This window comes from Lepus europaeus, chromosome 22 (genome assembly GCF_033115175.1).
Source record: "Lepus europaeus isolate LE1 chromosome 22, mLepTim1.pri, whole genome shotgun sequence".
Lineage (NCBI taxonomy): Eukaryota > Metazoa > Chordata > Mammalia > Lagomorpha > Leporidae > Lepus > Lepus europaeus.
The window spans coordinates 30,504,747-30,646,692 of NC_084848.1; the positions used below are offsets into that span (position 1 = coordinate 30,504,747).

The 141,946-nt window shown below is 50.2% G+C and overlaps 1 protein-coding gene across 2 annotated transcripts; it reads left to right on the top strand.

The window, feature by feature from the left end:
* Positions 1 to 4,151: 4,151 nt before the first annotated feature.
* MAP3K9 (mitogen-activated protein kinase kinase kinase 9) lies at positions 4,152 to 90,709 on the top strand. 2 transcript variants are annotated; one of them, XM_062181038.1, is made up of 11 exons: positions 4,152 to 4,539; positions 12,381 to 12,794; positions 60,388 to 60,568; positions 68,414 to 68,562; positions 70,084 to 70,259; positions 71,818 to 72,058; positions 73,350 to 73,472; positions 74,926 to 75,079; positions 78,998 to 79,110; positions 80,462 to 81,265; positions 86,480 to 90,709. In XM_062181038.1, exons 1-11 carry the CDS (start codon positions 4,152 to 4,154, stop codon positions 86,683 to 86,685), a joined length of 2,949 nt encoding a protein of 982 aa, XP_062037022.1. In that variant the 3' UTR covers positions 86,686 to 90,709. The 2 variants fall into 2 exon arrangements, with proteins under 2 accessions (XP_062037022.1, XP_062037021.1); XM_062181037.1 differs by having other exon boundaries at positions 82,466 to 86,572.
* Positions 90,710 to 141,946: the final 51,237 nt, after the last annotated feature.

The window sequence follows — 141,946 nt, forward strand, 5'->3', positions numbered from 1 at the left end:
GTTACACAGAGAGAGGAGAGGAGAGGGAGGGAGGGAGGGAGAGAGAGAGAGAGAGAGAGAGAGAGAGAGAGAGAAATCTTCCATTAGCTGGTTCAGTCCCCAGATAGCTGCAATGGTTGGAACTGCGCCAATCTGAAGCCAGGAGCCAGGAGCTTCTTCCGGGTCTCCCACGTGGGTGCAGGGGCCCAAGCACTTGGGCCATCCTCTACTACTTTCCCAGACCACAGCAGAGAGCTGGATCAGAAGTGGAGCAGCTGGGTCTTGAACCAGTGCCCATATGGGATGCCGGTGCTTCAGGCCAGGGCGTTAACCCACTGTGCCACAGCGCTAGCCTCCTCCCTACCTTTCAAATAAATCTTTTTTAAGAAAATAAAATAAAAATGAGGAAACTGAGGTTCAAACAGGCACCTGGTCCAAAGTCGCATGGGTTTTACAGGACAGAGCCGGGACACTGTTTTCTTCTGACTTAAGTCGAGAGCTAAGTTGATCACTGCCCTGCCTTACGCTGCATTTCTCAGTGCGGTGGAGAGAATACGTCTTTCGCAGCTGAGACTTAGCAAACCCCTGCTCGAGAACATAATAGTCATAACATTTTAGTAATCAGACCCGGCTTTCAAAGTCTTTAACGATCTTGTCTGTTTTCTTTCCTATCACTCCCTTTTGCATCCTGGAAACTCCTCTATTGCTACCCATATATTATGTTCCATTCCCACACCTGCTCTACATCTTTCCATGCCTGTCTTAAGTATCTCTCCTCATTCATCTGTTCTATTCTCCAGCAAAGGTGCTACTCGGTCCCTCACATCCCTGCTCAAAATCTTTTCATGGTGCTCCTTTATCTGCTAAACAAAACCCAGGCTTCTCAGCCTGGCACCCAAGGCAATCACGCAGTTGCAAATACGCATGGAGAGTCCATTGCATACTAGGTACGCTCAAAGTGCTGGGAGAACTGTGGAGAACCAGACCGACCAGTCCCTGCCCTTCTGGTGAACACACACAGCATTAAATAAATATAAATAATCAATTAAATAATTGTCAATGTGAATCAAGTAATTAGAAGGCCCTTCACAATTACAGTCTGATCTCCACCCACCTTTTCAGAGTTCTTGCTCACCCTTCTGTTCAAATGGACCCACCTGTCTGGCTTGGCTGTGCCCACTCCCTCCTTCCTCTCCTGAACACAGGTTCTTCTCTGCTCCACCCCAGGCCGCTGCAGACCCAGTTCTGGTTCTGCCTCCTCCTTGAGGCCCTGCCAGAAGACTTGAATCTGAGGGGCCTTCCCTCATTTGCATTCCTAGCACTTATCCATTCAACAAATATTTACTGAGTGACTTGTTGAAATGTTTCATGACTGACGCTCCATGAAATCCTAAACACATATTATAGTATTAAAGATTTAAATTGTACAGGGAATTAAGAGTTTTCCTGTTGCGAGGGGACAAGGTTTTTTTTTTTTCCCCTCCTCCACTCTTCCAGGGAGTATGTGTGTAATCCTGAAAACTATATTGTAGAACATTCAAAATTACAGGTAAATATGACAATAAAAATATTCATAATCCTACTACTTAGAGAGCTACCCTCACTGCCATTTTTCTCTCCAGTCTTTTTTTTTTTAAATTTATTTTATTTATTTGAAAGTCAAAGTTACACACAGGCAGAGAGAGACAGAGAAGTCTTCCATCAGCTGGTTCACTCCATAGATGGTCACAACGGCTGGAGCTGGGCTGATCTGATCAGAAGCCAGGAGCCAGGAGCTTCTTCTGGGTCTCTCATGTGGGTGCAGGGGCCCAAGGACTTGGGCCATCTTCTACTGCTTTCTCATGTCATAGCAGAGAGCTGGATCAGAAGTGGACCAGCTAGGACTCAAACCAGTGCCTATATGGGATGCTGGTACTGCAGGCACAGGCTTTCCCCACTCTGCCACAGCATTAGCCCCTAGTCTCTTTTGAGAGGCAGCAGGATGGGGGGACAGTGAGTGTGAAACAAAGAGGGGGAGAAGTACTCCAAACTGCTCTCCAAATGCCTGCCATGGCCTGGGCTGGGAGGGGGCTGCAGCCAGGTCTCCCCGTGGGTGGCAGGGACCCAATCACTTGAGCTGGTCACTGCTGCCTCCCAGGGTCTGCATTGGCAGGAAACTGGGGTAGGACCAGAGCCTGGAGTTGAACCCAGCTGTTCTGATGTGGGCATTTTCACCTCTGGGACACAGGCCCCTGAATGCTCTTGGGAATGACACCGACTTCTCTTCTTCAAGCTCTTGAGTGTGTGGGATGCTTGGGTGGGCGGCGCAGCCATGTTGGGGAGCGAGCCTTGGAATGTGTGGCCTGCAGGAACATGGGGACGGTTCAGTGTACTCCCTCCCCTCAGTGAGGCACACTTCAGCCTGTGCAGAGCCCGCAAAGCTGACACCATCTGGGTGGATCAGGCCAGATCCTTCAAGGGTTTGATGTGAAATTTCAGAGCATCTCTACCTGGCTACTGTGGGACGTGAAAGCACAGGAGAGGGGCAGCGTTTGGGCCTAGTGCAGGCTGGAATCCCGTGTGGGCGCCCCTTCCAGACCTGGCTGCTCCACTTCCTATCTGGCTCCCTGCAAACGGCCTGGGAGAGCAGCAGCACATGGCCCAACTTCTTGGGCCCCTGACACCCACATGGGAGGCTTGGAAGGCACTCCTGGCTGTGGCCTGGCCCAGTCTTGGCCATTGCGGCCATTTGGGGGAGTGAATCAGCAGATGGAAGGTCTCTCTGTCTCTCCTTCTCTCTGTACAACTCCGCCTTTTAAATCAATCAATCAATCAATCAATCTTTACAAGCAAGCACAGGAGTAACATCACGCCGACAGCTCGTTCTTTCCTAACGAATGGCGGGGGCACCACAAAGGGATGCAGCAAGGCACCCGTCCGTGCTCACGCACGCGCATTCTGCTTTGGTTCTTTCCAGTCTGATCCCTGTAGACGCCCACCAGGTGCAATTCCATCAGGCGACGCCCGCCGAGTTTATCCTCTTGCAGGCCTTCCCAGCCCCACTTGGAAGCCCCAGGAAGGTGGCCTCTCGCCTTCCCGCATTAAAAAAAAAAAAAAAAAAAAAAAAAAAAAAAAATCAAAACCCAAAACACCGACGGGCTTGAACTCTCTTCTTGCAGGGACCCACGAAGGGCGGGCTGTGCGCAGTCTCCACGGAGGTGAAGCGTTCTTCGGTTCCTCAGCCTCAGGGCTGGACGGGGGAGCGGCCGCTGATCCGTCCCGTTGGACCAGGGTTGAGGCAGGGCCGACAGGGGAGACTCCCCAGGTAGGGTTCTCTCGGGGCTGCGGCCCCCGGCACTTCTCCCCCGCTGGCTTCCACCGGTGCTGCCCCTTACCCATCCACGGAAACAAAGGGAGCGGCCGCCCCTCCCGTCCTTCTCCGAAGGAAGGCTCGGCCTCACCTTTGGGGACCCACCCTGGCCCTCTCACGCACCCAATGGGGCGGGAGCCGCCTCCGGCCCGGGGGTGCCGGGCTCGCCCAGTGCGTAAACGGGCAGGTGCCGGGGACCAATGGGCTGCAGCCGCGGCCGGCCAATAGGAGCGCGCAGGGGGTCGACCTGGGCTGCGAGAACGCGAGCGCCCGCAACAGGGGCGTGGCCGCGAAGGCGCAGGGCCCTGCAGGGCGTCCAGCGCGGCCGCCCCAACCGCGGCGAGGGCAACCTGCGCACGGGTCGGCGGCCGCCAATGGGAAGGCGGCTGGCGCTGCGGGGGGCGTGGCTGGCGCCTGGAGGCCACGCCCCTCCCCGATCCGCAGGGCTGGGGCGGAGCCAGGCCCGCGTCAGGTGGTCCCGGGCGGCGGGCGGCGCGGCGCGCTGAGGGGAGCGGCGGGCGGCGGCGGCACTGGCAGGTACCCGCGGCAGAGGTGGCGACGCCGCCCCCGGGGGGCGAGCGGGCAGGCGGGGACGCGGGCCCGCCGCACCCCTAGGCGGCGGCGAGCGCTCGCGCCCGGCGCCCTCACCCTCCCGCCGCGCCAGCCCCGGAGCGCCGGCTCTGCCCTCCCCGCCAGCCCGGGCCCTACCTGCGGCCGCCGTCGGGGGAGGGGTCCCCCCCAGCTCTGCGGAGCCGCATGAACAATAGGCGGCGGCGGCTCCTGCGGGCGGCGGCGGCCCCGCACCCTATGGATCGGCCGCTCCATGGAGCCCTCCAGAGCGCTTCTCGGCTGCCTGGCGAGCGCCGCCGCTGCCACCCCGCCGGGAGCGGACGGCGCGGGGGCCGAGGAGGAGGAGGAGGAGGAGGAGGCGGCGGCCCCCGGGGAGCTGGGCTCGGACGCGCCGCTGCCCTACTGGACGGCGGTGTTCGAGTACGAGGCGGCGGGCGAGGACGAGCTGACCCTGCGGCTGGGCGACGTGGTGGAGGTGCTGTCCAAGGACTCGCAGGTGTCCGGCGACGAGGGCTGGTGGACTGGGCAGCTGAACCAGCGGGTGGGCATCTTCCCCAGCAACTACGTGACCCCGCGCAGCGCCTTCTCCAGCCGCTGCCAGCCCGGCGGCGAGGACCCCGGTTGCTATCCGCCCATTCAGTGTAAGGCGGGGCCGGGGGCCGGGGGCCGGGGGCCGGGGGCCGGGGCCGGGGTGGCGGCCGCGCTGGGCAGCGCCTGCCCGGGTGTGGGCGGGCGGGCGGGAGGGCGCGCGCTCGGGCTGCCGCGGCCGAGGCGAGCCGGACGCGCCGGAGGCCCTGCCTGGACCCTGGGCTCTGAGCCGCCCATTTCCCAGTCCTCGGGGCCGGCTGGTGGGCGCCGACCTGACCCCGGCCCCCAGCCCCGCGGAGCTGTCCTGCCGCCCGTCCCCGCCCCTCACAGCCATTTGCCGGGGCGTGGGGGGTGCCGCCCGCAGAGCTGGGCGGGCTCCCGAGTCCCGGAAGCGAGTGTGGACGCCGGGCTGGAGTGCCTTTGACTTGCCCTGCTGCCTGCGCTGGGTGTCCCGAGTTGTGTCTTCAGGAGTCTCACCGAGGAGGACTGAGGAGGGGGCAGTGGGCGAGCCGGGAGTTCAGGGACCGAGACGATTTCTCCGGTCTCACCCTAGATCCTCGCCTATATTTGGCGCCGGCCAGGTCCCAGGGAGCCCGTGCCCAGGGGTCCCTCGCAGGGCCCTTCACCCAGAGGCCTGGTTTGCCACCCCGGTAATGAAATTTCCTGTGTTTATTTCAAAGGAGTTACCCAGTCGTGGGAACCCGGTAGTCGGGGACACCAGGTCGTTTTAGCGGCCAGGTGGAAGCTGCCAGTGCCGTTTGCACGGTGTGCATTTGCGAGTGTCTGATTTCTGCCCTATTAGAAGTGTTTCTGTGATTGTGCACTTATTAGTGTTATTCCGTATTTTCTGTACTTTACATCTTAGTTGACTTTGAAAAAAAAAATCATCACCAAGGGCCAACTTTAAACATTTAGTTTGCACACTTCACTTGTAACTGTTCTTTCTGGTCCTGTGACCTGTTTTCACCTGAGCTCTTGTGTTTCTTTGCCCTAAGATGTTTTTCAATAGTAGCATTTAACACCAAAATCGTAACACCTTTCCTTGTGTTCTGCTCTTTTTCTATCAAGCTGGTGTTCAAACCTGTACTTCCCTTTGTTATTCTCTACCTTTCATTCGATTTAAAGCTTCATATTTCTACATTTTGGTCTTTATAATACCTGGAAGAGGCGAAAGACTTTAAATTGTTGCCGGGTACAGTGTCTTTTTGGTGTGAGGATTGGTGAGATGAAGGCTCAGGGTCCTGGCATAGCTTTGAAGTAGTGATGAACATGAACTTGGTCATATGTTGGAAGAAATATAAATAGCCTTGCACATTAGAAAAACACAATACAGTTTTTAAAAATTATTTATTTATGTGAAAGGCAGAGTTACAGAGAGAAAGAGAAGGAGATCCACAGAGATCTTCCATCCACTAGTTTACTCCCCAAGTGGCCGCAATGGCCGGGGCTGGGCTAGGCCGAATCCAGGAGCTTCTTCCAGGTTTCCCATGGGGTGCAGGGACCCAAGCACAATGACCAGAGCCCATCTTCCGCTGCTTTCCTAGGTGCATTAGTAAGGAGCTGGATTGGAAGTGGAGCACCCAGGCCTTGAACTTGCACCCCTGAGGGATGCCAGCACTGCAGGCGGCAGCTTAACCTACCACAGTGCTAGGTCCACCATGGAGTTTTAAATACAAGTCAGAATTCTGGATTCTATATGGGTGAAGTTTTGTAGTTTTTTTTTTAATTTTATTTATTTGAAAGGCAGATTGACAGGGAGAAATGAGCAAGAGAGCAGAATGAGCCAGAGAACGAGAGGTCTTCCATCCACTGGTTCTCTCCCCAAATGCCTGCAACAGCCAGGGCTGGGCTAGGCTGAAGCCAGAAGCCTGCAGCTCCATCCAGGTCTCCCATGTGGGTGGCAGGGACCCAAGTACTTGAGTCATCATTTGCTACCTCTCTGGGTGTGTGTTAGCAGGAAGCTGGATAGGAAGTAGAGCTGGGATTCAGACTCAGGCAACTTAATATGGGATGCAGGCATCTCAAGAGATGGTTTAAACACCGTGCCACGTGTCCACTCATAATTTTTCAAATATTTATTTATTTGATAGGTAGAATTACAGACTGTGAGGGGAGGAGACAGAGAGAAAGGTCTTCCTTCCACTGGTTCACTCCCCCAAATGGTCGCAGCGACCGGAGCTGTGCCAATCCGAATCAGGAGCCAGGAACTTCTTCTGGGTCTCCCACAAAGCATGAGGGGGCCCAAGCACTTGGGCCATCTTCTGTTGCTTTTCCAGGCCATAGCAGCGAGCTGGATTGGAAGAGGAGCAGCTGGGACTAGAACTGGTGCCGCAGGTGGAGGATTACTCTACTGCGCCGCAGTGCTGGCCCCATAATTTTATTTTTAAGGACAGCTAATGTCAGGAGAGTTATGTGAGGTTCATGAGCACGATCTCCGTAGTACCCTGAGCCCCGGCTGTCAGAGCAGTCAGGAGTGAATGCTGGGTGACCTAGGCGAGAGCAGTCTGTCCACAGAGAGCAAGACAGGTCAGACTGTGCTACCCTAGAAGGTCCTTCTCTGTTGGGAGGCTGTGATTTATCTTTATTGTAACAGAAGTTGCCATGGATGAAATGCATTCCAGATGATGAAGAAACAGTACCTTGTGCTTATTTGGAGAATTGACTTGAGGAACATGACATTTGAAACTCCTGGTTGGGTTTTTTACTTGACCCTACCAGGAGTTCTGATCTTGATTAGAATTCTTCTTCTTCTTTTTTTTTTTTTGTAAATGTTTTATTTATTTATTTTGAGAGGTAGAGTTACAGACAGAGAGAGGGAGAGGCAGAGAGGTCTTCCATCTGCTGGTTCACTCCTCAAATGGCCATAGTGGTCATAGCTGGGCTGATCTGAAGCCAGCAGCCTGGAGCTTCTTCTGGGCTTCTCATGTGGGTGCAGGGACCCAAGCACTCAGGCCATCTTCTACTGCTTTCCCAGGCCATAGCTGAGAGCTGGATCAGAAGTGGAGCATCCATATGGGATGCTTGTGCCACAGGCAGAAGCTTTACCCACTGTGCCACAGAGCTAGCCCTTAGAATTATTCTTGATAATTCAGAAAATTTCATTCCAGTCAAAAACTTAATTATTGAGTAGTGAATGTTAGAGACTATATTAAGTACCAGGGGAGAAAGAAGTGATCAGGAGGTGCTTATAAGTCACATGAGGGGGATTGCGTTGTTGTAGTGATTTTTTAAAGATTTCTTTCTTTATTTGAAAGTCAGAGTTACACAGAGAGAGGAGAAGCAGAGAGAGAGAGAGAGAGAGAGAGAGAGAGAGAGAGGTCTTCCATCCGCTGATTCACTCTCCAATTGGCTGCAATGACCAGAGCTGTGCTGATCCAAAGCCAGGAGCCTGGAGCTTCTTCCAGGTCTCCCACGTGGATGCAGGGGCCCAAGCACTTGAGCCATCCACTACTGCTTTCCCAGGCTATAGCAGAGAGCTGGATTGGAAGTGGAGCAGCCGGGTCTTGAACCGGCATCCATATGGGATGCCGGCTCTTCAGGCCAGGGCGTTAACCTGCTGCGCTTTTTGTAGTGATTTGATAAAGATGTACCTGGGTAGCTGCTGACAGGTGCATTTCTGATTTCTGCTCTATGTCCACCAGATCAGTTCAGTTAGTGTCAGCCAGAGAATAAAGGTGATTGACACACTTGTCTCCAGAGACTCAGAACAGAATGGAGCCTCTGACACTTCTTCCCCAGGCTTTCCTTTAACTTCCCCTCTGGGGCATACACTGTAACATTACATTCTGAACTGCAAGTAGAAGGTACCGAGTCCGGCAGCAACGTTCAGTGTCGATTTTAGATGATTGCTTTTTCAGGTGACAATGTTATTTCAAACTTTAACTAAAAGAGACGGGAAGTTACTAAATCTTGGGACAGAGAATTTACCGTGATACTGTAAACCATCGTAGATTTAGATAGTGCTTTTCTCCCTCCTACATAGGTCATTGGAGTTAGGCTCTTCATAAGTGACAACTAGAGGTAACCAGGAGCTCACTCATCTTCTTTGTTTTAGCAAAAGCTGAAAAATGTACAGATGCAAATGTGTCATCTTGGAAGACATCATTCTAGGTCTCACAAGAAGTTTCTCTTATGAGACAGTTGTTTCTGCTTCCAAACGAGGCATCCGTTAGGGTTATTAATTTATGTTTCTTTTTTCTACACCCACTAGCAATGTAAGGATGTATTTCCAGATGTATTTAAGACTTTTACATGAGTGAGGTGTGTGCCATTCACTTCCCCAGAACCTGTCAGAATGTGTCTGTAGGTTGTTTTCAAGCGAGAAGGAGTTACCTCTTGACTCCAAAAACGAAACAAAGAAGGTTTTGTTCCTGATATTCCTGGAAATATCCTTCTGCAGAAACTGAAAAATGCGCTGAATGCAACTTGACCTGATTCTTACTTAAAACCAGGTCTTGACTAGAGCAGGGATTGGAAGGAGAGGCCCGTATGCCCTCTGCTGCAGCTGGAGGTCTTGTCCAAATGATTGCCTGGCCGGGAACAGGAGAAGGGGCCCCTCTTCCCCAGCCCCTGGGGTCTGTCTGGTTTCTGTTTGGAAACTGTATTCTGTGTAGCACTTGAAGGCTGGTCTTAATACTTCCTGAACTAAATAGCAGGGTCCAGATGCGATGTTCTTCCAAAGAGAGCTTACTGCTTTCCAGAGATTTTCGGTCCTCTCTGAAGTGCAGTCCGAGGAGCTGTCCTTTCAGCACTGTGGTTCTGGATCTTATCTTTTTTAAGCTCCATGTATTTCAGTACTTCACTCCTTCTGTATGTCTACAACTGTGTTTCAGGCCAGAGGAAAAAGGGAGCATACAAGAGAAAGCACAACAGATAGTTCCGTTAAGGAGAATTCATATTCTTTGCCGAGGACATAACAAATACAGATTTGTTAAATAGACACATGTGTTGTCATCAGTGTAAAAGCTGGTAGAAAAAAAAAATGCTCCTTCCCTTCAAAGAGAGTCTTAATTTTTTTTCCTGTGGTTTTTTTTTTTGAAAGGCAGAGAGAGAGATCTATTTACTCTTCATCAAGTGCCCATAATAGTTAGACTGGGCTAGGTCAAAGCCAGAAGCTGGGAGTTCAGTCCATCTCTCCCCTCTGGGTAGTGGTAGTGGGAGCCACAGACTTGAGCCTTCAGCTGCTGCTTCTCTGGGTGTGCACTAGCAGGAAGCTGGAAGGGAGAACAGAGCCGTGACTGGAAGCCAAGCGTGGGTGTCCCAAGTGGCATCTTAACCACTGTGCAAAATGACTTTTAACAATATATATTTCTCCAAAATGGTTTCTGATCTCCGTAACATAGACAGTTTTTTTCCATTCATGTGGATGACATCACGCAAAAATCAGTGATCAGTCAGGATTCATTTTAGGACTGAGGAACACTTAGCTATTTTAAGCAGGAAAGGGACTGAGCTTGGGAAATTGGTGCTTCTGGAGTCGCTGGAAGGTCTGGGAGAGGAGACTGTCTGTTGGCCCCATGGGCACGACTCCTGGGACGTGGCAGTCCTGGCCCACCCGGCGAGCTGGCACCTGTCTCATCTGGGAGGTGTGGAATCAGGAGCTGCTGTGGAAGCTGTTGTCTTCTAGAAGGACTTGTTGCAGCTGCAGTTCAGAGACTGGCCGTGAAGCATCCTCAGGGCTGGTGATTAGATGCTCACTTGCTGTTGCAGGAAAACCCACCTGCGGCCAGGCTTGCCAAGAGAGGCAGCAGGGTCTCTCTTCTGCCTTACAGATCTTGTGTCTCTGTTTGCAGAACTAAATTTGCATCCAGCACTCCAGCTATAAGGGAGTTCGGGGAGTGCAGTGTTTGGCTTCCTGCCCTCTGTCATGCTGAAAGACTTGCTAGAAGGTTTTGGAATGGATCTGATGACTGGCCTGCAGTGTCTGTCACACCATCTACTCTTTTTTATTTTATTTTATATTTTATTTTTGACAGGCAGAGTGGATAGTGAGAGAGAGAGACAGAGAGAAAGGTCTTCCTTTTTTGCCGTTGGTTCACCCTCCAATGGCCGCTGCGGCCGGCGCATCTCGCTGATCCGAAGCCAGGAGCCAGGTGCTTCTCCTGGTCTCCCATGCGGGTGCAGGGCCCAAGCACTTGGGCCATCCTCCACTGCACTCCCGGGCCATAGCAGAGAGCTGGCCTGGAAGAGGGGCAACCGGGACAGAATCCGGCGCCCCGACCGGGACTAGAACCCGGTGTGCCAGCGCTGCAAGGCGGAGGATTAGCCTGTTAAGCCACGGCGCCGGCCTACACCATCTACTCTTCAGGAGGACTCCCTGTGACCTCCAATTGGAACTTTTGGGGGCCCAGATGGGCTCTTTTTTGTGTACCTAAAGACAGTCCACCAACTTTTCCTGGGAGTTGCTCTGTGCAGACTGCTAGTTGCATTCCAAAATACAAATGAAAGAATCAAAGTACTATAATTAAGCAAGAACAGATTTTTTAACACTACCAGCATCTGAGTGGAGACTGCGGGCGTCACAGGGTTGGCTAAGAAAGGAAGGGAACAGCCAGCAGTGGGCAGCTCCTCTTTTGGTCTTGCCAAAAGTTCAGAAATATATTTTTGTTTTCTTAGTTTTTTATTAAAGTGTGATTATGCTCTGCATTTGTTTCAGAAAGTCCAATTCGTATGTCTCTGTCTTTGGAGATCTGGATGTGATTTATTTCTTACTGAGGTAGATTTTTTTTAAATGAAGATTTATTTATATTTATTATAAAGATAGAGTTACAGAGAGAGGGAGAGACAGAAAAAGAGGAGGTGGGGAGAGAACTCTTCCATGCACTGGTTCACTCACTCCCCAAATGGCTGCAACAGCCTGGGCTGGGCCAGGTTGAAGCCAGGAGCCTGCAACTCCATCAGGGTCTCCCATGTGCATGGCAGGGGTCCAAGTGAGTACTTGGTTGGGCCCTCTTCTGCTGCTTCCTCAGGTACGTAAGCAGGAAGGTGGATTGGAAGAAGAGCAGCCAGGACTCGAACTGGTGATCATGGGAGATGCTTCCATTGCAAGCAGCAGCTTAATCCTCTGTACCACAATGCTGGCCCTGGAGATACACTTTTTTTTTTTTTTAACTTCAGAATAAAAAGGTTATTTTGATGCAAACATTTTTTAAATTCTTGCATATTTTTTGCATAATATTAATCTTTCATGAACTTAAAAAATTATTTGGGAGGCAGAGACACACAGAGACAGCTCTCATCTACTGCCCCTGAGTCCATACATTGACCCTGCCTAGGCTATACTGTAGTCAGGAGCCAGGAACTAAATCCAGGTCTGCCACCTTGGTGTCAGGGACTCAATCACTTGAACCATCAGTGCTGCACCCAGGGTGTGCATTAGCAGGAAACGAGTCAGGAGCCAGCACTGGGAATCAACCCCAGGTACTTGGATATGGGACATGGACATCAAGTTCTCTATAAACGCCCAGCCTTATGAACTTTTTGAAGACCCTTGTATGCATGATTTTTTTTTTTTTAAGGGGAAGAGTTTATTGGGGGAACCCGACAGACTTGAGGGAAGAGGCAAAGACTGAGCCAGGCTGAGCCAGGAGCTTCTGCCACGTGGATGGCAGAGGCCTAAGCACTTGGGCCGTCTTCTGCTGCTTTCCCAAGCACGTTGGCAGGGAGCTGGATTGGAAGTGGAGCAGCTGGGACATGAACTGGTGCTCATTATTAAGTACTCACTATGTGCTAGTCAACTAGGCATAATGTGAAAGAAAGCAAATTAGTTGTGGTTCCTGCCCTGATGGAGCTGGTCTTCCAGTGAGGGGAGACAGAAAAGTCCAGTGGACAGATGGATGCTTGACTGGCATTTCCAGGGTGTCTCTGACCTGCGCCTTTTGTCTTCTCTCCCCAGTGTTAGAGATTGATTTTGCGGAGCTAACCCTGGAAGAGATCATTGGCATCGGGGGTTTCGGGAAGGTCTACCGTGCCTTCTGGATAGGGGATGAGGTTGCCGTGAAAGCGGCCCGTCACGACCCCGATGAGGACATCAGCCAGACCATAGAGAATGTTCGCCAGGAGGCCAAGCTCTTCGCCATGCTGAAGCACCCCAACATCATTGCCCTCAGGGGGGTGTGCCTGAAGGAACCCAACCTCTGCTTGGTGATGGAGTTTGCCCGGGGAGGGCCTTTGAATAGAGTGTTATCTGGGAAAAGGATTCCCCCGGACATCCTGGTGAATTGGGCCGTGCAGATTGCCAGAGGCATGAACTACTTACACGATGAGGCGATTGTCCCCATCATCCACCGAGACCTTAAGTCCAGCAACAGTGAGTATGAGGAGGTGGGGCTGGGAGGGTAAGGGCACCTGCAGACTCGGCCCATGGCTTTAGTAGGGGTGGATTCCTGGTGGAGCCTTGGGTGCAGGGGACTCCTTGCCCAGTAGTCCATCCCAGGTAGGCATTTGGCCCAGTGGTTAAGTTACCAAATAAGACCCTTGCCACCCACATCCGTGTGCCTGGGTTTGATACCCATCTCCTTTGCCTGCCTCCAGCATCCTAATGCAGACCCTAGAAGCAGCAGTGATGACTCAAGTGTTTGGGTTCCTGCCGCCCACGTGGGAGACCTCGATTGAGTCTCAGCTCAGTCCAGCTGTAGCTGTAATGGGCATTTGAGGAATGAACAACAGATAGGGGCGTTCTCTCTCTTAATTTGTCTCACTGTGTCTCTCAATTCTCTATTTAGCTGTCTTTTCTCTCTCTGCCTTTAAAATAAATGAAAAGTAAAACAAAGCAAAACAAAACAAAATAAAGCATTCCATCCTTGAGATGTAGGAGAGATAAGAGTCAAGAAAAATAGGTTTAAGAGGAGAAGGATGGGGCACCGGGGGTTTGGGATAATTCTAAGCTCGTGATAGCGAGCAAAGTTGGTAATGTGTGGTTCTGATGTGCTGTGCAAAAATATATAGATTTATGTTTCCATGTGAGAGCAGTGTGCATGCAATCACAAAAGGCGTTTTCCTCTTTGTGGAACAAATAGGCAGAGCAGACCTAGGCCACTGTGTTGGAGTTTCTGCCTTAGCACCTCAATTTGAGGTGTCCACTGGAGACAGGACTGTAGGAAGGGAGGCATGTTGCATAAACCATGAGTCCGTTCAGGTGGCACTGGCAGCTTGGAGAGTGTGGCCTGGCTGGTGGTGTCACAGACCTCATAGCCCAGGGCTGGTCTTCATTGCCGTAAGGGAGCTGAGGAGTAACTGTTTATTAAACATGCAGAATCCATAAACTGGACTGTGAAGCGGGGGTTAGAAATAATTAGGTGGTGAGCTGCTGGAAACTTCAGCCTCCTCCTTGGCTGAATCTGCAAGAGCCAGGCCTGAGCTGCCTTGGCATGGAAGATCGTGCTTGCGCTCTCTGCAGCCTTGCGGGAGAGAGGATGCAGCTGCCTGAAACCACCTGGTGTCTGGCCCCGGGGGGAGGGCACTGAGCTGAAGGACTCTGGGGGCTGCACGCGCCCCAGGATTTTGCCTTCCCTGTATATTTCATCTGAGCCCAGAAATCCCTCATACTTTGTTTTATTCTGAACTGTTCCATGTGTGGCTTCTTTTTCTGTTGGTACTATGGTGGATCTGCTTACTTTTTTTTTTTTTTTTTTTTTTTAAGATTGATTTATTTATTTGAAAGGCACAGTTACAGAGAGAGGTAGAGCCAGAAAGAGAGAAAGAGAGAGGTCTTCCATTGCTGGTTCACTCCCCAAATGACTACAATGGCTAGAGCTGAGCTGATCTGAAGCCGGTAGCAAGGAGCTTCTTCTGGGTCTCCCACATGGGTGCAGGGGCCCAAGGACTTGGGCCTCTTCTACTTCTTTCCCAGGCCATAGCAGAGAGCTGGATCAGAAGTGGAGCAGCCCAGTACTCAAACCAGCACCCATATGGGATGCCAGCACTCTAGGCCAGGGCTTTAACCTGCCGCACCACAGCGCCAGCCCCAGTCTGCTTATTTTTAAAAATACACTTTAAAATTATGTAAATGGTAAGTGCTTTTGAAAAAATTAGAAAATGCAAATAAAAAGACAAGAAAGTTAACCCATGATTTTTGCTTTAGAGAGAACAACTGTTATATTTAGCATATCTTCCTAGACATTTATAAATTTATTTATTTAATTTCGTTTGAAAGGCAGAGAGACAGAGAAAGACTGGTGGACTGAACTGTCCACTGGTTCACTCCCTAAATGTCTGCAACAGCCAGGTCTGGGCTAGGCCAGATCCCGGAGCCTGGAACTCAGTCCAGGTCTCCCATGTGGGTGACAGAGACTCAAGTATCTGAGCCATCACTGCTGCTTCCCAGGATTCACATTAAATGTAGGAAGCCAGGTTGGAAGCAGAGCTGGGACTTGAACCCAGGCGTTCCGATATGGGATGCAGTCATCTTAGCCGCTGCATCAAAAGACTGCTCCCTTTCCAGACATTTTTAAAGCATGGTTCTACTTTCCAATTGACTTTAAAATAGCCTTTGTTACCTGTATCTCTTCTACCTATGTATTCCTCCCTCTTAGTAATGGAATAGATACTCTGCAAGAATATGGACTATCAGAGATCAGTTGAAGATGTGTGCCTGTGAAGGATTAAATTACACGAATAAAATGCTTTCTGGTTTCCCTTTGCCATGATCCTGTCTCCGTTCACATGGTTATGCTCATCCTGCCTCTGAAATTCAGTTCTTTGAATAATTTAGAGCTGTTGGTGATCACTTTTCCAAGTAATTTATACCTCCAAATTGCTTTGGATGACGCAGTAAGAAGCAGCAAATGTGTTGGTAGCAAATGTGATGTAGGAGCTGAATTTTCTTTATTTTCTCCCTTACATCCTTAGCATGCTGAGAGAACAAGCCACAGTGCTCTAATGTTAAGTAACGAAGCCCTGGCTTAAGATAATAGAACCATGACAGTTTCTATTTCCTTGATGAAGTTTTAAAAGTTAGTATAATTTCGGCCGGCGCCGCGGCTCACTTGGCTAATCCTCTGCCTTGCGGTGCTGGCACCCCGGGTTCTAGTCCCGGTCGGGGCGCTGGATTCTGTCCTGGTTGCCCCTCTTCCAGGCCAGCTCTCTGCTGTGGCCCGGGAGGGCAGTGGAGGATGGCCCAAGTCTTTGGGCCCTGTACCCCATGGGAGACCAGGATAAGCACCTGGCTCCTGGCTTCGGATCAGCGTGGTGCGCCGGCCGCAGCACGTCAGCCGCGGCGGCCAATGGAGGGTGAACCAACGGCAAAGGAAGACCTTTCTCTCTGTCTCTCTCTCTCTCTCACTGTGCACTCTGCCTGTCAAAAAAAAAAAAAAAAAGTTAGTATAATTTCAAGCTATGCATTCAAGTTTTTACCTTTTAGGGGATTTGTGTCAGGGACTCTAGGCTCTTGTGAAGGAAAAGCTTCCTTGTCACAGTCCTGCTGTTTACAGGAGAGGGCGGGAGACTTTAATCCCAGGAGACAAAGCTCTAGTCTTTTGTTTGTCTTTAAGTGGGATTGGTGGTTGTTGTTGTTGTTATTTTTTAAAGATTTATTTATTTGTTTGGAAGGCAGAGTTACAGAGGGGCAGGGGCAGAGGCAGAGGCAAAGAAAGAAATCTTCTATCTGCTGGTTCACTCCCCAAATGTTCGCAATGCCCAGAGCTCAGCCGATCTGAACTTAGGAGCCAGGAGGTTCCTCTGGGTCTCCCACGAAGGTGCAGAGTCCCAAGGACTTCGGCCATCTTCCACTGCTTTCCTAGGCCATAGCAGAAAGCTGGATCAGAAGTGGAGCAGCCAGGTCTTGAACCGGTGCCCATATAGGATATCAGCAATGCAGGCGGTGGCTTTACCCATTAAGCTACAGTGCTGGCCCCATTATTATTATTATTAAGTAGAGAGAGCACCTGAGCATGTGAGAGGGCCTCCATCTTTTGGTTTACTCCTCAAATGCCTGCAGTGGCCCAGGATGGGCCAGGGTCCAAGCTAGGAAACAGGAACTGAACCCAGGACTCCCATGGGGATGGTAGGAAGCCAATTACTTGAGACAGTCAATGGGAAGCTAAAGTCAGGAGCCAGAGCTGGGACTCACACCTAGGTCCTCTGGTGTGGAATGTGGGCATTTTGACTGCTAGGCTGAATGCTCGCCCACTTCACTGGCTGTTGGAAGCTGAGGCAGAGCCTCGGGTGCTGTGTGTTGCAGCAGGGATTGGACTCCCACACTGGGCAGTACTTTAAGGACCTTGTCAAGACAGTCGATGCCCAGAGGTGTGCAGGGTCATTGGCTTGCAGGGTTGGTGCTGATGCTGAGGCCGGTTGTACATCTCATGAGTGAGTTGGAGGAGCTCCTTGACATTTGTCTCTGAGTGGATGTTGGCCTGGGGTTGTGTACATCTAGTGTAAGCCTTAATGGCTCCATGGTTGTTATCCCAATGCAGATCATTTTAGAATTGTTACGTCTGTCCTTTTCTACTGCCTCTAGTTTGGGAGTCATAACTTCTTTGTGTTTTATAGACATGAGGATCCTGGCCTGTTGGCATTGGGTTTTTGATTTTTATTTATGTAAAAGGCAGAAAGAGACAGAGATCTCTCATCTTCTCATTCACTCTCCAGATGCTCACGGCAGCTGGGGCTGGGCAGTGCTGAAGCCAGGAGCCTGAAACTCCATCCCGGTCTCCTACATGGGTGGCAGGGACTCGGCTTCATGAGCCATTACCTGCTGCCTCCCAGTTTGGAATTGGGACTCAAACCCAGGTACTCCAATCTGGGGTGAGGTGTCTCAAATGCACCCTTCCCTTGGTTTTTATTACTGATTGCAGAGAGTTGAATTTTTTTTTATTGTCCTGTGAGGGCAGAATACTAGGAATTATATGTGTTAGTTGACATTAAATCAGTAGAGAAAGAGTGTATGTATTTGGGGGCTGTCTGTGGGAAAGAGAAGGTAGTTGGTGATAAACTTGCAGCTGTTACAAAGGTTTTGTAGGGTGACGCTGTGGCTCACTAGGCTAATCCTCTGTCTGTGGCACTGGCATCTGGGTTCTAGTCCTGGTTGGGGTGCCAGATTCTGTCCTGGTTGCTCCTTTTCCAGTCCAGCTCTCTGCTGTGGCCTGGGAGTGCAGTGGAGGATGGCCCAGGTCCCTGGGCCCTGCACCCACATGGGAGACCAGGAAGAAGCACCTGGCTCCTGGCTTCAGTTTGGCGCAGCGCGCCAGCCATAGCGGCCATTTGGGGGGTGAACCAATGGAAGGAAGACCTTTCTCTGTCTAACTCTGCCTGTCAAACAACAACAACAACAACAACAAAGGTTCAGTAAATAGTGGATTTATTAAAGAGCCTTATGCCGGTCACCTTCTTGAAAAAGTCATTTAGTGTTTACTGACAGTGAAATGTGTTTAGCATATGGTATCCTGTGTCCATAAATAATGTGCATTGGGTTTAGGTTTGACTGCATGTAATCTAAATGAAAAACAGAATAGCTGGATAACACAAAGGACACCTTTGTCCTTGAAAAGCCTGGAGAGCCTAGCAGGTAAGATACTGGTTAAGACTTCTGCATCCCGGCCGGCGCCGTGGCTTAACAGGCTAATCCTCCGCCTTGCGGTGCCGGCACACCAGGTTCTAGTCCTTGTTGGGGTGCCGGATTCTATCCCGGTTGCCCCTCTTCCAGGCCAACTCTCTGCTATGGCCTGGGAAGGCAGTGGAGGATGGCCCAAGTCCTTGGGCACTGCACCCGCATGGGAGACCAGGAGAAGCACCTGGCTCCTGGCTTCGGATCAGCGAGATGCGCCCGCCACAGCGGCCATTGGAGGGTGAACCAACGGCAAAAAGGAAGACCTTTCTCTCTGTCTCTCTCTCTCTCTCTCACTATCCACTCTGCCTTTAAAAAAAAAAAAAAAAAAGCCTGGAGAACTTAGGGCAGGCCCACAGCACCCAGGTTCTGTTTTACTCCAGCATCCCATCGGCAGCCTCCTCACGGTCACCTTGCGGTCCAAGGTGGCTGCTGGAGGACCAGTTATTTCATTCAGATCCCTTGACTGCAGGAGGAAGAAAAGCAGAGGCACAGAAAAGGTGCCCTTTGTGGATGAGTGAGCATCCATTGACTGCTCAGCGGCTGCGCACATCCTCCCGCCTTCACTGGCCAGAATGTAGCCGCAGAGCCAGGGCTGGCTGCAGAGGAGGCTGGCGGGCAGCGAGCCCAGCTCTGAACAGGGGTCCATTAGTGAACACAGCTGCTGGGGGCAGTTGCTCCCAGTCACACATAGCTTTTTTTTTTTTTTTTTTTAAAGAGGCAGAGAGAGAATGAGAATGAATGAGAGTGCTCCCATCTACTGGTTCACTCCCTCTGTGCCACCTGTAACAGCCAGGGCTAAGCTATGAGCTGAGAGTGCAGTCCATTTGCCCTAAGTGGGTCGTGGGGACTCAGCCACTGAGCCATTACTGCTGGCTCTCAGCGTCCACATCAGCAGGAAGCAGAGCTGGGACTCAAACCCAGGCGCTCTGATATGGGATGCAGTCATCTCACCTGCTCCACTGAGCGCCTGCCCTGTGCCTTGGCGTTTTAATGCAGGGCGTGTGTTGGGAAGAGCTCCCTCCAGCCAGACAGGTTCAGTCAGGCCCTGGGATACGTGGTTCAGACCCCTGATGTAACTAATGGTTTGTATTGCTTTACCACATCGCATCATTAACCTAAACCTCGCATCTGAAAACTATTTGTGGAAAAGCTCTCTATAAAAGGGGTTTATGTGTCACTCCATCAGGTCAAGGAGGTTCAGTTAACTTGCTGGTTAGCAAAGACGGTGAAGGATGGGCTTCCAGTGTGAAGACGGGTTCTGTGGGCAGGTCAGGGTTGTTTGGGTAGGAGGTGGTGTGACGTGAAGGCGTCTGACAGAGTTAAGAGTGCCCATCAAAGCTAAGTTAGCACAACTGAGGTACAGGTTTAGTGCCTCTCGTCTGAAACCTGAAGTTTTTTCAGCCTGACGTGACCTCAGAAGTTTTCGGGTTTTGGAGCATTTCAGATTTTGGGATTAGTGATGCTCAACCAGGAGAGCCTATGTAGCTATTCTGAAACTGCAAACACTCTGAAGCCTGAAAAACTGCCAGCCCCAAGATTTTTTTTTTTTGACAGGCAGAGTGGACAGTGAGAGAGAGACAGAGAGAAAGGTCTTCCTTTTCCGTTTGTTTACCCCCCAATAGCTGCTGCGGCCGGCGTGCTGTGGCTGACGTGCTACTGCGGCCGGCCGGCGCACCGCGCTGATCCGAAGCCAGGAGCCAGGTGCTTCTCTTGGTCTCCCATGGGGTGCAGGGCCCAAGGACTTGAGCCATCCTCCACTGCACTCCCAGGCCACAGCAGAGAGCTGGACTAGAAGAGGAGTAACCGGGACAGAATCCGGCACCCCGACCGGGACTTGAACCTGGTGTGCCGGCGCCGCAGGCGGAGGATTAGCCTATTGAGCCACAGCGCCGGCCCCCAAGAATTTTGGATAAGAGATATTCAACCCGTAATATGTGAAAGTCATGGAGAATGTAGACTTAGCTGAAGTGAAGGCAGTGTTATTATTTGTATTTTATTTATTTGTTTTTAAAGATTTCTTTATTTTGAAAGTCAAAGTTATGGAGAGAGAGGGAAAGAGAGGGATCTTCTCTCTGCTGGTTCACTCCCCAGATGGTCATAGTGGCCAGGCCCAGGCCAGCCTGCAACAAGAGCCAGGAACTTCTTTAGGTAGGATCTCCCCTGTGGGTGCAGAGGCCCAAGAACTCGGGTCCTCTGCTGTATTTCCAAGCCATTAGCAGGGAGCTAGATTGGAAGTGGAGCACAAACTGGCATCCATATTGGATGCCGGTGTTGAAAATAGCAGCTTTACCTACTGTGTCACAGCGCCAGCCACATTATTTTTAATGACTTTTTTTTTTTTTTTTTTAAGATTTATTTGTTTACTTGAGAGGCAGAGTTACAGACAGAGAGAGGAGAGACAGAGAGGGAGGTCTTCAATCCACTGGTTTATTCCCCAAATGGCCATACTTCTTCCGGGTCTTCCACTTGGGTGCAGGGGCCCAAGCACTTGGGCCATCTTCCACTGCTTTCCCAGGCCATCAGCAGGGAGCTGGATTAGAAGTGGAGCAGCCAGCACATGAACCAGCACCTATATGGTTTGCTGATGCTGCAGGCAGAGGCTTAGCCCACTATGCCACAGCGTTGGCCCCAAAACTTCTTTTCATAGAAGACACAGAAAAGCATAGAGGTGAAGACAGTGTTTTCCAGTTTCCCTGTGTGTGTATGTATTTGTTTGTACCCCTAAATAGTATCCTAATACACACATTGCTTGTCGCATGCTTCTCCACCCACTTGTCAGTGTATTGTCAGCTTGTGTTCCTTGTTGCTACACTATTGCCTGCACACTTGGCATGGACAGCTGTGTGTTTCACTGTGTCACTTTGTGTCATCACAATGATGCTGTAGTTTTATGTGACTAGGAAAAATGTCATTCTGCTCACAGAGCTGTAGCATCCATATTTTGTTAATGTCTGATTTGTTTCCTGCTATATCTTCCTTAGGGTTCAAGCAGCTCATTCTTACTTATTAATTTTTAAAGATTTATTTGTTTTTTTGAAAGGCAAGGAGAGAGAGAGATTGTTGTTCTTAATTGTATAGCTGAAAAACCAGAGATGAGGGGTGGACTGTTAGCGTGTTAGATTAAGGGCTAGCCACAGCTGCCTTCCTTTTTTCAGGTACAGTTGAAAGTTCTTAGGAGGTTTTTGCTGCCTTATGTCCCTGTTTCTCTGGGGACCCTTAAACCACATCTCCCCCTCCCTCTGGAACAGACCCTGTACTTCCAGGCCACTAGGCTCACTTCACACTCACCCTTTCTTGGGATAACTGGCTTGTGGGAGCGCCTCGTTTCCCTGCCTGTTCAAATCCGACCCCGTTTTCCATACTCAGCTGGAAGCTGGCTTCTTCCCCTAGCAGTCGCCCTTGGCTTGTCTTTGCTGTGGTTAATGCTAAGTAGTCTTATGTTAAATGTGTATGACCTGATGGTATGCAGAAAAACAGTAGAGTGACAAGGAGCTAGAGCCACCAGCCCTGTGGTTGCCAGCCAGGGGAAGTCTGTTCGCGAAGCTGCTGGTAGGAGACCATGTGGCTCAGTGGGAACGATGTGGCTTGCATGCTCCACCAGCGGCATTCATAGATTGTTGGAAAACAAATCAGAGCACTGCTGGCCTGCTGACCAAGCCACTGAGTTGCATCACCCGGCCTCCTCTTTTTTGTGTTGGCTGTGATATCAGGAACATCCCTTCTGCGGGATGTGTGTTTAGCTCTAGGTATTGTTCCCAGTATGTAGTAGGGCCCTCAAAAGTTTATATGTAGAATGAACAAACAAGTAAATGAAATGTCAGTTGAACTGGTTGACTTACAAGATCTCAAAATATAAGAAGGTTCCCTTTCTCTTATCCAAAGATGTCATTCGCATCTCACTTGCGTGGAATTTGCCTTTTATCCCATGGTCCCCAGGCCTTTGATCCTTCCTTATTGTCTGAGTCCGTTGAGTGTGGTGTTTTAACAGGGCGTTCCTTGCCATCCTCTGCGCCTCTGCCTCCTGCTCTTTCTGTGCTGAACGCTGGCCTTGCCATAACTCTCACTGGCTGATGTCCCCGTGCTTGCCAACTGTCGCTGGAACAGGCCAGTGCATTGTGCTGTGGGACCTACTACCTGTCCTCTGTCCAACCTCAGTGCTCCTTTTACTCCCAACTTGGAAACTGTCCATCATGCTCCTCATAGTACCTGTCCTGGTGTTGTTGAGTTGTTTGACTGTTTCTCCTGCCACTGGAGGCCAGTGTAGCTCCCCCTGTTTTGTGCCCATGTCCACCCTCACTTGGAGTTCACAAGGTCAGGAAGCTGAAAACTTGTTTTTTTGCTGCATGAAGACAACAGAGCTTCTACCATGGCCGGCTCTAATATTCTGAGCCCTGGGTGTACCCAGACCAGCCCCAGCCCTGAGACCCTGCCTGGGTTTCGTGTGTCAGATTTCTCCCAGCTGAGAGTGTGCTGACTGCCAAGCTTGTGGGACCCCGTGACCCACACGCGTGATTCTGCCCCCTTGGTGTCCTTGTTCTCACAGACGTGGCAGAGCACGGTCTGACCTATGGATGAAGCTGCTGAGGCGTAAGCACCCTAGGCGGGGGCAGTGTGACATTAGGCTTGCTTAGGAAGTGATGGGGCATAGCTGTAGCTGTAAAAGCAGTTTCCCCAGTAGGAGAATAAAATAAGGAGCCATAAAACATCCACAGAGTGGATCTAGGAGGCATAAGTGTCAGCTGCAGAACTCAGTTCCTGGTGCTTTTTGAGGGGTAAAGACGTTTTGGATGCCTTACGCGCACCTTGTCAAAGGAGTGATCCTTTCAGCGGTCCCTGGCTCTGGTGCTTCTGAGTCTTGGTTCTTTGCTGCGAGTTGGAGGGTGGCAGATAAGTTCAGAGGACTTTTCTAGGTACTTGAATAAAACCTTTGCTTGCAGGAGGCTGTACCTGAAACTAGCCGGCGGTCCCCCGCCATGTTCCAGTGTCCTGCCAGGTGGCATCTCCCATTAAAACAGAGGTGCACTGTGCAAGCCAAAACCAGTCCCTCAGGAATAAAGCTGAAGTGCAGCAAATGACCAGCCAGGTAAACAGGACTCTGCAGAGAGGCCGGAGGCCAGGGGTCTGACCTGCAGGTCCAGTTGCATTTCTCGATTCTTTAACATTGCCTTGGAACCCTGCTTTTCCCTTCCCCTGGGGCCTCTGTGGCCTGCTCCTGCACAGATAGCTTTGTTAACCTGGGTGGTATGGGCTCTTGCCCTCACGGAGCTCCCGGAGGGGTCAGGGAGAAGGACAAAGTCACATGGTCAGTACAAAGTCACACAGAATTATGAAGCCAAGGGGAGGTGTTGCTACAGGCCACGCCTCCTCAGAGGCTTCCAGGAAGGATTTCCTAACTGTGCTTTGTTCCCGAAGTGACTTGAAGGAGGGCAGAGGAGGTGAGACAGAGCTGAGAGCAGATGAGGGGAAGTCCCAGGCGGGGAGAGCAGTGGCGTCTTTGGCATTCCTGGTGTGTTCCTGGGCCTCAGTCCTTTCCTGTGGCTGGTGGAGCCCAGGCACCGCTGGGCAGCAGTCAGGAGGGATGCTGAGCTCTGCTCTCATTTACCCACGGGTTCCCCAGGGGTCCTGCCCACCTTTCCTTCCTATTTAGTGGGTCCAGCGGCTCCCCTATAGCTCTCTCGAGGGGCAGGATTTGGAAGTGGCTGGGGACCCTGGGGACGCTCAGGCACTCAGCTTGTGTTGGAGTTGGGGCACGGGGTTTTGTTGAGCAGTGGGCTTTAGGAGGGACCTGTGGCCTATGATGGAGCTCTTAGTTGGGGAACCCCTTGGGAGAGGGTCCAGATCCAGGGCAGGAAGGGCTTCTTCAAAGCATATGGACTTGAATTCCCAGATGTGTCTTACTTTTTTTTCCTCTGTGTCCTGCCATTTGAGTCACTGTAACTTATACCTTCCTTTCCCCACATCCCTCTCCTAGCTAGCCTAATAACAGCTAACAGTGACCACTTTTTAAAGGCAGAATTAGAGAGAGGGAGAAAGAGAAAGATTCAGACAGACACCTTCCATCAGCTCCATCTGCTGATCTTCCCCAAATGTCTGCATCGGCCTGGCTGGAACAGGCCAAAGTGCACTTGGGCCATCCTCTGCTGCTTCCCAGGCCATTAAGCAGGGAGCTGTTTTGGAAGTGGAGCAGCCGGGACTTGAAGTGGCCCTCACTAGGGTTGCTGACGTCACAGGCAGTGATGTAACCTCCTAAGCCACAATGGTAGCTGCATCTACCACTTTTTACAAATGGCTGATTGCCCCGTCATGGCTCAGGGTCAGGATTTGTGCTTCAGGATCTTTTTGTTGTTAAGATATTTTTATTTACTTGAAAGGCAGTTACACAGAGAGACCTTCTACCTCCTGGTTCACTCAGCAGTTGGCCACAGTGACTAGGGCTGGGCCAGGCTGAAGCTAGGAGCCAGGAGCTTCCTCCAGGTCTTCCACATGGGTGCAGAGACCCAAGCACTTGGGCCATCTTCTGCTGCTTTCTCAGGTGCATTAATGGGGAGCTGGATCAGAAGTGGGGCAGCCAGGACACAAACCAACACCCGTATGGTGCTGGCATGACAGGTGGAGGTTCAGCCCACTGTGCCACAATGCCAGCCCTGCTTCAGGATCTGTAAGGAATGAGACAGGATCCTGTCTCCTCCTCCTCTTGGAAAGTTTTCATTCCTTAACCTGGTGCTTCATCTGCTGCTTGTTCCTGCGGGTTAGCTTGGGGTCTCTTAGGGACAGGGCACAAAGTGGCCATCTCAGTGGTCTAGTGGAGTCAGGAGAAGAACATAGCTCCTTTCCCAGGTCCAGGGCACCCAGCTCTTTACTGGGGATCTGCTTCACTCCCCGTCAGCCTCTGTGGCACCACATCGTTTCTCTTAACATAGGTCCTGTGAGCCCCTGGGAGGGATGCAAAATGTGGTTGGGTTCCTTTTGAGGGGAAAGGGCTATAACTTTTATTAATCCAAAGCTCAGGAATTTGTGAGCCACCACTGTTACAGGGACCTGAAATTGGGCGTATGTGTAAGGGGTGCACTGGGGTCGTGGCCCAGGGGCTGACCTTGACATTGACTGGGTAGCCTTGTGCACTTCTTGTGATCTCATTTCTTGTCTGTCTAATGAGGCTTGGGCAAGATGGCTTGGACTTAACAATGAACGTCTGTGTGTTGGAGAGCAGCCGATGGCCGCCTGGTTTGTCTGCACCTGGGTGTCAGGCTGCCATGTGCCCAGGGTGCCCCCTTTTGGGCTTCCTCTTGCTGGGGCTGAATCTCCTGAAAGGGACTCTGCCGAAGGGTGGTCAGAACAGACAGAGTGACTGGAGACCGCAGGTGCTCCCCTCCCCCACTGCCACACAGGCTGTGACAGATGGCCTTGCTAAGAGAAGATGCTCCCGTCACATGGATCCCGACAGGGCTTCACAACAGACCAAGGACGACTCACTCCAGTGCCGCCCTGTCCTTGGAGCTGAGCAAGGGGCACGGGCGCCCCTGAGCTCTGCTGCTCTGACTTGCGCGTGCTCCCTGCCCGCTCTCCTGAACTGCCGCAGTGCTGCTTCCCTGCTCACAGCACGGTCGCAGCGCCCGTCCCTGTGCCCTGCCTGTGCTGTAGGAGCGAGACCTAGAAATCAGACGTTTTAGGCACTGCGGCTTGCGTGTCCCTGTCCCTCCTTACTCCCCCAGGGTTTTCACTTTCTGTAGGAAACTTGGGGGTTGTGATCTGGGAAGAACTCACTGCCCTTGTAAGCTTGGTTTTGGGAACTGCTGTGGTCTGATGGAAGGAACACCGGCCCAGAAGTCAGACAGGCCTCTTGAGGCCCTGACGCTGGGTACGTGCTTAGCCTCTCGGAGCCCCAGGAGTCTTGCCTGTCAACGGGACAATACAGAAAACGGCAGCGTCGGGATGTGCACCAGGTGTCACTCAGCACCGCGTTCCCCTCTCCTGTGTGTAGGGCCGCTTCTCCCGTCCCCTGGTGTTCTGGCTGTACACGGCGTGCGGTGGATTTCCCTTTCTAATGTGGCGGGAGGATCTTGGGCAGTGCTGAGCAGCTTTTTCCCAAGCCAGTCAGGCACAGTTCTGCTCCTCACCGCAGAGGGCAGGCGCACTTCAGCCGGAGCCACCGAAAGGCACTGATCCCCACCAGCCCCTTCTAACTGTGCACTGGCTCTTGTGGAAAAGACCAGCCTGCCTGGCTGCCCCTCCATATGTGCGTATGTCTGTCTGTCTGTCTGTCTGTCCCTTAACCCAGCTCTAGCCCTCAGTGCCTCGTCTGCTCCGTGATAGCCTTTGGCTTGATTGAAGGGGACAGCTGGCCAATTTTATGGCTCTGCTGGGCTCTCAGTGATAATTAATTAAAATGCTTTTCCCCCAGGAGGAAGGCAGTACGTTCCCTCTCTTGCTGCTGAGGTCAAAGGAGTCACCTTTTTCCACATCCCCTCTCAACTTCCCCGTGTCAGCCTAGCATCTCCGCCGCCGGTCTGTGCTATACCGAATGGGCTGGGGAGGTCCTCTGTGGGGAGGTGAGTGAACTGCGTTTGCCCCTTCTCCATCTCTGTGTACAGCTTGCTTTGCTACAGCTGCTCCCCAAACCTGGTGTGCCCAGCACTTAGTAGGGCCTCAAGAAGTGTCTATGGTTAAGGCCAGTGCCGTGGCTCACTTGGCTAATCCTCCGCCTGCGGCGCCAGCACCCTGGGTTCTAGTCCCGGTTGCTCCTCTTCCAGTCCAGCTCTCTGCTGTGGCCTAGGAGGGCAGCAGAGGATGGCCCAAATGCTTGGGTCCCTGCACCTGCATGGGAGACTGGGAGGAGGCACCTAGCTCCTGGCTTTAGATTGGCGTAGTGCCGGCCGTAGCAGCCATTAGGGGAGTGAACAACGGAAGGAAGACCTTTCTCTTTGTCTCTCTCTCACTGTCTATAACTGTACTTGTCAAAAAAAAAAAAAAAAAAAAAAAGTTCCTGTGGTTTTGATCCTCATCGAGGACCTCATAGATTCCAGCTCTGTGGCTTTCCCCGTGCATGCCATGGACATTCTCCAAGCAGCACCAAACCTCTCCTCCATTAGGGCCCACATTTGGAATTGGAACTTCCTTTCCAATGGAGGCAACCAGCGTGCACTTCGGTGAGACACATCTGCCTTGTGCCTGGCACTGTTACCTGCTAGCAGAGGACCTTGGACAAATGACATACCCTCTGTGCCTGAGTTTTTGCATATGTGAGGTGAGAATAATTTTAATACCACCTATCTGATTTTATATGGTAGACATGAGGTAGGTTCTTGCTGTGTGGCCATTGTTTTCAGGATTCTGGTGACTATACTCACTGTGCCTGTGCTCTTGTGTAGTATAGTCTTGCGCTTGCATTTTCGGGGTTTCAGTCATATATTCTCTCCAGTTGCACTACAGATTTTTTTTTAAAGATTTATTTATTTATTTGAAAGAATTACACACAGAAGGAGAAGCAGAGAGAGAAAGAGAGAAAGAGAGAGAGAGAGAGAGAAGTCTTCTATTGGCTTGTTCACTCCCCAGTTGGCTGCAACGGCTGGAGCTGCGCCGATCCGAAGCCAGTAGCCAAGAGCTTCTTCCAGGTCTCCCATGTGGGTGCAGGGGCCCAAGGACTTGGGCCATCTTCCACTGCTTTCCCAGGCCATAGCAGGGAGCTGGATCGGAAGTGGAGCAGCCAGGACTTGAACCGGTACCCATATGGGATACTGGCACTGCAGGCAGTGGCTTTACTGCTACGCCACAGCCCTGGCTCCTAGATGTTTAAAATTCAAAACATAATACATATACTTGGCTAAAACTGATGCAAAATTCAATACACAGAAGTCATTCTCCTTCATACCCTAAACCCCAAGTTTACTTCTTAGAAGTAAATCCAAGTAAGTTTTTTTTTTTTTTTGTCTCCTTTGATAATTTTTTTCCTTTAAATCTCTAGGAATCCCATTGCCTTTTCCATAGCAAAGATGTTACTGTTTTTCTTCCTTTCACCTTCCCGACTCTCCCCTGCCTCCACATCATGTGCCATGAAGCATTTTGCATATAGCACTGTGGATGTTCGACAATGATGCCTGTGTTGCTAAGGAATCGTGCCCTTTTTGGTCCTTAGGTTCTTTCTGGGGTAGATTCAAGCCCCTTTCTTCTTCTTCTCTGTCTCTGTCTCTGTCTCTCTCTCTCTCTTTTTATTTTTAAAGATTCTGTTTATTTGAGAGGCAAAGTTACAGACAGAGGGAGAGACAAAGATCTTCCATTTGCTGGTACACTCCCCAGATGGCCACCACTGCTGGGGCTGTGCCAATCTGAAGCCAGGAGCCAGGAGCTTCCTCTGGGTCTCCCACATGGGTGCAGGAGCCCAAATATTTGGGCCATCTTCTGCTGCTTTCCCAGGCCACAGCAGAGAGCTGGATCAGAAGTGGAGCTGCTGGTACACAAACTGGCGCCCATATGGCATGCTGGCACTGCAGGTGGAGCTCCTTTTTTAGATGAGCAATGTTTGCCCTCTTCAAGGCCTTGCTTTTTTTTTTTTTTTTTTTTTTTTAAGAGATTTTATTTACTTATTTGAGAGACAGAGTTAAAGAGAGAGAGAGAGAGAGAGAGAGATTGATCTTCTATCCTCTGGTTCACTCCCCAAATGGCCGCAGTGGCTAGGGTTGGACCAGGCCAAAACTAAGAGCCAGGATCTTCATCTGGGTCTTCCATGTGGATGTCACGGGCATCTGCTGCTGCTTTCCTGGGCCATTAGGAGGGAGCTAGATCTGAAGTGGAGCAGCTGGGTCACGAACCGGCACTCACGGGATGCCGGTGCCACAGGCAGCATGTTAACCTGCTGTGTTACAACCCAGGCCCCAAGGCCTTGCCTTTATAGACCCATTTCATAAATGTTTCATGAGCTTGGGACTCCAGAGGAATGCGTTCCCTAGAGGAGCTTGTCCAGGCAGGAGTCTGCCATTGCCTCTGGAACTGCCCGCTGCAGAGGCAGACTGTCTACCAACCTGAGAGCAGACTTAGGGGTAGGGCCCTGGCAGTGATGACCTTATCCTTGTGACTGTTTGCAAGCTGACAAGCCTTATAAGGCAACATAATGGAAAAGTTCAGTGAAAAAAGAAAGAAAATGAGGCCAGATTCCAGTGTGCAAAGGTAACTGCTTCTGTCTTTGTGTTTGGCTCTCCTGGTCTTGTTTATATACCTCATCTCCTCCTGCTGTCTTTGTCATGGTGCACATGCTGTCTAGACAATTGGGCCGTTTTTCTGTTTCTACGTTCTGTTAACCTTCAGAGTCCAAGAGGAAGGAGAAAAGGACCATGGTTAGGGAAAATAGTCATCCTTTTCAAATTTCTGGTCATTCTTAGTTTTACTCGGTGCTTGCAGATAAGGTTAGAGCTTACAGGAACCTTGCACTGTGACTGAGAGAAGCCAAGGGGCGTGGCCGGTGTCATGCTGATGGGAGTCCCGAGTCTCATGGTGGAGGCCTTTCCTTCAGCCCCCCTGCCCATCCCTGGCAGTGGAACGCCGTTCCTCAGTCAGGTACCAGGTATTACAGACAGTAGTGGAATGAGGACCTGTACTCCATCTGGGGAACAGCTGCAAGTTGCTCTTAGAGCCCCAGGTCAAAATTTGGGAGGTGAGTCTTCGTCTTTCCTGGTCAGTGACATGAACTCAATAACGGTGTTTGTTGCTCTAAAATCATTTTTATTTCTCAAGCAGTAGACTCCTGGCTCCCTGTGCCTGGGGACAGGTGTGCCAGTGTGTCAGTAGTAGCCCCAGTGCCATCAGCACTGTTGTACAGAGGAGAGAACTCCTGCCAAAGCAGCCCTGATGTTTGTGTTAAATTAATAACTGGATTACCTTGCCTGTCCCGAATGCATGGCAGCTGCTGTCAGGGGAAGCTGTCCCAGCAAATCCCATGGGTTGCAATGGAACACCAACTAAGGACTTCAGTTTTTCCCACATTCGAGGGTACTTCAAAAGGCTCATGAAAAATGGAATTAGAAGATAAATTTGGGGCCAGTGCTGTGGTATAGCAGGTAAAGCCACCACCTGCAGTGCTGGCATCCCATATGGCTGCTGGTTCAATTCCTGGCTTCTCCACTTCCAATCTAGCTCTCCGTTATGGCCTGGGAAAGCAGTGGAGGATGACCCAAGTCCTTGGGCCCCTGCACCTGCGTGGGAGACCCAAAAGAAGCTCCTGGCTCCTGGCTTCAGATCAGCACAGCACCAACCATTGCAGCCAATTGGGGAGTTGAACCAATGGATGGAAGAGCTCTCTCTCTCTGTCTCTCTCTGTGTAACTCTTTCAAATAAAATAAATAAATCTTTTTTTAAAAAAAGATAAGTTATTTTAGTGCAAAAAAATGTTGAAATCCATGTATAAAAGGAGTCTTCATGAAAATTCAAGGGAAATGCATATTGGGAAATCCTGTTATGGATTTCAACATTCTTAAAATTTAAACATTGTTAGAGAGGAATCTCCCATCTTCTGGTTTACTCCCCAGATGCCTACAAGAGCAGTGGAGTGGAAGCTGGGAGCCAGGAACCCAATCCAGGTCTCCCTACACAGGAAGCTGGCGTTAGGAGCTGGAGACTGATAGCAAATCTAAGGCACTCCAGTGTGGGATGCAGGCATTTTAACCGCTATGCCAAATGCCCACCCCAATTTCAAACATTTTTATACTAAAATAAATTTATTTTTTACTTCCATTTCCATGATCTTTTTGAATTGCCCTCGTAAGCTTCTGTCAGATGATGTAAGTACATTAGTGTGAAGTGACATTATCTGATGTTTTCCTTAGCTTATCATCCGTGGTTGCGGTAACAAATGGCCCTTGTCTTCTTCCTCTCCCTCACCTCCCACGGTATACCTAGAGATGAGATGAAGTTTTACTTGGTGCCATAGAGTTTTATTTGATGGAGAATTCACCTGAGATACTCCATTTTACATTAGAGGAAACCAAAGCCCAGAGCGAGGTTTGATACCTTGCCCCAGGACACAAAGCTAGAGAATGGAGGAGCCCAAACTTGAATCCGGGGCTGTAGTCTGTCTGTTAGTTCTTTCTTTCTTTCTTTCTTTCTTTCTTTCTTTCTTTCTTTAATTTATTTGACAGGTAGAGTTGTAGACAGTGAGAGAGAGACAGAGACGGAGAGAAAGGTCTTCCTTCTGTTGGTTCACTCCCCAAATGGCTGCTACGGTTGGTGCTGTGCTGATCTGAAGCCAGGAGCCAGGTGCTTCCTCCTGGTCTCCTATGCGGGTGCAGGGGCCCAAGCACTTGGGCCATCCTCCACTGTACTCCCGGGCCACAGCAGAGAGCTGGACTGGAAGAGGAGCAACCAGGACTAGAACCCAGTGCCCATATGGGATGCTGGTGCCGCAGGTTGAGTATTAACCAAGTGAGCCACGGCGCCAGCCACATGTAGTTTCTGCGTGTTCTTTGGGAACAGCTTGGTGGGAGACCTTCTTCTAGCTCCTTGTTCTGCAGGATCCTGGGCCTCACCAGGATCTGGTGCGACAGGGCTAGAGCTGGACTTTAAACCTGGCCGCGGGGCTTCTGTGTGGTAGATCATCCCACATCTGGACCTGCAGGTGAGGAATCCTTCCTGCCTCACCTGGGGGCCTTGGATGCCTCTGGACTGAAGGTCCTAAAATGCACAAGGCCTGAAAGTTAGTTTCTCATTTCCCCTTTCCCCACGCCCCGTCCAAAAGCATAGTTTTTATTTTCAATTTGAGAAGGAGAGAGAGAGCGTGCACCCAAATGCTGCTTTACTCCCTGAATGTCCGCAGTGACTGAGGCTGGCCTGAGCTGGAACTGGGAACTCAATCCAGTTCTCCCAAGTGGGCGGTAGGAACCCAGCAATTTGAGCCATCACCGTTGCCTCCCGTGTCCGGCATTTACAGGAAGCTGGAGTTGGGGAGCTGCAGCTGGGACTCTGACCCAGCTACTCCGATGTGGGATGTGGATGTCTAGGCTGCAAGGGCAAATTTCCGTTCCCAGAAACACAAACTGAACCCCAGCCATCATTCTGTGGCCTCAGCTTTGCCTCTTGTTAGTGTTTGTCCTGAACCAAAACTGTGCTTGCATCCATCTGTCCAAAGGTTGGGCTGTAACAGAAGTTCCTACTTGTTTTTTCTTGTTGTCTGTGTTATGGTTTTGTTTTTATTTATTTATTTATTTATTTTATTTATTTTTAAAAATTTTTTGACAGGCAGAGTGGACAGTGAGAGAGACAGAGAGAAAGGTCTTCCTTTGCCATTGGTTCACCCTCCAATGGCCGCCGCGGCCAGCGCGCTGCGGCCAGTGCACCGTGCTGATCCAAAGCCAGGAGCCAGGTGCTTCTCCTGGTCTCCCATGGGATGCAGGGCCCAAGCACTTGGGCCATCCTCCACTGCCCTCCCAGGCCACAGCAGAGAGCTGGCCTGGAAGGGGGCAACTGGGACAGAATCTGGCACCCTGACCAGGACTAGAACCTGGTGTGCCGGCGCCACAAGGCGGAGGATTAGCCTTGTGAGCCACGGTGCCGGCTTGGTTTTGTTTTTATTTAAACAATGGAAGTATGTGTAGACTTCAAATAAATTCACAGATGATTGTATACAGAATTAAGAAATATTTAACCAGGGGAGTAATGCAGACATTCAGAAAGAATTTGGGCACATTTGTCCGTGGCAGAGCCTTGTGTGGCTGTTGAGGGGCCACAGCTTGGAGCTCCACACCATCTGTGAGGTCAGCAGGCCCTTCCAAGGCTCTGGTGTAGCCAGATGGGCCTGTGTCTGGCCAATGGTGGCAGGTTCCTTCCCCATGGAGGAAAACTGGGCATGCCACGTGGGGCCCGCTTAAATGTTTAGATGAATATCACGAACGAAAGACAAATTTGACTTCACTGCTCTTTCTGGAATGTTCCAGTTTGGGTTAATCGCTGGTGAGCACTCAACATCTGTGAGTGAAACTTCCCCGATGTTTCCTTCTGCCACCTCACAAAGAGGACTCTGACTTTGCTGCTGCTGAAACTTTTGAACTTTGGTGGTGGGAGGAAAGGGCCAGGGAAGACGAAGACCAGAATTGTGCCAGCTCTCTTTTCAGAGGGATTTGGAGCGGGGAATTTGGGAGCTTCTTTGAAACAAGGGCAGTGGGTGGAGTTTAAAAGGGAGGTTTGACAGGCCTGGCACTATGGCGCGATGGGTTAACCTGTCGCCTGTAGTACCTGCATCCCATGTAGGCACTGGTTCGAGTCCTGGCTGCTTCACTTCCAATCTGGCTCCCTGCTGATGTGTTTGGGAAAGCAGCAGCAGATGTCCCTGCTCCCGCACATGAAGATGAAGCAACTCCTGGCTCCTGGCTCTGGCCTGGCCCAGCCCTGGCTGTTGTGGCCATTTCAGCAGTGAACTAGTGGATGGAAGAGCTCACGCTCTCTCACACTCTCTCTCTCTCTCTCTCTCTCTCTCTAACTTTGCCTTTCAAATAAATTGAATAAATCTTTAAAAAAATTTGAGGCGGGGGGATTTGAAGAAGCTGTTACTGTGGACCACAGGAACCCCCCAGAGGCAAGAGTCTTTAGCCTGCTGTCTACTCTCCCCTGCCTGCCTCAGTTGGGCACGACTGTGCCCTGAGATTTTAGTGTGTGAGTCTTTGGCTTTGTGTGAGTGACTAGGTTTCATGGACCATGAATCTGGCCAGCTTCAGCCTCCTCAGAAGCTCTCTGGTGCTGAATTTGATAGGCAGCATATTGGAGGAGAGGCTGGAGATGGGAAGTTTGTGATAACCTCCTTCCAGAAAGAGTATGAATGTCTCTCGTCAGGAAAAAGAATATCTTAAGAGCTATCTGAGAATACCTCTGAGACCATTTCCCACCTGGGGGGTTTAAGGCCTTTGAGCATCTTCCAGCAGCTTCTGGGTATAGCCCTTGTGCCCACCTCCCCAGGTGGTAGGAATGGAAGGAACAGACTGGCCCCCCATGGGAAACTGAAGCACACCATGGTGAGGAGCTGTATGGTTCTGAGTCCCCCCCAAGGATGGTGAGACCCCAGCTCTGCCTGGTGGGAAATGGGCTTTGTGGAGTTATATCTTCAGAGGTGAACTTGGAGGGTGTGGTACAAGCTCACTTTTCCTGTCCCATGAACAGGGGTGTGGGAGGATGGCAGAGAACAGGTGTCCAGATGGAGTCAGGACAAAGCCAGTCCTAGCCCAAGCAGGCACTTGAGGTTGGTCCCTCCCTGCTCTAATGTGCAGAGTGAGGAGTGATTAACCGGAAGCTTTAATCTGTGGTTTGTGGTCTTCCGGGGCCATTAAGGACCTGTGGTTCAAGTCTTTGTGGACAGGGCTTTCATGCTGGCAGTGAGGGCACTAAGGTGGGATCTGGTGGGTGGTGCTGCTTCCTTGTCTGTCTTCAGATCCTTTCTTACCTCTGCAGCATCTGTGACCGCACGTCACCCAGGCATTGGAGACCTGTGTGTATGTGGGTTGTGGTACTCACCCAGCAGATCCTCATGAGAAACTGATGGCTTCAGGAAATACGTTTGTCATGTATGTAACATGACAACTTCCGCTGCTCGCTTGCCACTCTCGAGAGCTGCACTAGTCAGTGTTTTGTTACTGTAGTGAACTATCTGTGGCAGGCCATTTATAGAGAAAGAGGTTTGTTTTGGTTCACGGTTCTGGAAGAGTAGGGGTAGGGACCTCATTGTAGAGCATTGCTTGTCGAGACATGGAGTGTGCGTGTGTAGGTGAGATCTCCTCTTCCATATTTTTTTTTAAAGGTTTTTATTTTACTTGAAAGAGCTACAGAGAGGCAGAAAGAGAGAGAGGAAAGGCGGGTCTTCCATCTGCTGGCTCACTCCCCAAATGGCCGCAATGGCTGGAGCTGGGCCGATCTGAAGCCGGGAGCCTGGAGCTTCCTCCTGGTCTCCCACTCAGGCACAGAGGCCCAAGGACTTCAGCCATCCTCTACCACTTTTCCAAACCATAGCAGAGAGCTGGATTGGAAATGGAGCAGCCAGGTCTTGAACCAGCGCACCCTCATTGGATGCTGGCACTGTAGGTGGTAGCTCCACCTGCCACACCACAGTGCCGGCACCCCATTTTTTTTTAAGGATTTGTTCATTTATTTGAAAGGCAGAGTTAGAAGGAGAGACAGTGAACTCTTCCATCCACTGGTTCACTTCCCAAATGGCTGCAAAGACCAGGGATAGGTCAGGCTGAAGCCAGGAGCCTAGAGCTTCAGCTGGATCTCAAACATGGATGCAGGGTCTAAGTATTTGGGCCATCTGCTGCTGCTTTCCCATTAGCAGGGAGCTGGATTGGAAGTGAAGCAGCCGGGAATCGAACCAGTACCTGTATGGAATGCCAGCATTGCAGGCTGCAACCTTTATCCGCTATGCCACTATGCTAGCCCCTCCCTGTCTTCTGATAAACCTGCCAGGGTTCAGTCATGGTGACTGCACACTAATGACTTTTTTTAAACAAGTCACTCCCCAAAAGCCCCATCTCTAAGCACAGTGGTCAACCTAAGCTTCCACCCTCTTAATTCTGTTAATGTTACTTTGGGCATTAAGCCACAGACACTTCAAACATAGCAGGAGTCATGCTTTGTAAATGCAGCCAAAACAACCAGATAGGGGACAGGCGTGCAGCTAGCTGTGCCGACAGCAGTTACGACATCCACTTCCTATCTCACAGTGCCTGGGTTCCATGCCTGGCTCTAGCTCCTGACTCCAGCTTCCTGCTAATGCAGATTCTGGGAGGCAATGGTGATGACTCAAATGGTTGGATTCTTGCCACTCATATGTGAGACCTGGATTGAGTTCCCAGCTCCCAGCTTTGGCCTACCCCAACCCTGGCTGTTGCAGGCATTTGGGGAGTGAACCAGTGTTTGGGAGCACTCTCTCTCTCTCAAATAGATTGTCTTATCGAATAGATTTTTTTAATGTAAAAAAATAAAATAAACAACACACCACCAGAACTTACAGTGCAGCATAGAATTGAGTGCTAGCTGTACACAAGCTGGGAGTCTGGAGAAGACAGAATTCACTGGAAGGACTTGATTAGGAGTTGGGGATAAAGAATGGGTAGAACACAGGAGGAGTTGGTAACAGGGTGAGTAGGCCACAGCCATGGCTTTCCAGGGGGACCGGCCTGTCTCAGCTCAGGCAGAGCCGAGCGATCATAGTGCCGGGCCCCACTGCCTGGGTTTTTCAGGAAATCTCAAACGTGGAACGCTGAGCAAGAAAGCCGTGCTCCCCAGTAGTTGTGTCTTCTGTGCAGGGGCACATGCTCTCTGAGAGGCCCGAGCACGAGGCACGGCACAGTGTTCTGGGCTCTGAATCAGGAGCTCTGATTTGGGGCAAAGTCCTTGACCTCTGAGCCCATTTCCTTTTCTGTGAAATGGGGATAATCTTAGTATTTACTCTTAGCTCTGTAATGGGGATTGAATGATGTTATGCCTGTGACGCCTTAGCAGAAGCCATGGGACTAGACTCACTTGTGTGCCCTGCTGTTTCCATTGCTCTTACTTCAGAACAAATCACCCCAAACAAGGACCTTTTTATGCTGCTCGCAGAGACTCTGGGTCAAGACTTCGGAAAGGGCTCAGCAGGGAGGGCTTGTGCCTGCTTCTCAAGGCCTGGGGAAGACTCAAAGGCCCAGGGCACAGTTGCAGAGAGAGGCTGGCGTCATCTGAAGGTTGTTTGCTCACATGTCAGGTGTGGGGTGGGGCGGCTTGAAGGCTGCGACTCCTGTGGGGGGCCCTCACGCAACCCCTCCTTGAACAAGACTGTCTCAGAGCTCGTGGCCTTACGTGGTGGTTCAAGGCTCCCAGCACGAGTGTTCTCAGGTGGATGCTGCATTATCCTTTTTTTTTTTTTTTAAGATTTTAAAAAATCTATTTGAAAGGCAGAGTTACACAGAGAGGGGTAGAGATAGAGAGAGAGAGAGAGAGAGGTTGCCCACCCTCTGGTTCATTCCCCAAAAGCTGGAGCTGAGCCTGTCTGAAGCCAGGAGCTTCCTCTGGGTCTCCCACGTGGGTGCAGGGGCCTAAGGACTTGGGCCATCCTCCGCTGCTTTCTCAGGCACATTAGCAGGGACCTGGATTGGAAGTAGAGCAGCCTGGACTCTAACTGGCACCCATATGGGGTGCTGATGCTGCAGTCAGGGGCTTTAACCTGCTACGCCACAGTGCCAGCCCCTGCATTATCTTTTCTGATCTAGCTTGGAAGTCATGCAGCATTGTCACCTCACCACCTGCCATTAGAGTGCCTGAGGGCCACCCAGATCCAGGCGGTGGGGCTGTAGACCCACCTCTCAGGGTGGGGTAGAAGAAAGTATCATAGGGTGGGAGACGACGTTGTGCCATTTTGGAAGTAGAATTTTCTGTCTCCCAAGGAGACTCTGGAAGCAGAGCTTGGGTCCGCAAGGGTCTGTCGCAGCCACAGCCCATGGCCACGAGCGAGAAAGAAGAGCTGCTTTCTGTTGCCCAAACCACCAAGGATCTGCTGCGTTTCCTCTTTCCTGGCTATCTTTTTTTCCGGTGCGTAGCTGGGCACAGCTGAAGTATGGCAGCGATCCAGTGGCTCTGCTCAGACGTTGCGAGCTGATGAGGTGGGAGTGTCTGGGGCAGGCGGGTGTTTGAGGGCTGTTCTGTAGTTAGGAGCGTGGCTACACAAGAGCTCTGTCCCTGGCTGTTGTCCCCCTGCTGGTGACATCCATGCCTGGCCAGGCTCAGGGCTGGAGGCCCCGCTGTGTTACCCGGGCCGAGTTTGCAGAAGACAATAGTGGCTGTGCCGGTCCAAGCAGTGCTGTTAGGATGTTAGAGAGCACGGTATCCTGCAGACACGTGCTGGAGGGTTGCTCAGGGAAATAGAGTTTATTTTTTTCTGTCTTAATCACCGGAAGCTTTTACTCAGCAGCAGGGAGTGCAGCAGCCAATGAAAGAGATGAAGGTGATGCTCCCGGGGAAACCTGGGCTGGCAAAAGGAGTCCATTTTCAAGGCTGGTGAGCCATGCTGTGCCTGCTTGAGGCCCTTCAGTGACTGAGTTTAAGCTCCCTGTGATACCTTCTTCATCCCCAGGCCAGTGAGCAGCAGAAATCTGAGCATCCTGCTGTTGAATCGTGTGGCAAGGACAGGTGCAGGCACATTTCCAAGAAGGCTGTTGGCTGAGTTGTTTCCCAGGTGCTGGTCCACATTTACACCTGACGTTTTCCTTGTTTCCCATGGCATGTGCTCATGGGGTGGCCAGCCAGAGTCAGGACTACCCTGGACACCACCGGGGTTTGAACTCAAGCCCCGGGCATCCCCGTGCTGTTACCTAGCCAGTCCATTGATACTGCTCCTGAAACCCAGGTGCCTGCCTGAGGCTGGGTCTACAATGGGAGGCATCAGCCAGCTCTGGGACGCTCTCCCATCAGTTTTGTCCCCTCTGGCCTCGTTCTTCACCTGCCCATCCCCGAGCTCCCTGCTGTGTGCCCTTGACTGACATTGTAAAGCATAATACACTGGTTCTGGAGGTCTGCCAGCCATCCCAGACCAGTGCGGGAGTGAGCTGCTCTGGCACACAGTGGCTGGTCTCAGCCTGCCAGGACTGCAGAGCTGCATCTGGGAGTTGGCAGCAACTGCTGAAACGAGGGAGCCCTGCTCCTAGGTAGTTGTGGAGGGATGGGAAGGGGGCAGAAGTTAGCCCAGAGGTAGAGAAGTGGGACCTTGAAAATTCCCTGTGCGTGCTTCACGCAGTCCCCTGTAAGACTGACATGGGGACATGCAAGTCCCCAGCCAGAGCAGATAAATGATGCCATGCCGGAGAGAGTGCTCGGGCTCACGGACCACTCTTCCCAGCCCGAATGTGCAGCCAATGACTCTGCCTCTCGCATGACCCCCAGTCCCCCGTCCTCTGGGTTGTCCTTCACCATCTCCTGGACAGCTATCAGGTTAGTTAGTTAGTGTGTCTGTGCCACCTGTTCTGGGTCAGTTCCTGACTCCCTGGCATGGCCTACAGTTTTCTTCTCTCCCTCTCTTCTCCGTGGAAGTTCTCCTCCAGCTCCAAAGGCCTCTTTCCTGGATGTGTCAGGTGCCCTGCCCTGGCGTTCTGGCCTGGAATCCTGTGACTGCCTCTGCTCCGAGTGGCCCCCTGTCCTTTCTCTTCCTGGGACCTAACACTCTCTGTCTACACGGGCAGCCGTGTGTTCAGTGACCCCCTTCTGGGGAGCTCCTTCCTCAGTACCTCTGTTGATTCCAGCATCCTGCACTGTCAGTGTTCAGACAAGGTGGGTTGGTGGATGGGTCATCGCTAGGAGTGTGGGGGCTGGCCTGTGGTCCCTGCTCTGCCAGGTACTGGCTGGGTCACTTATGGGAGTACCCTCACTCTGCTCAGCCATCTGTAAATGGAGGTTGGACCAACACCTGTCTCATGAGGTTTTTAAGTGAGATAATGCATGTGAAATGCTTAGTGAATGCTAGCAGTGATGATGTTAATGGCTATGGATGCAGACTCAGGGCTGGAATGAATGAGGAGTGTGAGAGTGAGGGAGTGAGGAGAGAAGGGAAGTCTCCTATCTGCTGGTTCACTCCCCCAGTTGCCTGCAACAGCTAGGGTTGGGCCAGGAACTCAATCCGGGTCTCCCACTTGGGTAGCAGGAACCAATTCACTTGAACCATCATTACTTCCTCCCATGGTGCCCTTTAGTAGGAAACTGGAATCAGCAGAGCCTGGGCCGGCATCGTGGCGTCCCATATGGGTGCTAGTTCCTGTCCTGAGTGCTCTACTTCTGATCCAGCTCCCTGCTATTGGCCTGGGAAAAGCAGCGGAAGATAGCCCAAGTGTTTGACTCATGGGAGACCTGGATGAAGTTCCTGGCGTCATCCTGGCCCAGCCCTAGCTGTTGCAGCACTTAGGGGGTGAATCAGTGACTAGAAGACCTATCTTTCCCTCTCTCCTCTCTCTGTGGCTCTTTCAAATAAGTAAATTAAAAAACAAAACCAGACCCAAGGCTCAAATTCAGGCACTCTATTGTGGGACTTGGGTGTCCAAAGCAGTGTCTTTTGTTTTATTTTTTTAACACTTTATCCTATCATATGATTTTTAATATTTATTTATGATTTATTTAAAAAGCAGAGAGAGAGAGAGAGATCACTTCCACCTGCTGGTTGTCTCTCCAAAAGCCTGCTACATCCAGGGCTGGGCCAGCGCAGAGCCAGAGCCTGGACTCCAGTCTGAGTCTCCCTGGTGGATCGCAGGGACCTGGATACTTGAGCCATGACCTGCTGCCCATGTCCGTAGGAAGCTAGATTCAGAGACAGAGCTGAGGCCTGAACCCAGATACTCCTGTACAGGAAGCAGGCATCCAGGGGCCCGCCCCTCCTGATTTTGAGTGTGAAGGATGATCCTTCCTGGGGGTGAGTGAGTCAGGGTTCTCGCAGGGTGGGCTGTGGCTGTCAGAGTTGACGCTCCCTCTGTCTTTCTGGTGGAGGAGTCCCGGCCTTTCTCACCATCCCACAGAGGTCTTCTCTGCCAGTCTGGGGATGAATCACTGGGTAGGGCATGCATTTGAGAAAAGAAAAAGAGATCAGTGGATGGTGACTTAGCATGGGTGGAGGCAGGAAGTGGAGATTCCCCTGTGAAAGGGGGCAGAGGAGGCATGAGGCCAAGCAACAGGGCCTGAGCCATGGGTCAGGCCAGGGTGTTCCTGCGTCCTCACGGGCCAGCATCTGAAGGCTGAGAGGAGAGGAGTCGGTGACCCCAAGTGGAGGGCCTGGGCTGAGAGCGTGTTGTTCTGGACCTCCTGCTGCTGCTCACACCAAACATGCCCCTGTCTCGAGAGTGCAGCTCTGATGAGCAGAGCTTCAGGGGCCCAGGGACTCCTCGTCCTCACAGGTTTGAACATTGACCTTTTTGGGTGCCTGGCTCTCCGCACCCCCCTGCCACCTGACCTTTGGCTTGTATGGACACACCACGAAGAGGACGTCCCTTCAGGGTGCTGGGTGGTATTGGGTTTGCAGGGTCCAGCCTGTAACACTCAAAGTAGAACTCCTAAGATGGTTTCAAAGCCGGTATGTGAGGGTCATGTGACCTGCCAGCTGGCACCCTCCCTCTAACCCCAAGCCAGCGTGCATCTCAGCCGTGGTTCTCATGGTGCATGTCTGTCCTGTGTTAGGCCTGGGGAGGTGCCTCCTGCCAGCAGGCTTTTACCACCCACCTTGGCAGAGCTGTGCTAGTTTGGTCCTGAGTGTCTTTCCCAGGAGTTACGGTCTGAACTTTGGAGATGCTCTCTTGTAGATACCAAAGACTGCTTTCCTTCCCCAGGGGATCATGGTACAGTGCAGTGGCCTCCATAAACCTGGGGTGTTGATTTCAGGAGCCCCCTCAGATATCAGTTCATGGATGCTCAGGTGCCTTACATAAAATAGGTACATAAAATAGGTTTGTACAAAACCTACCCCTCCCACCTGCTCCTGTGTATTTTAAATCCTTCCCAGATGACTTTTAGTTCCCAGTGCCTTGGAAGTAGTTGTTTCTGGATTGTTTAGGGAATAACAAGAAACACCCTGCGTGTTCAGTACAGATGCAGTTTTCCCTGAAGTATTTTGTATCTGTGCTGGTTGAGTTCACGGTTGTGGAGGCCACAGATGGGGAGAGCTGACTGTGCCAGGGGGGTGGTGTTAGTCCAATACTCCCTGAGTTCTAGTGGGAAGAGTGGTGGATTGGAGTTAGAATTAGGTTTTCTGGTTAGCTTTGGTGGCCTGTCAGTTCTTGTCTGTTCTAAACACACGTTCCTTTTTTGTCCCTGTCAGTGAGAAGTAGCCATCAGCTGGACAGTGCTTTGTAGACGAGCACTCTTAGTGGTGGCTGTGTTCAGCCATGGTTTGGATGCTGCCCTGTTCAGGCTGTCTGATTGGGGAAGGTTCCTGCCCCATGAGTTTATAGTAAGATGCAGTCCCAAGACACATGAAATGAAGACGCATGTGTACTCTGTGGCACAGGAGAGGCTGTATGGTAGAGAAGAAGAGGGCACTGTGCCGGCGCTGCTGTCCACACCTGACTGGGGAGGGGGCAGTGTAGAATGGTGGAAGGAGCGTGGGCTTGGAAGCCGGAGCAGGGTACAGATCCCAGCTGTTTCTCTTCCTGGAGGTGGAAAAGTTGCTTAACCTCTGAGCATCTGTAGAATGAGGATGCCACGCACCTGGCAGCGTTGCCGTGAGGACTGCACGAGGAGGTGTGAGCTGAAGGGACAGGGCTGCCTCTGGGGTTTGGTAGGGATGCAGAAAATGTTCTGCATCTGGAAGTGCAGCAGCCAGGCGCAAACCAGCGCCCATAGGGGATGCCCACGTCACAGGCAGCGGCGTTACCTGCTTCACTGCAATGCTGGCCCCAAGATTATTTACCTGAAAGGCAGACTTAGAGAGACAGGAGAGAGGTCTTCCATCTGCTGGCTTACTCACCAAATGACTGCAATGGCAAGCCTGGAGGGCTCCTTCTCTCTCTCTCTCTCTCTGCTTTTTTTTTTTTTTAATTATTGTTAAGCCAAAGTATCTGACAAGGTTTATAATAAATAACAAAGGGGGCCGGTGTCGTGGCTCACTTGGTTAATCCTCCGCCTGTGGCGCCAGCATCCCATATGGGTGCCAGATTCTGTCCCGGTTGCTCCTCTTCCAGGCCAGCTCTCTGCCGTGGCCCGAGAGGGCAGTGGAGGATGGCCCAAGTGCTTGGGCCCTGCACCCCATGGGAGACCAGGAGGAAGCACCTGGCTCCTGGTTTCGGATCAGCGTAGCTCCGGCTGTAGCAGCCATTTGGGGGGTGAACCAGCAGAGGGAGGACCTTTCTCTCTGTCTCTCTCTCTCACTGTCTAACTCTGCCTGTCAAATAAATAAATAAATAATGAAGGTCTTCACTTGCTCCATTTTTTCTGACTCTTCTGGCTGGTTCGTCCTCTTGAGGAGAGGCGCTGATTTCATTTATTTTTTAGCTCTCAGTACTTAGCACAGTGTCTGATGCATATGGGGTTTTGGTACACGTGAGCTTATTTTTAATGAACTGTTTAAGTCAACTCTTATTATAGAATGTGATGTACTGCCTAGGAAATAGCAACTGAAACACACGGTTCAGGTTGATTCATTTCTAACAGCTCAGAGAGGCTGTGCAAGTCTTTAGCTATGCCACTCTGAGAGTTTGTTCCCTGAAATGTTGCCTTGACTTAGATTGGCAGCTATTTCTGTTTTGCTGTAAAGAGATTTTTGTAGCAGTAGAATCGGACTTTGTGTTAGATTAGGTCAGCTGTGAGAAACAGAGCCCTGGAGTAACAATGGCTGGAATGGGAAAGAAGTGTGTTCCTCCTGTGATTAGAATTCCGCGGGACACAGCCTGCGGCTGCCACGTTGGTGTCCTGTGAGCTGAGCCATACCCTCCGTCTGCTACAGCTCTGCCATTGGGCACGGTCCTCTCCTCCTGGTCCAGGATGGTGGTTTGACCTGCAGCCATCACCTTCTTTATCCAGGCAGCACAGTGTAAGGAGGGATGAAGAACAAGGGCCAAAGGCTCTGAGCTGGTGTCTGTTACAGATAGCAGCCTGAGGCCCTCTTTAGTTACCCAGATGCACCTTAGAACAGGTCATCCCACGTTAAGGCCAGTGGGAAATGTAGTTGGCGTCAGGAGTGGCCAAGTGCCCATCTTGAAATTGTGGCTGCTCTTCCTAGGGGAGGAGGGGAATGAGCACTGCGGGCGACTCGCAGTCTGGCTCCCAGATTGCAGCCTCTCTCCTGTCATTAATCCCTCCTCAGTCCTTCCATGATGCGCTCCCAGGACTGCTAATGTAGCAGTCCATTTCTGCTGTGTTTCCAGTTTCCTCTTTCTCACCAACCCTGCTGACTCTGACCTCTGCTTTAACCCTTCCCTGAGCGTTCCCTCTCTTTAGTACCCGCAGACCGGCGGGTGCCTTCTGTAGGGCAGAGCCCTGCTGCTTTCTGCATCTGGTGCTTTCTGTGTAAGGCACTGGGCTCGGCGCTTCCCTCGAGAGTAGCTGTGTTTGTACAGAGTGTCAGTGTTTACACTTGGGGTCTTCAAATATGCATGGGTGTTGGGGGGTTGATAAAGTAGAAATTATCCTGCAAGCTTTTTTGAGGGGCATGCACTGCGGCATGGTAGTGGCTAAGGACCGGACTGGATGACTTCAGACAGATGGGGGTTGTATCCTGGCTGTGCGGCTCCCCACCCATTGTCCAGTCTGTCTGAATTTCAGCCTTCAGACCTGAAAGCAGACACAGGAACAGCACCTGCCTTCCAGAACTGTTGAGAGGTGGAAAGAAGATTATGGATGTAAACCACTTAGCCCAGTGCTTGGCACACACTAAGACACCCAGAAACATTAGCTGTGGTTATGATTTTCTCCTTAATCAGCACACACTAAAAGTATAACTAGCATCTTAATGGCATTAAAAAAAAAAAAAGCTTAAAGAACACACTGTCAGTAAGTTAATATATTAAGTGCATTGTCAATTTATGATATTTTCAACTTAAGATACCTTTATTGGGACATAGCCCTATTGAAAGTCAAGAACAATTTTTTTAAGGTTTATTTTATTTATTTGAAAGGTAGAGTTAGAGAGGGAGAGACAGAAAGAGATCCTCCATCTGCTGTTTCACTCCCCAAATGGCTGCAATGGCTAAGGCTGGGCCAGGCCAAAGTCAGGAGTCAGGAGCTTCTTCCGGGTCTCCCATGTGGGTGTGGAGGCCCAAGGACTTGGGCCATTCTCTGCTGCTTTCCCAGGTGCATTAGTGGGAAGCTGGGTCAGAAGTGGATCAGCTGGGGTTTGAACCAGCACCCATATGGATTGCTGGCATCACAGGCAGCGACTTACGCACTATGCCACAATGCTGGCCCCTGTATTTTGTTTTATTTTAAAAATTTATTTGAGAAGTGGGGTGGGGGGAGGTTATGGTTAGAGACAGTCAGTGAAACAGAGACATAGAGACCTCTCATCTGCTGGGAGTTCCCCAAATCCTTGCAGTGGCCAGGGCCGGGCCAGGCCAAAGCCCAGAGCCAGAAACTCAGTCGGGGTCTCCTACATGGGCAGCAAGAGCACAGGTTTTTAAGCGTCGCTGCTGCCTCCTATGGTCTGTCTGCATTAGCAGGCAGCCAGAATTGGGAGTGGAGCCAGGACTCTGATATGGGATGCAGAAGTCTTAACCAGTGTCTTACCTGCTAGGCCAAAAACACACCACTTCTCTGCATTTCTAAAGGTTGGAAGTCATTACTGTAGCTTCTTAGGTGACTTTGCTATAGACAGCCCTTAATAGATTCATGGGCACCTGATTTCATCATAAGCCTTTGAGATGATTTTACAAGCATTTAAGACAAATACTTCTTGAGCATTTAGTATGTCTCTGAGGGTTACAGGCATAGAATGGGATGCCTCGGGGTAGGCATTATGGTGCCATGGGCTTCACCCACGGCTTGGGACACTCACATCCCATATCAGAGTGTGGGATTCAGCCCCACTTCCACCTTGTAATCTGGCTTCCTGGTACTGTACCTGGGAGCTAGCAGTACTTGAGTCCCTGCCACCATGCGGGATGCCAGGATGGAGTTCCTGGTTCCTGGTTTTGGCCTGGCTTTTGCAGGAATTTTGGGAGTGAAGATCGCGCTCTCTCTCTTTTTGTGTCTGTCTCTCTCTGCCTTTCAAATAAATAAAAAATGAATAAATAAACTTGAACAGAAAGGGAGGCCATTGTCTACCTGTGAGGCCAGGAAACAGTCACTGTGTTGACTGCTCTCTGGCTTTGCAGGCACTTGCTTGCTTTGGTTTCCTCTTCTGCGCCAAGAGGGGTTCTGGATCCCAAATCCCCAAACACTCAGTCTCTCCCTTTCCATCGTTCTTCCCGCAGGGCCTTCCAGCTGCTTCCCTGGGTGCTTGTGCCGGGGGTTCCCAGTGCAGCTCTGCTGACATTCTGGATCCTGGCTGGGCCTCAGCTGCTGCTGGCATCTGCCTGTCGTCTCCAGGCAGCAGGCGTCACACCTCCTCTGAGGCCCGGCCGTCTAGGAGGTGAATCATTGCCTCTGTAAGCAAGGGTGGCCTCTCTCAGCCTCGCCTGGAGGGGCAGAGTGGGCAGAGGGCCACGGCCGCTAGAGGCCGGGGGTGTACACAGGCCACGTGCTCGCTGCCTGGGCACGGTCCCTGAGTCTCAAGTGCTGCTCAGGCGCCAGTGGGGCTTTGCTCTGGGGTAGAGTCACCTTGCCTCCCTCCTCTTGGCTCTAGTGTCAGCTGTTCTTCAGCCCAGACAGGCGGTGGAGCTTGGCTGCCCCCGGGGAAAGACTGAAGCCACTTTTGGGGAATTACAGAGGTTGTCAGAGGCAGGGAATGAGCACCTGAGGAAGATCATACAGGCTAGAGCCACAGCCCTGATGCCCTGGGTCTTGCCCTGGTGCCCTTTTCAGTCTTCTTTGCTCTTGTGAAGGTGGGAGGGCACGCAGTGTCCTGGATCTGGTGTTTGAACTCTGAACTCGGGGCTTTAGCAGGAGCAAGCAGGGTATGTGCCTTGTTCTGGTCCTCTCTCTCAGGACAGGTTTTGTGTATTGGGAGAGAAGCCTCTGTATGATTTTGTTTTGTTTTAAAAATTTTTAAATTATTTTTTGTTTATTTTAGAAGCAGAGAGACAGCGCTCCCATCTGCTGGTTCATTTCCCAAATACCCACAAAAACCAGGGCCAAAACTGAGAACTGGAACTCGGTCCAGGTCTCCCATGCAGGTGGCAGGGATCCGACTTCTTGAGCATCGCTGCTGCCTTCCAGGGCGTGCATTGGCAGGAAGCTGGGGTCAGGAGCTGGCTTCTGATCGTACTCAGGCCTTCTGATGTGGGACCTGGGTGTCTTGACCATTAGAGCAGATGCCTGCTCCCTGCAGGATTCCTTTGAATACAGACCGTACGAGTTTCCTTCCTCTGACTCCGAGAAAACACACACAGCTGAAGGTGGGTTTCCACGGTAGGGTGGCAGATCATACATGCACACGGCTCCCTCGGCTGTTGCTCCCTCCTGAAACCCAGCTAAGAACACAGCAAAACCCACAGGTAGGCAGCAGGAAACAACAGCAACTGAGTTTTAGAAGCTGGAAAACAGATGGGTGGGGTGGTCACTGACTTAGGACATTTGAGAAAAATCTCTAGACTGGCAGTACGTCTTTTCTTTTTTAACCTGCTCATAGAAATGGACCCATGCACAGGGAGAATGGCACATCGAGCCCCCTCGTTCCTCCCCTCTGTTTGAACAGTGACCAGATCCTAGACATGCCGTCTGTCCTGTCCCCCTGCTCGTGGCCCCTCCTCGATTATTTGGAAGGAAGTCCCCAACCTCGGGTCATCTCATTTCTGAGCATCGCCATCTGTGCTGCAGGCTGGATGCGGGTTTGGCGTTAGGTGTCCTCCAGAAGCCGGTGTGTTACAGGCTGGTTGCCCTCTGTGGCACTGTTAGGAGGTGGGGCCTAGGCAGGTCCTGAGGTCGCTGGGGAAGGCCCTCAGAAGGGGGTCCTCTCATGAGACAGTTGTTGTGAAGCCTGTGCTGGGCCCAGCTTCCCAGTCTGCTTCCTGGATGACTGGGTGGTCCTCCGCTGCACCTGCTCCGCCATCACCATCTGCTGACCTCGGGCTGCCTGATGGTGAACTTGGTCCTCCAAAACCAGGAGTTAAATAAACCTTTTCTCTCTGTAAAGTTAGTTGTCTCAGGAATTTTGGCACAGTGACAAAAGCTGATGATTACAGCCTTTAAATCTAAGGACTGTCTTTTTTTAAACACAAGCACTGTGGTAAGGTTCTTGTACATATGGCTGAGGATGACTTGCTTCTCAGCAGAAGCACTTGTGGAAAAGCAGCTGAAACTAACCACACTGGGAGAAGACAAATAAATGAAAGGGCACATCAGTAATTCAGCTCTAAGGGAAGACAAGCTCATGTTAAAAAACAGCTGTGGGGCCAGTGTTGCGGCATAGTGGGGCAATGTCACCACCGGCGATGCTGGCACCCTGCATGGGCACCAGTTCCAGTCCTGGCTACTCTGCTTCTAATCCATCTCCCTGCTGATGTGCCTTAGGAAGCAGTGGAGGATGGCCCCAGTGCTTGGTTCTCTGTACCCTTGTGGGAGACCAAGAAGGTGCTCCTGGCTCCAGCTGGCCCAGCACGGGCTGTTGTGGCCGTCTGGGGAGTGAGGGAACCTGCGGATGGAAGATCTCTGCCCCCTCCCCATACTCCAACTTTCAAAACAAACAAATAAATAAATACGTCTTTAAAAAAAGACCCAACTGTGACAGCCACACTCGTGCTTAGCACTTAAAAGAAGAAGTAGAAGCTCTCTTAGAAATTGAAAGTGTTGATAGGAAAATGAGAAGTCCAGCAGAAGCGTTGGCAGGTGAAGTGATGGCATCTCAGAAAAGAAGAGCAGAAAGGAAAAACAGAAAGTAGAGGAGAAAAGATCATTGGAGGAGCCGTCCAGAAAAGTCCATGTCGGAATAAGCAGGAGTCCAGTTATTTGGAGGAGGAACAGGAAAATCCAGGGAAGGAAATGAAGAATGAAATACTTGCTGAAGCTTCCTGGTAACGGAAGACACGAGTGTTCAGATTTTAAAGCACTGAGTTCCCAGCCCTGGACACTGGGGACCAAGAGAAGAAAGGGGACAGTTCCAGAGAGGAAGACATGTCACATTGCGGGTATCAGGAAGCAAAATGGCTCCGGGGCCCTTAACAGCGTGACTGGAAGCAAGAAAATAATGCATGGATGTCTTCAGAATTATGAAGGAAAATCTCCAATCATCTTTATATAAAATATGGAGTTGTAATATAGACATTTTCTGGTCCAAAAACAGATTGCTTTTCACACCTTGTTAAGGGGCCTGCTGGAGAAAGTGCACCGTCAAACCAGGAGAAGCAGCGAGTCAGGAGGGCAAGTGGGTGCAAGACGCGGGGTGAACACGGCAGAGAAATGGAACCCCCGAGGACGGGGCTGCCCGAGCAAGGGCTGTCACCCGGCGTGAGCCCCGTGGATCCGGTGGTGCCGCTCAGGCTGTTGTCACCAATGCCCGCTGTCCATGTGCCCTGGACTCCCCTTGGTGCAGACATAGCTGTGTCCTTGCTCCTCTTGCTAACGCGCTGGGGAAGCGCCTGCTCGGCCCTCCCTGCCCTACCCACCATCACTCTTTTCACCCTTGCACAGAGATGCATTTTCTTTTCCCTTTTCCAAAGGGAAAGTTAGAAATAGGAAATACAAGGGTACTTCAGAAAGTTCATGGAAAATGTGCATTATGAAAACGATGTGCGTGGATTTTAAAACTTTTTTTGCACCAAAATAAATTGACCTGTATCTCACAGCCTTTCAAATAAATAATGTACATTTGAAATTTAATGCCATCTTTTAATTCCATGTTCCCTGAACTTTTTGAAGCACTCTGGTACAGAGGAGCCCCCTCCTGGTTAAAGTCCAGGGTACACCCCCCCCCCCCCCCCGAGCCAGATGCCCCCGGCTGCTTTGCCTCCCTGCTTTGTTTACACTCACCTTCTGACTTCCCACAAACGTTTCTTGTCAATTCCCTGGGGTAGAGACCAGAGACTCAGTTTGGCCTACTCCTTTCTGGGAAGCCTTATCTAGCCAGGGCAGTGTTTTTGATCTCATACAGTGTTGTGGGTAGAATTGCCCATTGCCCCTCCCCCTCCAACAGATAGGTTGAAATTTGGAAAATATGTGAAGTTTGGAAATCAGATCTCTGTAGATGTAATCAAGGTCATCCTGGAATAGGATGGGCCCTGATCCAATGTCCAATGTCGTTATAAAAAGGCACAGAGGGGAGAACACTGTGAAAATGGGGACAGCTGTGCAGAGGGAGGACAGCCACGTGAAGACTGGCAGGGACCCCCAGCCAGGGACCCCCAGCCAAGCAATGGCCAGAACTGCTGGCAGCCAGCAGCAGCTCGAAGAGGCAAGGGAAGTTCTCCCCTAGAGCCCTTGGAGAGGGCATGGCCATGCTGATTCTAGGATTTTGGACTTCCTGCCTCTAGAACTGTGTGCAAACGTATTTGTGTTGGGTTATGCGCCTGCTTTGTGTTGTTTTGTGATGGCAATTGTGGGGACCAGTTACGTTTAAAACTGTACGTTGTCTCATTTAAGGATGTGCACACAGATGGTGAACTCATAAAGAGATGGAGAGAATACCTGTCCGTCGTGGGACCTCAGGGAGGACAGAACGGGAAGGGATGGGGAGCCCACACAGAGCTTCTGAAGGGACTGGGCCGGACTCCGTGGGTTTTATCTGTCATTGACACACATGTGCATTTCTGTGCAGTCTTCCATGTGCGTAATATACTTACCACTAAACTTTAAGAAGAGAGAGAGACCATACCAGACAAAATACAACCTTCAGAACAGTGAGACCATCGCTTCATCTGGGAGAGATGGCGCTGAATCATCCAAACTAGGTGACGGCCTGGGGGCAGGAGCCTTGGTGCCAGGGTGAGCATTTAGCAGATCAGAGCCCCTTGTGCTAACGGATATGAGTAATAAATAAGGAACTCAAAATGATAAATCACCAGCCGAAGCTAGATTCACCATCAGCACCTAATGGCAGCATCTCCTTGGTTACGCCGTTTTCAAGTTTTGAGAGCCCAAGCACCCAGCTCAGTGATATTAAGTCAGACTCACAGAGTGCTTTGGGGCCAATTCTTCCTTCCAGCAGAGGGTGGCCTTGAGGTCATTGTGGGTGGTATGTGTTAGGTAAAGACATTCAGCCACCACACCTGAAGGCTCACTTGGGGCTGGTTTGCCTTTCATTCCTAACATGTCCCAGCTTGCCTGTCCAGCACGGAGAGCAGCCTTAGGTTCTGACCAGGTGCAGGATCTGCTGAAACTTAATAATAATTTTTGTTTTTTAAAGGATTTATTTTATTTATTTGAAAGAGTTGCAGAGAGAGGTAGAGACAGAGAAAGAGAAAGGTCTTCCATCCACTGGTTCATCCCCCAAATGGCCACAACAGCCAGAGCTGGGCTGATCCGAAGCCAGGAGCCAGGAGCTTCTTCCGAGTCTCTCACGTAGGTGCAGAGGCCCACGCAAGCACTTGAGCTATCTCCCACTGCTTTCCCAGGCCATCGCAGAGCTGGATCGGAAGTGGAACAGCTGGGACTTGAACTGGCGCCCTTACGAGTTGCCGGTGCTGCAGGCTGGGGCTTTAACCCACTGCACCACAGAGCCAGCCCCCATTTTCCTTTTCATTTGATATGTTTGTACAGGTTACTTAGTGATCAGAGACTAGTTTGCATCTCTGTTTATAATAGTGATATAAAGTTTCTTCTTGTAAGCAGTTTTAAAGAAAAATATTATAGATGGTGTCCTGATCATAAAGAATAATGGATTCAGATTACTGAGGTTCTAGCAACTGTGATTATTTTATAGTTTGTAGCAAAATGTGAGTCCTTATCATCATTATTAGTAGTAGTAGTATATGTTGTCCATTGCTGATCAAAAACACACTTATTTAGTGTATGCTTATATTGGTAAATCTGTTTAAAGTATATATGCATTATGTATGATTAGAAATATGTCATGATAATATGGAAAAACGATTCTAATGTGAATTTTAAAAAAGCAATAAACAATATATAATGTGATTTTAATAAAATACCTATTTTTTAATTTAATTAATTTTTAAAAAATTTTTTTATTTTTATTTTATTTTATTGTTTTTATTTTTTTATTTTTTGACAGGCAGAGTGGATAGTGAGAGAGAGACAGAGAGAAAGGTCTTCCTTTTTGCTGTTGGTTCACCCTCCAATGGCCGCTGTGGCTGGCGCATCGCGCTGATCCGAAGCCAGAAGCCAGGTGCTTCTCCTGGTCTCCCATGGGGTGCAGGGCCTAAGCACTTGGGCCATCCTCCACTGCCTTCCCAGGCCATAGCAGAGAGCTGGCCTGGAAGAGGGGCAACCGGGACAGAATCCGGCGCCCCGACCGGGACTAGAATCCGATGTGCCGGCACCGCAAGGCGGAGGATTAGCCTAGTGAGCCACGGCGCCGGCCTAAATTTAATTTATTTTTAATCGACATAATATATGACATATATATGTGTAATGATTAAATCGGGGTACTTAGCTTATCTATAGCCCAAACATTGGTTGTTTCTTTGTAATGAAGCATTTTAAATCCCCTCTTGTAGCTGTTTGAGATACACAGTACACTCTTACTGATATCCCAGTGTGCACTGGAGCACCAGCACTTAGTCTCTCTGTGTAACTAACTTTGACTCACTGGAAGCCTTTCTCCATCTGCACCCCATCCCACCCTCCCCAGCCTCTGGTAAACATTCTTCTGTTCTACATCTTGAGAGTGACTTTTTTAGATTCCAGTCATATTCCATCACATTCTAGGACCACGTACATGCGTGAGTTGGAAATGACCAGAAGAAGTATGCCCACAGGTACTTCAAAATAGCTGTAGAAAATGAAATTAAAAGACAAGCTTATTTGGGTGTTAAAAGAACAATCCATACACACATGGGGTTTTCAGAAAGTTCGTGGGAAATGTGCATTATGGAAAAACTGTGCATGGATTTAAAAAAATTTTTGCACCTGAGTAGTTTTTTTTTTTTTTTTTAAGATTTCATTTATTTATTTGAAACAGAGAGAGAGAGAGAGAGGTGAGAGAGCTTCTATCCGCTGGTTCATTCCCTGAATGGCCACAATGGCTGGGGCTGGATCAGGCTGAAGCCAGGAACCAGGAACTTCTTCAGCTGAGTAAACAGGAGAAAGCAATTATGCCTACTGCATATGGGTGGCAAGGGCCCAAGCACTTGGGCCATCCTCTGCTGTTTTCTAGGTACATTAGCAGGAAGCTGGATCAGAAGTGGAGCAGGTGTGAGTTGAACCAGTGCTGATATGGGATGCCAACACTGCAGGCAGAGGCTTAACCTTCTATGTCACAGTGCCGGCCCCTAGACTTTTTTTTTGTTGTTAAAGATTTTATTTATTTATTGAGAGGTAGAGTTACAGACATTGAGAAGGGGAGACAGAGAGAGAGGTCTTCCATCTGCTGGTTCACTCCCCAAATGGCCGCAACAGCCGGAGATGCTCTGATCTGAAGCCAGGAACCAGGAGCTTCTTCCGGGTCTCCTATGCAGATGCAGGGGCCCAAGGACTTGGGCCATCTTCTGCTTTCCCAGGCTATAGCAGAGAGCTGTATTGGAAGAGAAGTAGACAGAGCTCAAACCAGTGCCCATGTGGGATGCTGGCACTGCAGGTGGAGGATTAACCTACTGTGCCACAGCGCTCCCCTATACTTGTTTTTAAATTCCGTTTTTCCATGAAGTTTGTAAAGTACCCTCAAGTAAGACTCAGTTGTGAGGCATTGGTTTTGGATGCTGAAGGAAGAATTCAGGGGTCATACGGAAATGGATGCTGACCTTAGGGACTCACTGGATTGCCTTCTGGTGTGCAGATGGCACTACGGCAGGTGAAGGATGTGGCTCTGAGGTCAGAGTGCTGTACATTCCGTGCCTGTCCCTGTCCCTCAGTAACTGAACAATAACAGACAGCCGGGTAAATAGGGGAAGATAATTATGCCTACTTCATGGGTTGACTTAAGGATTAGCGAAGGTGACGTCAGCAGTCAGCCTGGTGCCACTACATAGTCAGCCACATCGTGACTAGCTGTCATTGTTAAGCAGCCATTCCAATTTTTTTTAAAGATCTATTTATTTACTTGAAAGGCAGAGTTACAAAGAGGCAGAGGGAGAGAGAGAGAGAGAGAGTGAGCAAGAGAGAGATCTTCCATCTGCTGGTTCACTTCCCAAATGGCTGCAACGGCTGAAGCTGGGCTGATCTGAAGCCAGGAGCCTGGAGCTTCTTCCGGGGATCCCATGTAGTTGCAGGGGCCCAAGGATTTGGACCATCTTCCACTGCTTTTCCAGGCCGTAGCAGAGAGCCGGATCAAAAGTGGAGCAGCTGGGACACCAACCATCACCCATGTGGGATGCCGGCGCCACAGGTGGCAGCTCCCAGCTGCACCACAATACCGGGCCCTACACTCTGTTTTAAAAGCTTTCCTCTTCCACAGGAGGTGCTGGGACAACTGGATAGCCACATGCAAAATAACAAAGTTGGGCCCCTATCTCATGTGCCTGCAAAAATTAACTAAAAATGGATTGGAGATCTAAGTCTAAGAGCTGGAACCATAAGAGCCCTGAAGGAAGCCTGGGGGCAAATCTCTATGATCTTGAATTTAGCAATAAATTCTTAGATTTCTACCAAGAGCAAGAGGAACCAAAGAAAAAATTAGATGAAGTGGACTTGATCTAAATGAAAAATTTTTGCACATCAATGGAGATGATCTAGTAAGTGAAAAGAAAGTCCACAGAATAGGAAAAACTTGGAAGTTTATTTAATAAGGTTCCAGTATAAGAACTCTTATAACTCATTAATAAATAGACAAAACATCCACTTACAAAATGGGCAGAAATGAGTGTTTGCTGGTTGGGTTGCCTACATGCCTTAGAGGAATGCCTGGTGTTGAGTCCTGGCTTCACTTCCAGTTCCAGCTTCCTGCTGGTGTGTACCCTGGAAGGCAGCAGGTGATGGTTCAAATACTTGGGTTTCTGCTACACATGGGAGAGCTGGATGAGCTCACAGCTTTGGGCTGGCCCTGTCCTAGCTGTTGCAGGCATTTGGAGAGTGAACTTGCAAATGGGAGGTCTCTCTGTCTTTGTCCCTCTGCCTTCAAGTAAATAAATAGGTTTTTTTTTTAATAGGTAAAGAATTGAACATACATTTTTTTTTCGGAGAAGTACAAATGCCAACAAGCACATGAAAAAGGTTCTCAGCAGTAGTGTAGGGAAATGCAACTCAAAGCCACAATGAGATACTACTTCATGTGTGTTAGATGGCAGTGGTCATGGTCATAGTAAATGGCAGGTGCTGGCAGGACTGGGGAGGAATTGGAACTCTCATATTCTGTTGTGGAAATGTAAAATGGTTCAGCTGCTGTAGACAGCTCGGTGGTTCCTCAAAAAGCTAAACATAAAATTACCATTGCACAGAAATTCTATTCCTAGGTATATAATGAAGAAATTAAACATGTCCACAGATATGTGTATAAACATGTTCATGGCAGCCCTGTTGCCAAAAAATAGAAACAACCCAAAAGTCTATCAGTGGAATATATATACATATATATATATATACACATTTATACTTATGTTTATATATACATACATACACACAAGGGAATATATACATACACAGGGGAATAATTTATATATATATATATATAAATATATACACACACAAGAAATATTACTCAACCATGGAAAGTAACGAAATACTGGTATAACCTGTAATGTGGTTGATCCGTGAAAATATTTTTGCTTAGTGAAACACATATGACATATACAATATGATTTCATATATGTGAAGTTAGCAGGGTCAGCATGTGGTGCAGCAGGTTAAGCCTCCCATGTTTGGAGTGCCCCTTTGAGTCCTGGCTGCTCCACTTCAGATCCAGTTCCCTACTAATGCTCCTGGGAAGGCAGCAGAAGATAGTCCAAGTAGGAGCACTCAGATGGAGTAATGGGCTTCTGGCTTTGGGCTGGCCCAGCCCTGACTGTTAAAACCATGTGGCAAGTGAACCAGTGGATAGAGGCAGCCTCTCTTCTCTCTTCTCTCTCCTCTCTCCTCTCTTCTCTCTTCTCTCCCTCCCTCTCTCCCTTCCTCCCTCTCTCCCTCCCTCTCTCCTTCCTTCTCCCTCCCTCCCTCTCCCTCTCTCCGTCTCTCCCTCCCCCTCCCTCTCTCTCTCCCTCTCTTCCTTACCCTCCCTCTCTCCCTCCCTCTCCTTCTCTCTCCCTCTACCTCTCCCTCCCTCTCTCCCTCTCTCTCCCTCCCCCTCCCTCCCTCCCCCTCCCTCTCTCTCTCCCTCTCTTCCTTACCCTCCCTCTCTCCCTCCCTCTCCTTCTCTCTCCCTCCCTCTCTCCCTCTCCCTCCCTTTCCCTCCCTCCCTCCTCCCTTTTCCTCCTTCCCTCTCTCCCTCTCCTTCTCTCTCTTTTTCTCTCCCTCCCTTTCTTCCTTCTTCTCTCCTTCTTTGTCACTCTACCTTTTAAAGAAAAATGAGTGTAGTATTCTATTTTTTTTTTTTTGACAGGCAGAGTGGACAGTGCGAGAGACAGAGAGAAAGGTCTTCCTTTTCTGTTGGTTCACCCCCCAATGGCTGCTGCAGCCGGTGCACCACACTGATCTGAAGCCAGGAGCCAGGTGCTTCTCCTGGTCTCCCATGCGGGTGCAGGGCCCAAGCACTTGGGCCATCCTCCACTGCACTCGCAGGCCACAGCAGAGAGCTGGCCTGGAAGAGGGGCAACCCGGACAGAATCCGGCGCCTCGACCGGGACTAGAACCCAGTGTGCCAGTGCCGTAGGTGGAGGATTAACCTATTGAGCCGCGGCGCCGGCCATAGTATTCTATTTTTTTTAAAGATTTATTTATTTATTTGAAAGGCAGAGACAGAGAGAGGTCTTCCACCTGCTGATTCACTCCTCAAATGGTCACAACAGCCTGAGCTGAGCCAATCCGAAGCCAGGAGTTTCTTCCAGGTCTCCCACATGGGTGTAGGGGCCCAAGGACTCAGGCCATCTTCTGCTGCTTTCCCATGCCGTAGCAGAGAGCTGGATCAGAAGTGGAGCAGCCGGGACTCAAACCATTGCCCACATGGGAGCCCACATGTTCCCATTGGAAATGTTTTGGGATTAGATGGAGGTGGCGGTTGGTTGTGCTTTGTGAATGTACTAAATGCCACTGAGCTGTTTGCTTTATTTATTTTTATTTTTATTTATTTATTTGAAAGTCAGAGTTACACAGAGAGAGGAGAGGCAGAGAGAGAGAGAGAGAGGTGTCTTCCATCTGCTGGTTCACTCCCCAAGTGGCCACAATGGCCAGAACTGAGCTGATCTGAAGCCAGGAACCAGGAGCTTCTTCAAGGTCTTCCACTTCTACTGCTTTCCCAGGCCATAGCAGAGAGCTGGATCAGAAGTGGAGCAGCCGGCCGGCGCTGTGGCTTAACAGGCTAATCCTCCGCCTTGCGGCGCCGGCACACCGGGTTCTAGTCCCGGTTGGGGCGCCGGATTCTATCCCGGTTGACCCTCTTCCAGGCCAGCTCTCTGCTATGGCCCGGGAAGGCAGTGGAGGATGGCCCAAGTGCTTGGGCCCTGCACCCCCATGGGAGACCAGGAGAAGCACCTGGCTCCTGGCTTCGGATCGGCGAGATGCGCTGGGCGCAGCGGCCATTGGAGGGTGAACCAACGGCAAAAAGGAAGACCTTTCTCTCTGTCTCTCTCTCTCACTATCCACTCTGCCTGTCAAAAAAAAAAAAAAAAAAAATGGAGCAGCCAGGTCTTGAACTGGCACCCATATGTGATGCTGGCACTTCAGGCCAGAGTGTTAACCTGCTGCGCCACAGTGCCAGCCCCTGAGCTGTTCATTTTAAATGGTTAATTTTATGTTCTGTGGATTTCATCTCAGTTTTGAAAAGCCTAAGCTTTTGCACACTGGTGCTTGTTTGTCAGTGGTAACAGCGGCCTGATATAGATGCCAGTGTGCCGGGACACGGTTCCTGAGAAGCATGGGCTGGACCCTCGGCCAGGACTGCCGCCGGCCTCTGCTTACAGCCTGTCTTTGATGAGGGGAGGGCCCTAGGCCAGGGCTTCCTACAGGGATTCCGCCACCCGGAGCCTGAGCTGTCAGCCACAAGCCTGAGGACAGCTGAGTGTGAAGCAGCAGGGGTGGGGATGAGGCGGGACTGGGCTGTACCTGCAGCACCCAGAGGCCTCCCCGTTCAGGCAGGTGTCCCTAGCTGATTCTTACCTCACCTCCTCATTCTGCCGTCCTTCTGAGCCATGTGATGGGCCACTGTCACGAACATTGTCTTCCTCCCACTTCCCCTGTCCCAGCCCACCTGGAGGGCACAGATGACAGGCTGGACCCCACCTGATCTGCCAGGGGAGGGGTTCTCCGTGGGCCACTCAGAGATGCTGTCAGTGGCTGCTGACCACCTCTGTGGGGCGGGGGACTTCTTTAGTGTGACTCACCCAGCAATTCGAAGGGCAAGAGAGGCCCGGAACGCTCTGGAAATCTTTTTGTTGATGAATGAAGTAGAGAAAGGTTTTTGCTATCGTTTTTCTTGTTTCCCTCCCACGCCGCCCCCATTTGCCCAAGCGGAGGCCCGCCCTGGCTCAGGATGCTGGCAGCTCCGGGCCGGGAGGGCTGTGTCTGTGCAGCAGGGGTTTGCAGGCAGGAGGCTCTGTCCAGTGGGGTTGGGGAGCGGCTGCTTCCTTTTGTGCCTGCAGCCTCAGAGCTGCCGGGAAGCCCTGAGTTCTGCCAATTTTCTGAGAAGCTAGTAGAGCTGGGGCCTGGGCCCATATATGCAGCAGTTCAGGGGACCTTGTGGGGGCCTGCAACAGAGAGGGGATCTGCCTTGGACCCTGGCCCTCAAAGACCCACGGCCCCCTCGTGGCACCCAAAGAACCACCACAGCAGGTGGCTTTCTGTAGATACTGGAGGAATTGGCGCTCAGAGGTCTCCTAAGGCAGACACCAGTGACAGAGACACAGGTGAAGCCTCCGGAGTCCCGTCCCAACCCACGGGGTAAATGCAGCCCCTGCTGAGGGCAGAGCCAAGGGGAAGCCCACTGGGGTTACCCGGCACACACAGGCTGAGAGCCAGTCTGTGTTCTGTCCCACTGGCCGCAGAGAGTAGCGCCGGCTTCTATTCTGGTGGCTCTTTGCTCTCAGTAGGTGCCTTTGCCCACATTTGCCTTGTGGACTTGAAGGCAGGGGTGAGAGAGGGTGAGAGAGAACCAACCTGCCTCCCTGCCTCCCTCCCTTCCCTCCCCTCCTCTCCTTCCTTCCCTCCCCTCCTGCCTCCCTCCCCTCCTTCCTTCCGTCTCAGAAGTTCTGTGTTCTGAATTCCAGGAGACTCAGTGTCTGGCCCATGATAGTTGGTGCTTGCTTGAGGCCTCTGGGACCATCCTGCCTGTGAAATGGAGGCTTGGCATCCACGTATCCTGGGGGCTGCCCACTCACACAGAGTTCCTTGGTGTCACTGATAGCACTTTAGTCAATTTGTGTTTCTGTTCTTTTTAAAATGAAGTTGCCTCTCATGAGGTCTGACTGTCATGTGGGGGCCTCAGCTGCTGCCCCAGGAGAGCCAGGGGGCCTTCCATACTGGGCTTCCTGGTTAGAACTTAGGAGACATGGCCCAGGGAATAACTACTACATTTTACAAGTTCCTCCTTCCCAGGGCATGTTCACAGCATCATGTGTGAACATGTGTGTACCTCTGGCCTCCCCAGTTGGCCCACACTTCTCAGTGGGTGGGGATGAATTCCCAGATTATGCCTAGGTCTCAGAGTCCAATAGTCATGCTTTCTGAAGAGGTTAAAGTAGTGTAAGGGTGTGGGCGTTCCAGGTAGCTGTTGAGACACAGCGTCCCATGTCAGAGTGCCTGGGTTGGGTACCAAGCTCAGGCTTCTGACTCCAGCTTCCTGCCAGTGCAGATCCTGGGAGGAGCAGGTGATGGCTGAAGTGGTTGGGTTCCTGCTACCCACATGAGAAATCTGGATTGAGTTCCCAACTTTTTCTAGCCCCAGCCATTGTGGGTGTTTGAGGAGTGAACTAGTGGATAGGTGCTGTCTCTGTCCTATGTCTCTGTCTTTCTACCTGTCAAATAAATAAAAACAATTTAAAAATAATGGTTCATGGATACTGTCCAGACATTGTCTGGAACCTTGAAAATCCAGTGTGCACCTCCAGTCCCCATGATCTGGGGTATAGCTCAGGGGGCTGGGCAGACAGGAAGCCCTGCAGCTGGTGAGACTCCCAGCTCCACTTTCACAGGGCCATCAGAAGGATGCTTAAAAAAGTTTTGTCTGTCTGTCCTATGTCTGTCTTTCTACCTGTCAAATACATAAAAACAACACTTGCCTTGTGGACTTAAAGGCAGGGGTGAGAGAGAACCAACCTGCCTCCCTGCCTTCCTCCCCTCCCCTCCCCTCCCCTCCTCCCTCCCCTCCCCTCCTGCCTCTTTCCTCCCCTCCCCTCCTTCCTTCCCTCCCCTCCCGCCTCCCTCCCCTCCTTCCTTCCGTCTCAGAAGTTCTGTGTTCTGAATTCCAGGAGACTCAGTGTCTACTGTAGAACATAAAGTTCCTGTGAGAATTAGAAATAATGACCGCAAAATCCGTGGCATGAAAGAGGCGGCACTGTAGGTGTTTCCTGCAGGAGGCGCCAGGACGGTGACAGAGGGCTCTGTATCCTGTGGATCCCCTATGATTCATGCACTCTGGTTTCTCCTGTTCTCCTTTCTTGCCCAGTATTGATCCTTCAGAAGGTGGAGAATGGAGACCTGAGCAACAAGATTCTGAAGATCACTGATTTTGGCTTGGCCCGGGAATGGCACCGAACCACGAAGATGAGCGCGGCAGGGACCTACGCTTGGATGGCTCCGGAAGTCATTCGAGCCTCCATGTTTTCCAAAGGCAGTGATGTGTGGAGGTAAGGGCTGCAGGCACAGGGGTGACGTTCCCTGCATCTGTTTTGGCTGCATGCAAGCTTGAGAACTTGAACAATTGAGGCTGCACTAAGTGACTCCTTTAGAACAGTCAGTGCCAACTCCCACATTGCCAGGGGACAGTTTCATCTACCAGAAAATTCCCTCCAGTGCTGAGGCGGGTACAGTGTGTTGTGTCGGTGTCTGCTCCCTAGGGAAGGCCGGTGGATTCAGGGACAATGTGTACGCCCATCTTTGGCTGCAGGATAATGAGGGCATTCACCAAGAATGTCCTGGCTTATTTGGCCATGTTCTGTTACTGTTAGACTTGGGGAGGAGGTTAACCCAGGGCACTTCCTGTGAGCTCCTGAGCTGAGGAGTATTCTTTGTGCTTTTTTTCTTGGTAGTCTACAGGAAAGGTTATCCACTTAGGTATTCTTTTAATCAAGGCTCTGTCTTTGGACATTGGTCTGGAAATGGGAAAAAGTGGGTCCCAAGCTTGCATCAAGAACTGCAGAGCCACAGACTAGAAATGATCCAGCTGTCATCCCAGCTGATGTCAGCCTAGAAGGTCACAAGGACCTGTCCCCACTGAGGGATGAGAAGCTAAAGAGTACGCCTCCTCATGGATATGGAACATAGCATCACTTTGGTATACAAAAGACAAGACTTGACCTTACCGTTGTACGTTGCTGTGTGAGGTTGCATGTGTGCATAAGTTTTTGAACATAGCTTTACTGAGATACTACTCATACACAATAAAGTTCACTGCTTACACACATTTGTGTCAGTCAGTCATTGTGCCCTGATCACATTGTTACTGATTTGCTAGGGCTGTTGTCACAAATCACCATAAGCCTAAAGCAAGAGATTTATTTTCTGTAGTTCTGGACACCAGAGTGTTGACAGGGACACAGTCTCCACACTGTAGAGGAGGTTCTTTTCCAAGTGTAGATCTAGGTATTTGGATGTGGACACACCTGTTTAAGGCTATGACTCAACCCACTACAACCAGTATCTATTTCCAGGTCCTTTTTATCACCCAAAAACAGAGATCTCATACCAACTCCCCTGGCTCCCCAGTCCCTTCTACTAATAGTCCCTTGTTTCCAAACACTAGTTTACCTTCTGTCTTTATGGGTTTGCCTGTTCTGGATATTTCTTGTAAATGGAATCATGCAACATTGAGTTGTTTATGACTGGCTTCTTTGATTTAGCGTAATATTTTCAAGGTTCATCCATGTTGTAGCTAACATTAGAGTTTCATTCTTTTTATTGCTTAGCCATGTCATTGCATAGATAGCGTTTGTCCATTCATCACTTGATGAACACCGAGTTGTTTTCACTTTTTGTCTGTTATAAATAATGCCACTGTGCACATAAGGTTTTGCGTGAACATATATTTTCAGTTCTCTTGGGTGTAAGCCTGGGAGTTGAATTGCTGAGTCATATTGTAAATCTGTGTTTTAACTGTTTTAGGCACCAAACATTTTCATCACAGTGGTAACATTTTGCATTCCCATTAGCAATGAACCATGGTTCCAATTTATCTACATCTTTTCAACACTTAATATATTTTTTTAATTATAACCATCTGTGGGTGTGCAGTGGGATATCTTTGTGGTTTTGGTTTGCATTTCTCTAATGACTAATTATGTTGATTATCTCTTTGTGTTTTTATTAGCCATTTGTATATCTTCTCTGCAGAAATATCTATTCAAATCCTTTGCCAACCCAGTATTTGAGTTCCTTGTCTTTTTTTTTTTTTTTTTTAAGATTTATTTGAAAGGCAGAGTTGCAGAGTCAGGGAGAGAGAGAGAAAGAGAGAAGAGAGGTAGAGGTAGGTCTTCCATCTGCTGGTTCATTCCCCAATGGCCGCAATGGCTGGAGCTGGGCTGATCCAAAGCCAGGGACCAGAAGCTTTGTCTGGTTCTCCCATGCGGATGCAGAGGCTCAAGTACTTGGGCCATCTTCTACTGCTTTCTCAGGCCATAGCAGAGAGCTGGATTGGAAGTGGAGCAGCCAGGACTCGAACCAGCACCCATATGGGATGCCAGCACTGCAGGCCAGGCCTTTTCCCACCATGCCACAGTCCTGGCCCCTCCTTTTCTTTTTAATTTTGAGTTGAAAGAGTTCTTTATATATTCAGGATACAGATTCTTTATCACATATTTAATTTGCATTTTTGTCATTCTGTTGTCTTTTTACTTTTCTGACGGTGTTTTTTTTTTTTTTTAAAGATTTGTTTATTTATTTGAAAATCAGAGTTACACAGAGAGAAAAGGAGAGGCAGAGAGAGAAAAGTCTTCCATCCATTGGTTCACTCCCCAGTTGGCCACAATGGTCAGAGCTATGTTGATCTGATGCAGGAGCCAGGAGCTTCTTCTGGGTCTCCCTATGGGTGCAGGGGCCCAAGGACTTGTGCCATCTGCTACTGCTTTCCCAGGCCATAGCAGAGAGCTGGATCAGAAGAGGAGCATTCAGGACTTGAACCGGCACCCACATGGGATGCCAGTACTGCAGGCAGCAGCTTTACCCGCTATGCCACAGTGCCAGCCCCTCTGATGGTGTTTTGAAACAGACATTTTTTATTGTGATCAAGTCCAGTTTCTATTTCTTCTTTTCTTGTTGTTTTTGGTATCATACTCAAATCTAAAACGTACAACTATGTTTTCCTCTAGGAATTTTGCAATCTTAGCTTTTATATTTCAGTCTTTGGCCCATGATGAATATATTTCTATATGTGGTTTGAAGTAGGAGTCCAACTTTGTTATTTTCCATATGATTATTCAGTTGTCACAGCAGTGCTTATTGAAAAGACTGCTCTTCTCTCATTGAGTTGTCATGTCATCCTTTTAAAAAATGTATTTACAAGAGGTGTAAGGGTTTATTTCTAGATTTTCAGGCCTGCTCCTTTAACCCACATGTCTATCCTCAGGCCATTCCACCCTTTCTTGACTACTGTAGTTTCGTAGTAAGTGGTGTTCTTCTTCTTTTTCAAGATTATTTTGGCCATCTTGAGTTTATTACATTTACTTACGATCCTTTTGTCAATTTTTCCAAAATAGGCAACTGAGTTTTTAATAGGAATTGTGTTAAATCTGTGTGTTACCTTGGGGACCATTAACATCTAGTAAGTCTTCCAACCTGTGAATATAAGACATCTTTCCATTTATTTAAGCTTCTTTAATTTCTCTCAGTGATGTTTTATAGCTCTGTATGTTGAATCTTATTTCACCATACATTAACTACCAGATGAAGTAGCTAATGGGAAAAAATAAGTTTTCATTTCCTTAAAAGTCTGACCCAATCTCATCAAGTTGAGCTGTATACTGACATTTAATGTTTTGATCTGTAAAAATGGCAGTTATATATGTTTGAATGTAATAGTTTCTTTTCTTGACCATATGTTAAGGAAGCCAATTAGTATATAAATTAAGCTAAGCTACTATTACCAAGAGACCTTCAGATACGGAGGCTTAAATAAGATGGAAGCATTCTTTTCTTCCCAGATATGGTCCAGCCAGCCCTGGCTGGCCGGGCATCTGTGTTGCATAGGGTCATCCAGGAACCCAGGTTCCCTCAGTGCGTTGGGTAAAATGGGGTGACTGTTACTTCTGTGTTAGTCTTCAGAAAAAGAAGAGAGTTTGTTCATGGCAAGCAGCTTGTCTTTAATGTGAAGACAATCCAGAAATTGCACATGTCTCTGCACACCCATTGTCTGCACTGGTTATGTGGGCACACCTGGCTCCAGAGAGGCAGGCCTCCGTAGGCTGTAGCAGGACAGCCAACACCCTTCTTATGGAAGAGGGGGAGAATGCATGTGGGGGGAAGTCTGCCATTTGCCACTTCTAGCATTCCCTTAAGTTTTAAGAATGTTTCCAGAATGTGTTCCTGCTTGGCCTCTTCCCCCAGCCTGACCCTGACCTCACTCAGATCTTGTCACACCGGAGGTTTCTGCTGGTGATTATTTGGACAGGATTGCTAGGCTCCCAGACTCATGCTTAGGGGGAGGGAAAGCATGAATGCCCAACGCAGCATCTTCTCACCTTGACAGATGTGGGGAGGACACGGTCATTGCAGGGGGCATTTGTCCTTCATAGGAGGAGTAAGGTGGGACCTTTAGCTTTAACCCAGAGTGCCCTTGTTGTAAGATTCATCTCCAAGTCTTGCCCTGCACCTGCCCATCCTGCAAGCTTGTGAGAGGTACCTCATGAAATTATTCTACTCTTGGGGCCAGCGCTGGGGTATAGTGGGTTAATGCCCAGGCCTGCAGCATCAGCATCTCAGATGGGCACCAGTTCAAGTCCTGGCTGCTCCACTTCTGATTCAGCTCCCTGCTACTGCGCCTGGGAAAGCAGCAGATCATAGCCCAAGTCCTTGGGCCCCTGTACCCACATGGGAGACCTGGAAGAAGCTCCTGGCTCCTGGCTTCAGACTGGCTCAGCTCTGGCCGTTGTAGCCACTTGGGGAGTGAACCAATGGGTGGAAGACCTCTCTCTCTCTCTCTCTCTCTCTCTCTCTCTCTGTCTCTGTCTCTACCTCTCTCTCTAACTCTGTCTTTAAAATAAATAAAATAAATCTTTAAAAAGATTTTTAAAGGAAAGGAATTATTCTCCTCTTTAAAGGGAATAGCTTGTAGGAAAACCCCAGATCGGTTGCTGTTGTCGTGTGGGTGCTGCTTCTCCAAGGACACAAGGCTGATGAGTGATGAAGTAGTCGTTTGACTCAAGTCTGTTTACATCTTTCTTGGGCAGCATTTCTCCCTGCCTGAGCAGCAGCTGTCACATTTCTCTTAGCTGTAGAACCCTTCAAAGGGAACAGAATACACATGAGAGGAGGAGTAAGCCAGGGAAGAGCAGAGCTGGCCTCGGGGAAGCCCCCTCTCAGGAGGCCGAGACATCTCCAAGGACACAGCCAGGACACATTTGGGTCTCTGAGACCCCCTACTGTCTGTGCAAGTCGCTGGGGCTCAGACGCCAGGCATCTAGGTCTAGAGGGAAGGAAGGGGACCTTTGTGTTCTCCAAGGTGGAGGTGCACCAATGCCAGGAGCAAGTGACTGAGGATGGGAAGCTGTCACCTGGAATCTGGTCAGCAGTGTGGGGGCATCTTGGAGGTCACTTGGTTGAAACTGCCCAGCATGGCTGCTGCCTGAAAGGTCTGGCAGGAAGTGCACCAGTGTAATTCTTGATGGTGTTTGAGGATTATTCTAGAGCAGCCAGCATAGCCCTCAAAACCATCTGACCAAGGGTTCATTCCCATACACACCCAGCGACTAACCTATCTGTGAGTGCCTGCTATGTACCCTAGCCTGGGCAAGGCCCTGAGAATGCAAAGGCTAAAAACTACTGTGCCGGCCTTTAGGAGCCCATAGGCCGTGAACAGGCAACAGTAACCCAGGGCAGCCCAGACAAGGGCTGAAGAACCCCTGGAGTGTCAGGGGAGACTTCCCAGAGTGTTCAGGTGTGTTTCCAGCAGCCTCTGACCCAAATTCAGCTACTGTCTAACCTAGTCAAGAGATGAATGTTTGGATACCCCAGGTGAAAAGCCATTGTCCAAGGTGACTGGCCAGGGCCCATCTGCAGCCTCGCAGGTGCCCTGACATACTGCTCTGCACATTGCTCATCTTTGGGGCCAGGCCCAACTGCAGGGGAGCCTTTGAGGGAAGGCTCGGGCTCTGCAGCCTTTGTCTTTGTGTATGCTGACCCCGTCTCTGGAGCACTGACCCCCTTCCCTCACTTAGCAGCCTGCATGTAGTGCACGGGCCAATCTCTTCTGTCCCCGTCCTGCCCCTGTGCGTCCTCATGGGATCTCTCTCATGACCCATTACTGTGTATTCCATCCCACTCACTAATCTCGTAATGGATAGGATCTGTCTTCCAGTCTGTACCCCAGTGCTTGGCATTGAGCTTAAAGCAAAGTAAATATTTAGCAGAGGTTTTAAATGAATGAATGGTAGGACATTTAAGTTGGAGTTTGAAGGAAGATTAGAGTCTACCAGACAAAGCAATAAGGATATTCTAGAGAGAAGGAATGGAAAATTGGTCCAGGGTCCACCATGCAATGCTCTGTGCATGTACTGAATCTGGGCGACTATACCTATCTAGGGCTTGCTTTCTTTGTCTACAAAACAGTACTTATATCATAGGCTTGTTGTAGGGGTTCAAGTTGGTGTTTGTAAAGTGCTTTAGCAATCTGGTCATACAAGGTGTTGTGATACATAGGCAGGTTTTTTAGTATAACATGAACTTTGTTTCTGGCTGTAAACTAATGATGAGTATTATAAGAAATTAGAGGTTGGTATTGAAAAAGGAAAGGCGTTCTTCTGACTTGATAACCTTATTGGTTTTTTTCTTCCTTTTTTTTTTAACCCCCTTACTCTTGGAAGGATTGAATGCTACTTATTTTGACTGGTTTTGATTGTGAATCCATAGAATAATTTTTTCATTAAGCTTTGACCCATAGGATATGAGAAAAGAAATCCTTATGTGGACCTGGAAGGCAGGAAGGGTGCACTGAAGTTCTTGCTGCTGCCCCGCCAGTGCCATCCACCCTTGGGAAACTTTCCCTTTGAATTAGGCACAGGTCTCTGCTAGGGACCCACTCACACCGATCCAGATGCAGGACTCTATTCAGCTAAGTGGGCATTTGAAGAAAACTTTTGCAGGAGCAAAATCTGTTGAGTGGTCAGCTCTGCTTTTCCAAAGCTTTAAAAAAAAAAAAAAAAAAAAAAAACCAGCAGGGTATCTGTGACAAAAGCTGAAGTTTTCTTAAGACATAAACTTTATGACTGGGAGGCTACCTCCTCTCTCAGCTTACTTCATTAACAGTAGCAGCAGCAGCAGCAATGGAGCTGTGACTGGGGCCAGCGGTGTGGTGCAGCAGCATCATCCAATATGAGCACTGGTTAGAGTCCATGATGCTCCACTTCCAATCCAGCTCCCTGCTAATGCACCTGGGAAAGCAGTGGAGGATGGCCCAAGTGCTTGGGCCCCTGCCGCCCATGTGGATGACCCCGATGGAGTTCCAGGCTCTTGGTTTTGGCCTGGCCCATCCTGGCCATTTGGAGAGTGAACCAGTGGATGTAAGATCTCTCTCTATATATATAACTCTGCCTTTCAAAAAAATCGTTAAATCTTAAAAAAAAAAAAAAAAAGTTGGCTGGCGCCGTGGCTTAACAGGCTAATCCTTCGCCTTGCGGCGCTGGCATACCGGGTTCTAGTCCCGGTTGGGGCGCCAGATTCTGTCCCGGTTGCCCCTCTTCCAGGCCAGCTCTCTGCTGTGGCCCGGGAAGGCAGTGGAGGATGGCCCAAGTGCTTGGGCCCTGCACCCGCATGGGAGACCAGGATAAGCACCTGGCTCCTGGCTTCGGATCAGCGAGATGCGCCGGCCGCAGCGGCCATTGGAGGGTGAACCAACGGCAAAAAGGAAGACCTTTCTCTCTGTCTCTCTCTCTCTCACTATCCACTCTGCCTGTCAAAAAAAAAAAAAAAAAAAAGAACAGTATAGTGTTTTTTAAATTTCATGACAGCTTTGGGAGATTGGCGGTGTCATTTGTACTTTACAGGTGGGGAACTGGAGGCTTAGAGAGCTATAGTAACTTGTCCAAGGTCACATAGCTGAGGAATGGTGGAAGACTTTGAAAACAAGCGTGCTTCACCCCCAGGGGTTTGGCTGGTAGCTACTAGTTTCTGCGGCTTCCCTTTTGTGTTGAGCACGTTATCGTGTTCATTTTGCTAGTCTGCCTGTGTGTCGGTGAGAACATGGGGTGCTCAGAGGAGCCCCCACTTCTGTGAGGTGGTGCCCATGGGTTTCCTACATACAGCTGCTGTCTCCTTCCTCCCCTTAGCTATGGGGTGCTGCTTTGGGAGTTGCTGACCGGCGAGGTGCCCTTCCGAGGCATCGATGGTTTGGCGGTAGCTTATGGAGTGGCCATGAACAAACTCGCCCTTCCTATTCCTTCCACGTGCCCAGAACCTTTCGCCAAACTCATGGAGGGTGAGTAATCTCTGGCCTGATGAACCTGGAGACAGCCACCTTCCTACAGCCACTTGTTTTTAGCCAGTGCCACAAGATCTGTTACTGAAAGAGGGGGGGAAATATGGATCACCCAGCGGGGAAGGCTGTGGGCTGTTAGGGCTACTGCAGGATACTGCACCCAGCCTGCTGCAGGCACTTCCGCCCTTCTCCAGGGACTGTGACGTTAGCTCGTTAGCTCAGTGACCAAAGCCTGCCGACCAGCATTTCAGTCTGTTGTTACTTAGTACAAACCTAGAATATAGAACCGCTTTTATTCCAGGACTGCTGACTGTCTCACATATTGAAATGAAGAACATTAGAGAAGAAAGGAACGCTGAGTTTTCTAGCAGGAGGACACTGGATGCAGCACTTAAGACACAGTTGAAGATGCCCACATCCTACATTGCAGTCCCAGTTCCAGCTTTGATTCCAGCTTCCTGCTAGTGTCTACCCTGAGAGGCAGGCGTGACGGCTCAAGTCGTTGTGTCCATACCACCCACATGGAAGGCTTGGGAGGACTTCAGCCTGGCCCAGCCTCAGCCGTTGCAGGCATCTGGGGAGTGAACCAGCAGATAGGAGCTCTCTATCTGTCCCTCTGCTTCTCAAATAAATATGTTTTTTATATAAATAAATAGATAGATAAATATAAGTAGTCAAACCCCACCATTTTTAAAAAAGATTTATTTTTATTTGAAAGAGTTACAGCAAGAGAGGGAGAGACAGACAGGAGAGAGATCTTCCATCCGCTGGTTCACTCCCCAAATAATCCCAGTGAGCAGGGCTGGGCCAGGCCAAAGCCAGGAACCAGGAGCTTTATCTGCGTCTCCCACGTGGGTGGAGGAACCCAAGCACCTGCGCCATCCTCTGCTGCTTGCCCAGACGCAGGCACATCAGCAGGGAGTTGGATTGGAAGTGGAGCAACCAAGACTTGAACTGGATCCCATAGGGGATACTGGCACGGCACACAACTGCTTAACCCTCAAGCCCTGTAATTTTGTGAGAATCCAAAGCCCAGAGAAGTTAAGTGGACAGGTGGCGACCCCACTAGTTACTGTCTGGGCTGGGATTAGAAAGAACTTGCTTTTCCTTACTTCCGCTTTAATGCTTTTATCTTTTGCCTCATTATCCCATTGAAGTGTGAAAGGGTAGCCCATTGATTCATGGGAGATAGAGGCCAGGGTGTGGTCAGGGCTCGGCATGGTGCACTGAGGTGGTGGTCCTTCACCCGAGCACTGCCCTGGGCCTGCTCTTAGCTTAATGCACAGTCAGAACCGGCCCAGTGCAGAACTGCCATTTCTTCCCCCGTTTCACTCCTTATGACCGTGCTGGTAGGCAGCTCGGGTTGTAACCTGACCCTTACTTGGGGTTATTTAAATGTCAGTCTCTTTCTGGGAGGAGGAAGGAGAGGTAATTCTGTGGTAATTGAGTTCCCGTAAGGTCCTAAGTCTTGTGTTTGCCTCTGCCCCTTGCTGCTTTCTGCTTCCATGTGTGTCCGTTCAGACTGCTGGAACCCCGACCCCCATTCACGGCCGTCTTTCACAAATATCCTGGACCAGCTGACTACCATAGAGGAGTCCGGTTTCTTTGAAATGCCCAAGGACTCCTTCCACTGCCTGCAGGATGACTGGAAACATGAGATTCAGGAGATGTTTGACCAACTCAGGGCCAAAGAGAAGGTAAGAAGAAAGAGAAAGCACGCACTGAGCCAGCCAGCTCCTGCCAGGAGCTCCGGGCCAAGCCCGACCCAGCTCCCTGGTTCTGACAGGACCTGAAGTGTCCAAACCAGAGGAGGAGCACCGTTGGGTGGTGACCGGTGGGGCATGTCCCCCCACCAGCTGGTAACATGAGCAGGGCTATGTAGCGGAAGGTTCACTCAGTACCGGGATAACTTCAGCATCGAGAACCAGAGCATCTTGGTGTAGAAATGAGAGTATGGGGCAGAAGCACTATGGGTCTGAAATTCTTTGGCATTTTGCATGTTTTATGGAAAGGCCCTGAGCTGAAACCAACCATGGGAGACAACTGCTAGCCGACTGGTGATCTGCTTTTCTGTTCCAGAGGCCATTGCTGCACCACCCCCGACCCTGGCAGTCCGTGTCCAGTCGCAGGCCAACTCTGAGCACATCTGTGGCCTGTACTCCAGGGGCAGCGCTACCTCTAAGGGGACAGAGAGGGCCTTAAGGGAGGGTCACATAGACTTAGTGCATTCTTTTCAACTGTGACCTGAAAATATTTATTGGAAAATTCCACAGAGAAATGTTTCATAAATTTAAAATAACTTTTATTATAGTTACTATTTTAATTGTACTAATAATTAATTAATATGTAATTAATTAATTGTAATAATAAAAATATATTTAAATATACATTAAATATGTATTTATTAAAATAATCAATATATTAAATTAAATTAAATATAAATAAATGTTATTATAATATATGTTGAAATAATAAAATATATTAAATATTTAAAATAAATGTAATACTATAAATAATTGTAATAATAAAATAATTACTATTTTATTATCAGTTACAGTTAATCTCTTATTGTCCCTCATTAATAAATTAAACTTTATCATAGGTATGTGTATGAGGGAACTTCAAAAATGTGTGGGAAAATAGAACTGCAAGACATTTATTCTGGTGTAAAAAATTGTGAAATCATATATACAAGGGAAGTCTTCAATTCATGGTAAATGTGCATTACGAGAAAATTATACAGGATTTCAAATTTTAGGGGCATCAACTTAAATGTTTAATTCCATTTCCCCACAAACTTTTGAAGGGAAGAAGCACAGTGGATGTGGGGTTTGGTACTCTCCACATTTCAGGCCCCCACAGAAGGTCTTGGAAAGAATCCCTCACAGATAAGGGGTGAGGGGGGGAAGGAGAAATCACACCCATTCTCATAACAGGTGACCTTTGTCAAGCGTGCACTCCGTGCCATACTCCTAATTTAGATGCATTGTGATAAGGTAAAAAGTGCCATATAGCTGTGCAGTTACCTGTGTATCACACACGGTGCCCCCGACGCTCCCTCAGCTGCTGTGTCTAGGGCTTGCCCTGTGCTGTCGCTCCTCTGAGCTTCCTTCCCCCACCATGTGAGGCAGTCAGGTGTCAGGTGTTGAGCCCCCTCGCTCTGCTGGGCATCATGGGAGACCCTGGGCCTCTGGGAGCACCAGCCCGAGCTCTCGGTGCCCAGCACACACTCTGACAGCCCCACCCGCCGTGCAGGAGCTGCGCACCTGGGAGGAGGAGCTGACGCGGGCCGCGCTGCAGCAGAAGAACCAGGAGGAGGTGCTGCGGCGGCGGGAGCAGGAGCTGGCCGAGCGGGAGATCGACATCCTGGAGCGCGAGCTCAACATCATCATCCACCAGCTGTGCCAGGAGAAGCCCCGGGTGAAGAAACGCAAGGGCAAGTTCAGGAAGAGCCGGCTCAAGCTCAAGGACGGCAACCGCATCAGCCTCCCCTCCGGTCAGTGGCCGGGGTCCCACGGCGGAGCCCGCTGTGCAGTGGGAAGAGTGGGGAGTGCAGCCTGGGGAGGGAACGTGTCCCGGGTGGCTCACACAGGCTCATCTCCTTGTCAGCAAACCTGGAGAAGGAAGCGTAGGACTTGGGGCAGTTCCAGGGGCCCTGGGGTGTGTGTGTCACAGTGAGACAGAAGTCGTCTCAGAGTTTGATTGAATCAGTAGTCCTGTGGGTACAGCTGAGAGCAGGTCCCGGGGGTGAGACTTTGCGTGGTAACACGTACCTAGCCTCTGAGACACCCATCTGCTGAACGCAGGTCCAGCTGTGGTACTTGGGGACACTGAGCCTTGGGGACACTGAGTTAGCAACTGTGTGTGTGCACGTGTGCTGTGCCCACGGAGAGAGGCGAGTGCTGGCCGTGTGTTGAGTCCGAGAGGCCCCGGAAAGCGGGCTTACGAGGAGTGTAAGGAACAAGGGGAAATGGCCTGTGTGTAGGAGAGGGAGTTCTTGCAGCAGTGAGACTGAGAGAAGGTGCGTGCAGGATCCCTTCACCGGTCTCCTTGCTGCACGTGTTGTTCGCTTTCCAGACAGCACGGAGTGTTAGGCACACTGCTGGGTGAGGGTGTAAAGGCTGCACTTCCCATCTGCAGGGAGAGCGTGGTCAGGGGCAGCCACAGGGCCAGCCAGCAGCTGTAGGCTGTTTACCGTGCTCCTCGGATAGATGAGGAGACTGCAACTCAGAAACCCTGAGCCGTGACTCTGCAGTCCTTGTGCTGAACCGTGACTGCCTCAGGAATATGTCAGAAGGAGGGTCATTCAGCCCGCTCCCTCGCTGCCCTGGTGCCCACCTGGGGCTGGACCTCAAAACCTTACCCTGCTCGGCCTTAGCCAGAAGCATCAGTCTCCTGCTTTGGTCTTGAAAAGGGGGTTATAGGAATTCACAGCTCATGTGAATCATGAATTTAAATTTCGTACGTCATCAACAACGTCTCAGGAGCTAAAAAGCTGTTCTCAGGGTACAGTTGCCCCACCTGTATACACCATATGGAGAGTTTTATGAAAATTAATGAGGTTCACTTGGGTGATGAATTTTCCATCTTTTCATACGTCCTTCTTGCCGTGTCCCTCTGGGAAAAAGAGACAGTGCTGAAAGAGAACGTTTCCCAGGTGAACAAAGAACTTTTCGGGAAACTGGGGCCTGTCCCTGGGGCCTGCCAGCAAGGGTCAGATTTCTCACGTGAACTGTATTACAGGAAGGTTCTAACGCGCGCGCATGTGTTTGTCTTTCCCCAAGCAGATTTCCAGCACAAGTTCACGGTGCAGGCTTCCCCGACTATGGATAAAAGGAAGAGTCTCATCAGCAGCCGCTCCAGCCCTCCCGCAAGCCCCACCATCATTCCTCGCCTTCGAGCCATCCAGTGTGAGACTGTTTCCCAAATTGGTTGGGGCCAGAACACACCAGGGGCACCTGTCCCCTGCTCTGTCCAGCCACCGAACGGTCCAGGCTTGCTCCATCCATAACTTCTGCCACCTCTCCTCGACAATGTGTATACCCATGCACATATGTACGCAAACCCTCTGGCCGCCCCCTTGTCTCTCCACTAGCTCTGCTGCCTCCTCTACCTTTGGCTCTCAGTGAGATATCAGCAAAGGGGGCTGTGGGTGCTGACAGTGGCTTTGAATGACCATGCAGGTTGGGAACTTGGTGTGTGAAGCAGACACAGGTGGGAACCCTGCCTGGGAACCCAGGCCTCCCTGCCATATTTGGGGCATCAACGTCTCTTGCCCATGATTCCTAAGGGCTTTTCCAAGGTGTGCATCCTAAGCAAACTTCCCAAATACTTACTTAGGGGCCAAATCTGGACCAACTTTATTTTTACTGTAGTATTTACTTTAAAAAATAGACATATTTTTAAAAACCACGAGGGTACTTCAGAAAGTTAGTGGAAGAATGGAATTAGAATGTAAGTTTATTTTGACAGAAGAAGTTATTGATATCCATGCGTATGAGAGGTCTTCAGAAAGTTTGTGGGAAATGCATATTATGATAAAAACAATGCGTGGATTTCAAAAATTTTTTGCCACAGAATAAACTTTTCATTCCATTTTCCATGACCTTTTTGAAGTACCCTTGTATGTACATACATTGTGTATATACATATATATAATATATATAAATGAATGAATTAGTTACCCTAATTTAAGAATCCTAGATTTCTAGCTTCCCTTAGAAAATCAAGTCAGATCCGGGAGTTCCCTTTTTCACGTGGCCACAGTTGGTGGGAGCCGATGGCAGCTGCCACAGGCTCCGAGTTTTGCCTCTGTGCCTTCGACTCCCTGTTTCCTGGGGTGTGGCTCACCTCGTGCGTTTATGGAGGAAGCCCAGGGCCTAGGCCTGTGCCTGCCCCGCCCCTCCTCTTGGCGTTCTCCTCCAGAGCTGGGAACTCCTCACTTCTTCCCCGCCAGCCCTGTCTGCCCGGTTGTGCACTTCCCCATCTTCCTCAGCCTTGTCTTTTCCCCAGCCACCTCCTCAATCACCAGCCATTCAGTTCCTCCCAACGAAACAAGTTCCTGAAGCCAGATCTGTTTGGAACTCTCCTGTCTGGCTGGCTGGGACTCCAGCATTATGTCGAATTGGTGAAAATGTGCAAGTTCTGCGCATCTAGACTTTGAGAGAGCGAAATGAGCGGTGGCTGGAAACTCTTGCTTTCCTGTAGGAGAGTCCACTTGGTCTCAGAGATCTCAGTGGGGTCTGACTTCCCCACAGCTCTGAATGTGTGTGCCTGTGTGTGTGTGCACGCGCTTGGGTGAAGACTAGTGTTGGGGCCTCATCTGTCCACTTTCCAGATCTATTCAACCTTTGTTATTCACAGTGACACCGGGAGAAAGCAGCAAAACCTGGGGCCGGAGCTCAGTGGTCCCGAAGGAGGAAGGCGAGGAGGAGGAGAAGAGGGCCCCGAAGAAGAAGGGACGGACGTGGGGACCAGGGACGCTTGGTCAGAAGGAACTTGCCTCCGGAGATGAAGGGTAAGAACCAGAGGATGTGAAGTTCTCTCTCACTTAAAGGTGTGCACAGCATTTGGAAGTATAACGTGGAATACCTTTTCCTTTCGGTCTGAGTCTCAGCGCTTTCCGAGGCATTACAGGGCTCACGATCTTACATCGGTGTGTTCCGGTCTCCTTGTTCTCTGGACCTCCTAGCACAGAGATTTCACAAGGCTTTTTGTGTAAAGGGCCACATAGTAAGTGTGTTACGCCATCTGGCTCTGTCACAACTGTTGAGCTGCACGAAACTGTCCTCGGGCACAAAAGCAGCCTCTGGCCATGGACAAGATGTGATTGGATAAGCAAGGCTGAGTGGTAGGCGGGATGTAGCCCACCAGTTAGTTTGCTGGCCACTAGAGGCGTGCAACTCAGTAGCATGAGCCCTAGCCTTAAGTAAGCCTAGAGCATTCTGCCGAGGGTTCTGTTCATACTGGCAGGGGTACGCAGACAATGGGAAGAGTGAGTGGGACTCAACAGGACTCTGCTGATTGGAGCCCCGTCCTGAAGCAGGGACCCGAGGAGTAAGCCAGCCTGGCGCGTGCGAGCACTCCTGTCAGGCCTCCCCCCACAGCCACGCTGAGCAAGGCACAGGGGGCCTTCGTGCCTCGGCTGTGCTGTGCTCCCATTTGTGGGTCTGAGGCCTGGGAGCCCTGTGCCCCTCTGAGTCTTGGTTCTTCACAGGTCAGATGCTCAGAGTCCAGGGAAGAGTCTGCCTGGGCCTCGCCCTGGGGTCCTACATTTTCTCGTCTGTAAAATGGGGGCAATATTCGGATGTATCTCTTGCAGTTGATGGGAGGATTAAGTTCGTCTTTGTGAAGTGCATAGGAGCTTAGCTGGCCCCTAGCAAGCACAGAAAATCATTAGCTAGGATGATTCTTCCCTGCCTCTTGTTCAGTTCTGTGTCATACAGAGCAATGGCTGTAAATATTTATACTTCCTGTTCTTGGTGTTAGAATCTAGAAGTGCTTCTTTTTTTCTTTTTTAAATTTTATCTACTTGAGAGGCAGAGAGATGGAAAAAGAGAATTTTCATCTGCTGATCATTCCCCAGATGCCCAAAACAACAGGGCTGGTCCACAGCTGGGAGCCAGGAACACAATCCAGGCAGGCACAGGAGCCCAATCAACTGAGCCATCACTACCGCCTCCCGGGGTCTGCACTAGAAGGAAGCTGGAGTCAGGCACTGGAGCTGGGTGCTGATCCTGAGCACTCAGTGTGGGATGCGTGCACCGTGCTGGGTGTAGCACTCGCCCCTGGCGGTATTCTTGACTTCTCTAAGTCTGACGATGACCAGCTGTCCCCATCATCTTTCTGATGACTCACTAAAGAACTTTTAAGTGGAATAATTAGACTTGTAAATTTTGTGGAAAATGAAATTAAAAGATAAATTTATTTTAATGTAAAAATTTTTGAAACCCGTACATTCTCATAGATGCCTTGAACATGAAATTGGCTCTGGTAATCCTTGAAATACTAAGATTTTATATCCAAAATCTAGTTCCTCGTGTCAGATCTGAGCTGAAGGTGAAAATAACTGGCTCATACAGGATTAGCTCTCCAAAGCCAGGTTTCAGAAATCACTAGATACCTTTGAACAGAAATTGCAGCCATGTAGGCCACTGCCCAAGCTGTGTGAGAATCCAGCAGCTGGATCCTTGGAGAAGAGCAGAGTCCGTGCTCTCCTGAGCTCTGGCGGAGCAGGAACTCCCCACTCTGCCTCCTAGCCCTAGGGTGGATGTGGGGTTGAGCTGGGTTTGCAACACTCACCCAGCATCCCGGTCATTTCTGACGTTGATGTGATTCCAGGTAGAGTTCACCAGGCTGGCATGGGTGCTGGCCACTTCTGTGGTTCTGCTTCATTTAAAGACTTTTTTAAAAAATCTTGGTAGGAAATTAACTTTATTTTACACTATAAAACATTAACTTTTGAAATTTTCTTCTTCCATACATAGACTTACCTTCACAAACATTTGAAGCCATTCAAAATATGTGACTTCATCTTTCATGGTTCTCACTTCCTATTCAGGAAGTAAAAGTGCTTTCTATCTAGTCTTAAGCAAAGAACTCTTTATGTCAGGAATTTTGGGAAACTCCATGTGATAACATTGCTAATTTCAGTCACTGTTTTCTGATGCAAATATGTAATGACAAAAAGCTATCTTGAATTAAGGAACATTAAGTGAACTTGCATCTTCGTCCTTTTGAAAAATAGCAGGTGTATGTAGGAAGCACGCACGCTGGGCTGTTGACAACTTGGGTATCTGTGGCTGCCTGGGGGTGGGTGGGCCCTGGACCTGGAGCAGCTCCAGCAGGACCACCTTGTTCAGTCTTTCATGATGTGGGCTCTGCCCACCAGGCACAGGAAGGGAGGCTGGCAGCACAACCCACGTCCAGCCTTGGGAATTCTGGTGTGGGAGAGGCCGGGTGGGACACGGCTTCTGTCTCCCGCTGCTGATTTTCTCTGTTCATTGAAGATCCCCCCAGAGACGTGAGAAAGCTAATGGTTTAAGTGCCCCGTCAGAGTCTCCACATTTCCACTTGGGGTGAGTCCAGTTGTCACCCTTTCACCGACTGTGCTGTAACCATCCCCCGTTCCTGTGTCCTCACAGCGTACCCAATAGACCAAGCCTCGGTGCTGCAAGGGCTGAGCTGACTGTTGTTGTTGCCATTGTTTGTTTATTTTTTGCTGTTTTTAGCAGCGCTGTGCCATCATGCACTTTGGGAAGATCCCTGTGTTACCTGACGGTACCCTACTCTTTACTTCCCTGCGGCTCCTGTTGCTCGGGTGCTGCTCTCACCTGGACTTTGAGGGGGTAGATACACGATTATTTATCCTTTGGCCTTGACCACTGCTTCTCACTTTGCTATTCTGGGTGTCCTCAGTCAGACCCAGTGCTGGAAGTGACGTGGTAAGATCATCCACTGTGAGTCCCCAGCTGTGGCTTAGCAGCTTGCTTGTCTCTGGTTCTGCATTTTCCGTGAAACCAGCAATGCACCTTAACTCGCTGATAACTGGTTCTGAGGTCAGTGGAAAAGTTGGTCCTTCTCTGTCTGAAGCTGTGCCGGGAGTCTGGGGAGCATGGATTTTAGTTGAAAGCTCTGGTTGTAATCCTAGTGTCTCCAAAACAACCATAGCCCACAAATTCCCGTCTCCCTTTTACTGTCTATAGGGAAGAGACCAGTGCTTCAGGGCCTCTGACTCCCCATTCTAAAAGAGGGCTGTTGGGGTATCCAGTCTGTATCCTCAGAAAGTCACTGGACTACAGGGATTTGAGCACAACTAGCTCCTGTCCTCTTTCTCTGCACCCCAGAAACTGAGGGCTCCAACCCAGCGTCATGTCCCACTCACACAGATTTGTCCCAAAGTGCACTGGACTGGGGCAGTTTTGTGGGTTGACTTTTTTTGTTTGAGAAGTGGATGGCTTTGAAGGTTGCATAAGCATGCCGGAAGCTTGGGCAGAGCCGTGATGTGAGTGCAGTGGTCGGTTCATCTCTGTCAGCTTAGCGCCCACACTCGCAGGTGCGTGCACCGCTGGGTTTCTGCCGTCACAAGTGTGTCATGTTCAGTGCCTGTGGGTTAATCACCCTCCCTCATCATGGGCTCACATGAGACCCCCCGGGCTGGGCAGTCCTTGTGTCTTATCTGCCCACCAGGTCCTTTCGCGGATCCAGGCAGCATGTGAGCAGGGTGGTTCCTACCACTGCTTTTCTTGCCCTGGAGCGTGTACACTTCTGTTCATGAAGCAGCAGAAGTAGGCTCAGTAAGGGTTGTTGCCTGTGCCCCCAGGCTCTGCAGTGCCATTAAGCAGACAAGGAGAGACATTCCCATAGGCCCAGGCAGCTATGAGAGAGTAAGGTCAAGTGACCACTTCTGATACTTTCCATGTTTCCTCTTGTCCAGCCTCAGGTCGCTGGTAGATGGATACAAACAGTGGTCGTCCAGTGCCCCCAACCTGGGGAAGGGCCCAAAGGGTAGCCCAGCCCTGCCAGGGTTCACCAGCCTTATGGAGATGGGTAAGCATTGCTCTTGTCTTGGTGCTGTCGCTGTTCCCTCGAAAAAATCTTCACCAAACTTCCAGGGCAGTTTAAGGACCTGTAGCACTTCTTAGTTCATACAGCTCCCTTCCATGGGGTCTTTCCAAACCATGGTTTCTTCCCAGCCCTGCTGAGGAGCCTGCCCCTGGCCTCCTAGCCCAAGAGCCCAGGATTCCTGAGGGCAGTGCAGAAGGGTAAGGCCCTGACGCTTTCCTCATACTCCGATGTGGGGAGACTGCAAAGTGGAGGCCGGGTTATTAGTCAGCTTTCCTTTACTGCAGCTAAAATGACCTGAGAGGAATTTCTCAGGAAGGAAGATTCACAGTCTAAGGTCAGGTGGCCCCATCAGTAATGAGAGTGATGGACGGCCAAACACGTGCAAAGGGCAGGTCATGTAGCAAGCCAAGAAGTGGAGACGGGCTGGGCTGAACTCTGCTCGCTCGTATAACCGACCCTCTGGTGTGACCTCAGTGACCAGGAGACCTCCCACTGGGCCCAGGTCTTGGGTACCATAATTAGAATCAAGTGTCCACCCTTAATCTGTTAGCCATTAGCATTAATCTGTTAACAGCAAACTTTGGGGACCAAGCCTTCGATAAGTGAGCCAAACTGTTGTCCAGCTCTAATGGTGGTGACGAGGACACTGCGGCCGTCCTCGCAGGAAGCTTCGCAGTGCTGCCCGGTGGTGACTGAATGGTTAAACTTTTCCCTCTGTCTCTCAGTTAATATGAGGGCCCTTCTAAAAGTTTATGGAAAATGGAATTAAAAATAAGTTTATTTTGGTGCAGAAAGCTTTTGAAATCCATGTGTAAGTTTTTCATAATACATTTTCCATGAAGTATTTGAAGATCCCCTCATATTTGTGGCTCTGAAGGTTTCCAAGGTTGTAGTATATAATCTATAGGGTAGGTTGACCTTCATTCGTGTCAGGGAGTCTAACCCTTTGTAAGAGGCGGGTCTGAAGTTGGTAGGCAAGCATTCTCGAAATCAAAAGGCATTGGGAAGGTGCCTGTTTTACCCAATATTCTAGAAAATTATACTGCACTTTGTGTGAAGGGTCCCCATAAAGGTGCAGCAAATCAGCAGATCCCTTTCCTGCAAGGAGGGATGTGGGCTCTGGAATGAGGGTGATTTCCCTGTCTTGGTCACAGTTGGGTGTGGGGAGATAAAACCCTGTTGCTTCAATGTGTGGCTCCACATCCTGGCCATCAGAGTATTTGACCTTTGCAACCTTGAGCCTGAGTCAGGCGGCCTGGAGTTGGGGGAGAGGACCAGAATCTTACTCTTGCTGCTTCCTCCCTGTTCCCCCGCACTCCTCCCATCTTCACAGAGGATGAGGACGGCGAAGGCCCAGGGAGCACAGAGAGTCGTCTGCAGCATTCACCCAACCAGTCCTACCTCTGTATCCCGTTTCCTCGAGGCGAGGATGGGGACGGCCCCTCCAGCGATGGAGTCCACGAGGAGCCCACCCCAGTGAACTCGGCCACCAGTACTCCGCAGCTGACGCCAACCAACAGCCTCAAGCGGGGCGGTCCGCCCCACCGCCGCTGCGAGGTGGCCCTGCTCGGCTGCGGGGCTGTGCTTGCGGCCACGGGCCTGGGGTTCGACCTGCTGGAAGCTGGCAAGTGCCAGCTGCTTCCCCCGGAGGAGCCTGAGCCACCAGCCCGGGAAGAGAAGAAGAGGCGCGAGGGGCTTTTCCAGAGGGCCAGCCGCCCTCGGCGGAGCACCAGTCCCCCGTCCCGAAAGCTCTTCAAGAAGGAGGAGCCCATGCTGTTGCTGGGGGACCCCTCAGCCTCCCTGACACTGCTCTCGCTCTCCTCCATCTCGGAGTGCAACTCCACCCGCTCCCTGCTGCGCTCGGACAGCGATGAGATTGTGGTGTATGAGATGCCCGTTAGCCCGGCCGAGGCCCCGCCCCGGACTCCCTGCACCCACAACCCCCTGGTCAACGTCCGAGTGGAGCGCTTCAAGCGAGACCCTCACCAGTCCCTGACTCCCACCCACGTCACCCTCACAGCCCCCGCACAGCCAAGCAGTCACCGGCGGACTCCTTCCGATGGGGCCCTTAAGCCAGAGGACCTCCTAGCCAGCAGGAGCCCTTCCAGCAATGGCTTGAGCCCCAGCCCTGGGACAGGTGAGTCCTGCTTCCTCCTGGAGTGGAGCCATTTGCAGGTGCCTGGGTTCCTCTTTGCACTTGGGGATTCAAGTGGGACTCCATTTCCTCTTGGACTCAGGCAGTCAAGCAGTACTGGTCTGGGATTGGGGTGTCTGAGCCGGCTGACTCCTGCTGCCCTGAGGACTGCTGCCCTGAGGCAGGCAGGTTGCAGGAAAAGCCAGACTCGGGCCCTCATGGGATGTGCAGGTCCTGGGCTTCAGGGTGTGGGGGCGGGGGAAGGGGGCTCCAGAGGACAGGAAGGTCAGGAGCCCAGCTTCCGGGTATTCCCCAGGGAGGGTGCCTCAGGGAACAGGAAGGATTCCTGCACTGCACATAGCTGGGCTCACATTCCAGCCATTAGTTCAGACGTGTTCATGAGATGAGCTCCCGCCCATGCGGCACAGCCTTTAACGCTCAGCCCTGACTCACACCCGCCCCAGTAGACCTGGAGCGGCTTCCGGGTGAACTGCGGCCCATCTGTGCATGTGGCCTTCACTGTCTAACACTGGACACACATGCCTCATCCTGGGTCTTTCCCCCCACCATGCCGTGCTTCTCAGAAGACGAAGTCTGACTTCCAGATGGCCGCTAGTCCATCAGAGGCACATGGCAGTCCCTTCCAGAGAGATGTCAGCACCATTCAGCCTGCGGGCTGGCCCCTTGTTAGAGCCAGAGATGTGACCTTTTGGGGAGCAGACACCCTCTGTTCCTCCCCTTTACACTCTGGGACTCGGCTCCATCCCCGTCACGTGTGTGTGAAATGGGTGAACAGTAAAGGAGTCTGCAAACTTCTTGGTAAAGGGCCAGGCAGTGTTGCTGGCTGCGTGGGCCTTACAGGTCCCACTGAGACTGCTCAGTGCAGACGTGGCTGTTTTCCAAAAAGGCTTTACAAACAGGTGGCCAGCTTGTTCGTCATTTGCCAACATCTGCCTTCAGTTGTTTCATGACAAATGTGGCCCCATTTCTGTAACTGGGTACAGGGCCCATGGCCTTCCAGCCCACTGTTGCATACCCAGGGCCTCCCATCACACCACACGGCAGGTACTTGGTGCTCAGTGCATGTCTGCTTGTTTGTTAACGACATACAGAAGATCTGGCAGGGCTGGGAGGCAGCAGTCTACTGCCTGGCCCAGAAATAATGGTGCCATCTGATGCCTCTCCCTTTGTCTTCTTGGCCAGGAATGTTGAAAACCCCCAGTCCCAGCCGAGACCCAGGTGAATTCCCCCGTCTCCCCGACCCCAGTGTGGTCTTCCCCCCGACCCCGAGGCGCTGGAGCTCACAGCAGGACTCCACCTTGGAGAGACCCAAGACTCTGGACTTTCTGCCCAGGCCGCGTCCTTCCGCCAACCGGCAGCGGCTGGACCCCTGGTGGTTTGTGTCCCCCAGCCACGCGCGCAGTGCCTCCCCAGCCAACAGCTCGAGCACAGAGACGCCCAGCAACCTGGACTCCTGCTTTGCTAGCAGCAGCAGCACTGTGGAGGAGAGGCCCGGACTGCCAGCCCTGCTCCCATTCCAGGCAGGGCCGCTGCCCGCCGCCGAGCGGACACTTCTGGACCTGGACGCAGAGGGGCAGAGTCAGGACAGCACCGTGCCACTGTGCAGAGCTGAGCTGAATCCTCACAGGCCTGCCCCTTATGAGATCCAGCAGGAGTTCTGGTCTTAGCATGACAAGGGTCAGGGGTAGGCAAGGGGGAAGCGGGAGGAGGTAGGGGGAGCTGGCTGGCACAGCCCTTTCTTCGAGTTGGAAACCCCTGAGATCCAGCCCTACTTCTTGCACTGATAATGCACTTTGAAGATGGAAGGGATGGAAAGAGGGCCACTTCAGAGGGTCTCCTGCCCTATAGGGCCTTTCTGCCCATGTCCGTCAGAGGGACTGTGGACATGAGCTCTGGCTGTGTAGGGGAGGGAGAGGTGCCTGCATATCCTCCACCCTCCACAGTCTTCCTCGCCTTGAGGGTGACTCTGAAGAGTCACTCAGCCAAATCCGCCTGCTCCTCCCTCTGCTGGTCAGCCGGGGATGCCCAGAGCTGTCCAGGGCCCTCGGTTAGCCCTGAGTCCAGCCTCCCCAGACTGCAGCGTTGGACGCTCTGTGATCGCGCTCCTTTCGCCCTCGCCTCCAGCACCCGTGACTCGGAATCTCATCTGATGGGAGATGCGTGCTCCCCTGTGTCCTTTTCCTGCCAGCTGGAAGGCTGAAGGCAGAGTGGCTTAGTATGAGGGTGTGCAGGGTGATACCCCTGGCACTACCTACCAGCACTTCCAGGTGCCCCACCTGTGTATTGACCCCACAGGCAGTAAGGGCAGCTGCCCCAGGGAGAGCTACAGGGAGAGAGGAGCTAGGGAAGATACAGCCGGCGGGCCGGGAAGAGGGCAGAGTCTGCCCTTGTTCCTTTGGGAGACATTCTAGAGCAGAAACCAGCACCTGTTGAAGGTACCCATCTACCCACCTGGGGTCAGAATGTGAGCAGACTAGGTGCTCATAACAAACATACGCTCATCCCAGGAATGGTTTCTTGGGAGGCTCACTGGTGCCAGTCTGCAGTCAGAGACAAAGTCCCTGCATTTACCCTTTTGTCGTCTGATCTCTGTGTTTCATCCCATCCCCTTGGCCTTCCCTCCCATGCCTGGAATGAGTGGGCTTTGAGTTATGTGTGCGGTGAGTAGAGAGCTCTGCAGTGTACCAGAGTAACCTGTGAGGGTGGGCCCTGGGCACTGGCAGTTGGGACTTCGAGGGACTTCTTAGCCAGTATAGCAGAGCTACCGCTGTTCTGAGTGCTCAGTGAGCCAGTGGTGGGCACTAACCTCCAGGTCCCCAGTTTCCTAGCTGGGAACTGACCGAGGCTAGAGGCCCCTAGTGCTGGGCTCTGGGCCATGAACTGGGTAGAAAGGACCACAGAGGCCAACTCTGACTTTCTGGACTTTGTTTCCTTTACTTGAATGTAGAGCAGCTTGCCCACATCCATCTTCATGCTTCCGTTTACCTGGAGGTCTTCTGTGTTAGCTGCAAACAGTTGCCTTTGTGTGGGAATAATAACGTGGTTGGGAGTAGAGTCCTTAGGTCATGTCCCTGTCCCTCACTGTTGCTCCATTGTCTTACTGTGGAATATCTCCCTGGGTTACCGGAGCTCAGTCCACAGCTTCCTAGGTTTGCTGCATTATCAACGTCAGAGGGGGGTGAGTGGTGGAGCTGGCACAGGTGATAGATTTGGCTTCTGCTCTTTCCCTGTCACTGTGGTAGAAGCCCTGCCCTGGGGGTGACTGAAAGGGTGACCTTGGTATTCAGGTTGTCCCTTGCTTCATTCCCTAGCCCACCACACCCCCCCACGCCCCATGTTCTCTTAGCGCATCTCAGCTCTCTCCTCTTGGAAGCCAATACACAAGAGATTATTTTTGCCTCCATACTTCTTTTCCTAGGTTGGAAGGGGGAAAAGTGAGTTATATCAGCAGTTCCAGCCAGCCAAGTGAGTCCTCTTCCAAAGGATGTAAGTTCATAAATGGTCTCTGCACTGTGCCCTTCCCTGGGCCCCCAAATCCCAGTCCCTAAGCCACCAACTCCTCTTATATGCCCTTGGCTCCACAACGTGGCCCTCTGGTAGGGCACAGCCTAAAACATAATCCAAATCATGCTGGCTCTAGACCATGTTCTGTGGTAGGAGGTAGGGGTTTTTCCTCTGCTCGTTTTTTTTTTTTTTTTTTTTTTTTTTTTTTTCCCATTTTCTGCATTTTGCTAGGTTGCAGCCGTCTTTCTTGGGGAAGTGTAACTGACAGGGTATAAACGGAATGATGGCAACGTGATACCGAGCAGGAGGTGGCCACCAGTTCTTAGCCACCCAGGGAAAGGATAAGGCAGGGCTGGGGCTCTGCTGAGGAATTAATTGTACCTGAAAGAAGCAAAAGAAGGGTCATTTCTGAAGATGCTGCGGGGAACATCCACAAAGCCCGCTCTCAGCCCCTGCGAGCCGGTCTTTGGTGGGCCCCTGCCTGCCACATTGCCTCTGTGGGGCAGGGCAGGAGCCAGGATAAGCCTCTGGAGAGCGGCAGGTCTGAGTGGTCTCCTGTAGACTCGTGTTCCCTTGCTTTGTGGTCAAGGACTAGAGCAGGTCCTAAAGCCATGTTTGAAGCCACTTGAGCGGAAGTAGCTGGAGCTTCCCTTGTCCCTTGTCTTCTCTTTGCTTGGAGACACGTCCCTTCTGCCCCTGGCAAGTATTCACCACGTGGAAGGTGGGGAAGGGAACAGATCTGTGCTGTACCCCGTCTCCTTGGGGCCTTCAGCTCCTACTGCTGATAGTCAACATGGAATCCAGGCCACTGCAAGAGCGTATCGCGTTCTTCGTAACCAAGAGGCTTTGGTGGCTGCTCTTAGCTTGGCCTCTGTCGGCATCTGCCTAGGGTACGGCAGCAGTGATGTTAATCACAGCCATGATGAACTGGGCTTCCACAGCTCAGGCCAGTGCCGGCTTTCCTCCTCACCTTCACAGAAGGACACTGTTTTCCTTCTGTGTTGGGCAATGCTTGGAGGGGAGGGAGGAATGCTGCAAGAGGAAGATTCCAGTGCAGAGAAACTAGAAAGCTGTTGGGATGACTGCTGCGCTGGGGCAGCAGGCGCTGAGCCCTGGGAGCTCTGTTTCCCAGGCTGCCTTTGCCGCATGACCTTGGACTTGTCTCTTGGCCCCTCTCAGATTTCCTCCCATTAAAAGCCCTGTCACATGCTTCCCTCGCGAGGGCAGTGGGAGAATGTGTCAGAGAAGGTCCCTGAAGCAGCCCTGGCTCCTCGCCAGCTCCTAGGGGACATGTCCTCCATCCCCACAGGATGAACTGCTAGAGCTGATGGTGTGGTGCTTGCCACCCGTGCCTCGGGGGCGCGCCTGTTCTTTCACCCTGTGGCCTCTGGGAAAGGAGTGACTGGAGCGGGCTCAGGTGACTGATGAGCCCTGGGGCCTGGCACATGCTCTCACCGCATTACACAGCACCTGGTCATGACAAGCATCCTTCCCTCCCCCCCACCCCCAGCCTGGCGGGCTGGCCGGCCCCACCATGTGTGTCTTAGGAAGTGGGAGGTCGGTGGCAGCTTCAGAGTGACAGTCATCTGCAGAGCCTAGAATGAGACCAGTTTCTGGAAGAATCTTTGCAACAGGGTCCCCATGGGGCATGTGTCGTGGTGTTGGGTCCTTACATAATCGCTTTTTCCCCAGGCCACCATTGCTCCGAGACACAGGGAGGCAGCCCCCGGACATGCATTCCTGACCTTTGGTCCACACTGTTGCCTCCACAGCAGCCACACTGGAGGTCCCCTCCCTGCTCCTCCCCCATGTGGAGAAGACAGCTCCTGAGCCATCCTGATTCTTTAAAGCAGACAGCAGTGGGTGGCGGGGCTGGGCACGGTACAGCCCAGGGCTGAGCTGTGTGTCCAGCCCGCCCCTCTGTGCATGCACAACCTTGACCTCTTCGCCAAGTCTTCTTGGATCCTGTGCCTCGGAGTCAGGTGTGTGAGGGCCTGGTCTGGAGCTCAGAAACATTCTTTGCATCTTGAAGGAGCTGGGGGAGGAAGCAGGTGCTGCCGTTTGTGTGGTGCTGGGCTCTGGGGGATGTGGGGCGGAGGTGAGAGCAGCGAGCAGTGCACTACAGCCGGTGAAGGCACCACAGCGGCAGGAACCTGGGGATCTGAGCTGTCTGTCCACAGGCGTGTGAGTGCCCACCTCTGCCTGTGGACTGGGGATGGCATGCCTTCCCCCAAAGCCTCACCTTGCTGGACGGCTTCCCCTCACGGAGGACAGTGGGGGGGGGGGGGACGGCTGCATGGCCGGGGGTCAGCCGCAGTCCATGTCAGCCGTTCCGTGTGATTTGGCCGAATCCGCCGCCCGCCCCTCCCTCGTCAGGCAGCGATGACTTAGGAACGCATCGCCAGCTGCCCGTCTCCTTTCTGGAAAATCAGCCTTCTCCTTGGAGAGGAATCCAAACAAATCAGAGTCTGCGTATGCAATGGTAACCCGCTGCTGCTTCGGGGGAGCCTTCAGGCTCCCGGCTTCCCCCGGGCACTGCTGCCTGGGCGCTCACCACCTCTGGGCACTGGTGTTGGAAGGCGGGAGATGGGAGCTGATTAAGGCCAGTTAGCAAGTGCCTGATTAGCCTGGGCTCCTGAGTTGCTCGTGGCCTCCCTCTCCTGATGGGGATGAGGCCCACCCCCTCCTTCACCCACGTACCATCTTGGGCCCTGGGAGCACCTGGGCCTCCCCAGGCTGCTGAGAGGCTGAATAGGCCTGGTTCCTCTGAGCCTTGGTGCCCGTGCTCCCTGCGCCCTCTACGTGCAGCCTGGTTTGGGCGCTGAGCTGGAAAGAGAAAGCCCCAGGGTGTCCACACCTCTTTTTGTTTCCCTTGGAAACAGCCCTGCCTTACCCCGACCCATCTCTGACTGATCTGACCTGCCTCCCAGCAAGCACCCCACCTGGATTTCCTTGACTGAGCAGCAGGCAGGGGCCAGGGCAGGACACTGGAGTGCAGCTGGAGGGCTCAGGCCTTTTCTGCTGGCACGTGTGCAGTGGACATCCAGGAATTCTGAACCCAGAGGGCAGAATGGTTTTGGGGAGTCCTGGCAAGTGACAGGTGTCAGAAACAGTATGTTGTCCACACCCAGACACCTGCTGCACAGAGCCTGACTTGACTTGGAATGTGGATACTGTGTGTATCATGGATTCTTTTCATTCTGATTTGTTAAAATACTGCATTGATACATGACTTACCTTGATTATTGAATGTTTTGGGTGCCTGTGAAGTTGGGCATCCAAGGCGAGTGCCTCACCTACCCGCACCCTGCTCTGCCTGCCCCTCACCTGGGCCCGTGAATGGGACTTAGGTGTCACTGTGAAGTAGGTTTTCTGTTTTCTAGAAGCCCGTCCGCCCAGGCCTAAGTGGGACGGTAGCTCTCCAGGAGTGTCAGGTTCAAATAGCACGACTGAAGGCAGGCGGCGTCTGGGTTTTTATTTGGGGCCTGTAACTAAGGGTGTCCTTAGTTACAGCAGCCCCCTTTTTGGACACGGACCAGGGAGCTTCAGAAGATTCGTGGAATTAAAAGATAAGTCTATTTTACAAAAATAAGTCCTTTTTTTTTTTTTTTTTTTTTTTGGGAGAACCTATGTATGGTTTTCTCATTATCTGCCTTTCCCATGAGCTTTTAGGAGATCCTTCGTGGGTGCTCTGGGTGAAAGGAAGTGGCCATGGCAAATCCAGTTCTCCCATCTTCAACCCCTTTGGAATACGCACGCATTCTGGGAGGTGTAACCAGGCCTCATTCATCCTCCCTGCCAGATTTCACAAGGGCGGAAGTGAGTGGAGGCGTTTTCACTCCCTCGTACACCAGCCCACCTCTGTGGCTGCAAACTGTTGCCCATCGCACCTTCCACCAGGAGCATTTTCCTGCTGCCTATCATTCTGTTGTCTTGACCTCACTCTGATCATTCGTCTCCCGAAGCCATGCTGGCCATGGCCAACTTCTTCATCATCAGAGCAAGGCATGGGTTTATCCTGGCCCAGGCACAGGGACTAATATTAACTAAGAAATATGGATTTCTTCTGTGTGAGAGGCTCTGTCCTAGGGATTTATGTACATGTGAGGTCACTTCAAAAAGCCCATGAAAAATGGAGTTAAAGAATACATTTATTTTGCTGCAAAAAATAATTTTAAATAAGTTCATGAAAGTGCATATGTTGAAAAAACTATGCATGGGGCCGGCGCTGCAGCTCAATAGGCTAATTCTCCGCCTGCGGCGCCAGCACACTGGGTTCTAGTCCTGGTCGGGGTGCCGGATTCTTTCCTAGTTTCTCCTCTTCCAGGCCAGCTCTCTGCTTTGGCCCAGGAGGTCAGTGGAGGATGGCCCAAGTGCTTGAGCCCTGCACCCGCATGGGAGACCAGGAGAAAGCACCTGGTTCCTGGCTTCGGATAGCGCAGCGCGCTGGCCATAGCGACCATTTTGGGGGTGAACCAACGAAGGAAGACCTTTCTCTCTGTCTCTCCCTCTCTCACTGTCTAACTCTGCCTGTAAAAAAAAAAAAAAACTATGCATGGATTTCAAAAAAAATTTTACATCAAAATAAACTTTATTCTATTTTTAAATGTTTATTTTTATTTATCTGAATGGCACAGTTGATGGAGAAAGTTTTCCATCTGCTGATTCACTTCCTAAATGCCCAAAATAGCCAGGGCTGGGCCAGACTGAAGTCAGGAGCCCAGAACTCCATCTGGGTCTCCCACGTGGGTGTCAGGGATCCAAGTACTTGAGCCATCACCTGTTGTCTCCCAGGGTGCATTTGCAAAAGGCTGGATCAGAAGCAGAGGAGCCACGAATCAGGGGAACACTCTGATAACGAATGCTGGTTCGTTGTAAGCAGCAGCTTAACCCATTGCACCACACTGCCCACCCCTTTTAACTCTGTTTCTCCATGAACTTTTTGAAGTACCCTCATAGAACTTTTGACTCCTTGCAGGGCTGTGGAAGCTGAGGCAGCGTGGCTGTGTGCGCTGCCCAGGTCACACAGCCCGGAAGCTGGTTACTGCTCTGCTGGGTTCCAGAGTCCCTCGTCTACCCCCGAGCATGTTTCTAGACCACTACTCAGAAGCCCTGAAATGCGGTTGGCAGGGGTTCGCTCCACCTGGGGCTTGGAGGTGTTGATCCCGTGGCTCCGAGTCCAGTCCACCGTTTCCCCACGACTGCTCTTCACAACAGCTTCCCCATGCTGTGCGCCCTGTCCATCGAGCTTGGAAGCCTTTACTGTAGCTCCTGTGTCCTCCTCGGGACCTTGAAACTGGACTTTAGCCTTTGTGTCGTATTGAGCCACAGGCCCTTGGTTCCCAGTTGTAGCAAAGAAGGGAGGGCATGAACTTGTTAACTCTCTCCTCTGATTCCCCTCACCAACCATCCTGCACAGTCACCCGCAGCCACACACACACACACCCCACCCAGGTACCTCCTAGGCCAAGACTGCATCTTTTAGAGCCCTGAGGAAAGGAGTTGGAGATGGACTTTGCTGAGTTTAAGAAGGTCTTTGGGATTTCCACCCCATTAGGACCTTTGGGTCCAGGTGGAGTTTGCCTGTGTGTGTGTTCAGTCCCTCCGTAGTTAGCAACGGTTTTCACCCCTAGCTGTTTACTCTGGTGTCTTGTCCCTGTGTCCTCGCCCTGCGTCCTTGAATTCCCATGTTGCCTTGGGATTTAAGTTATTGTATGTTGTCAACAATATTTAAAGATGGAAAAGTCCTGAAGGAAACTCATCAGGTTCTTTCCTTTGCTTTTTGTTTTTCTTTCGAGGTACTGTAAATTGTTAACTAGGGATGCCAAGCAGGCTTGGTTCAATGGCTTAAACCTCTTACTGTATTACAGTGTAATGCTGATCTCAGCCTGGTCCCAACGCCAGAGCACACAGAGACTGGAATAAAACTGTTATCACAATCACGTCTGGTTTGCTGTGGTCCTTTCCCTCCTTTTCTTTTTGGTTGAACTTGATGTCCAAGAAACTGGATTGTTCTCAGGAAATGTTCATATGTAAGAAAAAAATTTTCATGTGGGGCTCAGGCTGTGGCCTAGCAGGCGAAGCTGCACCAGCAGTGCCGGCATCCCATATAGGCGCTGCTTCCAGTCCCGGCTGCTCCACTTCTGATCCAGCTCTCTGCTTTGGCCTGGGAAAGCAGTAGAAGATGGTCCAAGTCCTTGGATGCCTGCACCTGTGTGGGGGACCCAGAAGAAGCCCCTGGCTTCTGGCTTTGAATCAGCTCAGCTCCAGTGGTCTCGGCCATTAGGAGAGTGAACCATCAGGTGGAAGACTCTCTGCCTCTGCCTCTCTATAACCCTGCCTTTCAAGTAAATAAATGAATCTTTAAAAAAAAAAGATTAAAGACAAAAAGAAAGCCTATGGAGAGAGATGGGAATGCTGTGGGACAGAGGAGGATCGTCCCAGAGTCCCCCCGGGCCACAGGAGTGTTTGTGGACAGTGCCTGCCAGGTGATTCTGTCTCATAATTGACTTTCTGTGACACAGGCCATGGAGTTTGCTTTCAGAGCCACTCATGAATGGAGGATGCCTCCTGCCACTGTCCTCCTGACATGTGGAGACAAGATTTGCCACCTGGATTCCTGGTAGCTATAGTACTCTTTTAGGTTTATTTATTTGAACGAGTGACAGAGAAGGAAAGACAGAGGCTTCCATACTCCAAATAGCCCCCGGCACTGGGCCAGGCTGGAGTCTTCCACATGGATGGAAGGGGCCCAAGAACTTGGCCCATCCTCTGCTGCTTTCCCAGGTGCGCTGGCAGGGAGCTGGGTCAGAAGCAGAGCAGCCAGGATTCAAACAAGCACTCCCATATGGGATGTCAGCATCGCAGGCAGCGGATTAACCTGCGGTGTCACCATGCTGGGTCCTGCTCTTTCTTTCTCAGCTGTGTGACCCTGGGCAACCACTTAACCTCTCTGGGCTGCTTCTGGAGCAAACTGATCGCAAAGCAGGTATGAGTTCACAGGAAGACCGTGTCTTGTACCACTTGAGTCCTGTCTCATTGACGAGCTACATGTGGATAAAAGGCTTCTGAACTTGGAATTCAGACACGCCCGTGTTGTAATGCCGCAGCCTTTCACTCCTGATCTCTTTGCCCTTCTGCTGTTCTGTGCCAGATGCTTGGACTGTCAGGGGAGGTTGGACCCTTTGCTGAAGTCTGACCTGGGTCCGGGTAACCTTTGTAAAACAGACTGGGCAAGGGGCCGGCACTGTGGCGTAGTAGGCTGAGCCTCTGCCTGTGGCGCCGGCATCTCATATGGGCACCAGTATCTCATATGGGCACCAGTTCGTGTCCTAGCAGCTACTTCTCCGATCCAGCTCTCTGCTATGGCCTGGGAAAGCAGTGGAAGATGGCCCAAGTGCTTGGGCTCTTGAACCTACATGGGATACCCGGAAGAAGCTCCTGGCTTCAGATCAGCTCAGCCCTGGCTGTTGCAGCCATTTGGGAAATGAACCAGCAGATGGAAGATCTCTGTCTCTCCCTCTCTCTGTAACTCTGCCTCTCAAATAAATAAAAAAAATCTTAAAAATCAGACTGGGCAAAGATGAAAACTTGAACCCTTTGCTGTGTGCTGTTAGCAGGCACACAGATCGTTGTGTTTCTGGAAGGCAGGTTGGCAGTACAGTATCGAGGCTAACATGTGCCCTGTGATTCTGTGTTATCTCATTTCCAGTCTCTCCACATCCTTAGGGATAGGTCCCGTTATTAACCTCATTTTACCTCGAAGATGATGAGAGTCAGGGAGTCCACCTGCCCAAGGCCACACAGCTAACAGTGGAGCTGGGATTTGTCTGATTCTAGGATGTGCACTTGTGAGGTTGATTATCAAGTCCTCAAGTGGTGAGTTTCTTGGTTGCCTGCCCCTCTTCCCTGCCTAACACAGAACCCGAGAAAGCGGGAGCCTGGAGACTCTAATTGCAGAGGAGAAACACCGACTGCGTGGCCACACGATGCTGCTTACCCTCTGCCTGTGGGCAGGGCCCTCACCGAGGACCTCCTGTGCGCCCGGTACGGGCTGCAGCCACACACTCCAAGCTCATTGAGGCAGAGCTCTGGTTCCCAGGCACCGTATGGTCTGGGGGGAAAGACCAAAAATGAAAGACATCTGTTTAATATGATGGAGGTATTGTGATGACAGGGTGCTAAGGAAGCACTGTGGATGGGGGTTGGCCTGAGCTAGGCCGTCTGACGTCATGGGAATGCGCCGAGTCCTAAAGGAAGGGAGCATTCAATGGCGTGAAACAACACAATGGCCCCGTCCTATCAGCTAGTCCCGTTCTGTCTCCTGTTTGAAAGACGTCGCCCGCAGGGGAGCTGTCGTGGCACAGCTGCCCCACACTGCAGTGCTGGTCCAGGTGCTTCCCTACTAAGCAGGGGATGATGGCTCACGGACTCAAATTCCTGCCACCCACATGGGAGGCCAGGTTGGAGACCCTGGCTCCTGGCTTCGGCCTGTTCTAGCCCTGTTGTGGCCATTTGGGATGTGAACCAGCAGATGGGAAATCTCTCTGTGTAACTCTGCCTTTCAAATAGTTTTATCATCAACCATATGAGCAATTATGTCGCCCTTAGAATCAGATTATGCAAGAACAAGGAAGAAATGGAATATTCATGATAACTTAAAAAGCAAGATACAAAAATGAAAAACATTTAATCCCAATTATATGTGCAAAATATATTTCCATTTTTTAAAAACTACACAATTGATATGCAATGAACATAGAGTAATTTGATTTTCAGCAAAACAATGACAAAGTAGCTTGGGGAGACAGTCTTAGGACAATGGGCCACTGACAATCTAGCAAGATGACTCTACAGCCCTCCAGTCACCAGGGCCAGCTTCCCAGTCCTGATGGGACTTCCCTCCTCCCGGTGGAGAGATGATGCTAGGATGACCAGTCTGCAGGCTGCAAGTCGAAGCTGGTGAGGACAGAGAGCAGAGCGTGTTCTAAGAGCAGAGGAGCCGTGGCGATCTGGGGACACAGCTGCTTAGGATCCTCGCGGCCGGAACCTGAGGGCAGAGCACCAGCACGCAGCTCACCAAGAGAGGAGCTGGGCTGGGCCTCGGTTCTCCACACCCTTGAATGTGCTTCATTCAAGGCTGGGGCTGAGGTCCTAATCCACTGAGCCCTGTGCTCCCCACCCCATCAAGTCCAACTGACTCAAGTGGGAGAACATGTTTGGCCCAGGGAGAGGGGTGGAGGCGAGGTGTGGGCGTCTGTTGCTCTGCCCGCTCCTCCTCCACTGGCCACACTGCTCCATCCAGCCAGGAGGGCCTCGTGCGTGGTCTCCGGGAGGCTCAGGACACTGCTCTGTGATCAGGGGCAAAGGTGAAGGGTGGGCAGAGACCGTGTGCGTGGAGCGCAGGTGTGATTGGCACTCCGTATCATCTGCAGGAAAAGGTGCACGCGTTCCGTTCCTACACTCCTGTTACAATCTCCCTGCCTCCAGCCCGCGCCCCTCCCTCGCTAACACCGTGCCGTCTCTGCTTCCTGTAAGACTTGATTTTCCAGGCATGGAGGCCTCCTTGACAGGTGAGAGTAGCAGCCTCCTTAGGAGCAGATTTTCCGGCTACCTACTCGGGTGTCAGACTGCAATCTAAATGGTCAAGTTTGCAGGAAGGGGACATGGGAGGGTTGGGCACGAGCCAAAGGGAAGAAAGGCAGAGACAGAGCAGATTCTGCCCTGTGGAAGGCAACATTCTCCCCAGTGAGACCAGATATGCCGGGAGGCCATGAAGAAGTGTGGGAGGCAGCCCGGGACCCCTGCAGGTGGAAGCAATCCCGAGGGCCGCGGTGAGTGAGGGTGGCTGGTTGAAGGACACTGACTCACATCCTGTCCTGCGCTTTACCCAAGCTGGAAAGAGAAGACTCTTCCCTCCGATCCTCTCCTGAACATTCCCCGAGGGCGTGCAGGGTGGGGTGGGGGGTGGTGCAGCTCATCCAGCAATCCCACATCTGCTTGGGGCTGGACGCATCACACTCATGATGAAGAGGTGTGTGGGGACTGGGGGAGTGGACACAGTCACTAAAAGCCTTCACCTGAAGACTGCTGCCTATGGGCATGTCACGTGTGTGTGTGTGTGTGTGTTAAAGATTTATTTATTTATTTGAGAGACAGAGGGGTCTTCCATCTGCTAGTTCACTCCCTAAGTGGCCGCAACAGCCAGAGCTAAGCCGATCCAAAGCCAGGAGCTTCTCCCATGTCTCCCACGTGGGTGCAGGGGCCCAAGGACTTGAGTCATCTTCTACTGCTTTCCCAGGCCACAGCAGAGAGCTGGATCAGAAGTGGAGCAGCTGGTCCTCAAACCAGCACCCATGTGGGATGCTGGCGCGGCAGGCAGTGGTTAAACCCTCTGAACCACAGCTAACCTTTAAGAAGCTGGCAGGCCTTGTGCAGCAGTTAAGATGCTGCGTGGAACACCCACATCCCCTGCTGGATGACTGGGTTCAAGTCCCTGCTCTGCTTCTGATTCGGTTTCCTGCTAACGCACTCCCTGAGAAGTAGCAAGTGATGGCCCACGTACTTGAGTCCCTGCCCCCGACATGGGAGACCTGGAAGGAGGTCCAGGCTTTTGCCTGGCTCAGTGCTGGAAGTTGTAGGCCTTTGGGGAGTAAACCAGTGGATGGAAGCTCTTTCTCTGCCTTTCAAATAAGTAAAAATAAAATAAATTTTTAAAAATTAAAAAAAATTTTTAATTTTTAATTCAATTTAATTTAATTTTAATTTTAAAAATTAAAAAGAAACTATGGTTGAGTTTTGGTAAAGTAATGAAGACTATGCCTAGTTATATGAAAAAAATTTTTAAATAGTCCTCCCTTTTCCAACTACCTATCTTTGTGAGGCCAGATTTTCTTCATAAATTTCAACCAAAACAAGATATTGAAACAGATTGGATGCAAAATCAGATATGAGCATTTAGGTGTCTTCTATTAAACTAATATTAAGGAGCTATGCAAAATGTGAAATAAAGCCATTTTTTCACTGCCTTTTTGTTTATTTGTATTGGAAAATATGATTATTTTTAATTATAATATTTATGTTAAGCATTTAATGAGCTTACTATTGTTATTTTAAAGTGAGTTGATCAGTTTTATTTCTGAATAGGATAGATACAATATACACAATGCTTGAACAGGGGCTCGCTTGAAGTCTTAGATTTTTTTAAGTGCTAGGACAGTTGAAATACCACCAGATGGCGCCAATGAGGCTAAGAGCAGATTGAGCGTGTGTTTTGTGGGGAAGGACAGAGTATAAAAGTGGGATTTGCAGCAGTGAGTTTTATGATATGAAATTTTCTAATAACAATGAGATTTATAGGCTCTTTGGGAACAAAAATGACAGCCCCGGGACTTAATCAGCAGGTTTCCACATTCTAAATTAGATAGGCAGATTTATGCCAAAGAATACGTTGTGGGGTTTTCTGTTTTGTTTTTCCTTCTAACAAAAGCTAAGCACATTCCTTGGAGACGCTCCCTGCAGCCTGGGAAACCAAGCAGATTAAATGGAAAGTGCACGGTCTTTTCCATCTTGTGTTGCCAATAAGATAACATTAATCTGTGGGGCTGGAAGGTGGGATTCAGGCAGAGTCATTGCAGTAAGGCGAGCACTGGAGGAAGCACACAGCCAGCCGCTTATTCCCACAGGACCTTGGACGCCCAGAGGGAGGGGGAAGCGGGTGGGAGAGGTCACCTTTGACAGCGTTAGCTGGGCCTCTGGGTGACAAAATCATGTAAACATTTTTGGCTTTCTGTGAGGAACTCTAAGCTGGCGTTGGGAAAACTTGAATGCAAAAGTGGTTTTTCTTCGTGGACATTCTGAAACAGCTGACAAAGGATAGAACTCTCTTCCAGAGATGAAGTTGTTTATGGCAGCCCTCCTGCCTGGGTCACCAATAAAGGCAGCAAGCGCCTGAGCTAGGGGCTGGCTCAGTCGATGTGTCTGTGACCCATGAAGGACACAGCAGGTGAGAACTAACTTTAGATAAATATGGTCCGACACCATCACTCTGAGCAAGTGAATTTTTAAAGTTTTACTTTTTTATTTCTCAAGATTTTATTTATGTATTTGAAAGGCAGAGTTAAAGAGACCGAGAGGCAGAGGTAGAGACCTTCCATCCACTGGTTCAGTTTCCACGTGACTGCAACAGCCAGGGCTGGACCAGGCCAAAGCCAGGAGTCAGGAGCTTCTTCCAGGTCTCCCACATGGATACAGGGGCCCAAGGACTTGGGCCGTCTTCTGCTGGTCTCCCAGGCCACAGCAGAGAGCTGGATGGGAAGTGGAGCAGCTGGTTGACTCTCTTATGGGATGCTGGGGCTGCAGGCAGAGGCTTAACCTGCTAAGCCACATCGCTGGCCCCCCAAATTTTATTTTTAATTGTTTTAGATGACATATTTAATTTAAATTATAGTCAAAGGCTTAATGGCTCTACTAAATAAAGGATTCAACAAATAAAAAAATAAAAAGACCATAGTCCAGCAGGTAAATAGGGAAGGGCTGTAAACAATAACCAAATGAAAAAATATTCAACTTCACTCACAAAGTAGATTTTAAAATAGGCACAAAATCATTAATACCACAGTACTATATAATCCCTTTCATTTTGTTTGATAGAACACTGTATTTTCAGCAAAACTGATACAGGCTTTTTTTTTTTTTTTTTTTTAGCTCCAACATATAAGGAAGTATATGCTGTGTTTGTCTTTCTGTGTCTGTTTATCTCAGTCAAGATGAGGTCTTCCAGTTCTAAACATTTTGTGCAAATGATAGCATTTTGTTCTTTTGTATAACTGAGTAATATTCCGTATTCCACTGTGTGTATACACGTTTCCTTTATCCATTCACCTGGTGGTGGACACCTTGTCTATTCCATGCTACTGTCAACAGTACTGCTATGAGTGTGCCGGAGCAGGTGTCTCTGACACAGTGAGTTCATGACTTCCGCGTACACACCCAGGAGTGGGGTTGCTGGATCATGGGGCAGGTCTACTTCTAGTGTTTTAAGCGATCTCCATACTGTTTTCCACAGTGGCTGCCCTAATTTACATTCCCACCAACAGTGTCTAAGAGTTGAGGAAGTGAATTTCAGCCAGGATTTCCCACTTGGCACTGGCCACGTGTTGGGACAGCCAACTCTGTGTCGGGGTCTGTCTTGTGCATGGTGACTGTGGGCAGCCTCTTGCCCCTGCCCAGTGGCTTCCCCCAGCTCCTATCTGTGACAACCAAAATTGTCTCCAGACATTGCCAAATGTTCATTGTGGGACATCATTGCTCCTGACTGAGGATCACTCCCCTAAGCTGACTTAAAAGATGGGGACCCCATGAAGCCAGATTGTGTTGAGCAGGGTCCTGTAGGCCAGGATAGAAGGATGGGTTTCTGAGAGCGAGCATCAAACCTACTGCTTCAGATGTGTGTGTCCCACATCAGAGGCCTGGGTCTGACATACTCCTTCAGTCCCTGACTCCAGCTTCCTGCTTTTGAAGACCCTGGGATACAACTGGTGAGGGTTCCTGCCACCCACATGGGGGCCTGGGCTGTGCTCCTGGCTCCTAGTTGTGGCCTCTATCCAGCCTCAGCATTGAGGACATTTGGGGAGTGAACCAGTGAATGGGAGTGCTCTCTCTGCTTCTGAGGTAAACAAAGTTTCTAAAAAGAATTCCAAAAGTTGGAGTTTTATTCTAAGTAGAACTCAACATTTTCAACTGTGGGTGACATTATCTACTTTGACTTTTTTTTAAATCTATTTATTTGAAAGAGTTACACAGAGAGAGAAGGAGAAGCAGAGAGAGAGAGAGAGAGAGAGAGAGAAGGAGAGAGAGAGGGAGGTCTTCCATCTGCTGGTTCATTCCCCAACTGGCCGCAATGGCTGGAGCTGAGTTTATTTGAAGCCAGGACCCAGGAGCTTCCTCTGGGTCTCCCACGTGGGTGCAGGGGTCCAAGGACTTGGGCCATCTTCTACTGCTTTCCCAGGCCATAGCAGAGAGCTACATCAGAAGTGGAGCAGCCGAGACTCGAACTAGTGCCCATATGGGATGTCGGCAGTGCAGGCGGCGGCTTTACCCACTACCCACAGTTCCAGCCCCTACTTTGAATTTTGAAAGATCATTCAGGCTGTGGTGTGGAGGGGGGACCGGCTAGAGTGACAATGTCATAGTGATGAAATGAGGCTGTTGTAATTGTCCACCCAGCAACTAAGAAGTGATGGTGGGGTGGGCATTTGGCAAGCAGTTAAGATGCTGCCTACATCCATATCGGAGCCTGAGGTTCAAGTCCCAGATCTGCTCCCCAATCCAGCTTCCTGCTAGTAGTGTGCACCCTGGGAGGCAGCAGGTGATGGCTCAAGTACTTGGGTCCCTGTTACCCATGTGGGAGACTCAGACCCAGTTCCAGGCTCCTAGATGCTGGTTTGGCCCAATTCTGGGCTTTCAGGGAGTGAACCAGCAAACGGAAGATCTTTGTCTGTCTGTCTGTCTGTCCCTGTCTTTCAAATAACAAACTGAAACAAAAGAAAAGAAAGGAAAAGAAAAGAAACAGTGGTGGCCAGGTGGGGGTTGTGGCCCTGGAGATTAGGAGAACAGGGTTCAATGTTTTTGGAGGAAAACACCCAGGTGTTGCTCACGGGTTTGCTGAGGAGGTTCTATCTTCAAGCACATCCCACAGTGCCAACCGTGCTCCCTGGAGAAGTGGTAACAGGTGCCTGGGAGTTAGACTCCAACCTGACCATATATGCACGCACTTGCTGCTAGCTCTCCTAAGAGTGTGTCGGGGCCAGCACTGTGACGCAGCGAATTAAAGCCATTGCCTGCAGTGCTGGCATCCCATATGGGCCCTGGTTTAAGTCCCAGCTGCTCCACTTCCAATCCAGTTCCTTGCTAATGCTCCTGGGAAAGCAACAGAGGATGGCCCAAGTGCTTGGGCCCCTGCACCCATACAGAAGACCTGAATGAAGCTCCTGGCTCCTGGCTTTGGCCTGGCCCAGCCACGGTCATTGTGGCCATTTAAGGAGCAAGCCAGTGGATGGAAGATCTGTTTGTCTCTCTTTCCTCTCTCTCTGTAACTCTGCCTTTCAAGTCAATAAATAAATCTTTTTTTTTTTTTTGGACAGGCAGAATGGACAGTGAGAGAGAAAGACAGAGAGAAAGGTCTTCCTTTTGCCATTGGTCACCCTCCAATGGCTGCCGCGGCCGTCGCACCACGCCGATCTGAAGCCAGGAGCCAGGTGCTTCTCTGGTCTCCCATGGGGTGCAGGGCCAAGGACTTGGGCCATCCTCCACTGCCCTCCCGGGCCACAGCAGAGAGCTGGCCTGGAAGAGGGGCAACCGGGACAGAATCCGGCGCCCCGACCGGGACTAGAACCCGGGGTGCCGGCGCCACAGGCGGAGGATTAGCCTAGTGAGCCGTGGCGCCAGCCAATAAATAAGTCTTAAACGAGTGTGCCACTGGGGCTGTCTGACTTGAGAAGAGGTGAGGAAGTGCGTGCTCCCGGTTCGTGGCACTTGTCCCTGGTGGTTCTGCTGCCGGTGAGTGTCTCCTAGGCTCTGCTTTCTGCTCATGAACCTGGAAAGGTGGAGAAAGCAACACTGAGTGATGAGTGGTTTCGTCTTGGCTGAATGTTGAGGCCTCACTTTCAAAGTCACGGAAGCCGCAAAAGCCACCCTGCCTTGCCAACCCAGCCCAGGAATGTGTGTCACTCAATGGGGGTAACAGGGAAGCATGGTTACCTGGGAGCTCGGGGTGGGGGTAACCCAAGCCACTGATTCTGGTGGCACCTGACCATGGGCCTGTGCACTAGGGTTGGAGAGAGCCTGACAGGCGTTTGGGAGTGAGGCGCTGAGATTCTTTGGTGAAAAGCGTGCAGTGTTACCAGGGAAGCAAGTGAACAGCAGACACACACTCTAACAGAATAGGAGGGGCCCAAGCAAGGCCTGTTATTGGTTAGTTTCTGATTGCATAGAACAGGGTTGCCAGGATTTTAAATTGTAGTGCTTGCAGCATGTAGTTAAGCAGAGGGCTTAGTTGGCACCAGTTGGGCTAGCAAATTGTTGAGGCAGCTTCTGATATTAGGCTTCAGGGCCTGTGTGTGTGTGCATTTTCCTATTTGTGTGCTTTTCCTCTGGGCCTCCAAGCTCCAGGTGAAAATAACAAGTCCCCTTGGTGTGTTAGTTGTCTGTTATGAAAATCTCCATCCAGAGCTCAGTCTGGCCTGAGGCAGTGGGGTTCAGGTGAAAGGGCTTCTGGATCTGAAACACAGATTGATCCTCTCAGCACAGTCTGGTGCCATCCAGTCAGTAAAGTGCTCCATGAAATCTCGTCTTTGCTTAGAAAAATCACACAGTTTTAGCGTATTTTAGGAGCCAGCATTGTGGTGCAGTGGGTTAGGCAACACTGCAACACTGGCTCCGCCTCCAATCCAGCCCCCTGCTAATGAGCCTGGGAAGACAGCAGGTGATGACTCAAGGACCTGGGCCTCTGGTACCACATGGGAGACCTGGATGGAGTTCCAGGCTCCTGGCTTTGGCCTGGCCCAGCCCTGGCCAGGGCTCTGTATCTCTCCCTCGCTGTCACTCTGCCTGTCAAATAAAGTTAAATAAAACAAGCAATAGGCTGTTTTGAAAAAAAAAAAAAAAATTGAGAGGCAGAGATTGAAAGAGAAACAGACAGAAGAAGATGGTTCACGCTCTGATTCATATAACAGCTGGAGCCGGTCTAGGGTGAAGCCAGGAGCCACGGACTCAATCTGAGTCTCCCGTGTGGGCGGCAGTACCCAACTACCTGTGCCACCGCTGCTGCCTCCCAGGGTCTGAGCAGCAGGAAGCTGGAGTCAGGAGCTGGGACTTGAACCTCGGCCCTCGGCTGTAGGATGGAGGTGGCCTAACGGGAGTCTGAATAGCGAGGCTGCAAAACTACCCACAAGTCACTGAATTTTGAAGGCGTCCATGACCGGCTGAGCCAGGCCAAAGTTAGTAGCCTGGAATTTCTTCCAGGTTTCCCACTTGAGTTAGCAGGAACCCAGGTACTTGGGCCATTATCTGGTGCTTTCTCAGGCATGTTGGCAGGAAAGTAGATCCAGTATGGGCTGCCGGTATCACAGGCACTGGCTCCACCCAGTGGGCCACAACCGTGTGGGCGAGGGGCTGGCCGGCCCGCAGCAGAGCTGGAGAGACAAGAGGAAGGCCATGGCCCAGGCAACCCACGTGCTTCGTGAGATGGTAGCACCTAGTTCCCCTTTCAGGCCCCAAGAGCACCATTCACCCTGGCTAAGGCCTTGCTTCCTGCACCGTAGTGGCCTGGGGGAGTTCCTGCCTCTCTCCAGAGTGAGCAGTTTCCTCCGTGCAGTCTGCCAGTGCAGGCCCACGGCATCATGCAGACACCGTGTGTTTCCCCGGCGATTAGCTGGAGTGCCAGCCTCCTGGCAAGAGGCGCTCTTTGGTGTTGTCTAGCACAGTCCTCAGAGGCAGGGCGGCAGGCGGAGGTCTTCTTCCAACAAGAGAGAAAGAAGGTGCTCAGAGGGTGCTGGGAGGGTGCGGGGGTCAGGACCGGGGCTCCAGGCCCCACGGCTATTCACCCCTACCCTGCAGGCTTCCCATCTTGGGCCCTGACAAGGAGGGGACTTTAAGGAATCCCACTCTCCCCTTCCCTAGGTCCATGAAGGAGGTGACTTTCTTGCACTACCACTACCGCTTCAGAGAAAAAGATCTGGATCTTTGGGGTCCAAAGCGTGCTTGTGAAAGGTCCCTCCTGTCTTCAGTGTTCCGATTTCAGAGACTCTGTCCGACCCCCTTATTGAAACTTGCATTCGGACCGTAAGGTCCGACGACAGCCACGTCACGCTTATTTGGAAGTGGAGTTCTCCGGCCCCTTCCTGGCACCTGACTGAGCCACGCAAAGGCTTCTCTGGGAAGAACAAAATCCATCCCTGGCCGCGCCAAGCACAGCAGCCGGTCAGCTGAGCGGCCTGTGACGGGGCTGCTGAAGGGCTCGGATCGGAGCTCCCAGCACGGTATCGCAGGGTGTTCCTACTTCCTGTCCTAAGCCTGGACTGCGGAGCCTCCAGAGCATCGGTCCCCGTCATCCTTGGTGCGCTCCTTGGGGACTTTGCGCTCGGAAGCTCCCGTTCTCTGAAATGCTCTCCCCTCAGAGGTCCCCCTGCCCGCACCCTTGCCTCCTTAAGACCTTTGCCCAGTGTCACCGGGGTGGGGGTGGGGCCTCCATGACCTCTCCAAGGCTGCAGTCCTCCTCCCTCACTCCATCCGCTCCAGCATCCCTTGTTTTCCCACTGCACTTTGCACCCCCTTGCTCTTCAGATGATTCACTTCTATTGTGTCTCCAGAGAGCAGAACCGTGTCTGACCCCTGAGAGAAGCTCAGTGAAAATGAATACATACATTTGAGCGAGCACCTTCCCTCTCTGGGTTCAGGCCTTCCTTCTCTTGAAAGGATGATGGGAGACCTGGGCGCCTGGTGCAGCAGTTACGACGCCACTTGGGATGCCCACATCTCATAGCAGAGTGCTTGGGTTTGAGTCCCTGCCCAACTCCTGCTAATGCAGACCCTGGGAGGCAGCAGGTAATGGCTTAAAGCGGAGATCTGGACTGAGTTCCCAGCTCCTGGCTGTGGCCTGGCCCAGCCCTGACCGTTGAGGGCATCTGACAAGTGAACCAGTGGATGGGAGGGAGATTCTCTCTCTCTCTCTCTCTCTCCCTCTGTGTGTGTGTGTGTTCTCTGTGTCACTGGCTTTCAAATCAAACACACAAATAAAAGTTTAAAAAGAAAGGAAAGGGCACCAGCATCCCATATGGGTGCTGGTTCAACTCTCTGCTGCTCCTCTTCCGATCCAGCTCTCTGCTATGCCTGGGAAAGCAGTACAAGATGGCCCAAGTGCTTGGGCCCCTGCACCTGCCTGGGAGACATGGAAGAAGCTCCTGGCTCCTGGCTTTGGATCAACTCACCTCCAGCTGTTGCAGCCATTTGGGGTGTGAACCAGTGGACGGACAACCTTTCACTCTGTCTCTCCTTCTCTCTGCCTGTAATTCTACCTCTCAAATAAATAAATAATCTAAAAAAGAAGAAGAGTTTCTACACTAAACCATTTAAACCATTTATTTAATAAATAATAAATAATATTAATATTAAATAACAAATAATATATTAATTAATAATAAATAATATTAATAATTAATAATTAATAAACCATTTATTTAATAAAATCTTTTATATGGCCGTGATTTTACCTTACAGTCGTTGTCCCATTTAATTCTCACATCTTCCCTTTTTTTTCTTTTAAGATTTTCTTTATTGGGGTCAGCTCTGTGGCGCAGTGGGTTAAAGCCCCAGCCTGCAGCGCTGGCATCCCATATGGGCACTGGTTCAAGTCCTGGCTGCTCCACTTCTGATCCAGCTCTCTGGATGGCCTGGGAAAGCAGTAGAAGATGGCACAAGTTCTTGGGCCCCTGAACCCATGTGGGAGACCCAGAAGTATCTCCTGGCTCCTGGCTTCGGATTGGCGCAGCTCTGGCCCTTGCGGCCATCTGGGGAGTGAACCAATGGATGGAAGACCTCTCTCTGTCTCTTTCTCTCTCTCACTCTGCCTCTCCTCTCTAACTCTGACTTTCACTGCGGGGCTCTCCCTTCCCACACAATTGAGCTCGAATTTCAGACTGGCAGGATTTGGGTGGGAGGATGACAGGGGCAACAGCCCAGGGATTTTCTGACCGCTTCTCAGGGGTGAGACCAAAAGAAGAGGAAGGTAAGTGAGCCGGTCCGCACTCACCGGCACTGGCTCACTGAGGGCAGCTCAGTCTCCCGAAGCCTCAGGGACAGCACCTGTGCAGAGGGGCATCCACCGACAGCCCCTTCCCACTCCCAGGACGCTCCTGGAGCCGAAAGGGTTCCAAGTTCCAGACTGGGACACCCGGTAGCCAAGCTAGCCGGAGGCCACGGCTGTTCTCGTCACCTCGGTCATTCCTTTATCCGCTCATTCAACCTTGATTTGCTAGACTCTCTGCTACAGACTAAAAGAGGAAATCAGTCGGCCCCTGGCAAATCAAATGGAGTCATGGTGATTTGAGGAGAGTTTAATGAGAAGTCTGTCGGCGTCCCCTTCACTCTACCCACAGGCGCTAAAATTCCAAGACTCGTTGTGGATGTCTGAAGCCATGGAATCATCCTTGCACCCTTTATATAGTACAAGGGTGCTTCACACATTCACGGAAAATGAAATTAAAAGAGTTGCTGCAAAACTCTTTTAAAGATTTATTTATTTATTTGGAAGTCAGAGTTACAGAGAGTGAGGGACAGGGATCAGCCATCAGCTGATTCACTCCCCAGATGGCCACATTGGCCAGGGCCAAGCCAGGCTGAAGCCAGGAGCCAGGAGCTTCATCCGGGTCTCCCATATGGGTGGCAGTGGCTCAAGTACTTGAACCACCTTCTGCTGCTTTCCCAGGCCATGAGCAGGGAACTGGATAGGAAGTGGAGCAGTCAGGACATGAACTGGCGCCCACAGGGGTGCTGGCATTGCAGGCAGCTGCTTTAACTGCTAGACCACAATGCTGGCCCCAGTGCAAAACATATTTGAAAGGCATACATAGTTTCTTTTCATGATACATCTTGAAAGCCCCTCAAACGCATGAATTTCAACTTTTGAAATTCATGGGATTTCAAATTTTAAAAAATATATGTCATGAAAAAGTACATATGGGACTCAAAAACCTTTTTTGTGCCACAATAAACTTATTTTTTTTTTGGTTCCATTTTCCAAAAACTTTTACCCTTGTGTGAAATTTCATATCGTAAAGACCTATGATAAAATATTATTTATGGGTTAGAGAGTAAGAGATTAATAACAATAACCAAGATGCCCTATACCAATATAGGTTAATAAAAGTTCTGTAAATATTGTCTCTGTCTGAGAACACCTTACTGCACTGTCCTCAGCCTTCTTGTGATCACGTGAGGGATCCAATGCCTGGGTGATGAGCTGAAGTGAGGTGAATGACGTAGGCATTGTGGCATGGTTAGGTTAGTAGATAGGGGATACTTGAACACAAGCACTTCAATACTGTGACAGCTGAGCTGATAGCCAAGATGCCTACTAAGTGACTAATGGGTGGGGAGCATACACAGAGTGTATACATTGCACAAAGTGATGACTCATGTCCCAGGAAGGACAGAGTAAGATGGTATAAACTTTCATCATGCTACTCAGAATGGTGCATAATTTACAACGTATAAATTGTTTAGTTCTGGAATTTTCCATTTAACATTTTTGAATCGTGACAGACCAAAGCTAACTAGAACTATGGAATGTGAAAGCATGGTTAAGGAGAGACTAGCATATTTTCAAAGGGCAGCGTGTCGGGAAACAAGGGCTAGTGCAGTGTCTTGGAGCTAGTAACATTGGGAAAACATTACCAGCCCTGGACTGAAGGGATCAGAACAGCGAATTCCTAGAATCCAGAAACAGAGTCGGCTGGAGAAGGCTGCCTGGCAGGGGCTGTGACCTTGGCTGAGGGAGTCATCTTGCTGGGGAAGTGGAAACCTTGGCCTCACTCTCCTCTGTAGCTGCTGAACTGTGATGTAGTGAATGAGTCACCCTCTTGGGGCTCGCAAGAGGGTGGAGAAGGGTAGAAGGGACGTAGAAGGACTCAGATTTCTAGCACAGAAATCAGACATGCTGTCCTCAAGGAGCTCTGGTACTCGTGGGGAGACCTCAGTGCAGGGATGCATTGCAGTGTAACGCTCCAGTAGAGAACAAAGTACAAGAGGACTTCCAGTGTTAGAAACTGAGCTGCCTGGGCAGGGGTGGATGTGTGAAGGTTGAAAGACGGAGTTGGTTCTAGGAAAGGAGATACAGATCCTGGAGTCAGTAATGAGATCTGAAATATGAATGAAGAGTTCGCCAGACTAGGAGGAGAAACACAGAGTCCAGGTAGAGTGGAAACCATGTGTTAAAAGTTGGAGGCTGAAAGAGAGGATAGAGCCCTTTGGGGAACTGTAAGTAATGGAATATAATAAAGAATGTAAAATGTGTGGAAAGATGGCTGAGAGATGCAGTGGAAGAGAGAAGGGCGTGGAGGATGAAGAATGGTGAGGCTTTAAAAGGCTTCAATCAGGGAGTGATGTCGCTGTCTTAGTGTTTTAGATAATCACTTTAGTTGAAGGGGAGAGAGTGGACTGAAGGCAGATGGATTAGAAAGGAGGCTGTTTTGATTCTCTAAATGAGATCACAGTGGCTCCAAGAAAACTGGTACAAGAAGGGACAGAAAGGAGTGTTAAGAAGGTTACACTTGATAAGATTTGGGGCTCAGATATAGGAGTGGGGGAGCATTCAAATCTAGGGGAGGTGGTACATCCACTGAGATAAGGAGTGTGTGTGTGTGTGTGTTGGGGCAGGGTAGCATATCATGGTGGAGAAAATGGAAGGGATTGGTAAATGTTGGAGGCGTAGTGAGATGATACAACCTGTATGATATCAAATAGACCTGTTAATGCTTTGCAAGAGTTGCTTGGAGGAGGTCTGTGTGGGAGCTATAGATTAGAAAACCACCAGCATGCAAACGATGGCCAGAACATATGAAACAGAAGTAACAAAATTCTGGGGTCCCACAGCCAGTGGGGCACCTGTAGTTCACAAGAACGTAGTGTATGTTGCATGAAGCGCTAGAAGAGTTTGCAGGCTCCAAACCTAAAGAAAAGACAAAGTAAAGGAAATGCCTTTTTCATACATACACACAATGTGATCAGTTCACACTGTATGCATGTGTTGAAATGTTGTGCTATACCCCATAACATTGTAAGAGTCTTACGTGTTAGTAAGAATAAACCATAGAGGGTGGGCGTGTGGCCTAGCAGTTAAGACGCTGATTGAGATGCCCATGTCCCACACTGGAGAGCCCGGGTTTGACATGCGGCTCTGCTCCTGCCTCCAGCTCCCCGCTAATGCTCATCCTGGAGCAGCAGGTCATGGTTCAAGAGCTTGTGTCTCTGACAGCCAGGGATTGGCAGGCCTGGGTTGAGTTCCTGGGTCCCAGCTTTGGCCTGGCCCATTCTGGCCATTGTGGACATTTAAAGAGTGAACCAGGGAGTGGGAGCTCTGTCATTCTCTCAAATAATTTTTTTTCAGCAGATAATTTCTGAAACTTTATTTTATGCCTGTCCTTTAGGTCTTTTTAATACTCTTTCCATTACATAGGATGGCACTTATTCTAATAAGTAGTACAGGCTAACAATCAATATTTATTAAAAGTTCTAAAATCTTTCTTATCCTTTCCAGAAAAATCCGATTACTTTATTATGTGGTATTGAGATATTAGGGAGACATTTTGATTATATTGAGTATAATTTCTTATTAATATATTTGTCATTTTGGTCAATAAAGTAACATTTTAAAACTTTAAATAATTAATTTGATCAAAGGGGTGTATGTTCTATAGCATTTTCAGATAAGCCTTCTTCAATCTATTAGTTTTAAATTAAGTACACTTTTATTGGCTACTGTTTTTGACAGGTAGAGTTATAGACAGTGAGAGAGAGAGACAGAGAGAAAGGTTTTCCTTCCGTTGGTTCACCCCCCAAATGGCCGCTACGGCCGGCGCTGCACCGATCTGAAGCCAGGAGCCAGGTGCTTCTCCTGGTCTCCCATGCGGGTGCAGGGCCCAAGCACTTGGGCCATCCTCCACTGCCTTCCTGGGCCACAGCAGGGAGCTTGACTGGAAGAGGGGCAACCGGGACAGAATCTGGTGCTCCAACTGGGACTAGAACCCCAGGGTACCGGTGCCACAGGTGGAGGATTAACCAAGTGAGCCATGGCACCAGCCCCTTTATTGGCTATTATGTAGAGGATACAAAAGAAGTATGTGACATGGTTTGTTGCCTTTAGGGAACAATCTCAAACAAATTTTAAAGCAACCTTTAAAAACAAACAGAAGGGGCCCAGCGCTGTGGCGCAGTGGGTTACAGCCCCAGCCTGCAGTGCCAGCAAACCATATGGGCACTGGTTCAAGTTCCAGCTGCTCCACTTCCGATCCAGCTCTCTGCTATGGCCTGGGAAAGCAGTAGAAGATGGCCCAAGTCCCTGGGCCCCTGCACCCACGTGGGAGACCCAGAAGAAGCTCCTGGTTCCTGGCTTTAGATCGGCGCAACTCTGGCCATTGCAGCCAATTGGGGAGTAAACATGCAGATGGAAGACCTCTCTCTCTCTCTCTCTCTCTCTCTCTCTCTCTCTTCCTCTCTCTCCCTCTCTCTGCCTTCCCTCTTTCTGTGTAACTCTATCTTTCAAATAAATAAAATAATTATTTAAAAAAAAAACAAACAGAAGAATGCACATGATGATGGCAGCTGTGAGGTACATGAGATCACTGTGCTAGAATCTACAGGGAGGGGAAGAACTTGCTGGGGAATACTGGATTTTTCAGATTGATTTATTTCAAAGGTGGAGTGACAGACACAGAGAAAGCGAGATCTTCCATGTGCTGGTTCACTCCCCAATCGGCCGCCTCAGCCTGGGCTGGGCCAGGCCAAAGCCAGGATCCAGGAACTCCATCTGCGTCTCCCATGTGGGTGGCAGGGCCCAAGCACTTGGCTCATCTGCCGCTGCTTTCCCAGGTGCATGAGCAGGGAGATGTGAGATGCCGGTGTCACAAGAGTCAGCGGGAGCAGCTGGGCCAGAACGCTGGCACAACACACTGGCTGTTCAAAGAGTGGTCGGAGAGAGAAGAACTTACAAAGGAGGAGGAGGAAGCGTGGCCTGGGGAGAGGAGAGCAGGGTGGGAGCGGAGGGCAGGAGTTCAAGCGGGAGTTCTGAGCGCGGCCAGGAGGTGCGCCACTGTCAGGGCTGCTGAGAGGCCCGGTGCCCGGGAGCTGGTCCGTAATGTGCCTTTCTCTCTCTCAGTCTGATCAGTCTGATCTGGTGAGAACCAGGCCCTGGGCATCTGCGGTGTGCTTGTTAGGGGACAACTGTAGCCTCCACCTCCACCAGTTCCTTCCTAAGTTGAAGCCTTTGGTAGCTGCAGGCCCTTCCAAAGCTCTTGTTGAAATGCAATTGCCAGGAGGCCTCCACCGAAGGGCCTCGGGCGTCCCTGATAAGGAGCTGGTGTGGCCTGATCTCCTCCCTGTGTCTCCCTGGCCTGCTCTTCAGCCATGTCCTGATGCAGTGTGAATCTCCTCTCAGGGGCCAGCGCTGAGCTCTCGAACTTCCCAGTCTCCAGAACCCTGAGCCGCATGGCCTGCGAGAGCCTGTGGATGGCCTGCGCTGTAGTGCTCTGTTACAGCAGCAGAACGCGCACCAGGACAAAGCTCTGCCTCCCGGTCCCGCGGATGTGACTGCATTTGGAGAAATGCCTGCCTCAAAGCTGCTTGGACCGGTATTTTAAAAATACCGCCAACTCTGCCCCTTAATTTCTGGAAATTAATTGTTCCCCAGTTCTGGAGGTTGGATGTCTCAGGACAAGATCCAGCAGGGTCAGTCTCTGGCTTACAGACTCCGGCCTTCTGGCTGTGGCCTCACGCCGTGGACAGAGAACAAGTGAGCTCTGTGGTGTATTTCCTTCCTGCCTGCCTGCCTGCCTTCCTTCCTTCCTTCCTTCTTTCTTTCTTTCGTTCTTTCATTCTTTCTTTCTGATTTATATTTATTTATTTGAAAGTCAGGGTTACACAGAGAGAAGGAGAGGCAGAGAGAGCGAGGTCTTCCATCCAATGGTTCACTCCCCAATTGGCCGCAATGGCCAGAGCTATGAAGCTAGGAGCCAGGAAATTCCTCTGGGTCTCCCATGCAGGTGCAGGGGCCCAAGGACTTGGGCCACCATCTACTGCTTTCCCAGGCCATAGCAGAGAGCTGGATTGGCAGTGGAGCAGCTGGGTCTTGAACTGGCACCCATATGGGATGCTGGTGCTTCAGGCCAAGCCATTAACCTGCTGTGCCACAGCACTGGCCCCGTGCATTGTCACTTAGCCAAAGATGTTTCCCAGCCTCCTTTGCAGTTAAGTGTGGTCACATGACTGGGTTCTGGCCAACAGAGTGTGAGCAGAAGTGACATATCCAGGTCTCCCAGTGATGCCCGTATTTGCCTAAGCAAAGTTGTCTCCTCTCCTCTCACCCTTCTGTCCTTCTAGCTGGCTGGAAGTACAGACATGGGGTGGTGGGAGCTAGAACAGCCAAGCTGGACCACAAGATGGACAGCCTGTGTTGGAGATGACAGAACAGCAAGCTAGAAAAACCCTGGGTACCTGCCACGGTGGGGAGTTAAAAGGGTTAACAGGCAGTTAGGGAAGGCCCCGATGGAATCAGGAACCAGGTGTTTGTAAAAGATAATTGAAAACCAAGAGTTTGCCAAAGACAGCCCCAGGAGAGAGGTCTCCGATCCCAACCACAAGCAGTGAGACCTGTCCTCTGCCGACTGCCATTCCATCGAGTTGGTTGGGTGTTATTGCGCCCTGTTGGTTGGGTGTTATTGCGCCCTGTTGGTTGGGTGTTATTCCACCCTGTTGGTTGGGTGTTATTCCATTCTCAAGATTGGTTATATTTCTAATACCTTCTCAGCACCCTAAGCTTTAATGGGCCATTGAAAGTGGCATAATTTCTTTTTTTTAAGATTGATTTATTTATTTGAAAAAGTTACACAGAGAGAGAAGGAGAGGCAGAGAGAGAGAGGTCTTCCATCCACTGGTTTACTCCCCAGATGGCCACAACGGCCAGAGCTGGGCCTATCCAAAGCCAGGAGCCAGGAGCTTCTTCCAGGTCTCCAACGTGGGTGCAGGGGCCCAAGCACATAGGCCATCTTCTACTGCTTTCCCAGGCCACAGCAGAGGGCTGGATCAGAAGAGGGGCAGCCGGGACTAGAATCAGGGCCCATATGAGATGCTGGCGCTTCAGGCCAGGGCATTAACCCGCTGCACCACAGCGCCAGCCCCAAAGTGGCATAATTTCAAACATCATCAACATCCCAGCCAACCAATCAAGCCAACTTCCTAATTTAGTAAGAAAAAAGACTGCTCGTTAGAGGACTGCACCAGTAGCTCCTCCCTTGAAGACCCTTTTTGGCAAGAGACTCGAACTTTCTTTTCTTTTTTAATAAAGCTTTTATTTAATAAATATAAATTTCATAGGTACAGCTTTTGGAATATAGCGGTTCTTCCCCCCATACCCGACCTCCCACCCCTATTCCCACCCCACCTCCTACTCCCTCTCCCATCTCATTCCTCATTAAGGTTCATTTTTAATTAATTATCTTTATATACAGAAGACCAACTCTGTACTAAGATTTCAACAGTTTGCTCCAGCTTCCGATAAACCTGCTTTCGCTTGCTTTGCCCACTCTCCTCGTTCTTGATCACTGTGAGACAAGAAGCCCGCACAACATGAAAACAGACTCTCTTAAAACTAGCATATCAGCCATGGACGTCTTGAGAAAGGAGAAAAACCCCTATTGTCCAGTTATTTTGTCCCTTATAATAACAGTCACGATGGGTATTCTAATACATCCAAGAGGAGGCTAAGGTTGGTGGAACTTCTGGTTTGTACCCACTGCAAACGCCAAAGTCTTCTGAGTGAGTGAAAGAATGAAGATCGAGGCTGCGGCCTGTGATGCTGCCATCCTATACGGGCACCAATTCAAGTCCTGACTGTTCCACTTCCAATCCAGTTCCCTGCTAATGGTCTGGGAAAGCAAGGGAAGATGGCCCAAGTCCTTGGGCCCCTGCACCCACATGGGAAACCTGGAAGAAGCTCCTGGCTCCCGGCTCCCGGCTCCTGGCTCCTGGCTCTGATCTGGCCCAGTCCTAGCCATTGAGGCAATTTGAGGAGTGATCCAGCAGATGGAAGTTCTCGCTGTCTCTGTTTCTGTAACTCTGCCTTTCAAATAAATAAATAAATCTTTAAAAAATTTTAAAAAGAAAAATGATACAGTAAGAAATTATTTGAGAGAGTTACAGACGGTGAGACGGACAGATAGAGAGCAAGGTCTTCCTTTTGTTGGTTCACTCCCAAAATGGCCGCAATGACCGGACCTGCGCCGATCCAAAGCCGGGAGCCAGGAGCTTCTTCCGGGTCTCCCACGTGGGTGCAGGGGCCCAAGGACTTGGGCCATCTTCTACTGCTTTCCCAGGCCATAGCAGAGAGCTGGAGTGGAAGTGGAACAGCCGGGTCTTGAACCAGCAGCCATATGGGAGGCCAGCACTGTAGGCGGTGGCTTTACCCACTAGGCCACAGCACCGGCCCCATGAAAAATTGCTTTAAGGAGCTAAACCTGGAATGGGAAGAAGGGTAAGCTAGAGATGAGAACAACTGAAGATAAGGAAGCATTGGAAGCCACAGACAGGTTCTGGTGGGAGCAGGAAGGACCTGGGGGTGCGTGGCAGAGGTCTAAGAAGTGAAGGGAGTCCCAGTGCCAGGGGCAAGAACTTACTGACTGACAGCACACAGGGGGGGACTCCCAAAAGCTCATGGTAATTGCGCATTATGCAAAAAAATATGTGGATTTCATTTTGTTTTGCAAAATAATCTTATTTTTTCCTTGCATTTTCCACATCCTGTTTAAGGGCGCCTTGTGGAGGATGGGAGAGGCAGGGGGAGTGAAGACAGAGGAGTCAATAGTGACTCTACTTCCCCTCCTCTTTGCCTTTTCCCCTCTCTCTTTCCTTTGCCCCTCCCTCCTCCTTCCCCAACCTGCACCCCGTCTGCCTTCCTGCTAACTCTGTTTTCCTCTGGCCTCCATTTCCAGGCTGCAGATCCAAGCTCCCCCCTCCCATCCAACAGCAATGAAAGATCCGTTCCTCAGTGTTGTCCGCCACCACAGCCAGCACACTCCACGGTGACAACAACGGATCCTCACGCGTCTCCATCATCTTGCCTCTCTCTCCACTTCCTGTTTGTAGGGTGGTTGGGAAACTTTGACCTGTGTCTAGGATTGTTATGAAGACAGACTCATGGCTCCTGGAAGGACCTCCAGGGAATTTCTCACAGGAGGGAGGAGGCAGGAAATCCTTTGTGTCACCTTTTCTGTTTTTTTTTTTTTTTTTTTTTTTTTTCCTGGAGTGTTTTCCAAAGCATAAGGGCCTTGGGAGTGGCTCTCCCCGGCTTTCCCCAGCTTTCCTCACTCCTGGCCTGTGCCTGTCCTGGCAGCCTGCTGCCTGCTTCAGGGCCAGGGAGCCGGCGTTGCCAGGCCTGCCTGGAGCCCTGTTGGCAGAGCATTCCGATTCGATCTCTATCTCTGCTCCCCAGGAACTGGGGAGCCCTGTGGAGAGGCCTCTGGCATGTAGGGCTTTTGGAAAAATGCAAATGCGGTCACTAAGAAAGCTGCCATAATAAGCTGACTGCTCCCAGGGCTCGCGGCTCATGGCTGTGACCGCCTGGGCTGGCCATGAGTCTGCAATCCCGAGAGAGGGTAAGCAGCGCCCAGCACTGCTGAGCCCCAGGTCAGCTCCCACCGCATGCTGCATCCACCCATTCCACCCCTTCTGTGGGGTCAGGGGGAGGAGTGTGCGGGCCTCTCTAGCCCCCAGCTCACCAACACTCTCTTTTCTTTAGCCTCCTGTTCCCACTGCCATCTGGTTCTGTCTTGAGTGACAGCCAGGTCTTGGAGATTGGAGCGGAGCCCAAGGCCCTCTCTGGATCTGCTTCCAGCGTCCACTTTCTGTTTCCTTTCCCCTTCCTCTTTCAGGTGTCTGCTTCTCCACCCGTTACATCTCACCCAGTCCTAGGCAGGGACTGGGTCTCGGCCGTGTGAACCCTCAGGAGCCTCCTGTATGACGTTTTTGGAACATGCTGGCATCTAGATCCTGTTTTTGATATTTATTTTATTTATTAGGGAGAGAGACAGAGTGCCCACCCGTTGGTTCACTTCCCAAATGACCTGGAGCCAAGAACTCAATCTATATATACAGAAGACCAATTCAGTATATAATTAGTAAAGATCTCATCAGTTTGTACCCACACAGAAACACAAAGTATAAAAATACTGTTTCAGTACTAGTTATAGTATCACTTCACATTAGACAACACATTAAGGACAGATCCCACATGGGGTGTAAGTACACAGTGACTCCTGTTGCTGACTTAACAATTTGACACTCCTGTTCATGGCGTCAGTAATCTCCCTAGGCTCTATTCATGAGTTGTCAGGGCTATGGAAGCCTTTAGAGTTCGCTGACTTTGATCTTATTCCGATAGGGTCATAGTCAAAGTGGAAGTTCTTTCCTCCCTTCGGAGAAAGGTACCTCCTTCTTTGATGGCCCCGTTCTTTCCACTGGGATCTCACTCACAGAGATCTTTCATTTAGGTCTTTTTTTTTTCCATGGTATCTTGGCTTTCCATGCCTACAATACTCTCATGGGCTTTTCAGCCAGATCCGAATGCCTTAAGGGCTGATTCTGAGGCCAGAGTGTTGTTTAGGACATCTGCCATTCTATGAGTCTGCTGTGTATCCCGCTTCCCATGTTGGATCCTTCTCTCCCTTTTTGATTTTATCAGTTAGTATTAGCAGACACTTGTCTTGTTTGTGTGATCCCTTTGACTCTTAGACCTATCAGAGCCATCAATTGTGAGCTGAAATTGATCACTTGGACTAGTGAGATGGCATTGGTACATGCCACCTTGATGGATATAAAGATAATTGGAAATGAAAAAAAACAACCTGGTGTTAAATTGGAAATGGCATAGAAAATTAATTCATTTTAAAAAAATATTATGTAGGATCTCTGTCTTTAATGTGCTGTACACTGTTATTTAATGCTATAACTAGTACTCCAATGGTAGTTTTTTCACTTTGTGTTGCTATATGGGGCAAACTGTTGAAATCTTTACCTAATATATACTAAACTGATCTTCTGTATATAAAGAGAATTGAAAATGAATCTTGATGTGAATGGAAGGGGAGAGGGAGCAGGAAAGGGGAGGGTTGCGGGTGGGAGGGAAGTTATGGGAGGGGGGAAGCCATTGTAACCCATAAGCTGTACTCTGGAAATTTATATTCATTAAATAAAAGTTTAATAAATGAAAAAAAAAAACTCAATCTAGGTCTTCCCATGTGGGTGGCAGGGACTCGAACATGTGGTTGATGACCGCTGCTCCCAGGGTCTGCATCAGTAAGAAGCTGGAATCAGCCAGGGTTCAAACCCTGGCACTCCCACAGAGGATGAGGGTGTCCCAAGCCTGCTTCTGGGCCCTGTTCTTGCCACAGAACTCTTCGCATGTCAGCAAACCTCTGTTTGCTCAACTTTCCTAGGTGTGTAATTGGGACTAACAATAGTATATGCCTCGTGGAGTTGTGAGGGTTAAATGACTAATGCATCTAAACACTCTGAATAGTGCCTGACACCCGAAAGGCTGCATAAAACAATTAGGAATTATTATCTGTATGAAAACAAATGGCTGGAAGTCAGCTCAGTGAGGCGTTCTGTGGTCGGGGAGGCTCCCTCCCATGGGGTGGAGAGCTGAACCAATGGCAGCCGTGGGGTGGCCAGCCGTGGAGGCGACCAGATCAGCATCTGCTGCCTTCGGAGTAGCCAGGCCCATTTTGCAGGTGCACAGCAAAGGCTGGGCCAGGTACCCAAATCAGCACAGTGCGCGTGGGAGCTGGGAGCCGCTGTGGAGAGGGGCTCAGCAGAGGCAGGGGATGGGAAGTGGGTTTTCTATAAGGGGGACGTTATTCCAGCGATCACTGGACTGCAGGGTGAGCAGCTCTTAGAGAACAGAGGGGCCGGGCTGCTGCAAGCGGAGAAACGAAGGGAGTGTGCTTCTCCGGGAAGCTGCCAGAGGTGGGCCGCCGGGACCACCCAGTGGAAGACTGGTTGCCAGCGCATGCGATCCAGTTACCACCCCTCCTCCATCGGCTGCACCTTTGCTCCCCAGCTCGGATCTTCAGGGCGGTTCACTCTTTGCCTCCAAGGAGAGGCCCTGGGGAAGGGCCTGAGACAGCAGCCATTCCTGAGTGAGTGAGTGAGTGAGTGAGGGGTCCCGTCTGTCTTCTGCACTTTCTCTATGAGCAGGGTTGGCAGGCTCTGACCTATATTAAGCAAGCACAGTTTTGCTCCTCAGGGGGCAGGTGTTGGAGGTGGAGGAGCTTCTTACTGGGGCTCAGTGATGGAGCTGGGTTCCCCGGGGAAGGAGCAGCAGACTGGACACAGGGTGCACTCCAGACTTCAAAGGCGCTGTTCACCTTGGAGCGTCACTCACGCCTCTGGACGCCATGGTGCTGGCTGGTGCCCTGCGCGGCTCAGAGGTCTTGATTGTGACTCATTTCTGCTTCAAGATCCCAAAGCCTGCCAAGAGCCTGAGGTTTTCTATAGCTGGTTTTTAGTTACATTCAAGGGGCAATTACAATCGGCATCCACCCTGCACGGGTCCAGACCCTCCCTCAAGGGCAATGGGTCAAGGGGCACTGAACAGTTACCCTTGGCTTCATTTTCGAGCTAAAATCTCTGCCCAGAAGCTCCTAAGATTCGTTACCCTAAGATGGGTAAACGTTACTGAACTGCACCTGCGTGAGCTTGTGCCCAACTCTATGTGTGATGACAAAAATTTCCCCTCTTGCATATTCATTTCCTCCTAAAATACGTGTTCCCTTCTTGCTCGGGGAGCCACAGCCTTGGAAGCGATTCCTCATGGTCTCCTTATTTGCTGCAAATAAATGACTTTGTGTGACAACTAATTGTGATGGAGGTTTGGACTCCAGCTCACCAAGAGGTGAGTTGTGACACCAGGAGGTAAACAGGGTGCAGAGCTGCCTGCAGACCCCGCTCCATCAGGGACTCAGCCTTGGGGTCCTCTCCACCCTGTTTTTGGTGCTCTTTTGTGAGGGACTGAGGGTGGCGGGAGGTGACTGTAGGGGTGGGAACGGTCAAGTTGAAGTAGAAGGATGAGAGAGGCCATCGCTCCGGGCAGGAAGAGAAAAGCCAAGGGCTTTTCCCTCATGTCACCTCCTGCTTTAGAGGGAGCTGTGCTGCCTGGGAGACCAGGCATCAACAGAACCAGCCCTCTGCAGGTTCCTTGGAAAGAGAAATGCCTGAGCCAAAGCTGTCAATGGCCAACTCTTTAGGGTGCTTTTTCTAGCACTTTCCACAGTGGCAGAATCAAGGATATCCGATGCTGGGAGTGAGCTGGGGGCTAACAGGTATGTTCCTCGTGCAGTGGCAGCGTCTCACGTCCTGGGAGAGCGACAGCCCCTGTGGTCTCCTTGGGCTTGGGAAGGAAACAGACTCCCACATAATACCGTCCTGTGGCTGGGCAGGGCTGCAGCCCCAGTGACTCAGCAGGAAGAGCTCTTGGCAAGCATCTGGCCTGTGGAATATCTGAGGCCGGGGTGTAGTGGTTGGGTCTGTTGCTTTTCACATCGGTATCAGCAGAGCCCTAGCTGCCTCTCCATTCCTTGGTTTACTTGGGTTTTTCAATCTTACGTAAAATGTTATACAAAAATAATTTCATGCCAAGTTCCCAGGCCCAGAGATGATTTTTAAATTGTGTGTGACAGGATGTGAAAGAGCTGCCGGAGGGGCTGGCTCTGTAGCGCAATGGGTTAAAGCCCCGGCCTGCATTGCCAGTGTCCCATGTGGGCACTGGTTCAAGTCCCTGCTGCTCCACTTCTGATCCAGCTCCCTGCTGAGGCACCTGGGAAAGCAGCGGAGGATGGCCTAAGTCCTTAGACCCCTGCACCCATGTGAGAGACCCAGGGGAAGCTCCTGGTTTTGGATCGGCTCAGCTCCGGCCTTTGCAGCCATCTGGGGAGTGAACCAAATGTCTGTCTCTACTTCTCTCTGTAACTCTGTCTTTCAAATAAATAAAAATATTTTTTTAAAAAGAGGTCTTGGAGTTCAGAACAGGCTTTGTGTGGTTCAGGGCTCTTTCATTTGCCAACCTGGAATAAAATAACTTTAATATTTTAAAAACTTCTTTATTTATTTGAGAGTGTGTGTGCATGCAAGAGAGAGAAAGTGAGAGAGTGTGTGCTTCCATCCATTGTTTTACCCCAAATGCCCATATAGCTAGGGCTGGGCTGAAGCTGGGAGCTGGGAATTCAAGGCAGGTCTCTCACTGTGGGTTGGGGGAGGCACAAACTCCATTATTTGAGCCATCACCACAGCCTTTCGGGGTCTGCATTGGCAGGAAACTGGACCCAGGAGCCAGAACTGGGACTCAAACCCAGGCACTCTGCTGGGATGTGAACTTTGTAAGGCCGCCACAAAACACACCAAACACCGGAGTAGTAAGGGAAACAATTTATGGGGGGAAACTCGACAGACTGGAGGGAAGGGGCCAAGAGGGAAAACAGGGAGAAGAGAGCTAAGAGAGAGATCATCAGAGAGAGCGAGTGAGAGAGAGAGAGAGAGAGAGAGATCAGGAGAAGTGTGTTCAGGAACAGGTCCTTTTAAAATTTTGTTAGGGGGCGGGCAGAGAAATAGGAGCAGCGAATCCCATTAGGATGTGGGTGGAGCTGACAACGGTGGTTGGGCCATGTGGCCACCTGGCTTCCAACAACGGCGGGGGCTACAGCCTAGGATGGTGTCCGGGGTGTAGATAGCGCCATAGATAAGACTGCGCCATTTTATTAACAAATTTCCCAACTGGTGTCTAAACTGCTAGGCCAAACGCCTACCCCACCCTTTAATATTTTTCACCATTTGTATTTACATGAGTGTACTTCAAAAGGTTTATGGAACATGGGGGCCAGCGTTGTGGCACAGTGGCTTAAGCTGCTGCTTTTGACATTGACATCATATATTGGGGTGCTGGTCCTGGCTACTCTGCTCCCAATCCAGCTTCCTGTTGATGGACCTGGAAGGCAGCAGATGATAGCCCAAGTGCTTGGGCCCCTTCCACTCACTTGGGAGACTGGATGGAGTTCCTGGCTCCTGACTTTAGACTAGCTTAGACCTGGTTATTGTGACCATTTGGGGAATGAACCACCAGATGAAAGATTTCTCTCTTTGCAACTCTCTCTGTCACTCTGCCTTCCAAGTAAATAAATAGATAAATAAATCTTTCAAAAGTTCATGGAAAATTGAATTAAAAGGTAACTTTTTTGATGCAAAAAAAATTTGAAATCCATGCATAGTTTTTTCATCATCTTCATTTCCATGAACTTTTTGAAGACTCCTGGTACACATATGTTGGCTGAATGGCAGCCTTGCCAAGTCCCCTCCTTGAGCTGAAACCTTATTCTAGTACAAGACTTTCTGGGTTTACCTTCATCAGCATCTTAAAGAAATCCCAGTCCAAATCCCTGACGTGGTTCTCCTCCTGTGTGCGACTGTTGGCCCACACTCTGCTGTGTTTCCTTCTCTTGTTCAGTCTAGTTATAGGATCCTCTTCCATCTCCCACATAGTATCCAAACGCAACTTTTTGTTTTTAAGACTTATTTATTTATTTATTTGAAAGGCAGAGTTACAGAGAGGCAAAGGCAGAGAGAGAGGTCTTCCATCCACTGGTTCACTCCCCCAGATGGCCACAATGGCCGGAGCTGGGCTGATCTGAAGCCAGGAGCCAGGAATTTCCTCTGGGTCTCCCACATGGGTGCAGGGGACCAAGGACTTGGGCCGCTGTTTTCCCAGGCCACAGCAGGCAGTGGGATTGTTACCGGAGAAACAAAGGGTCCTTGTCTTTGCGCAAGAAAGAATTCAGTCATGAGACAGAGAGTAGTAGAAAGCAACATAGCAAGGTTTATTAGGGTAGGGACATCCGTAAGACCGGATGGGCACCTCTCCAGGCAGAACCTGAGCGAGTGCACAGTTCACATTTAGGCTGGGGTTTTTAAGGGGTTGGGTCTTCCCTTCCCTCCCTCGCTCCTTCTTCTCCCGGAACAAAGGATTTGTTGGATGTAAATACAAAACATTCCTTTCTGAGTTTTTCCCATTGAAGTTATCAGACAGAGAAAGCCTGGTTGGCATCACCCCGCCTTACAGGAAGGATGGTTATCAGGCCAGGTGGAAGGGGCAGGACCCCCTGGAAGGTCATCAGGATCTGGGCGGGACTTTGAAGTGCAGATACTGGGCTGCACCTGGAAGGTTATCAGGATGACTTTGAGATGTGGATGTGGACTGCTGTAGATGTCAACTCCTTAGGCCTTTGTCACAAACACAAATAAGCTCATTTCTGACTTCCTACCTAACAGGATCGGAAACGGAGTAGCCAGGACTAGCCACATGAGATGCGGGCGCTGCAGGTGGCAGCTTTACTCTCTACTCCACAGCGCCCCGCCGGCCCCCAAACGCAACTTCAGCTGTTGGTTTTCTGGGCCTTTGCTTCTGTGGTCCCCCTGCCTGGGCTGCCTTGTTCTGTTGTCCCATTGTGTTCAGCTGACTCCCATCCTTGAAGGCCTACTCAGATGCCACCTTCTCCATAAACATCTACTCTTCCTCTATCAGGAAGGCTCTCTCTGTCCTCTTGTGAGGAGTCAGATGGGTTAACAGGTAGTCAGGGTGGTCCCAGTGGAATTTGGGGTGTGCAATATTTGCTTCCTCCCCCCTAAAAACTATCTTTTGCAAGAACAAACAGGCAGCCCTCCTTCCTTTGGAATCTCCAAATTTGCCATGAGAACAGCAAGGGAGCTCTTCTGGAGCTCACAGCTTCTTGTGAAAACAAGTTACCTAGCCCACCCTTCTGATGGTTTTTGTTTTATTGTGAGCAGGCCAGACAGGATAGAGAATTGTACATCAGGTCTTTTGATGGCTTTTGTCCCCGCCTGGTAGCTGAAGGCAAAGCTGATTGTCACGTTTTTTCCCTTCGAAATTGTACTTAAAAACCCCAGTGCTAGCCGGCGCCACGGCTCAATAGGCTAATCCTCCGCCTGCAGCGCCGGCACCCTGGGTTCTAGTCCCAGTTGGGGCGCTGGATTCTGTCCCGGTTGCTCCTCTTCCAGGCCAGCTCTCTGCTGTGGCCCGGGAGTGCAGTGGAGGATGGCCCAAGTCCTTGGGCCCTGCACCGCATGGGAGACCAGGAGAAGCACCTGGCTGCTGGCTTCAGATCAGTGCAGAGTGCCGGCCGTTGCAGCCACTTGGGAGGTGAACCAACGGCAAAAGGAAGACCTTTCTCTCTCTCTCTCTCTCTCTCACTGTCTAACTCTGCCTGTCAAAAAACCAAAAAAACAGTGCTGTGGGGCCCTTTGTTTTTTTTCCTCTTTGGAATCCCTCCTCCATTTCACTCCGGCTGGGGGTCTTGGACTCTGGTAAATCTTTTTAAATTTCTATGCTTTTCCAGTTGGAAATTCTTCTTCTATGTGAGACAAAGAACCGAGGCAATAATCATGTCTCCGCTGCCGCTTTCCTGTAACACTCTCACATCCTAAAACTTCTTTGGTAAGCTTCAGTTTGCTGCTTAGAACTTTATGAACGTCATTTGGGAGTGTTTACTGGGAATCTACTGCATTTCGTGGGAATTCACAAAAATGTTCAGGGCTTTACAGTCTCATTTGCTTTTCTATCTTATAGCTACTTATATGCATGTTTTCTTTCTTTCTAGGTTGTAATAATAAAGCAGATGGGATTTGGAATCAAATGGAATTGGGCTTGGACCCTAATTCCATTATTGGCATAGGATTTTGGGCAAATTACTTAGCCTCTCCAAGCCTCAATTTTCTTGATGGTAAAACACAGAAAATAATGCTTACCTCATACATAATTGTATTACATGAACTAATAATCGCCAGCATTGCTGAATGTGTATTGTGTGCTGGGCAGGGCTCCAAGTACCTTTTCTGTACTATCTTATTTAATAATTCAACTGCTCACAACAACCCTATGAGGTAAGTAATAGTACCCTTACTTTGCAGAGAAGACTATATGGCAAAGAAACCAGTAAGTGGAAGAGCCAGGAGAACAGCATTGACTTTAAACCCTTCCTGTTAATCATTACCAACACCTGCCTCACTAGGGGGGCTAATGGCCAGTGTGGCCTGGGTAATGGCCGCACAACACTTAGCCCACTCTGTGGCAAGCATTTCATAAGCTGCAGCTGCACTTCTTCCTCCTCTTCTCCTTCGGAGGGCTGAAGTCCCTCTTCTATATCTTTGTGTCCCCGCCGTGCTCATACCAGCAATAGCTTGCACTTGTGAGGCATTTCCCACGTGCTGGAGATTGTGCTAAGTCCCTAGCTCTAGCAAATGAATCAATAAGTGACTGAATAAATGCGGAGGGAGGACAAAACTCTTATGTTTCAAAAGATATTTTATTTAAAAGACTTCTCGATTAACATGCGATGCTTGTCCATTTTATGGGCAGGAGTGCAACAGTTTCATATGCAGCACAAACCATTCAAGTCAGGCAACTAGTCTCTCCATTTCCTTATCTTTGTGTTCAGAGCCTGCCAGCTTCTGTCTCCCAGTTCTTTATGCACAGTAGAATACATTACTGTGAACTCTAGCCACCCCACTGCACTGTGGGACACTGGAGCTTGTTACTTCTTGCTGCGTTTTGGTACCAATATCCAACCTCCCTCAAAGCCCACTTCCCCCAGCAAAACCTATTGAACAATAGGCAAAGGCTATCTGCAAGGAGGTTTGTCCCTTCCAGATTGTCAGCTAGGCCGGAGGGTGGCGGGTGGAGGAGGGGCCCCCCCGGGGCCCCACTTACACCCAGTGCTGATCAGTATTTTCATTAATGACTCCAGCGACGGAGAGCAGAGTATGCTAATCAAATTGGTGAAGCCTGGGAGGCCAAATAAAAGCTGAGCACTTAGGAGGCAGGCTGGAGTTTGCAGACACTACTTGACAAATTAGAGAAATAAACAGAGTCAATAAACAGAGTTTCAGGAGCTGCAGGCTTCAAGTGGTTCCAAGGGAGCAGCTGCCGCTAATGGATCTGCCCAGAGACGCCTTTGACCTGTTTTCTCTGGGCGTCACCTGGCTCCATTGCAGCTTTGGAGCAAGTCTGAATGAGAGGTCCACAGTTTCTTTGAGGAGGGAAGTGATTTGGGCCTGGAAGCTTCCTGGACAAAGTCTCTGCTCCAAGGTCAACCTTGTCCTCGCACTCCTTCCTAGCCTCTCCCTCTCCCCCTTCCCCCGTGTCCAGCTGTGTCTCAGTAGTAAAGACTCAGTAGAAGCAAACCTACCGCCTGAGGCCCCACCCCTACCAAATGGTGCCGCCCTTCTCTGATCCCTCCCTCCACATTCTCATAATTGACTTCTAGAGGTTCCACTGGTCTCTGTGTTCCCCAGGACAAGGTACTGCATGGGGAAGGAAGGAGGGACAATGAGACCACGTGACTTGGTGGAGACGCCCCAATCTCCTCAGCCAGCTACTAGGCAGAAGACAGAGTCGGAGTGGTTTGGCAGTTCCAGAAATGTGTAACCCTGGAGGCCCAGCTTCATCTGTCTGGAGCCACGTGGTGTCGTGTAAGCTGCTGAACTTCCCTGACACAAACTCCTGTGGTTACAAGGCATGGAAAGCCACTTTGGTATCAGACTGCTCGTTTACTGGGCTCCCCCTTGATGCCCAGACACAAGAAGCGCTTGTTGTGCTTCCTCGTTCTTTTCCTGAAAGACTTGCTGTCTTATGCTGTCACAGTGGGTCTAAGCATGCATTGTAAGCCTCTGCTTTTTAGGACATGGCCTTGCACGTGCAGAGGCGACACAGCAGGGAACGACACATCACACAGCCTAGGCATGCACAAAAAAAATAAAAATAAAAATAAAATAAAATCTAACCAGGGAAGCCAAAGAAGCCAGAGCACGGCTGAGCCCTTTAAGAAGCAAGAGTTCCCTCAAACGTGGAAATCCGGAGTCATAAGTGCGGTCTACCAAGCTGGCCTGATCCCAAGCCTTTCCGATCAAAATTTGCCTTGCCGGGCACTTCTGCATACCAGCTTTCTCCTACCTAATCCATAGAGCTTTCCTCACCCCTGATCCGGAGGCAGATCGCTGCCAGTCTCTTGCCTCCTTGCTGGCCAGCAATATATAAATCTTCCTGTTCTCGAAAGCCCAGCCTCACAGAGCATGACTGGGACCAGTAAGCAGGAACCCCCCTACCACCTTGGTTTCTCTTAATCAAGACAGAGAATCGAGGGCAGGCATTTGGCATAGCAGTTAAGACGCCGCTTGGGATGCTCACATCCAATATTTTAGTCTTGGGTTTGAGTCCCAGCTACTTGGTTTTTTCTCTTTTTTTAAAGATTTATTCTTTTTTTTTTTTTTTTTTTAAAGAGAGAGAGAGGTAGAGCCAGAGAACGAGGTTTTCCATTCCACTGGTTCGCTCCCCAGATGACTGCAATGGCCAGAGTTGAGCTGACCCAAAGCCAGGAGTTAGGAGCTTCTTCTGGGTCTCCCATATGGGTGCAGGGGCCCAAGGACTTGGGCCATCTTCTACTGCTTTCCCAGGCCATAGCAGAGAGCTCGACCTGGCGTCCATATGGGATGCCGGCACTGCAGGCCAGGGCTTTAACCCGCTGTGCCACAGTGCAGGCCCTGCGACTTAGCTTTGGATCCACCTTCCTGCTAATGTGCACACAGGGAGGCAGCAGGTGACTGCTCAAGTCCTAGGGTTCCTGCCACCCATGTGATTGAAATCTGAGCTCCCAGCTTTGGTATGGCCCAGCCTCAGTTGTTGGGGGCATCTGGGGAGGGAACCAGGCAGATGGAAGATCTCTCTCTCTCTCTCTCCCCACCTTTCTCAAATGTATACAAATAGATTGTTAAATTTTTTGATAGAGTATTCAGTTGGGAGAGTCAGGGTCTCATAAAACTTGGGAGCTGGACATCTGAAGCATGTCTCTGTCAAACGGGCTCAGGGATTACTCCCTATCCATAGAGACCTAAGGCTTAGGGAACCGCTTGGGGTTGCAGCCATGGCTCCTGGGGTCGGGAAGCTCTGGAGTCCTCAGGGAAACGCAAGAGGGGTTTTCAATGTGGCCGCAGCCCAGCTCTTCAGTGTAGTGACCCGACAGTCCTTTCTTAGTTTTGAGGTGCAAATTTAGTGTTAGGTAGGAAGTTAGGTATGAGCTTATGTGTGTACGACAAAGGCCTAGAAGACTTCTGCATCCAGCATATGCATCTACATCCCAAAGTCATCCCGATAATGTTTCAGGGGCAGCCCAGTGTTTGCATCCTGCCCTGCCCCCTTCTACCTGATAACCTGCCAGGTGGAGGTTCCTGCCCCTTCTGCCTGACAAATCCTCCACAATCTCCCAGATGCAGCCCAGTATCTGCATTTCAAACCCCCTGCTCCGGATCCCCATTCTCTAGGAGGTCCTGCTCACCCTTCCTCTGAACCCAGGATGGCGCCAGCTAGGCTTCCTCCTGTCTGATACCTTCAGGGGAAAACTCAGATAGGAGCTTCTTAATATTTACAGCCATAAAATCCTTTGTTTCAGGAGGAGATGTGTGAAGACAAAGACCCATCTCCTTAAAAACCCCCAGCCTCAACCTGACGGCGCGCTCAGCCCTCTGCCTCTCTGCTAAGCCGCCCGCCTGCCTGGCCAGGTGTAATCTCTCCACTCAATCACGTAACCTTGCTCCTTCCCCTGTCCGAGCGACGGCACTCTCTCTCTCAGGTCCTGTCTGGAGAGGTGCCCATCCGTTCTTGCGGATGTCCCCACCCTAATAAACTTTGCTACTTTTTACTTTCCACTGCTCTGTCTCCCGCCTGAATTCTTTCTTGCGCGAAGACAAGAACCCTGCAATTTCTCCGGTCACATTTAGGGCTCCTGGGATTGAATTGCCAACCCAGTCAACGGAGTGCCGACCCACAGGGACAGCACTGAGAAGTACTAAACTCAGAGTCTCAGCCCTGTCCCCGGGGGCCTCTCAGCCCCTCTACAAGGGCGTCTGACTCTGAGCTCCTTTCGCTCTGAAGTCTGAAGTTGGGGCGCTAACAATGTCTGTTATCAGAGCTGTCTTCCTTCTCTTTGGGCTTTGGCTTCTCCAGAGACCTCATTTGTTTAAGTGGAGCCTCCTATAAATCACGAGAGATAGGTGAATTGCATTTTCCCAAAATGCCATGATGACAGAGAGGGTGCCTGTGGGCCAGACCGCCAGGCGGGGGATGGGAAAACTCATCACTCTCCTGTCACCGGGCCTCGACTCGGAGCTCTGAAGCCCGAAGGCATGACTCAGCAGAAAGAGGAGCCAGGGAAGGTGACACCTGCAGCGTTTCGTTTCCTTGTTCCTGTCTTCTTGGTTCTCATGTTTCCTGTGGGTTGTCTTTTCAGAAAGCAAAGGAAACTTCTCTCTCAGCTCCAGGGCTCAGTTTAGGGGTGGGCAGCCTGTTGGGAGGGGATGGGGGCGGGGTAGGAGTAGGGATTTCTGTTCAGTGGCAGCACAGAGCCTGCCAGGCGTCTTGGAACCAGCCCTGGAGCTTCTTGTTTAATCCAATGATGAGAAAGCCCACATTCTCCTTCCAATCCTCACGAACTGGTCACCATGACCCTTGTGACCATCTGTCTTCCTGTCTTTCTTCTACCCCTCCCTATCTCCCTCTATATCCTTCTTTCTTTTCTTTTCTTTTGAAAGGCAGATATGTATACATATGGTTCTCTCCTGCTGATTCTCTCCCCCAAGTGCCCATAACAGCCAGTGCTGGGTTAGCCCAAAGTCATGGGCAGGGAACTCAATCCATGCCTCCCATGTGGGTGACAGTCACTTGAGTGTTTGAGCCATGATCTGTTGCCTTCCTAAAGTATGCATTCGGCAGGAAGCTGGATCAGAAGTAAAGCTGGGGCTTCAATTAGGTACTCCAATATAGGATGCAGGCATCCCAAGCCACATCTTAATCACTGTGCCAAAAGCGCACCTTCAGACCTTATTTCTTGATTGATTCCTGAATGAGTGGCTCTGATGTGCTGGTCATTCTGCATGGGGTTATTGGAGGAGGGGTCAATATTCTATAGTTGTTTTTTTCCCAAGTGATACTCAACGAACCAACTGTGGTAAGAATTACAGCTGTAGAATTATAGCTCACTAAGGGATTTTTGCTTTTGGATGCAAGAGCTTTGATATTTAGACAATAACGAGATGGGTGAAGTGGAAAGAGCAAAAGAGGCTGAGTCTTTATTAGGGTCATGTTAGGACATAGGTCTGCCCTCACCTTAAGCCTTGTGCGTACCTGACAATAAGATGTATATCTGTTCAGTTTCCTGTTCTTGCCCTTGGTCTTTGTTGAACATTCTTTCCCTTGGCTGTTAATTGTTGAGAGGCCAGTGGATTGTGAATGTTATTACATGCCAATCATGAAGGGTGCAAAGTGAGCGAGACACATGATCTCTGCCCTTGAGTAATTTCTGTCTAGAGAGGGAAACAAACATATAAATGAATAACTATGTGCTCCACACTTCACTGAAGAGCCAGAGTATACATTTAAAAAATTCACACTGTTCTTAGAATAAGCTTGTTCTTATGCAGGTTACTGCCCTAACATGTTGTGGATGAAAACTTTCCTTGTTTTTCTAGCAAGATACTAGGGTAGTTAAATGACCTGCCTTAAACACTATACTGTATTCCCTTCTGAGTGCCCATGCTAACTGCTCCATCTTGCTCCTTACCAATCAAGTGGCTCTGGTACCCACCCCAAGAAAAAATGGGATGTTTAGTAGGCTATAAAGAACCAACTATTTGGGCCCTTAGTGCTTTGTCTTTAAAAATGATCATAGCTTCCCAGTATTCTATCCTATCCTGCCCTATCTGATCTCACTTCATTCTATCCTATTCAGAGGCACAAAGCCAATTGTAGACCCTACAAGTTGCCTGAAATTCACCCCAAGGTTCATTTTGCTACTGACCTCTTGTTACCTCCCAGAAGATAATCCATAGCTCCCCGTGACTCAGACAAATGGAGGGGTTAGGGAGTGAAACAAGAACAGTCACACAAACAATCAGAATGGGTGGAGCTGCAGGGCCATACAATGGGTCATCAGGAGCCTTCCCATCAAAAGCTCCGATTCCCATTCCTGACAGAGCTCCAGAGGTCAGAGGCCAGGCCACAATGACTATGCAACAACCCTGTAAGGAGAAACCATCTATAATCCTGAACAGCTAAATGGGCCAGTGGGAGGGTAAAGAAGCAACTCCAGTGTGTTCTCTCAGAACAAGTGCTTTTTGCTTGGAAATCTGATTTCTTCTTCCTTAATTGGTACCTGAAGACTTTTTATTTTTACTTTTAGAATATCCAATTAAAGGGGAAAAAATGAACTCATTTGTCCAGGAGAGGAGGGAAGACATTCTATATTAAGCATTTTATAAATCCAGTTCTCTTTTCTTAGGGCTGTATAGAAGGCAGGAAGAGAGACCTGTTCAGTGTTTCAGCAACCAGCATTCATTTTATTTATTTATTTACTTATTTTTGACAGGCAGAGTAGACAGTGAGAGAGAGAGAGACAGAGAGAAAGGTCTTCCTTTTGCCGTTGGTTCACACTCCAGTGGCTGCCGTGACCGGCGCACTGTGGCTGGTGCATTACGCTGATCCGAAGCCAGGTGCCAGGTGCTTCTCCCGGTCTCCCATGCAGGTGCAAGGCCCAAGCACTTGGGCCATCCTCCACTGCACTCCCGGGCCACAGCAGAGAGCTGGCCTGGAAGAGGGGCAACCAGAACAGAATCTGGCGCCCTGACCAGGACTAGAACCCAGGATATGCCAGTGCCACAGGCGGAGGATTAGCCTATTGAGCTACGGCGCCGGCCCCAGCATTCATTTAGTAACCACTAAATGCAAGAATAGGTCATCCTACCTGCAATATCTTTTTTTTCCCACCTTCCCTTTCCACCCAGGTCTTTACCATTGGCCATTTGTCATTCATAACTTCATATCTCAGACCTCTGAGGCTTCCTCCCATGAGTTAGTGGTGAGGCTCACCGTGGTAACACATGCAGAGGCACTAGTAAGTGCCTCTCTTTCCTGGAAAGCCACCCTGGATGTAGAAGGGAAAGGGCTGGAGAACAAAGGAAGCTAGAGGCTCCAGAAGGGAGTGGGAGGAGGTGCCGAGGGTTCAGGAAGGGGAGGTTAGGGATTCTAGGATGATTTGGCCAACTTTTGAAGTGCTGAAGGTGCTCAAATGGTAAGTCAGGCTTTTATCCTGGACATTTAGGACCTAATGCAGTCTCATTTCAGGCTAAGGGGAGATGAGAGTAGTATCTGGGTTCAAACCAGGTGCAACAGAGTGTGAGAGCCTTGGCATGCAGAAAAAACAAATTGCTCACCCCTTCTTTTGATTTGGAGATGGTTTGTTCCCACCAAAACCCACACTGAAATTGGATTCCCAGTGTGGTGGTATTGGGAATTGCTGAGAGCTTGAGGAGTTGTTGGGGTCCTGGGGGTTCCACACTGTGCAGGGAGTAGTGTTGGTCCTATGAGAGCAGGTTAGTTATCAGGAGAGCAGGGTACAAAGCAAGCCTGGCACCTCCCCTCACTCTCTTGTGCGTGAGTACACTTCCCTTCTGGTTATCCATCGTGCTTGAAGCAACACAGGGCCCCCACCTAAAGCCAAGCAGATGTCTGTGCCATGCTCTTGAACTTCCAGAAGTGTGAGCTAAATAAGCCTCTTTTCTATATAAATGAATCAGCCTCAGGTACTTTGCATTTCAGCAACAGAAAACAGACTGAGGATAGCACCCCTGGACACAGCTTCCCACGTCACGGTGGGCCAAGAACGTGCCCTTGTGTGCTAGCCTTAGTTCCCATCCTGGTATTTCCACTTTACTAGGTACATGACTTTAGCCATTAGCTTGACTCCACTGAGTCTCGGGTTCCTCATCAGTTGCATGAAGGTTTAAATAACAAGTGCCACATAAGGAAACATGTACAAACCCAATAAGGATGGCAGAACAGCTCTGGCACATAGCGATCAACAGTTTTCCTATTACAGGATAAGATTACCCTGGAGGGAGGAACGTGCAGAGCTAAGAAGCACACCTGAAGGTGTGGGTTATAAGGGAGAGACTGAGGTTGCACAAGGGAGAAGGTGGCAGGAGGAGCTGGAAGCGGAAGTGGTGTGCAGTGGAGCCCTTGTCTTGGGTCCCAAGATATTTGAAATGATGAAATGCCCAGAAGTCTCTAGGACACCGTAGCCTAGTTATGAACAACATAGCTAGATTAAGATACTGTCGAAGTGCAGCGGGAAACAGCTTTATTTTATTTTTCTGCCCGCAGGCCCAGAGGTGTCTGTCTCCAAATTATGGGCTCTGAACGAACAGGGCATTGTCTTCTAAACCCCGGCACAAACAACTTCAGGTTTCCTGATACATATTTGTTACATGTGTCTGGATTGGATAGTTTAGAGCTATAGCACTGCTCACACAAAGTTACACCTGGATGCATTAGAGTTGTTTCAGTTGACCTAGTTGTGTTGCAGTATTTCTTAGAAAGCCCCCTCCACGCCCCTGTTCTCAGAAACCCCTGCTAGAAAGCCCCTACTGTTTGTGCCTTTAGCTGGTGTTTTAATCCTACCTTAGGGGAGGGGCCCTGCCGCAAGAGACAGTACCTGGACCCAGGACTAGGGATTAGCTGACTGCAGGCTGCCCGCCTCTGTGCAGGAGTCCAGCTACTCCACAGCCCCCTGCTCAGAGTGTGGTCCACGCACCAGCTGCGCAACATCACCTGGGACCTTGTTAGAATCTTGGGCCCTGCTCCAGATGCCCTGAGTCCCAATTTTAACAAACCTCCCAGGTGATTCCTGAGCGTATTAAAGCTTAGGGGAGTGTGTGAGCTGCGGGTACTTTTGAGCTCTTTTTGTGGCGCACACAGGGGTCATCCACTTGGGTGTCACCGAAGAACCAGCCTCAGGTGAGAGTCGCTCAAAGGAAAGCTTTGTTCACTTGGGACACATAAAGGAGACAGCAGGGAAGGTAGAATCTCCTAAAGGAACGGCTTCCCTGAGAAGCAGTTTGCCAGGGCTTTTAAAATGCAAGTGATAGGGGGAGTGTCCAGGATGTAGAGAAAGAGGAGCAAGGGGTTCTTCCTGCGGAAGCCACAGGTGTCTGCCCGTCTTGTTCTGGCTGCTTTCTTTGGATTACTGGTGGTCTGGCCTCCTCTGGTACCATGGTGCAAGGTAAGCCTTCTGGGGACATCCTAATCTGAGGGGTAAATTGTTAGATCCTGGCTGGCGCCGCGGCTCACTAGGCTAATCCTCCGCCTTGTGGCGCCAGCACACCGGGTTCTAGTCCCGGTCGGGGCACCGATCCTGTCCCGGTTGCCCCTCTTCCAGGCCAGCTCTCTGCTGTGGCCAGGGAGTGCAGTGGAGGATGGCCCAAGTGCTTGGGCCCTGCACCCCATGGGAGACCAGGAGAAGCACCTGGCTCCTGCCATCGGATCAGCGCGGTGCGCTGGCCGCAGCGCACCTACCGCGGCGGCCATTGGAGGGTGAACCAACGGCAAAAGGAAGACCTTTCTCTCTGTGTCTCTCTCTCTCACTGTCCACTCTGCCTGTCAAAAAAAAAAAAAAATTAAAAAAAAAATTGTTAGATCCTCTGCCCCAGTTCCTGTGTCCCATTTTTGCCTAAATCCTACACTTCTGGTTTTATTCCAGGACTGAATCCCATTAGGATGTGTTAAGAAACTGATTAAATTCTAATTAAAAAAAAAAGATTTATATATTTGAAAGTCAGAGCTAGAGAGAGAAGGAGAGACAGAGAGAGACAGAGAGAGAGAGAGAGAGAGAGAGAGAGAGATCGATCTTCCTTTCTGCTGGTTCACTCCCTAGAGAGATGCAATGGCCAGGGTGTTGGCCAGGCCAAAGCCAGGAGCCAGGAGCTTCCTCTATGTCTCCCACGTGGGTGCAGGGGCCCAAGCACTTGGGCCATCTGCTGCTTTTCCTAGGCACATTAGCAGGGAGCTGGATTGGAAGTGGAGCAGCCAGGACACAAATCCATGTCCATAAGGAATGCCAGTATTGCCAGCAGCGGTTTTACCCACTAAGCCACAATTCCAGCCTCTACATTCTAATTTTCAAGTAACTTCCTACCTCAGTGGGCTTGTCTACGAAGAGTCATTGTGCATAGATCAATTGCAAGAGGCAACCACATCACTACACCTTTGAGAAAACGAAATGCCTGGCCTGGAACACCATACACACACACACACAGAGTCATGGAAAATGTATATGTTAAAAATCTATGCATGGGGGCCTGTGTTGTGGCATAGCAGGTAAAGCCACCGCCTGCAGTACCAGCATCCCATATGGGCACTAATTTGAGTTCCTGCTGCTCCACTTCCGATCCAACTCTCTGCTATAGCCTAGGGAAACAGTAGAAGATGGCCCAAGTCCTTGGGCCCCTGGACCTGAGTGGGAGACCCAGAAGCTCCTGGCTTCGGATCAGCTCAGCTCTGGCCGTTGCGGTCATTTAGGGAATAAATCAGCAGAAGGAAGACCTTTTTCTCTGCCTCTCCTCTCTCTGTGTAACTCTGACTTTCAAATAAATAAATAAATCTTAAAAAAATTATGCATAGATTTAAGAAAAATTTTGCACCAAATTGACTTTATCTTTTTTTAAAGATTTATTTTATTTATTTGAAAGAGTTACAGAGAGAGATCGAGACACAGAGAGGGAGAGCTCTTCCATCTGCTTGTTCACTCCCCAGATGGCCGCAATGGCCAAAGCTGCGCCGATCCGAAGCCAGAAGCCAGGAGCTTCTTCTGGGTCTCCCATATGGGTGCAGGGGTCCAAGGACTTGGGCCATCTTCTACTGCTTTCCCAGGCCATAGCAGAGAGCTGGATTGGAAGTGGAGCAGCCAGGTCTTGCACCGGTGCCCATATGGGATGCTGGTGCTTCAGGCCAGGGTGTTAACCACAGTGCAGGCCCCTAAAGCATAACTTCTATTAATAGTCTTATGAAAAATTTCCCTATTGCCAGGGGATGCAGGATTCAAGCAAACTCCAGCATCCTGAAGGGAAACCGTCAGGTTTGTCTGCAGTGAACCCCGGGAGGACTGTAAGCCGGGGTAAGAAGGCTTTCTCTGTGTCCACCATGCTTCTCTGGACACATCACTGCTCTGTGCCCTGAGTTTCTTGTCTGCAAAACAAATAAATGATTGCCAGAGGAGGTCTTAGCGTACTGAACAGACTGTCAGCTCCCTTTCCTTTTCTGTTTTCCTCTTTCTTTCTCTGAGTACTAAAGAGACCTTAGGTTCTTTTTAATTAGAGGCTTGTGCAAACCTGGACAGGTATAGCATCAGCCCCAGGCTAGGACAGTGGGGTATTAGTGGCTCAAAAGATAGCTGTGGTTTCAAGGATTAGAATCGAGTGGGGGAAGCTGAAGAATGTAGTCCTTCTACAAGCTCAAAGTCAGCTCTGATGGTTCCCGCCCTCTCTCAGTTACTTCATACGCCAAGTTTGACCTCAGCAGATGAGGTGTCAGCACCTTGCTTACACGGAGTTATATGCAAAATAGGCTATTAGCATGCTTTTTCAACCTCTTCATTTCCTTTAAGAAATTTACATCCAGTTTCCCATGCACCTGTAACCATGCTTGGTCAGCTAATCCATCACCAGTGTGTCTATGTCTGTCCCTCATCTTGTCTCAAAACTCTCTGCAAAAGAAAAGCCTGTTCCCACCCTTGATCCAAATCAAAATCCTCATGCATATTAATCCATGTAAATAGATGCATTGGCCAGGCAGGACCAGTGCTAGCTGTGGGTAGCTAGGACACATTACCATATATTTAAAAATTACAGGAACTGTAAGAAACCATACAATAGTTCAGTGATTCCCAAATATTGGTCTATGAACCAGTATCTGAATTTTAGCTTCTAAAAAATAGTTTCTTAGTTTCCACCATCTTTTTTTTTTTTCAATTGCTTGCTGGATGATTCTGATACCCTGATACATTTCTGACTCACCTTCACCCATTGCTAGACATGGATGAGGTGGATGAAGCCTGTATGTCAAACCAATAAACCCTAAATAACTGATTCAAAAGTAATCAAAAAGTAAAAATCATACCGGAGTTTGATACGGGAGTCATGACACTACTTGGCACAACTGCAGTGCATATCCACGTGCTTGGGTTTGAGTCCCAGCTCCACTTCTGATCCAGCTTCCTGCGAATGTGCACCCTGGGAGGAGTAAGTGATGAGTCAAGTACTTGGGTTCCTGCCACTCACGTGAGAGACCTGGATTGAGTTCAGGCTCCTGGCTTCAGCCTAACTCAGCCCTGGCTGTTGCAGACAACTGGGGAGTGAATCAGTGGATGGAATATTCCCATCTGTCTCCCTACATTTCAAATAAATAGATAAATAATTTTAAAAATACTTTTTTAAAAGCTTTATTTATTTATTTGAAAGTCAGAGCTACACAGAGAGAGGAGAGGCAGAGAGAGAGAGAGAGAGAGAGATCTTCCATCCGCTGGTTCACTCCCCAGTTGGCCACAACGGCTGGAGCTGCACTGATCCGAAGCCAGAAAACAGGAGCCAGGAGCTTCCTCCGGGTCTCCCATATGGGTGCAGGGGCCCAAGGACTTGGGCCATCTTCTATGGCTTTCCCAGGCCATAGCAGAGAGTTAGATTGGAGTGGAGCAGCTGGGGCTCGAACCGGCGTCCATATGGGATGCTGGTACTTCAGGCCAGGGCATTAACCCCCTGCGCCACAGCGCTGGCCCCTAAAAATACTTTTTAAAAAGTAAAGATTTGGCCGGCGCCATGGCTTAACAGGCTAATCCTCCGCCTTGCAGCGCTGGCACACGGGGTTCTAGTCCCAGTTGGGGCGCCGGATTCTATCTCGGTTGCCCCTCTTCCAGGCCAGCTCTCTGCTATGGCCCGGGAGTGCAGTGGAGGATGGCCTAAGTGCTTGGGCCCTGCACCCGCATGGGAGACCAGGAGAAGCACCTGGCTCCTGGCTTCGGATCAGCGAGATGCGCCGGCCGCAGCGGCCATTGGAGGGTGAACCAACGGCAAAAAGGAAGACCTTTCTCTCTGTCTCTCTCACTGTCCACTCTGCCTGTAAAAAAAAAAAAAGTAAAGATTTAAGGGACATTTGATAAGGTGGCCTTTACTAAAGCTCCCCCCTGAAAGACTCCCCAAATGTGCTTCCCTGTCTCTCTCCTCCTCCCCTCCCCCAGCCCCTCCCCCAGCCTGTTCCCAACTCCCTTACTCTGAGGTTCAGGGAGTGGGGGAAAGGACTAAGTATTTGCCATCCTTTTACAATTTCAGTAGCTCTAAATCTGGGGAGATAGTTTTCCTTATAAGCTGCCTGACTCTTTTTAGGACTTAAATAAACACATGGAACAAAGCCAATCAAAATAAAAAGCCAGGGGCTAGTGCTGTGGTACGGTAGGTTGAGCCACCACTTGGGACATCTCTATCCCATGTCAGGGTGCCTGGGATTGAGTCCTGCCTCCCCTCCCAATCCAGCTCCTTGCTAATGTGTGGAGGAAGCAGCAGGCCCAAACACTTGGAGGCCAGGATGGAGTTCCTGGATCCTAGCTTCAATACAGTCCAGACCTGGCTGCTGCAGGCATCTGGGGAGTGAGCCAGCCGACAGGAGATCACTCTTTGTCTCTCCATCTTTCCCTGTCACTGTGCCTTTCAAATAAGTAACTAAATAAAAATAACAGAACTTCAGAAGAGAATATAAAACCAGACGGAACAAGAACTGTTCGCGGTCCTCTCCTGTGGGTGAGCCTGCATGCCCCCCTGGGAGCACTTTTCTTCCCTCTACTTCAGGGCTCACTTCTGGGTCTGTAGCTCTCAGGGGTCCTCTGAGCCCTGCCTCTTGCCGGCACTCCTCCCACTAGGATGTCTTGTCCGCACCTCCCTTTTTTCAACCTGTTTGTGCTTAGGACACACCACCCCAAGCTACGGCTGTGGGAGCCCAGAATATCCCACACCAAAATATACCTCCTGGCATATTGATTATTAGTTGGTTATTTTGAGAAACTGCAGACACAGGGGTGGCTCTGAACAGCTGCCCATTGATAAAAGGATTTTCCATCTCTAAAGGAAATTTTCATTATCGAGGGGATCTATATCAGGAAGAGAGCTGCTCTTTTTTGCACAACAAAGCAGCATTTGTCCACCACAGGTTTCCTCCCCTCACTCTCCCATAATTTGTCTCTATTACCCCTGGATCCCTAAGGCCCCATTCCTTTCTGTAGCTCAGGATGCTGCCTAAGCTTTGGCCATCTTCCCCTTCTTGGAGTCTCTTACTTGTGTGGAGCTCCTGTGTACATAGGTAATTAAAGTGTTTTTTCTTCTGTTATTACACCTTATGTCAATTTAATCTGTGGCTCAACCAAAGAATCCAGAAGCGTGGAGGGAAGCCGCTTCCCTGCCCTACAAATGCCTCCTGCACAGAACTCGGGCCTCTCCATCAGCATGGTTTATCTTCCTGAGCCTCCTTTCAGCCGCATGAAATGAAGGGAGGTTTCTAGTTTAACACACCTGGCTCAGTTTTCATTCTTGTCTTAGGTTAGATTAAGGCAGAGAAGTTAACAAATCAGTAGGCAGCGTGAAGTTGAAGAAATTCATAGGGCCAGCGCTGTGGTTCAGTGGGTAAAGCCCTGGCTTGCAGTGCCATCCCATATGGGTGCTGGTTTGCGTGCCAGCAGCTCCACTTCTGATCTAGCTCTCTTCTGTGTCCTGGGAAGGCAGTAGAAGATGGCCCACGTGCTTGGGCCCCTACACCCATGTGGGAGACTCGGAAGAAGCTCCTGGCTCCGGGTTGGCCCAGCTCAGGTCATTGTGGCCATTTGGGGAGTGAACAAGCAGATGTAAAACCTCTCTCTCTGCCTCTCTGTAACTCTGCCTTTCAAATAATAAGTAAATAAAAAAAGAAATTAGTAGATGTGGGTGGTGGAATCCAGGTCAAAGTACTCACTGTAAACTAGGAGGAAAAGATGAAATCAGTAATTAAATTTGAGGCTGGTGTTGCGGCACATCAGGTTCAGCTGCCCCTTGTGATGCCAGCATCCCATATTGGAGCACTGGTTAGAGTCCCAGCTGCTCTGCTTCTGATCCAGCTCCCTGCTAATGGACCTGGGAAGGCCGCACAAGATCAATCAAGTACTTGGATCCCTCCCGGATGGAGTTCCGGGTTCCCAGCTTCAGCCTAAACCAGCCCTGGCCATTGTGGCCATATGGGGAGTGAGTCATCAGATGGAAGATCGATCTCTCTCTTTCACTTCCCCCTCTCTAGCACTCTGCCTTTCAAATAAATTTTGAAAAATTAAATTTAGTATTAATTTTCTAAGAATAAAATTGTACATTCTGATAAAAAGTTCTATATTATCCTACTTATGTGAATTTCAAGAACAATTTTTGTCTTTGGCAAAACTAATCTACAAATTGCTTCCAGGGGCGTGGAGAGGAGAGTGCCTGGAACAGGGCACGAGAGAGCTTTCTCGGGAGGTGGTGATGTTCTGTATTATGAATACGTGTTGTGTAGGAGTGTATTCATTTCTTAGGTTTTACTAACTAACCCTTCGATCTGCACATTTTCATCATACAATGGACATCCTGCTTTGCTGGGGAACAGAGGCCTGCCTCCACAGTGGATGCCTGAAACCTTGGATGGCACTGAATCCTATATGTGCTGTGTTTCTTCCTGTACAGACAAACCTATGACACAGTTTAATTTATAAGTCAAGCACAGTACGAGATGAACAATAACTAGCAATAAGAGTAATTATACCAATATGCTATAATAAAAGGTCTGTGAATATGGTCTTTCTTGCTTTCTCAAAATATCTCATTTCACTAAAAGAAGACATCTTATGGTTTCTCTTGGGCATGTCTGCCACACCAGCATCACCACGCTTTGAGACCATCATGAAGTAAACTAAAGGCTGCTTGGACACAAGGTCTGTAACAACACAACCGTCAATCTGATAACTGACAGCCATTGACTAATGAGTGGGCAGTTTACAGCATGAATATGTGGGACAAATCGGCGATTCACGTTCTGGGTGGGACAGGGTGGGCTATCTTGAGATTTCACCAAGCTACTCAGAACAGTACACAATTTAAATTTACAATGTATGAATTGTTGATTTCTGGAATTTTCAATTTAATATTTTCAGACTGTGGTTGATTAAGGGTAACTAAAACTTTGGGAAATGGAGCTACAGTTAAAGGGGTGACTACTGTAAGTAATTATACCTCAATACTATAACATTTTAGAAGATTTATGTACTTGAAAGGCAGACACAGAGACAGGGACAGATAGAGAGAAAGAAAACTTCCTTCCACTGGTTTACTCCCCACATTCTTGCGACAGGTCAGGAGCCAGGAGCTCCACCTGGGTCTCCCATGTGGGTGGCAGGAACCCACATACGTAAGCCATCGTCTGCTACCTCCCCAGGAGCATGAGCAGTAAGATGGATCAGAGGGAGGAGCAGCTGGGATTCAAATCAGGTTCTCTCATGTGTGATGTGGCATCACAAGCAGCAGCTTAACCCACTGTGCCGCAATACTTGCCCCAATATAACGAAGTTTAAAGTCAGTGGTACAAGTGGAAGATGGGGTCCCAAGCATACAGACTGAAATGATCCAATGAAGAAGCAAGTCACCTTTGCCATCAATTTCTAGGGAGATAATGATGGTCCTTTTTTTTATAATGCTGGCCAGTATGATTCTGTGAGTAGTATTTTTCTCTACTTTTTATTTATTTATTTATTTATTTATTTATTTTGACAAGCAGAGTAGACAGTGAGAGAGAGAGAGACAGAGAGAAAGGTCTTCCTTTGCTGTTGGTTCACCCTCCAATGGCCGCTGCGGCTGCACGCTGAGGCCGGCACACCACGCTGATCCGAAGGCAGGAGCCAGGTGCTTCTCCTGGTCTCCCATGGGGTGCAGGGCCCAAGCACTTGGGCCATCCTCCACTGCACTCCCGGGCCACAGCAGAGAGCTGGCCTGGAAGAGGGGCAACCAGGACAGAATCCGGTGCCCCGACCGGGACTAGAACCCGGTGTGCCTGCGCCACAAGGCAGAGGATTAGCCTGTTGAGCCGCGGCGCCGGCTGTGAGTAGTATTTTAAGAGGAACACCAATAGTTTAAAAAACAAGGCTCAGAGCTGGAAAATCTGTTAGGAGACAAAGAGCTGGAAGAACTGAAAACATACAGAGAGCTCAGATGGCTATCCTTAAATATGCAGAACAGTGTCATGTTGACAAAAGGATGTCTTCCACCGTGCAGGACCAACAGGAGGTCGTGGTGGAAGCCAGTGGAGAGTCGGGCCCGAGGGAAGAAGGTGCCTTCCAGTCTATAGCCACATCACGCTGAACGCGCCTGATCTCATCTGATCTTGGGAGCTAAGCAGGGTCAGGCCTGGTTAGTACTTGGATGGGGAAGGTGCAGTCTAACAAGCAGAGTGACCTACAAATGAGATGGGCCATCTGTGAAATGGGACTCGTAGGCAGTATTCAGGCAGTGGCTGGAGAACCAGCTGTTGGGGAGTTTCCACTGTGAGATTTATGGTTTCCTGAGGATCTGCCATGTGCCACGCACCCTGCTAAAACCTAGAGACAAAATCAATAATATTATTGTTCAACAATGAGCTAACACTGAAGAATAATTACTAGATAATAATTACCATCCAAAGCAACTTGCATAGATTATCACATTGAATCCCCATGATAGTTCTATAGGAATGATATTACCACAGTCCCCATTTCCACAAGTGAGCCACACAACCCATTTAGTGTATGAACCTGGACAAAGGGCGTTCGGCAGCTTGGGGCCGGGGGCCTAGGGAGCTGAGCACTCTCCACCCACACTGCTTTTGCCTGCAGCGTGACTCTGGCAGCTGCTGGGGGGGTCTGGGTGGGGACACTGGAGACTTCACGAAGGATCAGGGTTGAAAACACCAGGAAGTTTCTGCCAGTCTTGTGACTGTTGAATCCTCACCGGATCTGCCCTAGAGCTCTGTAACATCACTGTCCAGTATGGCAGCCACACACGGTGACTGAGCAATTGAAATGGGATTAATCCAGATAGAGATGTGCTCCAAATGTAAATTACACACTGGGTTATAAAAAAAGAATGCAAAATATGTCATCTTTATATAGTTTCTATATTGATGAGAATCTGAAATAGTAATATTTTAGATATATTGGGTTAAAGAAATATTGTTTTAATAGTTATTGAAATATAATGCACTAATTTAAAATCTGTAATTCAGTGGCTTTTAGCATATTTGCAGAGTTGGACACACATCTCCACAATCAATTTTAAGACATTTTTATTACCTGTAGTCCTTAGACCTCACTTTTCACTCCTCTCATCTTCCTGAGTCTCTCCTTTATCCAACCACCAGTTTACTTCTGTCTCTATATATTCACCTACTCTGAAAAATTCGCACTAATGGAATCATAAATTATATGATATTGGGTGGTTGGCTTATTTCACTTAGCATAATGTTTTCAAGGTTCTTCCAAGTTGTAGCATGTATCGGTACTTTATTTCTTTTAATTGTGAATAATATTTTGTTGTGTGAATATACTGCATTTTATTTATCTGTCACTTAGACATTTGGCTTGTTTCCACTTTTTGGCTGTTATTAACATTAATGTGTAGGTTTTAACAACCTTTATTATTCATTTTTATTTATTTGAAAGGAAGAGGGACACACACACACACACACTCAGAAAGAGATCCCATTCATTGGTTCACTCCCAACATGCCCACAATAACCAGACTGAGCCATGCTGTAGCCAGAAGCCAGGAACTCTATCTGGGTCTTGCACATGGGGTGCAGGGACTTGAGTTCTTGAACCATATCCTGTTGCCTCCCAGGCACATTAGCAGGAAGTTGGATTGGAAGCAGAGGTAGGGCTGAATCCTAGGTGCTCCAAAATGGGATGTGGACATCCCACGCAATTGTTTAAACTGTTGTTTCATGGTGTCCATCCCATGGTGTTTAGGTTTTTGTGTGGACAGATCTATTATGTTCTCTTGTTATGTACTCAATAGTGGAATTGCTGGGCCACAGGGTCACGCTTCCATTAACCATCTGATGGAATGCCACACTGCTTTTCACAGTGCTGCAACACATTGTGTTTCCATCAGTAGTCTGTGTTTCAATTTCTATTTTTTTTAAAGATTTATTTATTTTTAATTCAGAGTTACACAGAGAGAGAAAGAGAAGCAGAGAGAGAAAAAGGGAGAAGCAGAGAGAGAGAGAGAGAGAGAGAGAGAGGTCTTCCATTTGCTGGTTCACACCCCAGTTGGCTGCAATGACCGAGCTGCACTGATCCAGAGCCAGGAGCCAGAGCTTCCTCTGGGTCTCCC

Coding starts and splice junctions, on each gene's coding strand:
- MAP3K9 (XM_062181037.1), top strand. CDS start 4,152: ATGGAGCCCTCCAGAGCGCTTCTCGGCTGCCTGGCGAGCGCCGCCGCT. Junction 60,569..68,413: donor AAAGGCAGTGATGTGTGGAG/GTAAGGGCTGCA, acceptor TCCTCCCCTTAG/CTATGGGGTGCTGCTTTGGG. Junction 79,111..80,461: donor CACCAGCCTTATGGAGATGG/GTAAGCATTGCT, acceptor CCATCTTCACAG/AGGATGAGGACGGCGAAGGC.